Source organism: Hypomesus transpacificus, chromosome 26, assembly GCF_021917145.1.
Source record: "Hypomesus transpacificus isolate Combined female chromosome 26, fHypTra1, whole genome shotgun sequence".
NCBI lineage: Eukaryota > Metazoa > Chordata > Actinopteri > Osmeriformes > Osmeridae > Hypomesus > Hypomesus transpacificus.
In genome coordinates, this window is record NC_061085.1 from 7598799 (window position 1) to 7739749 (window position 140951).

Consider the following 140951-nt stretch of genomic DNA (forward strand, 5'->3'; position numbering starts at 1 on the left):
ACGGTAGATAGCAGTACAACCGACAATGTTGGTAGTGACTGGTGTGACGCGGATTTCGTGGGAAAATAAAGGTCCTTTTTCCAGCCCCCCGTGGCACATCCTCTAACTATGGTTGGATGAGAAAAAAAGCGTCATCTGGTTCCTCTTGTCGGCTCCTCCCTGCTTCATGTGACTGGCATTTCTTTCGAATGACGATGAGAGCATTTTTTGTCCTTTCATTCCCAGGAAAGTTTTATTTAGGTCACTGTCTAAAAGAACTAATGACATACGAAACACTTTCTGGTTATTATGAAGCTCATACGACAAAAACACTTTTCATCCCATGCGAAAATAAGTCATTGGAATTATCAATCGCAAAACTATAAGTTTGACAAACTAAATAAAAGTATAATACAATCTGGAAATAATTAAAGCAAAAAAACAAAAGCAAAAGTTAGTCACGTTTTTAAATAGCACCAAAATAAAGATTTGGACAGTACTTCAGCTTATACTACTCACTTAAACATTTACAGTTTGTGAACGATGCAGTACTGCACAAAAGGGCATCCACTTCACACCAAAAAACACTCAAGTAAAAAAATTGTTCTTGGTTTGAGTGTTGTTATTGAAGCTATTGCTCTGTTGAAGGGCTCAGGAATGCTAAAACGATGAAAACGCCATTGTCCAATATGTTTAGTTGCAGATCTTCTCTGTCATTGCTCTCTGATGGGACAAAAGACACAACAAATATAAACATCAGCATGACATCAGCAAAAAACAGACATACTATAATTGGCCCAACAGCTACTAAATGTTTCAGTAAGCAGGTGTTTCGTTTGTCCTGTTAGTGCATGCATTAAAAAGCTGGATGTCCAGCTTTGCCAGGGGTGCAGATGGAATTTTTGAACTGGGGGGGACCAAGCTGTCAGCAAATATATATATATATATATATATATATATATATATATATATATATATATATATGTAATTACATACATTAGCATGTCAATCACGCACCAAAACATCATGCCCTCTGCAAATGTTTTATCTGAACATTTGCTGATCTCAACAGTATGTAAATTATTACAAATATAACAATGTGTATGTAAACGGTATAAAGTATAAACACTTAAACAATAGATTTACATAAATAAAAATAAGTATAGCCTACATAGCATGGAATGTGAAATCGAATTTACACTTTAAATTAAATATTTGCAATTCCCTCTGCAAGTATGACTTTTCTTTGTAAAAAAAATTCCTATGATAAACAAAATTGATCTTAATTTTTTAAGAATTCTCTCTAAAGCCAAACAAATTTATCCTCTAGAAGCAGACTCAATAGGTCCCCAAAACATCTCTCCTCCTTTCATTTCCCTGGAGATATTGCTGAGCTGTCTGTCCAGTTTGTCAAGTTTGTCTTGGTGAATATGGAACACAGCAATGGCATTGAGCTTTTTTTGTTTTATGGTTGGTCCCAACCAATAGGTTAATGAAAGGGAGCGACCCAAACATTTCAATTTGAAGCAGCCAAACGAACAGTGCTACTAACGTCATCTCAATGACAACCACGAAGACGCCAAGCCTAAAAGCACAAACGCAGGCTCCAAAAATACTTTAAATAAGCATAATACACTTTTTTTTCTTTCAAAGGTGTTGTAGTACTTTTGTGTGGCAAACGTTACACACGTTAATACACGCTATCATTGCTAACATCGCCTTATCAGCTGTGTAGTTATAAACTGATGCTTGTCGCCTTACGTAGAGAGAATGGTGGGGACGGATCGGCGTGACTAGGAATCTTGGGGGGACATGTCCCCCCCATCCCCAGTGCCATCTGCGCGCATGAGCTTTGCTTATAGGCTTTTGGAGACTGTTGTCAATATGTGGCAACATGAGAAACACTCAAGTATGTATATAATTTTGACTGTTTCATATAAAATACGCAGGGAAATTAAGTCTTGAATAAGCAAACCATAGTAGGCTACATTTATTAGGGACATTGCAGGAATCCTGAGCATACCCAATATTAAATAGACTATTTTGGTCACCCAAAAAGAAGAGTGTTCTGCCCAAGTGGACGCGGTTATAATCTAGTATAACATTATATGTTATAATATAGTGGACGTTTTATAGTATGTAAAAGTAATACAATAATCTTGTTTCTTCTTCCTCTCCTTCCAAAAAATGCTCCCTTCTTTTTATACTGCCTAAACATGGACCTTTCATCCTCCTTTTTTCCACCTCAGCCCTGGTTTTACATTTTGACCTCCCACCCCAACACACACACACTATCTGTTTTCTTATTATCTCCACACCCATGCCACATTGCCTGTCATCCTCTCAATTTTCGTCTTTGTCAACCCTTTAACCGTACCGTCTCTTACCAGTGGCTCTAGCTCTGAGTGCTCAATGAGGCTAAACTCAGAGATGAAGTAATAATAGTGTTTGTAGCAGGTGTTGATGTGGGCTTCGGCCCCCATGCTGCAGATGCTGTCGAAATGGTGGATGTAGACGTGTACAAAGACCCGGAAGAGACGGCTCAGGATCTTCTTGCACACCTGCTGAAAGTTCTTGGGGAAAGGAACACCTACAACAGAATAGGAGGGAACCATCAGAGATTGGTAAACGAAGAAGGGACCTGGGTGGCAAAACATATTGTTCTCATGGCATTGAATGAAATGTCCTTGGGTGTTTATCACGATTCTTTGACGAGGGACAGGGGTGATTCAAAAAGTGCTAATGAAAAGTGCTAATGAATAAGGCTAAAATGGCCATGATTGATCAATGTATTTTAGGGAGGAGAGTTTAATATATTTTCATGGAGCCCAAAGTCCCTGGCATCAGATTATATAATATAAACAAGGCCCCTCTTTCAATCTCATCTAAATGCCACTCGCATTGTTTCATTAACCTTTATTTGAACCAATGGACTATCAATTAAAAATACATTGTTGGCAAGCATGAACCAGGATTGGCAGCTTTGTGTTCACATGATGTAGTGTCTACAAGCTGCAGACTCTGGCATCCACTTCACGAGCATGATTGCAATACTTGACTGTCTATGCTTTTCAGTCCGACAAAGTGAAGAGTTTCATCTACTGTAAACAAGGTCATGTTTTCACACAACAGACAATATTTCTATTCTAAAATCTGCTGTTCATGAATAGTCAATGAATATTAGCCAACAATCATTTGTAACACATCAATTCCACCAAAAGGTTCAGTAAGGGATGTTCAGTCACACACCTACTCTGGTGGGGAAGATGTTCTCATTGTTGATTAGTGTCTCAATCCAGTCCATAAGCAGGTTCATGTACTTCAGAGCTGGAAGCTTGGTGGGCTTCTTATATTCACCCCCATCCTGCCACCGATACTCGTAACGAAGACCCCCGGACATGATAGGGCAGGTGCGCTCTGTGCAGAACTCGCTGACCGTACCGTAGATCAGGTTGATACGGTTGAAGAAGTCTACTACGTGAACAGCAATCCAATCGTTGATACTCTCCCCCTCCGGTAGCTGAACCACCTTCCTTAAGTCCAGACCCGACTTAAGAGACGCCTGGGCTTTCTTGTACAGCTCAAAGCGCTGGGTTCCGGGTTCAAACCTCTTCCGAGGCCTAAACGTTTTATCTTTACTAAACACTTGTCCGAGACACAAAGCCATAGTGTCTTAATCGTGGACTTGAAGTGGAGGAATCTTTATAGTGTATGGTTTAAGGGTGTCTGTGTTATCTGTGAGCATTTGTGTGGTTCCTGCAATTAAATTAGTCTGGTCTCATTGCCTAATTTGATAAAATTCCACAAACTTTTTAAGTTGAACTCTTTAGTGACAATGGATCCCAGAAAGGAACGACTCTGAAACAAAACAAAAGTTAAGAACAGGTCAGATGCTTTGTTTATTCATATCCAGTATGTGCGCAATTGATCAACATGTCAGATTGAGGCAATACCACTGGATCTGGAAACCATAACTGAAAAGTAAGATCACTGCGATTTTCATTTACAAAGGCAAATAATAAATACAATCTGCTGAGAAAAACGGACCAACCAAAAGTGGACAAAACAACTATGGATGTGAAACGAGATTTCAGAATCAGAATGGGTTTTAATCGCCATGTAAGTTTGTACAGACAGGAATTTGCTTTGGCAGGAAGGTGCATACAATAAACATATAGGAATCTTACAAATTTAAATATGAGGTCTCACTATACTAAGGGTACATAAACTAGCAATACTAAGTGGATTTAGAATTTAAAGCAAATATACAATAAAATATAAAGTTGCTGTAATTTACAATATAAAAATTCATACTGCATATCTAGCTCTGTGTGTTTTGTTAGACACCATGACCATCTGGTCCTGAAAATAGACATAATGTGATGAATTTGTGAAATCAGAATAGCAGAAACATTTAAAGGGAATTGAGTGACTGGGAGACTCAGAAGTCCAGAAGCAGCATTTAAATGCCTCCTAGATCACACAGTGAGCTACTCTAAGATCAGCACTATTTCCAACAACCATGGTCAGGTTGGTGTAAATTATCTGAGCAGGGCCTAATGTATGAAGGTAAATTAGGTTCAAAAAGATTTGCAAGGGTGAAAGTGGATGGAAACGCGGACTATAGGCATTGTATCTTTGAAGATTTTTAAAAGCAAGGAAAAGATTTGTATGCTTGCGCCTTTTTTCTGTGAGCTTAGCTTACCATCTCATTAATTATTTTGCGCAATCACACTTTTGGGCTTTTTTCATCGCCATTGGTTGCAACTTTCTTTTAGTGTTGCCAAAAAAATCTCACCAAAAGTTACTATTGGCCCTTTGAAATGTCGCTACAAGTCGCTAGATTACGTGATGACGTCTGCGTCCCTGGCTGAAGGCGCTGAATTTAAAAAACCCAAGTTTCCTTTTGTCTGCTCGTATCACTTGCAACATAAAGTGTGTAGTAAGAGATAAAGTAGCTATATTTTAGTATGTTTTAGTGTTCTCAATTTATAATATTAGTAGATACAAGATATAACCAAATGTATGGGCATGGCTGTGAGCAAAAAAACTGCTGCAGTGCATCTAAATGTAATGTAAAGCTTTTGAAACAACGAAGCAAACAAATTATTTAATAGATGCGTCCTTCTAATTGCCATTAGATAGGAGGGGAAGATTACTAGTGCACACCCAATATCATGTAAGTTTTAACACATTGCATAAATCTTGTACCAAAGACCCTCGATGAAAAAGTTATTGCTATTTATTATTACAGCACAATTTGTGTAATTTGTCACTCATACATTTGCAGTTTATGGATAATAGCAGATAGCCTGTCTCTGCCCTCCTACGTACTTCTGCTCAATTTGGATTTCGCTTCTGTACTAGGTCTGGGAGTTTGGCTTTGAAGTCGGTTTTCAGAAGAAAAAAAATTTGTAGGTCCAATCAGCGAACAGAGGGAGTGGCTGAGAACGATGACGCTAAGGTCGTGCACTAGTTTGAGTTGTAGTTCAGGATTCTGGTAAATGCGCATGCCTTTGTTTATCGCTTTAGTTCAATCACGGTACTGCACTTTGTTGTATTATAAAAAGGACACCTGCAAAATATTAACTTTGCAGAGTGCCCACTTCTCAAAATATTCGTAAGAAAATCGTTGATCAGAGTAGCAATCAGAGTGAATGGGCTAGGACGCGAAGAGAGCAAGCCAAACTGGCAACAAATTATTTTTTCATTATTTGATGTCAAAATGCTTATCCAAACAATGTCAATTGTGGCAATGCACTCCGTTAGATTATAAAGAGGACATATGCTGAATATGAACTTTGCAGAGTGCCCGGTTCTTAAGAGGATCATGGGAAACTAAACCCATTCTAATTTGTACATACACCCACACACACAGATTCCTATCATTATTAGAGAGATACAATAATGACTGTGGCCGAGCATAAGAGTAACCATAACATCAGCCCTCATGGACAAAGCTGCAGGCTTTTATTGTTCATGCAAATATGACTCAGGGAACACAGTGGATAAATGACATTAGCAATTAGCCACCTTCTAGATAAAGAGAAGATCATTGCAGCGTCCTGAATTTAATTAGGAATTTAAACCCTGTGAATGGGTTTGACATTCTCTCTAGAGTAATAAATGTTCCACACAAACATACCAGTGCATTTCTGGCTTCTGAAAAACAAAAACAAACGCACACTAATGTGAAAATTGTTAAGGGTATAGGCCTAATTATTATAACTGAATTTTTTTTGTATGGTTTCAGATATTACTAGACAGTGGGAAAGGTTGAACAACTTAAAGGGATAAATGGGGGAGAGAGCTGGGTCTCTAAAGCTCTGTAAGAGTTACAACTACAAATTCTCAGTCACACATAGGCCGACCACACAAATAGTAGCTAGAGAATGAGGCACTGCAATTTCTGGATCGGAAACTGCGGCTGCTATCACTTCCAAGTTACTCTCAGTGGTTGTGGTGATGTGAGACTGCTGTATATCCGCATTTGTGTCACATGTCCCATTTTAACCAGCTACTCTCAACTCTTCCTGGACTTGTTTCTCTGAAGCATGTGTGGTTAAACCCTTCAGATTTCTGTTCCCATGTGAAGAGACGTAGACATACACAAGCTGTTTTATCCTAGTTTTCACCCCTGGAGGGTTGTGTATGTGTGTGTTTGCGAGTGGTGGGATGTATGTGTGTGTGTGTGTGTGTGTGTGTGTCGTTGGGTGTGGGTGAGTGACTTAAAAAAAATCTTAATGTAAAGCAAGATCTTAGGAAAACTAAGCAGTCAAATCTGCTGTTGCTGTGTTACAAAATCCGGAGGTAATTTGCAGAACTCACACACAGCTAGTATGTGGCAAAATTACTTTTCCTTTCATGACTAGACTCATGTACCCTACTTCCAAGTCCCCACAATGTCAATCTGAAGCATGTCTGATCACGCACTGGCATGGCCAACTGGAAAGCATACCTTTGTATTTTTTTTACATAGCATGCATACTTTCATACTATGGAATTTCCTCACTGGGGAGTTACAATAGCTCTTTAAGCATCCCACACAAAAGAGGAGGGGAAAACATTCACTTATACAAAGAAAACAGCACCAGAAATGTGCAACAAAGTAAGAAAATAGTTTTCTTCACCATTACCTGGCTAGGATCCCAGAGTGGAGGGCTTGGAATTTTGTGGAAAGTCCTGGGAACGCCAAAGAGAATCTCTCTTTTGCTGCCCTTGACTTTAAAATCCCTGAAGATTACAATAAAAGCTGATCTGTTCACAGTTCCTCTGTAAGCTCCCTCCCAGTCAGACAGACGTAAAGGCTCCAACTTCACCAACCAACACTGCATAGGCTCAAAAAGTAAAGGAAAAAAGTTGTTTGGCTTCTCTTCCTGTAAATGATGTCACATCCTGACTTTGTCTGGTAGGCCCCTCTAGTCTATGTGTGTCTATCTGTAACTGTCTATGTGCGTGTGGGTGGGTGGGTGTGTACTTGAAGGACCTATAATTCTACAGAGGAGGTTCCTCTAGGGGCGGGAACATTTCACCCCAGATCCTTACTACCACACCTTTTTCTCTCATTTTCTCCATAAGAAAGGGTGTCGACTGTCTCATCTTAACAAGGCATTGTAGACATTGGGATGGTGTTAAGCAAAACAATCCCTTAGATTATCCATGAAAAGCCATTGCAGGAACAGATACTGGTTACTGTAAAAAACCCTGGGTTTTTGTCAATGATTTCCTCTTGGTTTGTTACTTATCTTAAGAGTTCAGCCTGACTATTGTGAGGCTAATTATAGCATTTCCACAACAAACATGGCAAATTGAACCACTTTGAACCAACAAAAATTGAGTTCAAAATAGCAAAAAAAAAAAATTGAATTCCAGAAAAAAAAACAACAGCATGAAACTAATCAAATTATTCATGGTATAAAACATTAGATGGAATCTATTGCAGTGATGAGGGACGTCCTTGTTCGTTCTCCAACATCCATGTGGATAACATTTATGTCAATATATTGTCTATTCTTCTCTATGGCTACTGAACCTGGACTGTTAGCTGACATCCAGTTGACATTATAGCAGTAAATCCCATCTGTACCTTTTAGATAAAGCAGTGCTGACCCTGGCTGGAGGATGATAAACAGGGAGTCTGGTGGGGCAAAAGCAGGCTACAGATTCGCAGGAATGTGTACGCCGGTATGGGACCGCCTTTATTATAGTTAAATAAATAAAGACAAGGTTTTAAGCACCACTCAAAATACATGAGTTCCTATGGAATATGTACATACATGTAATGCTAATTAAACAACCAAAATAGATTAAACAAACAAACAAAACATTGGAAAAAGTGTGTGGTTAACAGCCATGAGAACTTCTCATGAACATTAGTGTTCTAAAACAGCAAGAATAGCATGGCACCATGTGTAATAATAATAATCATTGCACTATTCCCTTCCCTGGGGGATCTTCATTGTGCAAACTGACATAGAATGGTTCAGGGCTGGTTTGAATCTACCAATGTTATGCCATCTGCTGGACAGACATTCTTACTGCACCAAACTTTGTTTTCTTTATTTCTTCAACGTTAAAAGGGTAACTACACCCCAATCTCAGCTATGGCCGGCCCCTTCATGTAAAAACCAATAGTGTATAGTAACATGCTTCATGAATGTTCATTTAGGGGCTTCCTTAAACACTCAGTGATACATGAACACGGCCAATCAGAATCAGAATCAGAAGGGATTTCATTTACCATGAATATTTGCACAAACAAGGAATTTACTTTGGCAGGGAGGTGCATACATTAAACATATAGGAATATTGAAACTTAAATATGTGGACTAACTATACAAAAGGAGCAAAGTCTAGCTAATACTAAGGAGTGTCTAGCTAATACAAAAGGGGAATAAAAAATAAAATATAAGTAGCCATAATTTACAATCTAACCAAAAAAATACAAATAGTGCAAAGAGAACGATACAATAGTGCAAACTGCAATGTACAGGGTGTCATTGTGCAGATTGTGATTTAAGTCAGTGCGAGTCCTTGGCCTTGTTAAAGAGGCCAACAGCGGATGGGAAGAAACAGTTCTGGCGTGAGGTTTTGCTCTTGATGGACCGCAGCCTTCTGCCGGAGGGGAGTAGCTGAAACAGGAAGTGTCCAGGTTTGGAGGGGTCGGCCACAATCTTCCTCGCTCGCCTCAGGGACCTCAAGGTGTGCAGATCCTCGAGGGAAGGCAGATTGCAGCCGATCACCTTCTCAGCAGAGCGGATGATACGCTGCAGTCTGCTCTTGTCCTTGGCAGTGGCAGCAGCGTACCAGATGGTGATAGAAGAAGTGAGGATGGACTCAATGATGGCTGTGTAGAAGTGCACCATCATTGTCTTTGGCAGGTTGAATTTCTTCAGCTGCCGTAGGAAGTACATCCTCTGTTGTGCTTTTTTGGTGAGGGAGCTGATGTTCAGTTCCCACTTGAGGTCCTGGGAGAGGATGGTGCCCAGGAAGCACATGTTTCCACAGTGCTGACTGGGGAATCACTCAGGGTGATGGGGGTGAGTGGGGCTGTGTTCTTCCTGAAGTCCACAACCATCTCCACTGTTTTAAGAGCATTGGGCTCTAAGTTGTTCTGGCTACCCAGGTCACCAGGTTGTCCGCTTCCCACCTGTAGTCAGACTCGTCCCCGTCAGAGATGAGTCGCTCTGGATAAGAGGTCTGCTAAATGACTAAATGTAGATGAGCCCAATGAGGGTGGTGTCATCCGCAAACTTCAAGAGTTTGACAGACGGATGACTCGAGGTGCAGCTGTTGGTGTACAGGGAGAAGAGCAGAGGAGAAAGGACGCAGCACTGAGGAGATCCGGTGCTGATGGACCAGGAGTCAGAGACTTGTGTTCCTAGCTTAAAGAGTCTTTCCCACTAAAAAGTAATTCCAATCTTATTGTCTAATTTTGGTGAACGGAGTTTTATCCATACAATGTTATTTTGAAATAAATGTAACTTCATTTGTCAGTTGCATGTTTATGAAGCTGTAAAAAGAAAGAAAGAAAATGCTACTTTTAGCATTACAAATCGTGGTCAGCATTGAGATTACGTAAATTTTTATTAGTGTACCATTGCTAACGAAATGTGTCGCTTTCAGGTGCTGAAAAGTCATTTTTCGAGAGGGATAGATTTAGATTTGCCTGGATCTATATATATAGGCCTATATATTTTATTTTATTGCAGCGTCGTTAAAAAAGGATTAAGGTGTCTCCAACCTAGGTAAACATTTTAGAACATTTCTAGAGTGACATTCGAGAAGTTCCAGAAGTGCTATGACTTGTGCCACCAGCCAATATCACCGAATAGTTTGGATACACTGGCATAATTGTTTTACCATATAAAATATTTTTTATGTTCACTACAATTCATTATGCAAAGAATTTCCTTCTTAAACACAATAGTCTAATTGCCTGCGTAATGTTAGGCTCTTCCCCGAAAGACAACTTTTCCTAACTGCCCTCCATCATCCAGGTTCACCAGGAGGAGCCAGCAAAACACATGGTTGGAGAAAAGGCACAGGCACGGAAAGGTTCACGTTTGAACCATTGTCCATTTAAACGTTTTGATACAGGTGGGTAGATGTGGACTATTTACTAAATTAATAGTGAAGGGACATTGTGCCCTTTTTTATAGTGAGCGCACAAGATTGAAGCCGTGCTTTTAGTTTGCGTGATCAACGGTAGGTAACGGAGTTAAGACGGGCTTGTTTGAAAGTGTCGATCAAAACATGCTAAGGCTAAATACTGCACTAATATTTAACTTTAACTTGATTTGGCACCTCAGAGTTCTCCCACAATTAGTACCAACTTAAGCTCTGCCCACGGACGCTAGAAGTTACCGTGTCATCAATTGTTCTCGTAGCGTTATTGTTTTTTTTTGTTTTTGTTGATCTTTTCAAATATTAATGTATATTTGTTTTTGTGTTGGTGCTGAAATTCGCACTCTTGCTAGTTTGGGTTGCCATTGCAAGGTAGAGGGAAGTGTGTAGAAGGCTGCTGTAAAGACCTTCCAACAATACCCTATTTTGACAAGCCAAGTCTACCTGCCCTCAATAAGGGCGTTTGACGCCTCTCCCATTGCCTATCGCAAAATGAGGTTCCTTTTAACATAATATATCTTTATTTTCATTTGAATGGATGCTAGTTTTATTATAAATGCCTAAAAATGCTCTTGTGTATACATGCTACATATTTTGGAAACAAGTTTTAGATGCAAAAGTGACTCAAGGTGACAGGCTCAGTTGTTTGGACGTTAAAGCAAACATGAAGGATTGATTGTTTACATACTCAATATACAGGTTATCTCTTGGTCAGTGGCTCTTGTCAGTGGCTTCTGAAGGATCTTTGCAAGTGACTGTAAGTTGTTGTAGTTGAAGCTAGACTGTGTAACCCGAAGCTGAAGACACAAAACAACTATCTTCATACCAAACGCGTGTCATGAAATTGTCTAAAGCGCAGGTGCTCCTGTGCCATAGATTTGGCAGAAAACAAGGGTGTGCAGGTTCACCTCCGGGCACAAGTATTCAGTTTGGTTTATCTGAACAGGATGTTTAGTATTACTGATGGCATACTTGAAATTCTGTCATTGAAGGGGATGAATTGGGTTTGTGAAGACATGACAGTTGACACCTGTCAGATTCATAAAGAGCTGGGTTTGTTGACTCAAAATATTCCAACAGGGTTGCAGTGTATTGGTCATGGTGTACCAGACAGGCAATCCATTAATTATGTGCCCTGTCACCCAGGAAAGCTTAGATGTTAGCTTAATTTGAGTCACTACATTTGGGTTTTCCTTCTTATCTGCTGGCATACCCAGCAGCAGGATAGAGGCAACTCTTAAAATATCATCTGACATGTGTTTTAAATTGTCCCGTGATATGCAGGAGACATTCCTGGGAAAATGCAAAATTAGAATCGACTGCATATTTCGGTGGAAAGTTCTAGATATGGAGCCCATATTGAAAGGTTTGGGAGAGAGTGAGACCAGTGTTGAGTGTTTCTGTAAAGATGAATGCAGACAGGCCTGTGTAGTCTGTCTGCTCCTAAAGGTCAGAGCTGTACTCCAGAACACCCTAATCAGGCAGTCAGGCATAAGCACGTTGTTTGTTTTAAGCTAGACCCACCACATTCGAGTGCTGATGTAGAACTTGATTATAATTTTTTTATTCATTTAATATTTTATTTCTTGGAAATATACTGTGAGAACGTGTCTATGCCAGGGGTTTCCTGAAAAGGGTTTGTTTAGTTCGATAAGCACAGAGTGGGCGATGTTTGTACAAATTCTTATCTCATGATGCTAAAACCAGTTCTGAAACGAGTTGCTTGTATGTTTTGCTGGCTTGCTTGGATTGTGAATAATTGTTTTTGTCTGTAAAAAACCTCATACATGTTATGTCTTTGAGTTGTGGTGTGACACCACAGTCAATATATATGAAATTGTGATCCCGCCCTTGGGTAATGCAGCTGTCAAATAGGTCATGTTCTGGGCATTAGATTTTTTTTTTAGGTTACCTCTGGTGCGTTCTGCAAAGTCTGCCAAGGAGTAGACTTCACAAGTCATGGGTGGGGCAGGAGGAGAAGGATTGACGGATAAGAGCAGTGCTGCTCCTCCAAAATGGCTTTGTCATTAGCAATTTCTTACACTATTTCCAAAACCAAAGCTTAAAGAAAGTTCAACATTTCAATCAAACATATTTATTTATAGAACGGTATGCCATCCATGTAAATTGCAACGGCTTCGATCCGAGAGGTTACGAGAGGTTACGTCACTCATCTATTGTTATACTCAGGCTCAGCAGAGGATTCTTTTATATGGCAACATTTGAAACTAACCAGAGTGAAGCTCTGGATGGGTCGCTCATAGGAGACAAGTATTATCCATTAACTCCATAACTCCATAATGTGCTAAGCCCCCTTCTAAGACAATATACATTCAGTTAATGCTGTCAGCGTCTCAAGTTGTAATATTAAGACTATTTGGGGCTTGAAAATACCTTTCCGAATGGGGAGCACTTTAATACACTAACTTCCTTTTGTGGAATGTTGTGATCTGCACACTTTTGCCATGCGTAATAAAAGCCACTTGGATATTACAAAGGAGTAACAGAGAGAGAACTTAACCGGTGGCAAATGACCTGGACATTTTACCTACAGCATGGGCAAATGGGGACCATTTATCTGAAATACTTGGTGAGTGAACCCCCATATGTCATAAGCAGAACATCATGTAGGCAAATAATGTCCCAACAGTATTAAGATAAAGCAATAAAAAAAAATGTATGATGGCGTCGCCTTCCCCCAGCAAACACGTCAGAAGTGATTGCAGTACCACGGGACTCTGGCCTTGCTGGCTGGACACTGACAACGAGACCGTGGCGTGTTACTTTATTTGAGGTGTATTGAGCTTCTGTCACACTTTAATGACTAAGAGAACTTGTTCCTTTACTTACCGTCCTTGCCAGCAACAGGGGCGTGTTCAGGGAGTGGCGTAGGGTGGCACGGGCCACTCCTGAAATCTGATTGGCCACCCCAATATATGATTGACTATATGCCCAGTCAGAGGCGGGCCACCCCTGGTGGCCAGCAACCAGGGGTCAGATGGCTGAGCGGTTAGGGAATCGGGCTATGAATCAGAAGGTTGCTGGTTCAATTCCTGGCCATGCCAAATGACATTGTGTCCTTGGGCAAGGCACTTCACATTACTTGCCTAGGGGGAATGTCCCTGTACTTACTGTACGTCGCTCTGGATAAGAGCGTCTGCTAAATGTAAATGTAACCAAAAAGGATTGTCCAGAAGTAGAAGGTGTATAATATTAGGTTTATTTCAGCCGTGGGGTTTGCATATTAAAAAAAGAACATAGGAATAAGTTAAATCAATCTTTACATAAATTATAAGATAAAGGCTATAGTAAGTATAAAGTTGAGTAGAAGCTGCCTCCAATCAGCCACACCTGACCCCTCTATTCATCCCCCTCTCTGGGGACATTAGTCTCTAGACCTGTAGAGGGTGCTGTAAACGCTAACATAACAAAGGGTTTCTTTGGGCTCCAACATATACAGTACATACCTGAGGGACTCAACCTCCTGCCACTATCCCCCTAACCTCTGTCTGAGTTCAATGAACCTGGCTTGCATTGTTTATGCACACTTGAGACCCCAGACTAGGATGGACTGACAGCCACTGCTAAATCCCTGCACGCTGTTCTTGACATAATAATCCATGCTGAGCGTCTCTCTAAACTTTTTGTATTTTTGAGTAGGTGAACTTTCATCTCAACCGAGTGAATTTAGGTTGTCTTAATCTCTGTATAGTTATGCTCTTCTTTTCACACAACTCTCATTCGTATTGTTGGGCTCCTGATTGGTTGCTCAATTATGCTATTATTCTACCCACATGGTGAAGCCGGTCTTACCAACTTCCAGAGCAATTGCGGTTCCTTGTTCTCGGCCAATGACTGTAAGGATAAAGTGCAAATAATAATAAAATATAAAATGGCCTTACATTTTATAAAGCTAAAATGTTAGGGCATTTTTGTTGTCGCTGTCTAGTTGTGAGTTTAGGTTTTGCCTTGTCTTTGGAGTCTGTTGTCAATGTAAAACTGGCAGGCATGAAAATTGAAATAATCAATCGGGAACATTGCAAAACTCATGGGCATGCCTAAATAAACATTGTGGTTTACTACAGGAAAGAATGCAGAGCTTAACTATGAAAAATGACATGTAGGCCAAGGAAGACCACTATGTTGGATTACCGAAGGATACTTCCTATTGGGATGAAAACCTTCTAGGTTGTAGCCATATATTTATCCAAGTCTAGATAAACACAGTGACAAACCTTACTTCACACACGCAATGCAAATCACTATTAAACTTGGAAAAACACTATGAAAGTAGTTTTTAGGTTACAAAAGCCTGGGAGATCTGGAACAAAGTTTGATGGAAGTAGAGATTAAGAAAAAAGGAAATGCACATGCTGTGCTGCATAACATTACCTGTGTAATGGACACACTTCTCTTAATGGATGACCTCACTGCTGATGCCAACAACAAATCAAAGGCTAAAGTATACAGAAATATTTGATCTTCTCAGTCAAAACCAAATAAAACACCTCCAAATTTACTACTGCCCGAGTAACCAGTTTTTGATGGCCACTAAGTGGTAATTTTTTTTCAGGCCAAGTCAATCATCCAATCTGAATAATTGAGCATGTCTTTTTCATTCTGATATGGAAGGCAAAAACTCCTGAAAGAGAGCTTGAATTGTAGAGTCCAGAGTTGATTTACATGCTGTTTTATTGAATGGATAAAAAGACTGGGAGGCTCTGGTCCATGAGTCTTCACACTTTGGTGTCATATAGGGGTAAAGATTTCCACAGACATGTGCGTGCTGTGCTTGTGTATCCATTAGCACTCACACCCTGACACAGAAGCACGCTAGAGGATAAGGGCCAGGGCATACAACAGATAGTTCCGTGCTTCAGTCACCAGGAAACGCTGGAAGCAATCACATCTCAGTATGTGGCATGCTTACCTTGCATACTTTTTAAATGGGTTTTTCTAAAGGCTCTGAGATGTTGAGCCTCCTAGTAGCTTGATTTTTTTTTACATGTTAAGGATTCCATGCAGATTTACAAGATGCTATGTTCTGTCATGTTAAACCACTTTCGCATATTTTCACTGCATACTTTTCTTAACCTCCTGAATGCCCCATTGACTAGCATTCATTAAATGAAGTTCCAAACTTGGCAAATTTGAGTCACCTTGTAGGAATTTCAATACAATATTTACAAGTAACAGGGTTGATCGATTGTATAATGCATTTACATGTACAGTATTTGTACAGTATTTGTCAACCCTGAAAAAGTAACAGTGTAATGATTACTGTAACTTGGTTGACAGTACACGTGGTTGACAGTCCCAGGGTTGCCGTAGTTTTTTATTCAACCATTCTTGTTAGAGCCCGACCGATAAGGGATTTTTAAGGCCGATACCGATACGAATATTTGGTGTTTAAAAAATCCGATATATTGGCCGATGTGTGTGTATATATATATATGTTTTTTTTTTTTTTATGCAGATAAAACAAAACAAACCTAATTTCCCCAACATTACTTATTTGTAGTTTACATTTAGTCATTTTTAGTAGACACTCACATTCCCCCGCGTCAAGTAGTCAAGTGCCTTGCCGAAGGACACGTCATTTTGCATGGCCGGGTATCGAACAGGCAACCTTTTGACTGATAGCCCGATTCCCTAACCGCTCAGCCATCTGACTCCTGTTATTATTCATCAGTCTTCACAAAAATAATATGATAATGCAGTTTAAAAATAAACTTGCTTGTTTTATTGTCACAACAGAAAAGAGGAACCCCCCCCAAAAAAACATGTTTTTATCGGCCATTATAAATGCCGATACCGATAGTTTGGAAAGTGCCTAATATCGGCCGTTAATATCGGTCGGGCTCTAATTCTTGTATCATATAGGGTTTGGTAAAGCTCGGTCAGTGATAAAGCATTTTACTGCACATCAAGAGGTTGCATGTTTAAATCCCCCTCCTGTACTGTAGATCACATTTGATCTGCCGAAGGAACGCTTTATGACATTTGCATATATCAAAGTCCTTACAAATCTGTATCCTAGTTATTCCCAATTCCAAATATTTTGCCTGCCCTCAGCAAGCATGCAAAGTTAGCAGCACAGACTCGCATACTATCCATCCCGCATCACTACTCTTCCACAGATTTGTTGTGACCTCACTCCATTCGTTCACTTTGGATGAGGGTATGGAATTCCGTGCGCCTTTGATACCCATCACATTTTCGAGTTGTGCCAATTCGTTTTATCTTTGGTTTCAGTGAAGGGAGATGTATATACATTCTATTGTTACCTTTAACGGACTCATCCTTCCATAATCACTTTTACCCCTGTGCTTTTGATGTTTGTGAGAAGGAACAATGCTGTCACACCTGGGGATTACTTAAAAAAAATATATAAAGCTGGCGGCATAAACATGATCTATTTTCAGGAGGCGTGTTTTGGTACAGCTGGAGAGAGATTGAGAGTCAGAGAACTGCCTGCCATAAACACACACTCCTCTCCACCCTTGTCCCCTGGACTATACTGTGGCAACCGGTAAAACCAGCCCTTATTTGGTCCGAAATAATGGCAAAACATAAGAAACACGTAAACAATAAGATGTCTATCCACTCACCTTAAATCGTTTTTTTTTTTGTGGGTTGGAAATGCAAAAAAAAAAAATCTGAATGAACTATTTTGGTCATGTACTTGCACAACCACACCTAGAGTGATATTAATATAAGGTATTACCCAGGACTCATTGACCTGCTGCCGCCAGCGATTACATTTAACAACCAGCCTTAAGTAAACAATAACATGATATGTAAATGATACCATGCATCACACCAACTGCCATCGACTTTTTCAGCTGTTCCAAATGCGGTAGTTTCCTGGGGAAGTGTTTTGTCACTTGATGACACACTTCATTTTTTGTGTTCTGCTGATGTTTTTGTCAGTGTTAGATGACCATTTCCATGCATATTATCTAGTATTGACATGGATTGTCTGTATCCAGAAGGAGGATAAATAGATGTTAGCTTTGCTTTATGGGTGTTGGCTTGGTTGAGAGCCGGTTGGAGGCCTAACAATGGCCCCCTTCATGATAACAGTGTCGCCACTGATTTCTCTCCTGGTGCCTGGGTGAATAATATCATCGACCAGCCCCCCGAGAAAATGTACAGGGTCAATGCTGTAGTCTGGTGTACGTACCCTGGTGGAGTAGCAGGAGCAACTCCCTTCTGTGTGACGAGTGCAGTGGTTACAAACCAACAAGTCACCCAGCACTTCCTAAATTTTACCCACACCTAATAGTTTGAAATAGGAATCCAGTTCCCTCTCACAAGCATTCAACCTACTTGCACTCTTGCATGCTCAGACACATACTACGCTCTCCCTGGCTCTGTCTTCCTGCCTCTCTCTCTCACTATCGCCCCCCCCCTCCCCCTCGAGTTATTTATCCGCTGTGTGAGTCAGGGAGGGTGGGGCCTTGGAGAGCACCAGTACCAGTCACACAGTCCGTTTTCTCTCTCACTCCCTCTGTCTTCCTCTATCTCTCCCTCCTTCTGTCTCCGCTGCCTTCCTGGCCTGTTCCCCTAGCAAGCTACACAGAGCTCTGCCCTAGTGTGAACAAGGAGTTGGCATTGAGGCTGGCAGCCATTGGCGTGCTCTGACAAGAAAGAAGAACTTCAACCGAGACAGAAAGGTAAGTCAGTCTACTTTACCTAACTCAAGTTCTCTGGAAACTCACCCCCTGCTTCATCCTGCTACTTGTTGAGCTAGCGGTTCTAATCTCCTGGGTTTGTCCCTTGGTGGCTACAGGGATAGAATTAGTCCTGTTCTAAATATTTAGGTTGGGGAGTAAGAGGGAGGGGGTTTCAAGTTCCCTGCAGACTATCAGGTAAAAATGGATGCTTGACGGTCTGTCTTTGTCTCATGGGATCTTGGCAGTTCTTTTTTTCTCGTGTGTTTGTTCATCATTAACTCCAGCCTTGTGAGCGAGGGCTCTCTTTTTTCATTCCATGATTCATTGACAGGACTCCCGTAACAAACGCTTGTTAGATGTTCCCCACCCTTTCCTCTGTGAAACCTTACCCTGGGAGAGTTAATAGATCGACTTCGTCATCATGGTGTCTGGTGTGTTTTGGTTTAGTGCATGGCGGTAGCCAGGAACGTTGTTAGAGGTTTCTTGAGAAATAGGTGAAAGAACCCAAATTCAAACTCCCCAAGACCAAACGGACCCACAATCTTACATACTTCGGGGTTTTCAGTGTCTGGAGCGTTTACAGGGAGGATGCGGATGAATAGAGATACTGTAGTTGATCACATGGGTGGCCTGTTGCTTCGATTGGGCGGGGGAAGGGCAAAGGGTAGGGAGTTAACTTTTCAGTCCTTTCCTGCACAGTTTGAAACTGTATTGTGAAATACTGTGTGTACATGAACGAATGATGGCTTCATTGATTGAGTAGATGACTACTCAAATTGCACTATGTTATTTCATTTTAACACATTTGAGGGAGAGCAGTTTATGGACATTGTAACATTCTCAACATGGTGATGAGAGGAGGCATCTTCCTGGGTCTGCCCACGAACAACTATTGCTGACTTAGTAGTCACAACACAATAAGGACATTCCTCTGATTGTCTTGCCAGTGACTATCCAAATGTTTTGACAGAATTTTCCTCATAAGTTTACATATTTTTAAGATAAGTCTGGTGAAGCATGCCATTTATTATAGAGTTTATGTAGCTCAAACCTGAGTACTGTGGTCATATGGATTATTTGTGTGAAGACAATTTATACAATGACAAACAATCATTATCCTAGAATGTATACTTTTAAGTCATGTTGGATGGTTTTGTTGGGATGGAATGGGATGGCATCCATGTTGTTTTCCATACTCTATTTTTAGTTGTGGTTGTTTTGAGTTTGACCACCATTTCCATAATTACAACCAGAGAGGGTTTTCCCCCCCTGATGTTTAACATAAGTAGGTTTCTTCACACAGCTGAGACTTCCATCAGATAGCTGTTGTTCTTTGTCCCTGGCTTTCTTTTTTCCTCTCTGGTCTCCCTTTCCCTGGTGCATTGGGATGAGGATGACAGGATATGTAATGCAGTGTTTTCTTCCCCTGGTTAGGCTCATCTTAGTCACAAGACTAGCATCCTGACACACACAGACACGAACACACACACTACCTACCGTTTCGCTACAAGCAACTTCTATGTGCACAATTAAGACCTTGACAAAGTACTTTTTCAGTTTACAAATGTAGTTTGCAGAACCTTAAGTTTCGAAAACAACTTCTTTGACCCATAAGTACATGCAAAAAATGTATGTGCACCCAAAATTCTGATATGGATAACTTTGCTTTCCCCTTCCTTGAGACTAATCAAAGTGTCCTCAGAAGCCACAGAACTTTCCCTCTTATGAAAGACCTTGCTTGGGTTTACGTTGACCTTCTCTGGTGTTACACTTACATTCAGGATGAATTATTAATATTTACAATGTAAATACATTAATATAAATTAAAATAAATATTACAAAACAACTTTTTGAATTTTGTTCACAGATTCCACCCATTTTGATTGGTTGGGTTTGTTAGCACACACAAGTTTGTGGGTATCCACTCGCATTGCTCAGCAATGTCTGCACAATCACACATGGAATCGAAACAATGGCAGCTGAACTTGATACCCCTCCTGTTGTTATATGTGCCACTCGAGATCTAGGTCACCGAACTGAAAGTCATCTCACCAGGTAGAGGAATGTCCCAATCTCTAAGATCATGTGACCAAAATCAAAAGAAGCCTGAGGGTCCACTTTATAGGCTGATATTGCTTAAGGCCAAAAGGAAACTTTTGCAAAGGAAATGTCTTAGACAGATACTGTAGGTAGACCAATGGTGTAATTTTAGAAATCACTGGAGATATCTGTACTGTACTTTACAATTTCATTGTATTTTGCAAAACCTTCAGAACAGTCACACCTAGGCTAGCCTAGATACATCCAAAGATATGTTTTGGGCATATTCTTTATTGGTTAGTGACAGTTTTTTTATAGAAAGTAAGTAAGACTTAATTTATATATACATAGCACATTTCATACAAAAATTGCAGCTCAAAGTGCTTTACATAAAATCAGCAAAAACATAAAATCAGCAAAAACAATAATACAAGTGTGACGGGTATGTAACAGCTGTAGCCACGCTCCGTCACGACAAGGCTCCTTCACCACTCACTGGGCTCGAACACACAACCTCCGACTTGCCAAGCGTGACCACTACCAACTACGCCAAAGAAAAGCTAGCTCTTCGTTGACGCGGGTGGCCTGTTACATACCTGAGGAGCGAGTTTCACGGTTCTAACTCCGTTACACAAGTGATAAAAGTAATAATAAAAACTACAAAATAAACAAGAATGAATCAAATGTAACACATAAGCAATGGTGCAAGTCAAACACAAGCCGCAATCTTTGCAGGAATCCAAAGCAAATCTATAAAAACAATAATATAACTACTAAAAGTTTTAAAACCCTTCTGAGATCAAAATTAGTTAAATGCTTTGGTAAAAAGGTAGGTTTTAAGCTGTCTTTTAAAAATGTCTAGCGTATTTGCTTCCTTAATATTTATGGGTAATTTGTTCCATAGTTTTGGAGCGTAATTGGCAAAGGCTGCATCACCAATCTTCTTATGACTGCTTCTGGTGACCTCTAATACGCCTGTATTTGATGATCGCAGTGTTATAGCTGGTGTTTGAGTTAGCAATGTAGCTAGGTCCTTGTCCGTGTAGAGCTTTGTATGTGAGGAATAGGACCTTACAGTCAATTCTGAAGGTAACAGGGATCCAGTGTAAAGTAGTTGGGACAGGACTAATGTGTTCTCTCCTTTTAGTTTTGGTAAATAATCTAGCTGCAGAATTTTTAGTAAGCTGTAGTCTTTCAGTGGTTTTCTTGGGAAGACCAGCGAAATGTGCATTACAGTAATCCAGCTGGCTAGATATAAAAGCATGAATTCACTTTTCTACATCATTTTGGTTTATGAATGGTACCTTCGCTATACTCTTCAGGTGAAAGAAAGCAGTTTTGGAAAGGAATGGCAAGGTAGAAATAGAGGGGTTGACATGAGGCAAATACCTGTGGCTGCTGCTGTAAGGCCTCAGCCCATGTAGTATGCGGCCTCATCCTAGACCCATCTAACACAAAGTTTGGATCTTGCCCAACTTTTGACCTAAACTTAACAAGAATTTAGGGCAATACAACACAATCAAGTGCATTGGTTAGTGCCTACTGAATTCATACTATTGCTCTGAAGAATTATTTATTGTTTGAACTGGGCATTAGGAGAATTATCAGTCTTCTTTATTTAGGGGAAAGGTTGCCATTGTTGGGAAATGCCCCTCCCACTCATTAGGCTATGCAAAAAACTTTGCTGGAGGTCATGAATGTATCGACTCTTTGTTTCTATCATTGCACAAAAACTGTAAATTGTCTATCATTGCACAAAAACTGTAAATTGTCTATGAATCAGTTCGACCAGGTATCTCTTAGAAAAGTATAAAATCATTGTGGTCTGTTGTTGATGCTTTAACCATGACTTTGGGGTTGTCTTATTTCATCTTTCTGTTCTCACTCTGAGAAATGATGACGTCTGTGTGTAAAAATCCTGTATCTTTCTGTGCATGTTTGACTTGCCTATCTCTAAATTAAGGTTTAACAATGGTTCCATGGGTTATTTCTGTTTGAGTTGGTAGGATCACTTTGGATCATGGGATCCAATATTTCTTTTCCCCATTCATTTCTGAATTCAAATAGCTTTGCTTAGAAAAGTGAAGGTAGACCATTGCTTTGTCTCTATTTTACTCATCATCTGAGGACTGATAAGACTGAGAATGCTTTCTCCATGCCCCTGTCTTTCTCTTTCCTTCTTCTTGGCTTTGTTTTTTAGATTAATTTGATTCACAATAACCCCTCTGCTAGTCTAACCCAAAATAAAGCCACAACTACACCTCTCCCAGTTTTGCACTATGTAGACAAGCAAGGTGTAAAACTTTGTCTTATTCCCAATTGCGTTGCTGTTGTTTTATGATCCATTGTATGGTTTATGATATGATATGATGAATATTCAAGTTTTATGGTAACATTTTGCCCATTTAAATCAATAAATGGACCCAGTGGCAATTTTAGACCCTTTTTAGGGGTGCTCAAGCACCCCTACATTTCATCTCAGCACCCCTAAAATTAATAATAAAAAACTAAAAATCGCAAATAATTTGTATTTAGCATTTGATACTGGTAGTTAATGAATGGACATGCTTAGTTTAATGCTTAATGTATTCAATATTTTGCATAATAATACATAAATGTATTATTGTTATCCAGTGAAATAAGGAATTTATTAGCAAGGGGGTTTGGCACTTTTGCAAGGCACTGTATTCATGTCCAATTCTCATTGGGGACTGAGCACCCCTAAAGGTCTGATCCTAAAATCGCCCCTGCAGCCACCACTGCTACAGTATTTAGTTCACATATACCAGGACTTGAAATTGCGACAATTTTGGTTGCATATGCTCCTGAGATTGTGTCTGTGCTACTTCAAAATTAATTTGGGAGTATTTGTGCAAGTGCAAATAGGCCTGATCGTTATGGTGCGACCTGCCTAATTAGCCTACTACCCATGTGCCGGCAGGGCTTAAAGTATTCCGGCACCGTGCCGGATGTCCGGCGTGCGGCCATGAGAAAATTAAAATTGGGAACTTGCATGTGGTTTAATATTTTCGAGTCAATTGATTTCCCCCAACAATCATATGAGAAAAACACAGCTATAATGTTACAAGCCTATCAGAAGCAGAGCAGGGCGGGTCCTGGGAACACAGTGTGAATGAATTCCATACGTCATGTTATCACTCATGATCAAAATATAATTACGCGATGAAAGAACTAGTGCTGACTTTAAACACAAACAAAAAATAAACTGCAGGATTCCACATGGAGAACTTTTTTTGTCTTGCTCAAAACCAATTGGTGTTTTTATCTGAATCAAAGGAATGTAGTGCCCCATATATGGGAATGGGATTAAACAAAAAACGGCTTCACCTAACTAGCCTGGCTCTGCCCTCCTACGTACTTTCGCTCAATTTGGATTTTGCTTCTGTACTAGGTCTGGGAGTTTGACTCTGAAGTCGGTTTTCAGAAACAAATTTTTTGTAGGTCCTATCAGCGAACAGAGGGAGTGGCTGAGAACGATTACGTTAATGTCGTGCACTAGTTTGAGTAGTTCAGTAATGGCGGCGGAGAAGGATGCGAGCTAAGCTATTCTGCTGTTGTGGCAACGCTGCCGAATATCCACAAGTTAAAGCCGGAGCAAGAACATTCCTTGCTGAGTTTTGTGGGTGGCCATGATGTTGTGGCCCTTCTCCCCACGGGGTTCGGGAAAAGCAGCTAGCTCCGTTACAGCAGTGGTGAAGGAGTTGGCTAAGGCGAACGCTTGGTTGTGGCATATCAGAGTTGCTCTGGGCAGATCCAATAGTTTTAAACTTCAACAGAGGACCCGCCTTCAAGGAAGTTAACGCTTGTCAATGGAGCGATCCCAGACCCTCTGTAGAAATAAAATGTACGAGGGTCTGGTTAGGACCAGGCTATCACCTAACGGCCTATAGGCCTATATTGGCGTTGTCGGTGAAAGCATGGAGCTCAAATTCATGAAGCCTGGGGATGATGTCCTACCGATAGATAAATGGCGCTGGGCGTGGATAGAATAAGGTAGAGAAGGCGAGCCTTTTGGCAGTTGGTGCAAGAAACTGAGAGAGCCTGGTACTTATTTCTGCACTTTGTGCTTGAGGAAGCTACTAAATGCCAGCAGCGGTAAGAAAGTGCTTGCTCGTCATGTCATAGAGCCGCTGCCCGTGCACTCAAACTTACCACGACGTTGCCGGGAGCAACTGTTACAGCTGACACACTTGTGTCTATGACTGACAGTGGCTGCGATTTAGAAATACATTTGTGCACATTTATTGCAGAACATGATTCGTCATGATTCACAACTTCTTAGCCACTGGTCACCCTGTGAAGAAAACTAGCGGAAGACAAAAAAGCGTTTCTCTCCAAACCCCCTCCCCCCCTCATGCCCACGACTGTCTATTTACCCAGGAACACTTTCCCATTGGACAGCTTGCTAGCAATCTAACTAGACAACATTCACAATCAGGGTGAACCAAATGAGCCAAATGTTATAGGATTGCAGTTACTTGACTATGGGTTACATTTGAGCAAGAATGGTCATAAAGCAAAATGAAAATTAGATTTATAACATTGCAAATTAATTAAATCAATTTCAAGGCAAAAGGTTTTAAATACTACCTACTCTACCATTACTATTGGCGAGAGAAAAAAAATGGTCCACCATTCCCTTCTATTTTTTAGGTTAGATTGTAAATTATGGCTCCACATATTTAAGTTTAAATATTCCTATATGTTTAATGTATGCACCTCCTTGCCAAAGTAAATTCCTTGTTTGTGCAAACATTCATGGCGAATAAAATCCCTCCTGATTCTTATTCTGATTCAAACACAACCATCTTCTGTAAGCCAATCAGACCACATCTTACTTCACATCCTGTACATGAGTACAGGATGTCACACAATGAGGTATGAAAAGAGCTCTGGATAAGAGCGTCTGCTTAATGACTAAATGAGAAACATCTAGCAAAGACTTTGTCCAGCAACTCCAGTCTCTTGCACATAAGAGGTGGGGGTAGAATGTCTCCCAGTCAAGAAGTCTCAACACATCCCTGAAGACTATGCATGCCACCTAGACTTCCTGTATTTAGTTGTAGCTTTCATTTGGTCGCATTTAGGTACCCAAACCAACTTCTGGGCTGTATGTAGCTACTGTTAGAAGTGTTGGAGTTTCGTTTGACCGCTGTCTTATCCATGATAAGTGGTTTCCTTAATTGTGTTTTCTACATACTGAGTCAAGTGACCATTTTCTTTGTCCCGGTTGCCTTTACTCCTCTCACACATTCCAGCCCACTGTATTATTACCTTTTAATGTTGTTGGCTTAGGGTTGGTGGCAATGTACTCTTAAGGATGGGAAAGCTCTAACACGGTAGATAATAGCTTTTCTAATCTGTTCACCTTGCTCTATAGTGCAGGGTTTCCCGCAGTACTTTTCAGTTAAGGCAACACGCCTGCTGCCTTAACTACGTCGTAAAAGACATATCCCCCATTGTCCGTTGTCTCCCTTCCATTCCAAATCGTGACCAACGCCTGTCTCCCTTCTCTGCAGAACGCCCCCCGGTCGGACGGCAAACCACCCCCTACGACCTTAACTAACACATTTTCTGCGGGAAACCCTGTAGTGTGTAGTCACGCACACCGTTTCATACTTTGCCCCCAAAAATTGCAGCTTTAGTAATGCTTGAAGTTGAAATAATTGATACAGTAAGATTTGGTCAAGACAGGTACCACACTTCCACATACTACCGCACAATTCTGTATCCACGCTCATCCCCAGAGTACAGTGTTCCTTTCCAGTAAAAACATGTCTACTGTCAGGAATGTCTACACCCAGCCCACATACTGTTAAACCTGACTGGAGACAAATAGTTCAACTTCCCTTTGTTTCAATCTTGAATTGGTCTCTTTGCTCTGTCAGTGTCATTTGGGTAGAGCTAGAAGAGGAGGAGTGAGTGTGTCTTGCTCTGGGCCTGTGTTGGCTTTGGTACCATCATTTGTAGTACCAAACTGAGGGTAGTGCTGCTTCTGGTCTGTGGGACGAGGTACACTGGTGAACCTCGCTCCAGCATCAGGACACGTCTGATGAGAAACTTGGATCTGGTTGATTGCATTCGGGGATTTCTAGGGTGGGGTTTATTGGATCAGTGAGAAGCAGCCATGGCTTTGACTGCTGTACCCTTTTGGTTACCAGAGACAGACCCAACCCCTGGAGACACAAACCCAACAATAAGACACCACATGAGACTGAGTGAGATTAAGACTCAATCATGGTTTATTACTCAACATTACATCACGTTATTGTTGAATGAGGGGCCTTAAAAGCAAACACATTTTCACATGTCTGAGTTCAAACTTCAGAGCAGGTGCGGTCAGAGCAGGTGCGGAGACCTGCAGTCTCAAACCAGATTGAAGTAGTTGCAGTTGATAGAGCTTTGTCAGTTAATATGAATTGAGGACACTGTATCAGCATTCACCATTGACTAATGAATGTGTTCTTCCACAGGTTTTTTAGCAGAACATAGAAGGGGAAGCCAGTCAAAATGTTGCAGGACATAGGTTCTCAAATCATGGAGGTATATGACTATGTCATGGCAGGAACTGGTGAGTGTTCAATATTCATACATGCTGTACTTGTATCATATATATATATGTATATATGCATGTGTTCTCAGCAGAACCATTATGTCTGTGAGATAATTTTTTAAAACTTTTCTTTCATAGACCCACGATTGAAGGTTTATCCAATGATGCAGAATCCATTGTACATGTCTGCCACATTGCTGAGCTACCTGTTCTTTGTGCTGTTTGCTGGGCCGCGCTTCATGGCCAATCGCAAGCCGTTCCAACTCAAGGAGGCCATGATCATCTACAACTTCTCCCTTGTGGCATTGTCTGTCTTTATTGTTTATGAGGTGGGATAGTAGGACGCTTTAAAGGATTCAAATTTAGAAGGACAAATTGGATGGAGAGTGCACATCAAATTTGATTCATTATTCCAGGGCATCTCTGCAGGGTTGGAGCATGTCTGTCTGGACGTGTGTACTGAGTTTGTCCTTTTGTCCTTTAGTTTCTGATGTCTGGCTGGGCCACCACATACACTTGGAGATGTGACCCATGCGATTATTCTGACAGCCCTCAAGGACTAAGAGTAAGTCAAGAGTCCCTGGTCACACACACAAGGGCATTCTACTTCTCACCCACTCTTTCTTTCCAATAGTGTTTTTGACCTTTGATACCATTAATTATATCCAAAGTATGTTATCTTTTAATGAGAGACCAACACAGATAATGCCATTTCTTCTTTCACTAGATGGTCCGAGTGGCTTGGCTGTTCTTTTTCTCCAAACTCATTGAACTCATGGACACAGTAAGGCAACAGATTTTCACGTTGAATAGTTAAAATATAATGAGATATTTCTAGTTGTTGGATATGAACTGTTCTCTCCTTGGTTTAGGTCTTCTTTGTGCTGAGGAAGAAGCATGGCCAGATCACCTTCCTGCACATCTTCCACCATTCCTTCATGCCTTGGACCTGGTGGTGGGGTGTCAGCTATGCTCCTGGTGAGTCCACAATAGTTCTCCATATCAAACTCTTAAAGGTCATGAATCACTTACTTATTTGGTATTCAGTAAATAATTTGCCATGTGCTGTTTGCATTGAATGACCAAAAACACCCTTATCACTGTTTAGCCTTAACCTTTCTTCCATGTAAATGTTTACCCCAGGGGGAATGGGCTCCTTCCATGCCATGGTCAATTCTGTTGTCCACGTCATCATGTACTTCTACTATGGTCTGTCAGCTGCTGGACCACGCTTCCAGAAGTTCCTCTGGTGGAAAAAGTACATGACTGCCATCCAGCTGGTAGGATTTTTTCTGTGTCTGTTTGCTATTAGGTTCTTGTTAGGTCCTCCATAAAGACCTTTGATATCTGTTCTAATGGCAATTCATTGTTTAATCCTGTCTGTCAGCAATTTAAAATAACAGCTCTGTTAAATTCAGTCAAAATTTGCTTTGGATTCAAGATATGGAGCTTTTGATTTACATATCAGGTATGTGTGTGTCTGTGCGTGTTTACTAATCTTTGGATCCATTCCTATCCAACAGGTTCAGTTTATCCTAGTTTCCCTCCATGTCACGCAGTATTACTTTATGGAGAGCTGTGACTATCAGGTCCCTTTGTTCATCCACCTCATTTGGGTGTACGGCACCTTCTTCTTTGTTCTGTTCTCCAACTTCTGGTACCAGGCCTACATTAAAGGCAAACGGCTGCCAAAGCTGGACAGCAAACAAAGTCACAATGGCAAGACCAATGGATCTACTGTGGCCAGCAATGGCAAGCACGCAGAGAATGTTACCAGCAATGGTATCTCCCACGGCACAAGCAATGGAGTCACTCACCAAGAGAATGGTAGTGCTACGATAGGTAAAATGAAAAAGGCGTAGGATTTCTGGAAAATAACAAACATGATGTAGGAATATCAGAAACCTGCACTAAGCTTCCAAGGATTCCAAAGAAAGTTTTTTTTATTTTCTTCTTCTATTGTTTTTCGATGTATGATGCATAAAAAACATGGGGAAATGACATGGTTAAATGATTTCCACAGTTGGGGGGCCCATATTTAGTTTTGTTCAGTTTCCTGTTTCATTTCAATCTCAGACAACTAATTATGGAACATGTTTAATGAATAAAAAAAACATGTAATGACCTAATGTAACATCACAAATATTGCCCAGGACCGCATGGTTTAAAGCACCTCAGTGATACACACATACAAACACACACACAGTTTTGGCACTTGCATTCCTCCTGAACCCCCTGTGGATAGATGACACTGTACAGTTTCTATCACCAAACTTGAATATTCCTTTGTAAATAGTTTATCATGAGAAAAAAAAAAACTAATGGAAAGCTTTATGGGTTTCAAATTTTTTGTTACTTTATCTTTGTTAAATTAAATGCAATAAATTAAATTTAAAGTATGTTGTCCTTGTGAACCTGTGCTTAAAGATATTCAAGTGTGCATTACTACATGATTGTTGCTTCATACAGTGTACACTACAATAATATGATTGTACGGCAACTGTAATCTCTGAGATCCATTGTGATATTCTTATTCACAAAATGTTTTGTTCTGAGTGTGCAGTGTTATGTTAATTAAGTTATTATAATTGAACCATGGAACACATGCTTGAAGCAAGAAATACACCACTACAAACTGGTCTATAAGTACAGTGATTAACTCCAAATCATGCAAAAAACATAGGCCTACAGGACAGAAACGTTTCTGTGTCAAACTATTAGCTGAATAGAGAGAATTGAGTCTTCTCTCAAGCTATACTCTGGAAACTGGATATGAATGGCTGCTTAGACCCCCCTATAGTGTTGTCACCACCATCTCAAGTATGTCAACCATGTAGGAGGTAAACAAAGAGCTCATTCTCCTTTGTTTGAGGAGACTCTTTGGACGACCCTCACACCAAGCGCCTAGAGGGCTGGATTAGCCCACCAGCCTCAGTGGAAGAGGGGCTCAGGGTTAGGCCAAGTCACTGAGTTGCATTGTAAGTCAGTAAAAAGTACTCTATATAATACATCACTAAACAATTCTACAATTACTTATTGTAAGTAAACAATGAACTACCAATACTACTTATCTAGTATTACCGGTAATTGTTTTGGTTCATATGTGTGTTAGAATAACACATTCCACACCCAAAGTACATTTTTGTCATTTGCATAAATGACAATATCAATGTGCTGTGTCAAAGTGTCAACTTTTGCCATTGAAGCTTAAAACCAGGAGGAAAATGGCAGGCTAATAATGCATCTTAGAAGCTTTAAATAAGAGGGAGAATACATCCGGACATTAAAACAGTCTTTACGCATTCAAGTCTTTTTTTTCTCTTCTCTCTCATTGCTTCATAGGTCTGAATCCAGCTCCTATTTTGAAATTAATTTTCAAAATAATGGTATTATGCAATTAAATGAATCAGATCCTGCTACTCGGATGTGATACCCCTTTTGTGTGGTTTGGGTGTCTGATACCAGTGCCAGGTGACTATGATCATACAGTAGACCTACAGTACCAGTCAAAAGTTTGGACACATTGAATGGGAAAATGTGTCTAAACTTTTGACTGGTACTGTACGGGATGTGAACAACGTGATACTTTGCCAACCGGTGTTTTGCTTGTGTGTGTGTGCATGTGTATCTGTGTATGTGTGTGTGTGTATCTGTATGTGTATCTGTGTGTGTGTGTTTGTGCGTGTACAATACCAGTCAAAAGTTTGGACACATGGGAAAATGTGTCCAAACTTTTGACGGGTGCTGTATAATGCCCCAGTATTATTTTGCAAATCTTTTGTGAGGAAATGGAGTGATGAGGTGTGTGTGTATGGCTGATAAGGCTACAAGACTCTCACACACAGCCTATATCTATGCTAAAATGCAAGGAATCTGTGTGTGTGTGTGTCTGTCTGTCTGTGAGATTTGATCAAAGACAGATCTACATACAATGAGGCTCCAGTATGGAGTTACATTAGTTTCATAATTCACAAACAAATGTAACACGATTCACAAATGTATTTCATGATTCACAAATAAATGTAACATGATTCACAATCATTCACTAATGATTCACTAATCTAACTCCATACTCCATGGATCACCCCCCATAAACTCAAAGATCCCCCCCTTAAAAATGTGCGAGAAAACAACTCAGATATTTTCCCAGATCATAAGATCCCAAATTTGCAAGAAAGAAAGTTGTACATTTTCACAAAAGATACACTCATCCAAATCAGTAGTCCTATATTGTTTTCTTCTGAATAGGCCCAATTCGTGGCAATGTCTCTTCGAAGTCTGAATGCTTATGATAATTGGATGATCTTTGGCTAAAATCACGAGTATTTCCTTATTACTAAATCCGATAGAAAAGTGTAATTTGATAAGGTCATCCATTACTGCAGGCAAAGTACATAGCAAGCAGCAGCGTCCGAGGTGTGATGAGGTTCCTTTTTTTACCTACAATGGCCCTAATACGCCATCGTATAAATTACTAGCTTTTGGTTAGTAAACAACTGTCTCAACCATTGTGCATGTAATGACATATGTAACGATCTAGATGTTTGTGAGGGTACGAAACTTTGGCTGATATACGTAAGTATTGAGATCATAAATGGTTTTGTATTTGCATGCATTTAAAGATTTGCACCAGGTCTGTTAGTCAGAAGAAACTAGTTTTACAGTTAATGGGTTTTGGTTATAATTGCCTAAATGTTATTTTGGGAATGTGAATGTCCCTCATTGAATGAGTCATGCAGGGTTACTGAAACGTTGCTACTACATGCATTGAAATTGCAAAGAAGGTAGAAGACATACATGTACATTTGTTTTTGTCATTTTGTACAATACATTTGAATGAAGGGGCCTGGGGTCGGTCGGTGCTAGGCCCGCTCATTTACATTTACAGATTTCTGACCAAAAAAAGTACATAACTTTTTGGTCCCCTCAGTGGCCCCTTCAAATGTTGGATTCTGGCTATGACCGTGCAACCTACATTTAATTATTGGAATAACTGATATAAATGGAGAAAGGAGGATATTGACAATGCCATATTTTGCGAGTGTTCAATGAATAATCTGTGAGCTGTCATTGTAAGAAGCCATGCTGACTCTGTTTCCTTTTCATAATTTCTCCTGTTTCTACACGAGTATATTGCTTGACCTCCGCAGTTGGGGCCAGTAACATCTCGGCTAAACTGCAAACTTTACCCTGAACATTCTGTGAAACCTGACTCGGATCACAGAGATCACACAAGGATCAACTTCCCTTTTTTTACTCTTGAATTGATCTCCTAGCTCTGTTAAGGTCATTTGTGGGAGAGGGAGAGGAGGACTTAGTGTTTCTTGCTTTGGGCCTGTGTTGGCTTAGCTACTTTTCTTTGTAGAACCAAACTGAGGCTAGTGCTGCTGCTGGTCCATGAGATGAAGTATGCTGTTGGACCTTGCCCCAGTATCAGGCCACTTCTGACGTTTCTGGGGTTTATTGGATCATTGATAAGCAGGCATGGCCTTGACTGCTGTACCCATTGGGTGACCAGAGGTAGAATCTCAACCAAGACCAAATCCCTGGTGACCCAAACCCAACATATGATAACACAAAGTACACCAGATTAATTATTACTGAACATTATTGTTGAATTAGAGGCCTCAGAGGCAGACACCCTCTTACATGTATGAGTTCTCTTGAGTTCATACTTGAGGCACCCGCTATAAAGACAAAGCAGATGTACCTGCGGTCCTGCAGTCTCAAGCCAGAGTAAAGTTGTTAGTTGCTTTTGATAGAGCTTTGTCATGTATATATATGTGGATGTTACTGCATCAGCATCGCCATTGACTAATTAATATGTTCCTCCACAGGGTTTTTTGCAGCACATAGAAGGGGAAGCCATTTAAAATGATGCAGTACATTGGCTCTCAAATCATGGAAGGATATGAATATCTCATGGCAAGAACTTGCGAGTGTTTAATATTCATACTAGATACTGTAATTGCTTACTTGCTGTAAATGCAACATACAGTAAATGTGCATTCTTCAAGCAGAAGCATTATATCTGTTAGGTTAATAATTGAAACGTTTCTTAACTAGAACCGCAAATGAAGGCTTATCCAATGATGCAGAGTCGTGGGCCACGACTCATGGCCAATCGCAAGCCTTTCCAACTCAAGGAAGTCATGGTCATCTACAACTTCTCCCTAGTGGGGTTGTCTGCCTTAACCGTCTATGAGGTGGGATACTAGGACACTGAGAAGGATTCTAATTCAGAATTCTGATTGGATTCATTATTCCAGGGCATCTCTACAGGGTTGGAGCATGTTGTCTTTATGGACTGAGTTTGTCCTTTTGTCCTTTAGTTTCTAATGTCTGGCTGGGCCACCACATACACTTGGCGATGTGAACCATGCGATTATTCTGACAGTCCTCAAGACCTAAGAGTAAGTCACAGAGTCCCTGGTCACAAACAATGGGATTCTTCTTCTCACCTACTCTTTTTTTTCAAATAGTTTAATTGACTGGGTAATACAATTAATGAAATCCAAAGTATATTATATTTTTATGAGAGACCAACACAGATAATGCTGTTTCCTTTTTCACTAGATGGTTCGAGCGACTTGGCTGTTAAAACAGCTGTTGGCTGTTTAAGTCAAATTAATTGAGCTCATGGACACAGTAAGGCAGCAAATCCTGCCAATTCTTTGAATCTTTGTAGTTGCTTTGAATCTTTCTAGCTGTTGGGTGTGAACCGTTCTTTCCTTGGTTAAGGTAATCTTTGTGCTGAGGAAGAAGCATAGCCAGGTCACCTTATTGCACATATTCCACCAAACCATAATGCCCTGGACCACTTGGTGGGGTATCAGCCATGCGCCTGGTGAGTTCAATATATCAAACTCTTAACATAAATCACTTATTTGGCATTCAGTAAATATTTTGCTAAGGCATTTTTGCAGTGAGTGACCAGGAACTCTCTTGTCACCCCTCAGCCTTAACCTTTCTTCTATTTGTGTATTTACCCCAGGGGGAATGGGCTCCTTCCATGGCATGGTGAATGTTGTCCACGTCATCATGTACTTCTACTATGGTCTGTCAGCTGCTGGACCACGCTTCCAGAAGTTCCTCTGGTGGAAGAAGTACATGTCTGCCATCAAGCTGGTAGGAATATTTGTTTCTTGGTTCTATATGCCCTCCACAACGGCCTTTGATATTTGCTCTTATCGCATTCATTGCGTAATCTCACCTGCTATCAATAAAAAAAGGCTCTGCTCATATCAGGTAGATATGTGTGTGTCTGTGTGTGTTTTTACTAACCCCTGCATCCATTCCCATCCAATAGGTTCAGTTTGTCATAGTGGCCCTTCACATCAGCCAGTTTTACTTAATAGACAACTGTGGATACCAGGTCCCTTTTTGAATCTTCCTCATTTGGTTGTACGGTACCTTCTTCTTTGTTCTGTTCACCAACTTCTGGATCCAGGCCTACATTAAAGGCAAACGGCTGCCAAAGCTGGACACCAAAAGTCACAATGACAAAACCAATGGATCTACTGTAGCCAGCAATAGCAAGCATGCAAAGAATGACACCAGCACTGATACCTCCCTCATCACAAGTAACAAAAATGGTAGTGCCTTGATGGGTAAAATGAAAAATTCATAGGAGTTTTCCGAAATAACACGCATGGTGTAGGAATATCAGAAACTTGTACCAAGCTACCAAGGATTCCACAGAGTTTTGTTTATTCTTTTCCCATGAAATGTATGATGCATAAAAAAACATGGGGAAATTACATGGTCAATGACTTCCACAGTAGGGGGGACACATTTTGCTGGCCAAAATTCAGTTTTGTGAAAATTAATTATGAAAGACGTTTCGAAACATGTAATGCTACAGGACTACTACTACAGGACTACATGGTTTAAAAGTACCTCAGTTATAAACATATGAGCAAACACACACACTGTTTTCCTTATTTATCACCTGGCTGGCACATGCATTCCTCCTGAACCCCCTGTGGATAAATGACAGTGCAGTTTCTATCACCAAACTTGAAAATGCCTTTTAGTAAATACATTTATCTTGGGGGGGAGGGGGGGATAATAAAAGAATGGTATGTTAAAGAAATTCAGTTTTTCTTTGTTAAATGCACTTATTTCAATTTGATGTCCATGTGAAGTTGTGCTTAATTCATAAATTATGTGTGTATTTCTCCATGATTATTGTTTTAGACGCACCGTATTCTTAGGCAACAGATCACAGACTGTGGTATTGTATTTGAATAACAGCTAAGTGGTGTTTGCAAAGGATTGACATCCACTTAGCTGTGATTAACCATTGTGTTATCTTCGGGTCATTCTGACCCTTCAGTCATTATGACCCACCGTCGTATTGCGACAACCTTACTGCATACAAAAACAAAGTTGTGAACCTTTGGGTCATGTGACCCGAAGGCAGCCCAAGGGTTAACAACCATATATTATGTCCTGACGTGAGCTGTTGCTAAAGTTTACTTTGTGTCTGAAACAATAATCAAGTGAGCCATTATTTTTATTAAGTACAGTGATGAACTCCAAATCATGCAAAAAACACATAGGCCTACAGGACAGAAGGTTTTTGTGTCTGACTATTACATTTATTCATTTAGCAGACGCTTTTATCCAAAGCGAATTACAAGAAAGAGCTTTAAAAAAAAATTGTAGGTCAATGATCATAAACAACAAGATAGCCCCAAAAACATTGCGGGAAGCTGAAACATGAAGCATACATTGTGAAAAGCAAATAAGTGCCAATGGGTAGAACCAGAAGAGCATGTAGTTAAACAAATTACAATTAAACAACATGATCCTCAAAAGTGCCAGTGTGTACCTGGAGGAAAGCAAGCAACAATAATATAATTCACAACGAGAAGAAACTACAAGTAGTTTAATCAGTTACAACTAGCCAATAAGTGCAACAAGTCCCTCAATAAGTGTCATTGTGTTTCTGGAGGAAATAAACTAACATCTGATCCAACAAATCTTTATTAAGTACCATTGTACTTTCGGAACAAGTGCGTCTTTAGCCTTTTCTTGAAGGTGGAGAGAGAATCAGTATCTCTGATGGAGTTGGGGAGATGATTCAACCATTGGGGGTCCAGACAGGAGAAAAGCTTGGGTTGGGAGCGGGCGCTCTTGAGAGGTGGGACCACCAGACGATTGTCAGAAAAAGACCGTAGGTGGCGGGTGGGGGTGTAAGGCTGGACGAGACTGGATGTAGTCAGGTGCAGTTCCGTTCACCACTCGGAAGGGCAGTACCAGGGTCTTATATCTGATGCGGGCCGTGATGGGTAGCCAGTGGAGGGAGATGAAGAGCGGGGTAACATGGGAGCGTCTGGGTAGGTTGAAGATCAGGCGGGCTGCTGCATTCTGAATCCTCTGGAGAGGGGCAGATTGCATATGCTGGGAGACCGGCGAGAAGCAAGTTGCAGTAGTCCAACTTGGAGATGACAAGTGCTTGGACTAGCAGCTGGGTGGAATGCTCAGACAGGTATCTCCTCATCTTCTGGATGTTGAAGAGGGTGAATCTACACGACCGGGAGATTGCAGCAATGTGGGCCGTGAGGGTGAGCTTGTCATCCATGGTAACCCCGAGGTTCCAGGCAGAGGATGAAGGGGTCAACGTCGCAGATCCCAGGGTGATTGAGAGATCGTGGGAGATGGAGGGTTTGGCCGGGAAGATGAGAAGTTCTGTCTTGGCGAGATGACTGCGAGGCAGGCCTTGATTCTAGCTGAGATCCCCGGATCAGTCGGGGGGAACGACAGGTACAGCTGCGTGTCGTCAGCCAGGGCTGGACTGCGACAAAAAATCGGTCCTGGAATTTTTGGCCCAGGCGGTCCACACCCACCGTGACTGGTCAGACACATTCCCTGCAGACAGTCCTTAAAATATGCGTGCATTGTAAAATATGAGTTGCCTAGTGTTCTGCGTTCATGTGATAGTTTTGGATCCATCAAGAGGGGTCTCAAGACTTATCTGTTGATCTTACACTTAAATAATTAATTAATTCTTAGAGTTATGATTTGTATATTTATGGTATAAAAAAAAATATAGCCTACATATTGATATTGTATTGTTATTATTACTATTTTGCTTAATATTGGCTAAGCAACTTTTAAAACTGTTTACTGTTAATTTAAAATGTTGTAAGATTTATATTTTGTCGCTTTGGACAAAAGTGTCTGCTAGATACAATACAGAAACACACACACAGCCTCCCTTCCTGAGTCCCTGTTGATTTGCCTACTCCACGTGGTCAACTACTCTTTCTTCCATCTTTTTCTCACTCGCTCCCAAGGCCCTGTCATGGTCACTCTCCTCTTCCTCAGCTCGCTGACCCTGTCAGTATGTTTCTGCCTCTCTGAGCCAGCTACCTGTCCTCCTTTCTTTACAGGTAATGCTGATGTTGAAGCACCTAAAGCCCCCCCAAACATGTTCAAAATGTTTGCACATTTTGGCATTCGCCCGTAGACTTTTAATCTTTTTCTCCCTTAAATTTTCTGCACCTCCCTTGCGCTTTGGTGGTCGTTTCTCAATTTTAGCATTGCTAAACTTTAACAATGCTAAACCAGCATACGCATTAGCCAACAGCTCGTGTCTCAGGATATGCGGAAGGCAATATTATGAATCAGAGGAAAAGGGTTCCTGGATTTGATTGGGTCAAGCCAGTGCCAATAAAGAAAGTTAACCAATGGGCCGGCCCGACCAAATTTTTTTTTACCAATGGGCCGGGCCGCTGTCAGTTTTTTATGGGCCGGCCCGACCCCCCCAAAAAACAAAAAAAAAACTATAAATTATATCGGCGATTCGTCCCAAAAATGCGTCGGCCCAGGTATGCCAGATGGCCAGTCCAGCCTTGTCGTCAGCGTAGCAGTGGTAGGGGAAGCCTTGGGAGGCGATTATCGGCCCAAGTGAGGTGGTGTACAGGGAGAAGAGGAGGGGTCCAAGGACAGACCCTTGTGGGACACCAGTGGAGAGCTGGCGGAGTCCTTACACTTTACCTCCCCTGGAGACCTGGTTGGATCTCCCCAACAGGTAGGATGAGATCCATAGAAGTGCAGTGCCAGAGATACCCATCTCAGAAAGTCTAGCGAGCAGGATCTGGGGGTTGACCGTGTCAAATGTTGCAGATAGGTCCAGCAGATTGATGACTGATGACCTCGAAGCCGCTCTGGCAGACGGGAGGGCAGTAGTGACTGACAGGAGGGCAGTTTCTGTGGAGTGGCCAGTCTTGAAGCCTGATTGGTTGGGGTCTAGTAGGTTGTTCTGAGAAAGTTAGATAGTTGATTAGATACAGCACGTTCTATTGTTTTTTTAAAGAAGGGTAGCAGTGATACTGGTCTGTAGTTCTAGAGGACGGCAGGGTGAAGGGAGGTTTTTTTGAGTAGAGGGGTAACCCGGGCCTGTTTGAAGGCAGGCTAACTATTAGCTGGAGTCGTGTCTCAAAGCAAGTGAGCTATACTCTGGAAAACTGGATATGAATGGCTGCTTACACCCCCCTATCTTGCAGTGTTGTCACCACCATCTCAAGTATGTCAACCATGTAGGAGGTAAACAAAGGGCTCATTCTCCTTTGTTTGAGGAGACTCTTTGGACGACCCTCACACCAAGCGCCGAGAGGACTGGATCAGCCCACCAGCCTCAGTGGAAGAGGGGCTCAGGGTTAGGCCAAGTCACTGAGTTGAATTGCAGGTCAGTAACAAGTACTTTATATAATACATCACAAAAAAAATCTACAATTGCTTATCATAAGTAAAAAATAAATACTACATAGTTTTGATTCATACAAAAAGTTGTATTAGCCAGGTACGTAGCCACGATTGACATGATTTACTTATTACTAATAATAATAATTTTAAACTTGAGCTAAAATGGCTAGGTTAACAAAACTTACCTTTCCTACCTTTTAAGTAGAAGAATGAGTATACATTCCATGTGTACACTACACTACTTTTCTGTCTGTAAAACAACACAATCAAAACATCCAGATGAAAGCCTTGAGGTTAATACAAAAGGTAAAAATAGAAATATCATACAAAAAATTGTTTGATTAAATAATGTTAATATAATGTTTATTAATCGATTCCATGTTGACAATAATGCATCTCAGAGGCATTCAATAAGAATTATAATACATCCAGACATGAAAACATTCTTTAGGCATTCATTCAGTTTGCATCAAATAGCTAAACATCTATAGATTTATTACTTTCAAGTCATTCTCTTTTCTCTTTGCTTCAGGGTCATGGGTCTGAATCCAGCTCCCATTTTTAAAGGCATTCTCAAAATATGGGTATTTGTATTGAAAATATATAGACATGGACTGATATCAAGCCATGAAATGAATAAGACCACGCTTGTACCCTGATTTGATGCCCCTTTTGTGTGGTTTGGGTGTCTGATACCAGTGTCAGTCTGCAATGTAAGGGTCAGGAAAGGGTGACCAGATAGAACAGCTTTTGGTGACTCAGGCCACTCATCCTACCACAGACTCAATGTAAGATGAACATACAGTAGACCTATATTGTCCCAGTATTATTTTGCAACTCTTCTCAACTCATGACAGTGCAAAAGGAGGAGGCATAGTGAGGGAACGGAGCGATGAGGTGAGTGTGTGGGTGTGTTTGCGTTGGTGCCTATTTGTATTTGTATGTGACCTTCCTAAGACACATTCTCCAGAATGTAGAAGATGAGCTCCATCACCATGGGCCCATCACCCCTTTTGCGCCCCCTGCTGTGGATGACGGGGACAAGCACACTGTCCAGGGCACTGAGGTATTGAGCTGGAAGAGGAAGCCCATTACTGCCAGCCAGGAAACCCACCTGCAACATAGATCAAGTGTTCATAGTAATCGCACAAAGAGCAAATTTGAAAGTTAAGATTAACACAGCTAAGTATAATACAATCGCATAAACAGAACAATCTGCCAAACACAATCTGAATTCTGAGTTCTCACCTGCTGGGAGTCTAGTGTGATACGTAGCCCTAGCTTTGCCATGCCGTCCTCCTTCAACAGTTTTAGGTATGGGCACAGTGCCAGGCAGAATGTTCGTGCCAGTCTCTCTGTTAGGCGATTGTGATCGGCAGTATCGGTCACACCTTTAGGATGATCCTTTTTCTGGAGGAAAAACACCTGTATAACACACACAGAGAAAGAAAGAAAGAAACACATTATAATTATAAGTCTACAATTCTTTGAAGCACAAAAGACAAAGCTACAGGCACTCCAAGCCCACCTCTGTCCAGCGGATGACCTTTCCATTGGCCTTATATTCTGACCGTTGGAACATCTTCATACTGTAGATGGACTCCATTGATTTACCATCAATAGGACTGATAATGCTACAAGACAGACACACACACATATATAAAATAATGTCTGGTCGAGTCTGGAGAAGAATGGGAAATGTTTAAAAAAGGGTAAAGTGAGGTAAGGTACTCTGTACATTCTCACCCCTTGTTTAAAGTGCTTTTCTCTTGCAGCCATTGAACTTGGACCAGCTCTTGGCTATCTGATTGGTCAAGCCGTCCGCAAGTAATGGTGAAGTCTTTCATCTCCCTTAGCGACCGTCGAAGGTCCGCCATGGTCTCCACGGTTATTTGCACCATAAGTCCATCTGGGGAGAGGGACAGCAATACAGGAAAAACACACACAGACAACAAAGACATACACACTCAGATGCACAAAGACACACCTGCACAAACAGTCTTTGAGTGCACATAGACCCACACACATACAGACATTGATACACGCTCTAAATGCCGAGTTCTGAAGAGGGCTTCTTCTGAACTACATATACTAGTTGTGTAAAACACATGTTGTCTTCTACAGACAAATAATTTCATATAAAGTCCCTTGCCCATTTTTATGGTTGCAAGTTTGAATGGGACTTCCTACCTTCCACAATGCTGGACTTAGCGAGGTATCCTGATGATGCTTTTAGTGCACTACTAAACACAAAAAAGCAGGAGCCAGTAACTGAAACACAAACAAAACAAGCACAACAACTGCTCACAGCCATACATAATACATCATTTATCCACTTGTATCAAATATGCATTTAATCCACAACAAACACACAATGACCTCTACTGGTAAAACTGATCACATTTACATTAGTCATTTAGCAGACGCTCTTATCGAGAGCGACTTACAGAAAGTACAGGGACATTCTCCCCAAGGCAAGTAGAATGAAGTGCCTTGCCCAAAGACACAACATCTTTGGCATGGACGGGTATCGAACCAACAACCTCCTGATTAATAGCCCGACTGCCTAACCACTCAGCCATCTGGCCCCATCACCCTAACGTTTGATAAATAAGATCAATTTTTGACATCAATCTTGATCAGGCAACAGCACTTCTCTGTACAGTCTCTCCTTGTGTCTCTCGCCTGCTTTGATTAAAGGCAGGGAAGGAATTTCAAGTTCCCATTCACAATTTTACACTACGCAGAGGGATTCCAAGAGGCATCCGGGTCAGTGTTCACCTTTGCGAGGCTGATTGTGGATGCTGATGGCCTGGGTCTGATACTGGCCATCTTCCCCCTGTACGCAGATTAGGTGGGAGTCTGCTGCCTCATTGAAGCAAGCCCCCATAGCCAGAACATGCTCATTGGACTTATTCAACACCTTCATCAGCTATGTAAGACGAGAGAGAAAACAGAGTGTAAGGGGAAGATAGAGTAAAAGAGAGACATGATTGAAGAAAAGATAGGATATCCTGTTCACTCTGTACCTCGCTGTAGCCATTAGTGGGGATAGTAATGCATGTTCTCTGGGCTTCCAGATCCACAGTTAGCCCGGGCACCACAGGTAGAGTGTACCTGTAATTCCTAAAGTCCTGAAATAAATTAGATGAAAATACGTGTTTTTCTACTGATTGGTGTTGATGAACCCCTTTTGAACAGTGTAATCACAGGAATATCACTCACCACCAGCAGTTTCATAATTGTGTGCCCGGTCTGTCCAAACAAAGCCTTTCTAAAGCGCACACTGTAAAGAGGACACGGATAAACTGAAAAAGGAGACAAAAAGGTCTGTGTGACTGGGGAAGCCATATAATGTACACACACACAAAAAAAGAGAAAAGAGAAAGAAATAAAGAGCAGGTGTAAGAGAGAGTAAGAGAGAGAGGTGAGAGACAGAGTGACACTGGCTTTGAACTGAAAATACACACCAAATACGTAAAACGCACAATTACACACACAGAGTCTATGACTCACAGCGATACTCGGCTCCCAGCCGCAACATGAGCCGTAGGGGGAAAGCCTTGGCCCAGGCAACCTCTGCTCTGTGAACCAGTAGGCCAAAGAGATAAGGCTGGCTTGGTAAGGGGAGACCCTGCAGGGACTGGAGTGTGGAGCGCACATACAAGAAGCCTGCATGCTCCTCACTGCCCAGGAAACTGCTGCTGAACAAGGACAGGCCCAAGTTGCTTAGCACCTTGCCTGCGGAGAGGAAACAGGAAGATAAGGAGAAAGAACAAGATGGGTGAACCTCAATTTGCAAGATAATTCAAGAGACAGCAGTAAAACTACAGAACACCAAGTCCAACCTGTGAGAGCGTCCGTATAGAGCTGTAGTAAGTGGCTAAAAATATCCCTGGGGAAGCTCTTCTCCTCAGGAACACACTGCAACAGCACAACTACCTCCACCTGGCCCACAGCGTGCATGCCTTTCGAAGTCACACACCAGCACTTCCTATTAACGTCTGCAGAGGCATATTGAAGATGTGTAAACATATGGCAGGCAAAGGACGTTTTTGAACAGTGCACAGCAATGTTCTATCTGCTCTGATGGATATCTGTGCAATAAAATGAAAATACAAAATGAATATACAATGAAATACACAGAACAGTCATGGCCAGGTAATGAATGTACATACAATTGACAAGCTTGACCATAGCTAGCAGGTTAGCATTGAGGACAAAGACCAGAGGCTTGAGCCTGCCACTTTCCAGCTCCTGAATCAGCAACATCTCAGACGGTCTCTCCTCCACAGTGTAGTCTGAAGACAAAAACAGAGACAGTGGGCCGAGGCCAATTGGCTAGGTGACTCTAATACAACATAGACTAAAGTTTGTTGCTAGGAAGTCATTTACAAGCAGGTAGCTTTCCAACTTTGCAAGATTTAATGAGAAGGGTAACTCCACATATTGTATATTTATAAAACAGTTTGTTTAATCATTGTACCACCACGAAGCCTACAGTGACAAGAGATTCCAAATGGGAGCTGACATTAGTTCTATTTTTTGAGGACTAGAATTAGCATCCCGGGTGACAGTTGTCGGGCAAGTGTCAGTGCCCGATGAATCCTACCTCCTTTGACTCCAGTGGAGGTAAGGATTGGAGGCAGACCATCCAGGGGGATCAGGTTGGCAGAACTGCTGATGTGACTGTTCACCAGGGCTGCAGTGCTCCAGCCATAAGGACCACACACCTCCTTCGGGGGGGGGGGAAAGTTAGAGCTAATGCTGTCTTTCAGAGCTATAATGTTCAGATATCTCACAAACGTACTGTCTTACTGACAATGTGTAGTATTAATCAAATGTGTTGATTTAAGGATGACCCACATTGATCACAGATTCCGGGAGTGCTTGGCCCCTTCTCCTGGTCTGTGGTGAGCAAGTAGGGCTCATGACTGGTGTTGCCATGGCTCTTCCCATCAACGGGGAGAAAGTCGGGCCTCTGATTGGTGTAGTGGGGGCAGACTCGGACTGCTTATACGGCAAGATCTCGTCGGCAAACCAAACCCTTCTCTTACCCCTTGGAGGGGTGCCTAAGGAAAAGCAGAGGTTTTGAATAAGTGTGTATGTCCATGATGTTGAGAGATGGCTGTATACGAGACACTGGATTGTTTAAGATGCTCACTCTTCACAAGAGTTGAGTGGCAGGAACGGCACACACGGCCCTCCTTCCCATCCAGGTGTGTGAGTCTGAACTTCAGGTTGGAACACACTGCACAGAACACCTACGGGCCGATACACACAGAGTCACAAGTATTATTCGCACCTCGTATAGTTTAGGAAGGAGCTTTCTTTTGTAAAGTATAGCAGGAGCCTTTGAAGTCCCTTACCTTCCCACAGGCACGACAGTGATGCCTCCTCTTGGTAAAGGTAAATCTGACCTCACATTTCATACAGACCAGTGCCTGGGCGTCTGGGATCCACACGGGAGCAATGTCCCCTAGAACCAAGCCTCTCTCCCTGGATAGAATACCGACGGGTCCTGGCAGTAGCTCATTGTCTGGATCTACTAATGGAGACACCGGGGACAGAGTGGAATCCCCTTCAGCTCCTCCTTCACTGTTGTAGTGGGCTGTGTTTTTGTTCGCTTCTTCGTGTTCATTTGTGCAGGGTGTCGGGTTAGCTTTGGATTGGCTCTGAGGGTCACCACAGTCACTCTCTTTTTCCTCTAGTTCCTTGTCAGTACAGGTTTGGTCCTGTCCACTCTCCTCCAGCTCTTTCTCTTCAATCACAGACTCCTCCTTAGAGGGAGCAGTCTGTGGCTTACTCTCCTCCACCTCCGCTTCTGACCAGGAAGCCCTGGAGGGGCTCAGCACTAGAGGGGTGGAGGCCTCCTCAAACTGCCTTGCCCCCCAGGTGGAGATGGTAGTCACAGTGCAAGTTCCTTCCTCCAGCTGTCTCATAAGCTTCTGAGACTGGCTCTCCAGGTGGGAGGTTGGACTCTCCTTAACAGCGCGCAAGGTTTCAACACCATACAGTGGATTCTCATCCCTTGTCCCTCCTGGACTCAGGACACCATCTGAAAGGGCTTTGGTTGGAGCCTCTGATCTGATGTGTCCCGGTTTGGTCATGTCCCCATCTTTAAGCATCAGGAGACAGGGTCTGCTCAGCCAGTGATGTTTGGCATCCATGAGTGATGGGCTGTCCCCTTCATCTATTCAGAGAACATTGGAATATAAGATACCCTAACCTCACACAGTCAATAATGGTGTTATCGACTCAAGGCTCCAATACGCACAGAAGGTATCGAGTCTGAGACACATTGTGTTCCGAAAGTATAGCTACAATTATATGATAAGAGGGAATTCATCTAATGCGAAAGGTAGGCTACATCTCGGTCAACAGACGTGCCACATGCCTTGGAAAAACAAGCTTATATGGAAGAACAGAGTGATTTTGAGTACCAGCAGCCAACTATAGAGAGAAACGAGAAGAGCTCATATCGTTTCATGCTGGATATTATATTAATGTCATGCTGAATGTTATACCTATAAAAACCAAGAGTTTGCTAGACGTGTTTTTATTCTGAATAAGACAACATTCATGAGTTAGAAGCCAACTACTGACTACGTGCATGTCGTTTTTATTGGCTCGTTAAGCCTAATATTTAAATCATGGAATTAATAACAAAAACATTAAATAGATTAATTACGGGAAATGATCAAGGCAAAGGAGGTAACAATGGCTACTGCAGCAACTCATTCAAGCCTTCGACGGAGTGGATTCGGGGTGAAACTGCATTGCAGCTTCATTGTGATAAACTGGCCTTGCTAACCATGCCAAATGGTTAGTTAATAGGCTTCGACAGCGCATAAATGGCAACGGGGCTCAACCTATACAGCTGACTACGCGCTTGCTTGCCGGGACAGTGACGCATACAGTACACGTGCAAATGTTTAATCCGCTCGCGACCATCGACCACGGCAATGCGACATTTGCTCCCCATCCTGCTTCATTATTCAAAGCTGCATATTATGCACTGCAATTCATATTGTCCGTGAATTTCATGTTATTTTACTAATGTTTGTAGACGCATTTCACGCATGTTTCTGATGCGAGTGAATGGGAGGCTTTAAAAGGCATGATCAGCTATTTTTTCAATGAGAAAAAGAGCAGTTCGTATTATCTTCATAATTTAGTGAGCCTCAAAAGATATACAAATGTTTAAATCAAACAAAATAAAATCTTACCCTCTGTCAGTGCTCCTAAAAGGCTTTCATTCTCATCGTCCCGTGCAGTGAAGAACTTCAGCATTTTTTAGCATTGGTGGAGCAAAAACGGCCAAGCACTGCCTTGCTCACTGAAGAGATATGTTTTCCCTCCCTCTACTCACTTCTATCCCCCCACCCCCTGCCTCACTGCAGTTCTTTGGATAAACTCTGTGTGCGTAAACGTTTCGTTCCTCCAAAAGCACAGGCAGCATAAATCTGTTATAACATGCCCACAACAATAACTCCCAACCACCCACTGGATTCCAGGTCGGTATTATCACAAATTTCACAAAATTTGAAATATAGACCATATCACTTGAGGATGTATGAGGCCATGTTATAAATATTGAAAGTCTTTGCAGAAACTGGGTGGCATATACTGGGTGGTTATTATTACAGTCGCTTTGGATAAAAGCGTCTGCTAAATGAATAAATGTACTGTAATCTTAATATTTAGGTGGAAGGCAACAAGAAGTCTACAATCCATCACTGAATGACCAAAGCACTGTAGAAAATGTTTATCCGCTTTATTTCGTTTCATTAACAAAAAACAAACACATTTCTTAAGACTAGCTTTAATGACCATTTAACCCTGATCAATGTTGACAATCTGTTGGAATTAATTAACCGTTGACCGACGTGTGGGAGTTTATTTTTTTGTTTGTTTTAAATGCACAAGCCAGTCTGATAAGGACATCCTTGGGCCATTTTGAAAATACAAAAGTCTCTGGGCATAGTGTTTGAATGTATGTCTTTGTAGCTAGAGTTAAAACACCGGAAGAGATTGCAGTCTTCAATGCAGTTCCGAGCTTTGTATCTTGAGTCTTGCGGGTGGGGGGTCATCAGTTAGCCTCGTTCTTTGACGCTTCGTCGAAATTCTCCACAAGATCTTGAAAGAGAAAGATGGGCTAATTTTATAGGTTGAAGTGAAATCAAACATACTTATCTGATGTTTAAAGTTTGAATCATTCATACATACCTGGAACGTCATCATCTTCTTCTTCAATATCTTCTGCTTTAGGAGCTTTGTTGTCAAGCACTTCAATAGATTAGATACAAATCATTAGACCATAGACACCATGTCAAACATAGAAATACTCATTTGGTATGAAAGCAAATTTGAAAGCCTTACTCTTTTTGATTGCTAAAGACAAACACGTTCATAATGCGGTTCTATACGATCTCAAACCCCTACACGCCGTGTGTATAATCTAACTGGCCCTGCCAGACACCTCACCCACCTTGACGGGGGAACTGCTCTGCCAGTTTGCGCAAACTGGTGAGGCTGTCGGCTCCCAGCTGGCTGAGGATGCCGGGGAGCATTTCTGTGAGCTGCTTGGTCTCTGCGTGCCCAGTGATGGCGAAGGTGTTGGCTGAAAGGGACGCTTGCACTTTGGGGTTGTTGAAGTGGATCACTGTGCCGTCATCTTTGATCATGTTCACCTAACGAGCGGTGCTGGGTTAGGCGTTTCACATGTGCAATCCTCGTAAAATGTCATCATTATAACAATCAAGATTATCATTCATGAAAGTGTACAGGGGGTCAGTACTGTGTATCCATTTATAAACAAATTGTAACCCCAGCCCCTTTGGTGTTATTTGTGTACACATGTTAAATCATGAAGTAGTTATTTAATGAGTCCATTATGGACGTTACAAAGTCATGAGCAAGATTTGCATTGTGGTAAATGTGCTCTCTTACCTCTTCAATTCCAGCAATGTTGTTGACAGCTAGTTTCTTTAAAGAGCTCTGCAATTTTTTGTCATCTGCTGTTGCTGTTCTGTGTACAACCTTCTTCTTTCTGCGTGCTGAGCCCTGACAGATTGCCCAGAGTAAAGGGAAGGTTGACGCATGCATTGCTAAACATTGAAACGTACTTAGTCTTTTAGAACTTAAGTCTTGTCCATCAAAAGTCTTGTTAACCACTATATAACATGCCATATTCATGTTTGTTAATGAGTGTCAGTGGGAGAGAACTAATGGTTACGGCAAATGCCTTTATGAAACTGATGTCAAGCTACAGAATCAAGTTTTTGTGTACATCATTCCTTTAACACAAATCATGACCACAATACATCTTCAGTTACATGTACTGTTAACACTTTTGACAATAATGTCATACTGTCAGATCAAGGAGTCTTGTTGGCAATAATGTAGCAAAAGTACAGTAACCAGACCAAGGAGATTTGATTAGTCTTGTCTTCCCTTCTTCCATAAAAACACCTGTTTAACATACCTTTCCTCCTATTCGGACCTGGGCTTGGAGTTTTGCTAGCTTTTCTTGATTCATGTTTAGATCTGCGAGTGACAGAAGGAAATAACAGGATAGCAAAGAATGGGGATCAGGCAGGGAAGTATATGTTAGCAGGTCATGCTAGAAAAGTGCTGCCTTACTGCTTGACATTATCTGGTTACATAGCTAGCTCTACCTAGCTTGCTAACTAGCCAAGTTAGCCAGCTAGCAAACTCGTTTATCGACTAATGTGCCTAACTACAGAGCTCTGCAATCACACGCTATAAAGACAACTTTTAATATAGCATACTGAACAGGAAATGGGCCTGCCCTTCAGTGAAATGCTAGTAAATTACCGTTAGATACACTATCAAGACAGTAACTTAACCCAGAGAGGCATGCTAAAGCGCTGACGCAAAACAGTCAACTGCCCCAGTAGCCCAACTGGGCAGGCCAGATACAAAAGACAGAAACGATGATCAGCTTGCAGCTGCTGTCTTCAGCTCATCTAGCTAGCTCTAGCTAGCTAGCCTAGCTATCAAAATGACAACACAGTGGGCCTCCAAGCTAAAACATGTAAATGAATGTAAAAAAAAGAGTCAGCCCGGCTTTACATATAAAATATGTATGCCGGTCAGAAAATGTTGATCCTTCCAAATGCATCAAACATGCTATTTAAATTCGTATCTAAATGTAAATCTACAATACCTGATCCACAGATTTCTAGAGGAGCATGCGGCAGCGAAAGATGGAGGATATGAGGATGTAATGACGTCAATTACCATATGGCTGATTTCTTCTTCGGTGGTATGAACAACATATCAACTACTCCTCACTTACATCTACTGTGCAGGAGTGAAAGTCCAATGGTTAAATAACAATCACAAGCTAGTAATTTATTTGAGGCCCTGAAAGGAACAAAATCCTACTGGGCATTTGTTTCACATGTTTTATTGTATTTTATGGTAAAGAAAACATCTTGAAATAACTATGAAAAATACAGGTTTGACTTGCATGCATGTCATCAAGTTTTACCATCTGAAGATATTGGTTATACTTACGACTGTTATCCACCACCGACAGTTTTTTTTTTTACAATATACTTGTACTTATACTTATACATATATTTGTCTACCATATTTGTCTACCATCTGCAAGGCACAACTGCAATCAGAAACTGTCCTGAGATTCATTAGGGGTCCAAAAGATGTCAATAACCAATTTCCTTGCAGGGTTAAAATGGCATAACTGCCATATTGAAAGTCTCCAATTCCGCAATGCAAACTATTACTGTGTCCAAAATAACACATGCAGATATATTTATTTAATTTATCACACAAATTGATAGCCATCCTGTTACACAAATTAATAGTACTTGTACTGTATTGTAATGTATTGTGTGTTGTCTTGTGTGGTGTCAGGTATGCTGTTTATGTAGTATTTTATGACGGATTGAATGTGTTTTAATACCTGTCTACAAGCAAAGTTTCCTCTAGTGGGATCAATAAAATTGACTTGACTTGACATTCAAGATTCAGGGAAAAGTCTCTCAGTTTAGATGCCTCCCTGGCTTAAGATGAGGTCCATGTTTGATCCTAGTGTCAGAAAGTGCTAAACTGTCTAGACAATAGGATTGAGGCCTACTGATGAAGGAGCTGCTGGTTTCTTCAGAACTTTTACACTTAAATTGGTGGAGGGCAGGAGAGGATCTTGAGCCCCAACAGTTGTCGAGCAACCGGAAGAGCTTTTTTAGAACGGCTTTCTGCAGCAGGATGTAGACCCAGGGGTCCAGGATCTGGTTCCAGGTGGCCATGCGAACCACCAACAACAGGCGAGAGTAAGCTTGGTCATTCCTGGCTGCTGTGCTCAAGAAGATCACATTAACCTGGGGATGAATGTGACAAAGATTGTGTGACATGAAATTCTTATTTAAAAAAAATAATTTTCTAAATAATTTCTCAAATCAATGTGATGTATTCACATGGCATACTTGATTTTGAGGTGAAGAGTACCAGTACACATTCACAAGATTTTCATTTAATTAAACCTTAAAAAGTATCAACAGCTCTCATTGAAAATCACCAACCTAAAAGGCCAAAATTCAGCAGCAGACTCAAAAATGAAATATAGTTAAACAGAAATACTGCGCCACAGATAAGGCTCCAAGAGCCTTCCAGAAAAAAAGATCCTTACCAATAAAGGGCCCCAGCAGACACAGGACACCAGCATGATGGCTAAGAGCTGGTAGACCATCTCAAAGTGGTGGGAAGGGACTTTGCAGTGATGCTCCTGCCACAGCCTGGACTGCAACAGGGTGCAGCTTGTCAGTGTGTTGCACACGATGGACACCACCAATGAGAACAGGCCCAGCAGGGAGAACAGCAGTGGCGGCAACACATCGAGCCAATCAAGAGGACCCTCCACGTAAAAGAAGCACCAGCTCTGGGAGCGCTGTATCTGGTAGGGTCTCCACAGCAGAATTGGAAGTAGGGCAACAAAGGCAGCCAGGAGCCAAGTGAACACAAGTAGCCTCTTCATGTCATGGGCCACCAGGGCTGTGGAGTGAAACAGAGGCCTGGTAACTCCGAGACAGCGATCCACCGCCATGACACTGCCAAAGAGGAGGGGACTTAAGCCAAAGAACACCATACTTGCCCCAAAAAGGCTGCATAGGATGTGGTGTTGGTCAAATGTTTCCCACCTCTTGTGGGAGCTGTAGACATAGAGAACCAGGGAGCCATTAATGAGATGGCCTAGGATATCTGTGACCACCAGGCCACTAGCAAACAACAGGAAGGATGTCTTGGACTTTAGGCGGAAACGGTGGTAGGCTTTGACCAGGATGACCAGTGCCAGGGTATTGGAGAAGATACCCACAGTCATGGAGATGGCGGAGGAGGTAATGGACAGCTCAATCTGACTGCAGGTGATGTTGGTGACATTGACTTCTGACATGCTAATCTCTGCACTCCCATTGGTTGACATTGTCAAGGCTTGATCCAGTCTTATGATAGAAAAACATTGCAGACTTCACTTACAAAAATTAAATGTAAAAAGGTAGACATTAAATAAAAATGATATATTGCCTCGCAGAACGGTGGCCAATACATGGACAAGATAGTCCTCTATAGAAAAGTTTAAAAACAAACATTGATTTTGCCGTTTTAATTTATAATGACTTTTTGGTAAAAAATGTAATTAAAACACACACAAAAAAACATGAACTTACAGTAAGTATATACTATTTAAGTAAATATTGAGTAACAAGTCTAGATTTTCCTATCTCTGCACATCCTTGCTAAATCACTTTCAGTTTAAGAATTAACGTTATACTTCACCTAATCAGTATATTGTAAATATCTTCACAAAGCAAACGGTAAAAAAAAAAAAATCACTACAAAAACAACAATATGAGTCTGCACCTCACCTCGGGTCTTCAGCTCTTGAATCTGTCCCTGAAAGGATAGTTTATTAAATGTATTTTCTGAGGGCAAAGTTAAGCAATCTCAAACTGTTCCATTTAAGTCGTTCACGCTATTGTTACTGCACATGAGATAAAAACACGAACATCGTCGTGTATTTGTTCGAGCTCTGATGTGTCCCTTTAGAACCTGGGATTGATTCCGTCAAATGATGCACAAAAAGTAGCCTTCATATTTTGAAATTAACCTGTTATATGAGCACCCGGCTTCCCAGTGACTGAACATGCTGCCTGTGATCTTTCTGTCAACATTAGTTTCTGGCGGTGTGAGGAGAAGGGAGCACTCGACGAATGGGGCCAAAACGTAATCATTAAGTATGAAGCAGTGATGCAAGGTTTTGAGGCTTATCTAAATGAAATGAATTGCATTTATTTCAATATACAACACTGACATGAATCTACATCAAAGTTATAAAATATGATGAAATGCGTCATATCGATTTGTTTGGTGATATATCCTTTATTTATCCCATGGGGGGAAATTCAGATGTTAGCAGCCCTAACATGTACATCAAGGATCATTATAAAAAGGAATACAAATAATGCAAGTATACATAGAGGTAATATATACACAAACAAAACAAAGAGCATTGTTCATCAAATCAAATCAACATTTATTTGTAAAGCCCTTTTTACACGCAAGCATGTCACAGAGGGCTTCACATGCGCCCATAGAACTGCCCCTCAACCAACCTAAACCCTCAAGGAATACAAGGAAAAACTCCCAGAAAAACTCCCAACTGGAGAAAAAATTGAAGAAACCTGGGGAGGAGCAATTCAGAGAGGGATCTCCTCCTCCAGAGACGGTTGGTAGGAGAGAGGAGCAGAACACAAGCTAAACATAGTCATACAGTGTCAATGGGTTTTGAAACACCAAAATCCATTGTTCGCCTTTATAGACGTTGGATGGGACCGGGAAACTCGCTGTTGGCCGTCATGGACACTGGATTCCGGGTGACGACCTGGTCCAACGTTGGCAGACCGACGACCAAGCAGGTCCTGACAGCTCAAACCCCCCACACCACAGGATGACAGATTCATTAATAATACTAAGCATGGGTGGTCCAATAATAGGGAGAAGTTCCTTACAAAGTTTGGCAGGGAGTGGATCGAGAAGGCAGCTGGTGGGTTTTGATGACTCTATCAGCTCCATGAATACTTCCATAGAAATTGGGTTAAAGTGAGTGAGAGCCTCAACATAGAGCACGCTGGGTAGAGAGTAACATTTAGTGTTGATGGCCATTCCTCCAGGGCTAGCCTGTAGTTTGTCCCTTATTGCATCGATTTTTTGGTCAAAGAATTCTAGGTAATCATTGGGAGAGAAATCTGTACTAACACTGTGTGTACTTTCCTTAGTGAGTTTTGCAACGGTATCAAATAGGAACTTTGTGTTGTGCTGGTTCTTACTAATCAACTTAAAGAAGTATTCCGATCTGGACCTGATGAGGACTTGCTTGTACTCCATTTGGCTGTCCTTCCAGTCCAGGTGGAAAACCTCCAATTTAGTGGTATGCCACTTACGTTCTAGTTTTCTAGTGGACTTCTTGAGAGTGCTGCTTTCCTCTGAATACCATGGAGCCGTTTTCTTATCTCCTTCAGAAAGTTCAGTGTGCTACAACTAAAAGTGATGTCAGAACTAAGTGTAAGTGTACCTACATCACTGGCTCAAAGACTTATCATCGTATCCAGTACACTGCCCACCTCATTGTATAGTCTCATGGCACCTATCAGGAAGGACCTCCTAAAGCGTTCTGTTGAGCACCGTGGAAAAAAATGTCTGTTATTGATAGTGCTCCATTGCTCAGCCAGAATGTTGTGTATTGGGTGTATGGTGTTGTCCATAATGGCCAGTCGTTTAACCACCATTATATTGTGACAAAGTTAGGTCTTGCCCATTGAACAGAACCTAACCTCTCAATTAATTTGTCCAGTCTATTGCAATCTGCCACTCTGATGCTGCTGCCCCAGTAGACAACGGTATTGAAGATAACACTTGCCACAACCAACTGGTCGAACATATTTAGCCTGGCCCGGCAAACTTCAAAGGCCTCCTCAGGAAATAAGTGTTTTATTGAGATTGCCCGACTTGTTTATGTGTGTATTTGGAGGGTTTTAAAACTCTGACACTAACTGATAACTTGTCATTCTTGTCTAATACCATTTGTAAATGCATTTTCATAAATACATTCATTATTTCACATTTCACAGTCACTCAGGGACTTATTGTACTTTTGAGATAAACCTAACAGAGGACCATTGGACTAAACTGATAATTCCTCTAATAGCGATACATAATTCATATTGAATTTGCTTTGTTATTCTAACATTCTTTGATTTAGCATTATGAACCAGCAGTATTATAACAGAAACGCTGTTGTATAACTGTGTAATTCCCTCCTTTTAGCTACAACACTTTCATTGTTTTCTTTTTCTCACCTCTGTAACTTTTCATCATTCATATCTCAAATGTTCGATTCATTCATTCATTCATACAAAGATGCCTGGATAGGAAAGCTAAAAATTCTAATCAACAAGATCGTTTGGGCTGTTAACATGTCTCTGGCTGAACTGTTTGGTTTAGTAAAGCACTCAAGGGCTTTTGACTGTACACAGATCCCTGTTTCTATAGTGATGGCATGGTCAGCAGTGACTGCTTTGTCTGGCATTTTTACAGGCAGTTTAAAGAGTTGGACTACAGGGAAAAGATTTCACAAAACAACAAAGTCACTAATACAATTACACGAGTACATGAGTACACTGAGAACATGGCAATTGATGCAAAAACATATTATAAAGACATCCAGCAGTCCATAGAAAGGCTTACTACTACAATCATAAAAAGCATTCCAGACAGTTTTTCCTGACAGTCATAACTGGGCTGCAAAAGTATAACCTCATAGAGTAGCATTACTTGTGCGATGGTACGAGCCAATTAGGCTCCTTTCCCAGCAAAGACTTTACAAAACACCACAGTAAAGTGACATTACACCTGTATAAATTATGATGTTCACGGTAATAAGATCCTCCATGGTCATTCTCAGTGGGATATAGTAAGAATTCCAAGTCACCAGTGACTGTCAGAGCCCTGGGGTAATCATGCTCACACACTGGCACCAATTGGGCTTGCTCTAATACACTGACCTCAGCTGGATAAAAGGCTGGAGTAAAATTAGGGAGCAGGAGAAATTGCCTTGTAATGCGAGCTTTTTGCCACTCATGTCTCAACTGAATGCAGCAGACATTTTGTGTGTGTGTGTGTGGAGGTGGGGGGAACATGACGAGGCGGGGGTGGGGGGTAATGGGGTATATAATTGTGTTCCCGCCACAGCAAACTTTCCAAATCTTTCACAAATATCCCTTTCTGCTCATCCCTCTCAATGACTCACATAATCTTTCGGCTCAAATGTGCTTTCTGTAGTCTCCCTTTCTTCTCGTCTTTCTGTTTCTCTCCAGACATTTCTTTTCATCTCTTTTTCTTTTCTATCCCCATCTTAAATCCACCACCCTCCCATTTCATGTTCTCTTTGGAGCTCTATGAGACACTTGGTCACTGAGAACAGAAGGTACTGTAGCAATGTACTGCCAAACACTTTCTGTCCACTATTAAACTCTGCCACTGATCATAGAAGCCCAATCTCCTGGTGGAGGATGGGCAAACAGAACTGGTGTAGATTCAAAACAGAAAACAACAAAATGTAAAACCGATTGAAATAGACAAGCAGATTAATTATGTTGAAAAGTTGAAAACCTTGAAAGTTGTCAACAAATATCACTTGCTATACTCCATCATGGCACTCCATGATAAACACCAGATATCCGATTGTTCTATATTATGATAGCACTTGTAGAAGCCCAAGAGAAATTCCCGCTTCTAGTTGAAACACACACATTCACAGTATTAAAGGTTGTGTATATGTGTCAGTACCAACCTGTCAGGACAGTCAGACTTTTATAGAATGTTCACAGGGACAGACCGATCTTCAACAAAATCCAAACATGCCGATCTCAACCTTTTAACAGGTGACACAAATGTTAGTAATGAAGGAATTGCAGGAATACACAGTACACTGTCACAGTCAAGAGAATATGGTCACATCTGGTAGCAGACTTAAAATTTGCCTTAATCATGAACTGGCATGACACAGTTATTAGTTTAAACAAGTTTAAACTTGTTTGGTTTCAACATACACATACTGTTGTGCTGTAAATGAACAGTAATTTATTTAGACAAAAAAGGCCAGTTTTCAAAGCTGTAGGATTGACTTTGAAATTGGGGAGGGGGGGGGGGGTCAGATGGCTAAGTGGTGAGGGAGTTGGGCTAGTAATCAGAAGGTTGCCGGATTGATTCCCCACCGTGCCAAAATGATGTTGTGTCCTTGGGCAAGGACACGTCCCCCCGGTTTCTACGCTGTTAGTTATTTACATTAAAGTTTGCCCAAAAGGCAGGGTTTTTCCTGCATAGAGAACATTTTGGCATGCGCCAAAGCGCCAAAGCACTCTCCCTGGTATAACAGACATCCCAACCTGCAGAGACTCATTTCCGGGAGGTGCCCCCCCCCCCCTGTCAATCTATTAACCTATCTATTTTAATCTAAAGTGGAAGCAAAATGATTTCCTCAAGCACAGCCTCCAGTATTTATGAAATGGTAAAAAAATAAATACATGTCTGCTAATAAGGCGACATGGTAACACAGACAGTTTTTTTTCGAGCACCGAAGACCCATTTTGACCCAGGAAAAACCTGCAAAAAGGGTCTGTGTCTCCATCATTTGAACGGGAAACAACCTCACCTAGAATTCCTATACCAAAAGCAGTGTTGTACTTTTATTACCTATAAGACATTCTGTGGATTGTGCCGTTTGAAAGACAAAGGCGTGGTGTTAAGTTACATTTTATTGAAACAGATAAACACAAAAACTTCAGAACCTTGACCCACTTTTGTACAGTCAATGAAAGCAGGTGTGACCACTAGGTGTCAGCAAAGACCAATGTTTTAAGGTCATAATCAAACTTAGCCTGGCTGCCAGCCCAATTTAGCCCCGCCCTCAAAGACATTTGGTTGGAAAGTTGGGTTGGAGTAGCCTGGCTGCCAGCCCTACTTATCCATGCCCACAAAAAAAAAAAATTTGGTCGGGAAGTTGGGTCCGGGGTAGACTGGCTCTGCCCTCCTACGTACTTCCGCTTAATTTGGATTTTGCTTCTGTACTAGGTCAGGGAGTTTGACTTTGAAGTCGGTTTTCAGAAACACATTTTTTGTAGGTCCAATCAGCGAACAGAGGGAGTGGCCGAGAACGATGACGTTAATGTCGTGCACTAGTTTGAGTAGTTCAGTAATGGCGGCGGAGAAAGATGGGAGTGAAGCTTTTCTGCGGTTGTGGCAACGCTGCAGAATATCCATAGGTTAAAGCCGGAGCAAGAACATTCCTTGCTGAGTTTTGTGGGTGGCCATGATGTTGTGGCCCTCCTCCCCATGGGATTCGGGAAAAGTTTGATTTTCCAGCTACGGCAGCTAGCTCCGTTACAGTAGTGGTGAAGGAGTTAGCTAAGGCGAACGCTTACGATTGGTTATGGCAAATCAGAGTGGCTCTGGGCAGATCCAATAAAAAAAACAAAAAATCAACAGAGGACCCGCCTTCAAGGAAGTTAATGTATGTCAATGGAGCAATCCCAGACCCTCTGTACAAATGAAATGTACGAGGACCAGGCTAGGTCTGGGGGGGCACGTTTGGGGAAAAACTATGGGCTATATGGGCTAAATGAAATTTTCAGGGCGGGCTTTATACGATGATGGACAGATGATCAACAGTAACGTAATCAACAACGTCACCAAAGAGCGCTTGGGTTGAATTCGTTTTCAACAAACATGTTACGTTGCTGTGATTGGTTGTAGGTCTATCCAATTGAGCGAAGAGGCATTTGTTTTACGAGTTTACGTGTTTTTGTTTTAACACGCCCATAGTCACAGCCCAACGGAGAGTTATCAGACTCATATTCTGACTAGAATTATGAGTATGACAATGTCAGCAGTTGAAACACGCCCCATACTCACAGCCCAACGGAGAGTTATCAAACTCATATTCTGACTAGAATTATGAGTATGACAACGTCAGGCTAAGTCTGGAGTAGCTCGGTTGCGGAAAAACTATACCCGAACAGGAGCTGTTCAGACCAATGAAATTGTCAGGGTGGGCTTTATGCGATGATGGACAGATGATCAACAGTAACGTAATCAACCACGCCACCAAAGAGTGCTTGGGTTGAATTTGAAGAGACGTGGTCTTGCCCCGCCAGGGCCGTCGTTCGCTGCCATCGGGAGTCAAACCTGCCACCTCGCAACAACTACCAACTACTCCAAAGGCCAAAGAAAAGCTAGATCTTCGTTGACGCGGGTGGCCTCTTACATACCTAAGGAGTGAGTTTCACCGATTCACACCGGTTACATGTATGTAGTTTTGTTTGTCGGTTTGTTAAATATGAAGTTACCTTAAAAGTTTGCATCGTTCTTTTATATATGCAGGTCCAAATAACACAATGAGCCAGTGGGCTCAGGTGGATAGATCCACTGGATCAAATGATGAACAGGTACTGAATGTACTGACCGATCTTTCTATTTGGTACAGACATGCTCCATATTGATGGTTTTGTGTTCCTCCATTGATAGTTTGATGTTAGTTTCCTCCAGGAACACAATGACTCTTACTTAGAGACGTGTTGCTCTTGTTGGTTAGCTGTAACTGATTTAAAATTATTGTACTCACTGTGAAATATTTTTACTGTTGCTTGCTTTTCTACAAGTACACTCTTGCACTTTTTTGAAGTTCATGTTGTTTAATTGTAACTTGTTTAACTAGGCTACATGCTCTTATAGTTCTTCCCTTTGACACTTATTTTAGTTTTTTTCACAATGTATGCTTCATGTTTGGCTACCCGCAATGTTTGGGGATATCTCTGTGTTATGATCAATGACCTATGCACTTTTGTAAAGCTCTCTCTTGGAAGTCGCTTTAGATAAATGAATAAATGTAAATGTAATAAATGTGTTCACTTAACTATTCAACGGCATTCCTTTTTCCCGTCTGTCACCAGGTGTTGAGACAGAACGAGAAGGAAAGTGAGTGAAAACGACGCCGTGTGATTTTGTTTAACTAATCATATGGCTCTTAGCAAGTCTCTAGTGATAAGTGATTGTGGAGAGGCAATTAGAACCGAACTGTACTGTATGTAGCTAGTGGTACATGCCAGTGGAGCGAGTGGTACGTGACAGTGGCTAGTGGTACGTGCCAGTGCCTCTACTGACACCTAGTGGTATGTGCCAGTGGAGCTAGTGGTACGTAATAGTAGCTAGTGGTATGTGATAGTAGCTAGTGGTATGTGAGAGTAGCTAGTGGTACACGCCAGTGCCTCCGCTGGTACATGACAGTAGCTAGTGGTACGTGACAGCTGTGTTGCTTTCGTCAACGAAAATCATGACTAAATATCGTCGTCAACGGACCTTTATCAAGTGACAAAAACGAGACGAGATGCATCGTAAATGCTGGTGATGTCATGATGACTATAATTCAATGTACAATGCAATATCGTTGACGAATAAGAACAAGACGAAATGTAGTTTACGAAATAAAAACGGGACAAAATGTTAAAACGTTATTTCGTCTCATTTAGTCGCATTATTATTGTTAGCTAACTCATGAGGCTGTGCTTAATGTGTCTCATTTTAACGTCAGCTTTAGACGTTAGCTTTAAACGTTAGCCACTGGAGCTGAAACCAACTGAGAGTCTGAGACAAACGTGTGTGACTAGTGTGTGTGTGTTTGTGAGAGTATTAAGTGGGTTACCATGTGTGACTAGTGTGTGTAGCTACTGCGTGGGTGCGTATGTATTTGTTTGTATGAGAGTGTAAAGTGGGTTCTTAGCTCCTACCTGACTGACTGCATGTGTACTAAGCATCCCTTGTTGGCCAAATACTGTAGCTAGTTTTATCATTCACCTCACACTGAACTGAATTTAGCATCAACATCATGACTTGAATACCTTATTCTAGACCAATAGGCCTACAAAATGGTTTTGGCATTAACATGCCCCTCGTGACTACTGCTTAGACTACCTTTGTTTTGATTAAAAAGAGACTAAAATACAATTTTCATTGACTTAAACTAGACTACACTTCATCAGTTTTCGTCGACTAAAACTAGACGAAAATAGTCATGGATAAGTCTGACTAAAATAAGACTAAAATGCTCAAACCTTTAGTCGACTGAAACTTGAATAGACTAAAAAGAGTATGAACGTGACTAAAACTAATAAAAACTAAAATGACAGCTTTACACAAAGACTAGACTAAAACTAAAATTAAAACAGGCCGCCAAAAACAACACTAGTGACAGGGCCTCCACTGGTACATGACAGTTACTGTTTTGTTGATAGTGGTGCTGTCAGGCCAAATAGTGTCCTAGGGCCAAATAGTGTCCTACCTGACGTCACAATGCCGTTCTGAAGCAAGGACGCGTCCGTCGCTATGCCGACCTTAAATTCCTGAGATATTTACGCGTGCTAGCAGGAAACTGTCATGGTTGCTATACTGGTTACTAGGTAGGAAGTTTTGTATTTAGGCTTATTTAAACCAGTTAATTCTACTCTACTATTTAAAGTTTTCACTCGTTCGACATTCCTGAGACAGCAACGCGCGCAGGTAGAATACTATACGTGTTGCCTTCCCGGTCTGTTAAAATTGATGCTAAATAAGTGAATTATTTTGACGAAAACAATTAGCCAGCTGGCACTAGCTATCAAACGAGTGAAAACTTTAAATAGTAGAGTAGAATAAACTGGTTTACATGAGCCTAAATACAAAACTTCCTACCTAGTAACCAGTATAGCAACCATGACAGTTTCCTGCTAGCACGCGTAAATATCTCAGGAATTTAAGGTCGGCATAGCAACGGACGCGTCCTTGCTTCGGAACGGTATTGTGACGTCAGGTAGGACACTATTTGGCCCTAGGACACTATTTGGCCTGACAGTACCATTTCCAACACAGATCAAATCAGAGCATTTATTAAAATGTTCTCATTTTTGATACTAAACAAAATGCTAAATCCAATGAATGCTAAATGAAACGTATAGAAGAAAGAGACACAATATTAACTGCTTGAAGTTATCGTTTGTCGTCGTCGTCGTTATCTACCGCTTGTCCGGGGGTCGGGTCGCAGGGGCAGCAACCTAAGCAGGGCTTGTAGTTATCACTAGCTTAATTTCATCACAAAAAAAGATAGATTGAAGTTTTAATCTCTTGGTGTCTTGGCCTGAGTCAGGAAACTGTCTTACACTCCTAGACATCACACCCTACACAAACTCAAACATTCACTTTTTGATTCAATGTCTTAGTGTTGTCTGGAACAAGGTTTTGTAAAGGTTAGTTCAGCTTGGTCTGACAAACTGGTAGTTTGAAAACTGTAGCTATCAGAACACCTCAAGTACACCTGCTGCTGGCTTACACACTTTACCCTGCAGACCTTACCTTACCACCTTACCCTGTCTGGCTGAACGATGGCGTCCAAGTCCCTCCTCTCCATTATGCTACCTTTCATATACTGGATGTGTTTGCGAGGAATAATGGATAGATAAGCGGAAGGTTCTGACTCTTACTATTCTTATAAATAATAGATCTTCAATATTTACATCCCCTTTACATTTGATCCATATAGAAGATGCTGTTCTAACAGTGTTTGAGTGGTTACAGGGCCAAGGAATGGTGTGCATGTGAACCAGAGAGCAAAAATAACAAACCCTACTACCATGTTACATAATTATATTCACAGTACAGTGTACTAATACAAATAAATATAATAATGTGCTGTGTTTCGAACACAGTTCTACAGATCTATTTCCAGATGAAGCCAACAACTTTCAGTACTTTCGGTACTAATGTCCAATTAACGTGTCATTGTAAACTATTCAGAAAACCACCCATCTCTAAGATGGTTGTGTGCTCCTGTTACGGCTTCTGTGTGTTTGCGTGTGCATGTCTGTGTGTGAAGTGAACACATTCTACTGATTACTTTGCCTCTGTGGTTGCGTAGATAGACATTCATTTACTACAAAAGAAAGTGTGAAATCTTTTTATTTTTTAACTGAGAGAACAGAAACTAGGCTGAGTGTGCATGTGTTTGTGTGCTTGTAAGGTGCAGGTTTTGCTTGAAAGTTGGAAGGGACCCATGGGTGGTGTGGAATGTGAGAAGGAGGTAAACCACAGGTTCTAAAACTGGTTGTTCCCATCCTTGATTGTGATTGGCTATATCGCATTCCATGCCGTTGTAAAATCCAGCATAACTTCACAGGTTGTCCTCATAACATTCTTTAACATTCCATATTACTGCGCATCGAATATTTCAAATTGAAAAAGACGACAAAGATGTCCATCTGGCTGTTGCGTAGCAACGATTTATGTAGGAACTATACATTGTAGTAGCGGAAGAATGACGGTTTATTATTAAACTATTTTGTTTCTAATTGTTTTTATTGATGAAACCATATCAAATATTTGTAGTAACAGTTTTAGAAAAGCAATAAGCCCTGCGAGTTCGCGTCGTGCCTAACAACTCCCCTTACCTGTTCTAAAATCAGCGTAAACCACGGCCTCTTGGGGCTTATTGCTTAATTATACTAGATGAGGTATATTTTCTGAATGAAAAAAACAACTAATAATGCCAAACTAGTAATGCCAAAGAGTTTGCGGTGGACTTCCGGAGAAAAGACAGAGAACACAGACCCATCACCATCATTGGCACACCGGTGGAGAGAGTCAACAGCTCCAAGTCCCTTGCTGTCCACATCACTGAGAAGGTCACATGGTCTGTCCACATCACTGCGGAAGTCACATGGTCTGTCCACACTGATGCTGTTGTGAAGAAGAGACAGCAGCGCCTCTTCTTCTAGAGACGGCAGAGGAAATTCGGAATGAACCACCACATCCTCATGATGTTCATCACCAGCACTGTGGAGAACCTCCTGATTGGCTGCATCAATGCCTGGTTCGGCAACAGCACTGCCCTCAACTGCATATATTGTGTTGTGTATTTTATTGTACCTGTGTATTGTCTATACACATTGTCAATTGTTAGGTGTATATTGTACATTGTGTTGTGTAACGGATGTCTAAATAAGAAGTTCATGTTGTTATAATTGTTACATAAAGCTTATTTGCCAGAAACTGCACCCAAGACATTCCAACCTCTGTTGCAGTCCTGTATGGTTAAGTGACGATAAAAGGGTGTGATTTGATTTTAATATGATTAAAGGCTTCTCCCTATGGAAATAAAACCCAAGAGTAACTGCTTCTTTTCATTTATCTGTTTAATTTATCAGGGATACACAGGCATTTTGTAAACCATTGTGATCCACAGTCATTTTGTCTGCAATTATATGGTTTGATTGGAGTTTTTAATCATACAGGTAAAAAGAAAACAACTATATACTTTGTCAACATCATCTTCACATATTTTTTCTCCAGTTTTGAGTTACTTCCTTTCTAAATGCACTAGATTCTTCTGTTGACTCGTTCATATTTACAGTTATTGGTATCCTTATCGTTTTGATTAAATTAAGTATTTATTTTCATTGTTATTGTTTGTTTGTTGAACTGTAATGTTATTTTTCACCATATGTGATTGACAATAGAACCGCACGGATCCGTTAACATTGAGTTATTGGAATAAATACGTCATAATGGATACGTCAAAGGTTAATATTATAAATGAAAAGACAACATTTGGAGTCACCAGAAGTTATTTAACCTCGATCACGTTACGACCAATGTCGCGTTCAGTTGAATAATTGACTGCAAGAGAAGAAGAAAAACGAATTCGCCTATTTAAATAACCGAATTCTCAGGCTTACGGTATGTGGTATTTTATTTAATGTAGGCTAATAGGCTACTTAAAAAGGTTAAGTCTTCTTTTCTATGTCAGTCCATAAGTGTTGATTTGGGTTCATAGTATGTGGTTCGAAAGCAATCTCGGACAGGCCTGTGCCGAAATCTGGAAGTGACTGTCACCTTTTGAACGTAGCAAGCAAAGCCAGAGATCAGCTCTGAAATAAATCTTCGTTGGACAAACTGTTGCGCTATGCTGTTATCAGGCTACCCTAAATAACTGGCGTCTATTATTATTATAATTATGCCATATCAATTTAAGTCAATTTGTGGTAGAGGCAGTTTAAATGTTTGATGGATTGATGGCGCTGGTAGTTTCCCATGATTACAATTTTCAAACTACATGGCAGCTTATATGAATGCAGTATAAGCTATGGTTTATAAAAATGACCCATACTGTGCATCACAATATTTCTTTAGTTGGTATTATCATTGATTTCCACATCTAAATTGATGCAATTAACAGTAGGCTACCCTAATCAATATTCAGTTTCTGTGTACAGTTTTGTTAAGGTTTTGACAAGAACTATGACGCATCAATAACTGTGATGTCACAATGTCTTAATATTCCATAATGTCATTCCATTCTGAAGTACTAAAGTAAAAGCTTGTTTTTGTCCTCTTCACAACAGCACCAGAATTGTAGTAAAGTATCTGCAATAATTATCAGTAAACTGTAATGGACGTCATTTAGATATCTTTTTATAGACATTTTGATTGCCTATGTCATTCTTTAGGTAAATGACTGTTTCACCAAAATGGACAGAGAAGATGAATATGAAGAGTTTGAGGTAATATTACACAGTAGGAATTCATTTAAATCTGCTATTGCTGAATACCTAATATGTTAAAGATTTAGTAACCAATGCTTATTCAAAATGTAATGTGTCTGTAAAGAAAAGAAAAAGGCTCGGAAATCATTATTTGAGTAACATTTTGGAGATGATTATTTAATGTTAAGAGTTTCAAATGTTGGATTCAGGTGGAGAACACCAAAATGCGTGAGCTAGTTTGTGAGCTGGAGAACATTCTCAGTGAAATGCAAGCATACGAACGTCGTTTGTCAGAGCTGTTTTATGGAAAGGTATGAATAACAACAGCATTCGTTTCTGTCCTTAGCCTCTCTCATGACACTGAGAAGATTTAGTTTGGTGACTAAAATATCTCAATTGGATCTCCTTATCTCTTTCTCTCTCCGTGAAGATCACAGTGGAGGGTCTGGACACGTTCCTCCAAAAGATCCGGTCTGCGGCAGCTCAGGATGTGAGGAAATGCCTCTCTCCGGCCTTGAAAGGCCTTCCTATTATGGCAACAGGGAGCATGAAGAGCACTTCCACATCATCGTCTGGACAAACTGAGCCAGAGTTTGTATCCCTGACGATGCCTGACTTCACCATGGGAGCTGAGGTCCTGGTCCCAGGCATGATGACCTGTTCCCTGAAGCACCTGTGGGAGAAACCCGGAAATATGGTCCAGCGGTCTCTGGCTAAGCTAACCATACAATTGAGTAACCTGGGCCTTGTCTCTGTTGTGGGAAAGAAGGCTGTGGCAGCCACTTGTGAAATCTGTAATCTTGTCATGAGAGTGGTTTCCATATTCCTGTCCCATTGTGGCAACTACTCCAGGCACTTCTTGTACTCAGTTACAGGTATTATTGCACGGGACAAGATGGCCGCTGTGCTTCGGTGCTTCACAGAAACAGCCAAGACCTTCAACCTACTGGGCTTCAACAGCACCTACTTCCATTTGAAGCCTGTGGTCCAGGCGGTGGTGACCTATCTGGGAAAGATATACCAAAGCAAAATGGCTGCTGCCTTCAAGTACCAGCTACCCCTGGCTGATGATCATTCCTCGGAGCTTGAGGAGTTTCGTGGGAATATCGAGGCACCCATCATTGTTGAGGAAGTCCCCAGTGAGCTCCTGGGGAAGGTGGTGGTCTCAGAGCAGAACAGATTTCTGTCTGAGCGCTCTTACTGTCACAGGCGTATCCTGGCCAAACAGCCGGTATGCACCTAGACATCTCTAAAGTTATTTTACCGTCCTTGTCATGTTCAATGTTCATATTGCAACCTGTTCTATGTTTACATTGTTTTTTTAAGAAAGAAGAGCTTGCTGCATCTAGATACATCATTTATTATCATGATCCTAATGAACTCCTGGAGAAGACAGAGAAGAAGTCAGTGGAAAAGGGATCCCTGAATGCTGTGTCTGAAAGTCTTTCCCTGGCCTTACTGCCTCTTGAAGCCATACAGCTTGTGGCAACTGGACACATCACTGATGTTCGTGCTGAAAAAGCTCTGGTGAAGGCTGAAGCCAAGGAGTTGGTCATGGACGGCCTGAGAACTGCAGCTTGCAAAGTTGTGGAGGACCTCATAGCAGCAGCCAATGAAATGGTTGGCATGGATACTCCCCTGGATACTGAGGTGAGAAAATAATTACCTCAAAATGGCACAGTCAACCTTCCCATTTTATGTTGGGTTTGTAGTGCTTTTTGTTGAACAGATGTATTTAACTCTTTTCCTAAAACTTTTTACAGATCTCTCAGACCGAGAAGGTTGTCCTCATCACTGGCAAGGCTAAGTGTCAGGTTACTACTGAAGATGTTCCTGATGAACTCCTGGAGAAGACAGAGAAGAAGTCAGTGGAAAAGGGAACCCTGGCTGCTGTCTCTGAAAGTCTTTCCCTGACCTTACTGCCTCTTGAAGCCATACAGCTTGTGGCAACTGGACACATCGCTGATGTCCGTGCTAAAAAAGCGTTCATGAAGGCTGGAGCCAAGGAGCTGGTGATGGTTGGCCTGAAAACTGCAGCTTCCAAAGTTGTGGAGGACCTCATAGCAGCTGCAGTAGAGATGGTTCACATGACCACTCCCCTGGATACCCAGGTCTGGCATCATTCATCAAAGCTTACTTTGCTGTTCAGACAACAGTACATATAACTTATTTAAGTCTTTACACTGATTTGCTGTTTATAGATCTCTCAGACACGGAAGGTGGCCCTCATCAACGGGAAGTCTGAGATTGCTGCAGAGAATGTTCTTAATGAACTCCTGGAGAAGGTTGTGAAAGAGTCTGAGAAGAGGAGATCCCTGGCCCTGATCTCTGTCTCTGACTGCCCCCCCTTGGCCACTCAGCTTCCTCAGGTAAGAGACAATATGGGTTAAGATTTTCTAAGGTTGGGCACCTTGCTCTTTTTTACTGAACACCATCTTCACCTTTGGATGTTTTTAGACACATGTTCATTTCTATGTCTCTGTATTCAGCTCACCGATCTTGTTCCTGAGCAGTGCAGTGGAGAGGCTGCAAAGTGTGCTGGTGAGTTATTCAAAGCTCCACGATCATTTGGCCTCCATTACCTCAGTTGAAATGCGTGAAATGAATTCGGTGATGTATGCTGTTTTTATTCAGCAGATGAAGACAGACAGGTGAAGAAGAAGAAGGAGACGAAGAAGAAGAAAAAGGGAATCCGTGCTTTCTTCAGAGGTCTTTGGAAGAGGATGATATGTTCCTCTGGAATCCCCAAGGATGACTGAGGCCCTGTCACCTAGGAGTGACTGTGCCCCTACAAGCAACATTTACATTTACATTTAGTCATTTACAAACAAGCAACACACAAATTATATTTTGAATCCAAAATATAACTGTTATTGGCATTTCCAAGAAGTTGTGATCAATGCAGGGATGTGTACACAGGTCAAAAAGTACTGGAGTTAAATGTGTAGCGGGCTCCAGGATTGTAAATTAATCTTACATCATGAACATACTCTATAGTATAATTAAACTTTTATTTTATCGTCAACATATGAAATCTCCATAACTGGTATAAATCAACTCGATCTGTGCACAGTGTAAATTAAAACCTCTTATTTGTTTTTACATACATGCATTGTGCTGAAATTGAACATTAATCTACTTTCTTGTTTTCTTTATTCAGTGTAATACATTGGTGTATAGCTGCCTGTCTAGATCTAGTTCTTCTGGGTTCTTAGTTACTGCAGTGGGTCATGCTAAGAAGATATCCGAATAATAAGAAGATACCTATATCCGAATAGCTACAAAGAAACAAACAATTTCTTCTCTTTTATAGAAAATGAAAAAACTCCTAGGGAACATTGTAATGGCCAACATATTTATTGCAATTCATCTGAGGAGAAACTGATTATTTTCCATTCTTGGTGAAAGATTGAATCCCTCTTCAAATAGACATAGACCTTGCCAATACTTTCTTACTGGCAGTGCGGTTGGGCTGCACACTATTGAGCAGCCTTTTGACAAGGTCAAGCCTTCCTCCCCTGATGAGAGCCCTGGAGAGTTCTGTGACCTCGGCCGTGTGCGTCCGACAGAGATACCTCAGCTCGGCCTCCACCGCGTCCTCCGCGTACCTCTCCTCGGCTCGCCGCACCCACACCTCCAGCTGGCTGATGGCGGGGCCGGGGTCGGGGCCACTCTGGGCAAACAGGGCCAGGAGGGCCTCCAGGAGACAGCGCAGAGCAGACGTGTCCCCACTGCCCGGACGCTCCAGATCAAGGGCCCTCTTGAAGCAGTCGGCTGCGTTCTGCTCCTCGCCCTTCAGGAGGAGGCAGCGCCCCCTGAGGAGGTGGAGGTCGGGCAGGCTGTCGCCCAGGTCGCACTGCAGGGCCTGGGAGAGACTCACCAGGGCGTTGTTCAAAGCCCCCTCGTCCACCAGCAGACTCTCCTGGACGGCATCCACGCCCATGTAGTAATACACCTGCGTGGAGGCACACATAGACCAAGGCTTGTTTATTCATGTATTTTGTGTGCACACTCAAAGAAGAAAACACCCACATGCAACCATTCCACGCGGTCCACTCTCATGCAGACATTTTGTACAGTGTAAAAAGCAACACAAAACAAGTGTGAAGAAATGACAGCATATATCAATTGTGTGTGATCAAGTAAATGGTGCTCACATTTCATAATAGTTACTTAACATTCAGAAAAGACTCAAATTTCCATAAACAAATATGTTGACGTGAAGGAAGAGGTCACACCCAATAATTATGCAATTCAACGGCCACCTTTTGCTCTACATTTATGCAATCTATAACAAACCATCCCATCTTTACGATTGAATCTTACCGACAGTATACTACTTCCACTAGCCATCATGACTCAGCCCTCTACTCCTCTCACCTGTCCCATCTCCAGGTGTGTGCGTAGGCAGGGCCTGACGACCAGCACCTTCTCCAGGTCTGCCTTAGCCGCCGTCAGATTGTGTCTGTCAGGTATCCCAGCCTGGTCCTGCTTGGCTCTCTCCAGATCCCTCATGTAAGCCGTCACGTTGATCTGGGGGCAACCAGCAGATCCGTTACTCTCCAGTACCACATACTCTATATTGGAATACCACACTACTACGGGGGGCTGGAAAATATTTGGGTAGTGAACGTTGGCATGGGTTGGGTTCACCTTTGCACGTGTGCAGTAGGCCTGCCAGTTGAGTTCGGCGTCAGGCAACACGTTTAGCGCCATGTTGCAGATCCCTGTGGCCATTTCGTGTTTACCCAGTAGGACGAACACCTTGGCCAAGCGGTTCAAGATGAATGCATCATCCTTGGCTAGTTTTATAGCCTGGGAGAAAAATCTACAGTTATAGATGAACACCCGACATGGCGCCAAGTTTATAGCCCTTGAGTGCATCCAGGAAGTAGACACCATGACTCAGAGAATATCAGGTGCCAGAATGGCCTTCTTTATGTACATCACAGATTTTATGACTAATATCTGTTTCCCATGTTTTGACGTACCGTTCCATAGCAGGACAGGGGATCTGAGCCAGAGAAGCCACAGTCATGCACAGACATGGGGACAGTGGTGAACAAGTCCTTCTTCTCCAGCAGGATGCCAACGTAACACCAGGCAAGAGCTGTGGGGGAGGGAGGGGGACATGAGGGGTGTACAGCAGGGGTGGGGATGAAGGAAGCACTCTTACTGATTGATCAATCCATGTTAAGGACATCAAAAGGAGATATACTCTTTCATTATTTGTCCAGGCATACCTTTATGTTGTGTGTTTTCGGAATTCAAGGTCTCTGCAAGCAGCTTCAAGCCCTTGTTGTAGTAAGACAGTCTGGCACACTTGAAATCCTCTTTGTCCTTTACTATATCATCAAGTCTACAGGCATAGATGTATGGTATTACTCCTACAACACTACAGCTAGCTGGCAGAATCGTGTTGTCAAATGTCTGAGACTATAAATACAGAATTTGCACAAATTTGAATACTACCTTATGTAAATCGTCGCCATCTTGAAATACCAGCCTCTTTTTTCTTCTGTCGGTATCTGTCAAAAAAACAGTTTAACCATCCTCCCTTGAATGACACACAGCAGGAAATAAACTTGGCAATGTCATAACTTCTTCTCTGATGTCAGATCTCACCAGCTGCCCTCCGTAGTGTAGGGCTCGGTTGTACAATGTCAGCGCAGCAGTCAGTCTCTCTCTCAGGTCCTCTTCTTTGTCCAACTCCACATCATAGGGGTGAGCATAAGCCTGCTCTGCCAGACACCGGGCCGCCAGAAGCCTGGACTCCGCTTGGCCGGCCTCCCCAGCCTCCAAGCCCATCAGCTGGGACACCTTCTCCACACACTCCCCGGCATCCAGCTCCCTCTTCAGGCGGTCGTAGACGTATCCCAGGTTGGCCCAGGCATTGAGGTTTCCAGGGTCCTCCCGGCAGATGCTCCTAAAGGACTCCTCAGCCTGCTCCAGATGGTCCAGGTGGAAGGCCAGGAGACCCAGGAGGTTGCGGACGGCGTACTGCAAAGATCCGGCCTCGGCCTCCAGTTCGGCCCACAGGCTGTCCTGCCTCAGGTGGGTGTCCCTGCGTCTCAGCTCCCCCGGGCCCTGAGGTTCACAGTTGAGGTTGAGGTCCAGGTGGAAGTGACCCGGGATGTAGTCCATGCCGTCGATGAGCGCCTCAATGTCCTCCTCTGTGTTGGCCTCCTCCATAGCCTCTTCCACTTAGAAGCCAGTGTAGTCCACTGACTGCTCTATAGAAGCTGACAGTCGACTGGTTGCTGTCTCCCAGGTGCCAGCAGGTTTTACAGGTTAGACTAGGGAGGGACTGGGTGGGGAAAGGAATAAGGAAAGACATGCACAGATCTGTACTTGCCTTGGTGCCGCCTCCTCTCAGTCACTTGAATAGGCTATTTGAATGTGTTTGATCCCTTGTGCAATCCTTATCTGTATTTCTTCGAGTGAAAGGCGTAGTCGATTGTTTGGGGGAAACTACCATGTGATTGTGCTGGTGTTCAGTGTGTCCTTTATTGACTCGAATCACGTATCATGTCACATGCTTTTGTGTTCTTACCAATCACAGCGTTCATGTCACAACTGTAAGCTCATTCATCTTCTGACTCATTCAGAAGCTTTTTAAAACGGACATAAAACAGCAAAAGATCTGTTCTGAGTGGCAAGTTGGGAACAACAGAATGTGACCCGTCTGGCTTTGGAGGGATTGCTGAACAGATGTGGTGAGTAGCAACAAGTCATCCGATTTAGCATGTGTGTTTTGATCAGGTATACAGATAAGCTGAAATCACAAGTTAGTAAATGAAAAGATTTTACAATTTTTACAATCTGTCCAATCCAAATTATTTACATAATGCATGACTGGTCTAGAAGATGAACCCTTAAACCACCATGTTGTTGTTGCTCACCATGTTTCAAATGTTCTTACTTCGTATGTGCATGCCACAAATGCCATGCCACTAACCTGATGAGCTTTTTGATTTTGAATGTCTAGACTTGCAACCGCATTCTAAAACATTATTTCTCCTTATAGGGGCCAAGCCTTACTGACTAGTAAACACATTCTTCCTTATTTTACCTCATTAACGTAAGGCCTGCCCCCATGCCTGCCCCTCTTCCCGAACCTTCCAACAAGGCTGGGAAACACACCGCTGTCACCCCACTCCATGAACGCACCCCTCGCAGCAGATCCCGGTCCCCAGAGTATACTGATTGCAAATTCCACTCACTTGTTCTATTTTCCTCCTAAATGATTTTAACAGAAGCTAAGTCACTGTTGTGTTGTCTGCAGCTGCTTGGTGATGTCATCACTCTGGGACAAGGGCCAGGGAGAACACAAAGGTGAGCGATGACCGGGAGGGGGTGGCACATGTGTTCATGAGGTCATCGCTGTTCTCATGTAAACTGACAGTGGTAGAAGTTTTAATTCAAATACTTTAGGCTTATTCAATAGGATTTGACATTGTGTAAATTATGTTTTACAATGTTATACAATGTAGGAGTGGGTTGTGTGATCCATATCTCAGAGTAAACTTATTGAGTGGGCAGAGTTCTATCTTGAATGTGGAGGTGGGACAATGTCAATCTTTTATTTCCTTTGGCATTGTGTAACATCAGACATATCAACCACCTACATTCTATCATCCTTTGGTTGTACAAAAAAAATAAGAATATATATATATACTAAAACATTTCTCATATCTGAGAAGGTTGAGACAGAAAATCTGGATTGGCTAAACTCATACTGAAACATTCCTCTCCAAGTTCAGTGTAGCTGATGTCATCGGACTGGAGATCAGCCCTAATCAGAGAAATGAAGCGTGAAAGAGTGTCACTTGAATCATTAATCATATATTAAGACACACACACACACACCTGCTGACCAGATGACCATCACCAGCACCTTCCAGCATTGCCTCACTCTAAGAGAGTGAGCCGGGCCATTTCCTCATCATGTCTGGATCTCCTCAGTAAAAACTACAGTCAAAACGTCCAGTCCACGGTGTAGACAGCCAGCTGGCAGTGTACAGACCTTTTAGAAGTGTCATCTTTAACCAGACAGTGCTTCTGGAGAGCTGAGAGGATCTCTGGCACAGGAAGTCACTCAGGATGCCAGTGAGAGACTGATTACCCACTTTTCTGCGTTGATGCTGGGAGAACAGCAGACACCAATGATGGAGAGGCAGATTGTGAAAATGACTCAAGTTCTTTCACCGTTTCTAGGCTACCCTCATCAAAAAGCTTCCCAGTTTTGAGCTCATGGTGAGGCTGTTCGAATCTGGAATACACAATGCTCGAGGAAAGAATATGTTCGAGCCATGAAATACATAACAATGGGTGACTTGTACTGAAATGTACTGTGTTCCACTGTTTTGTGGAAGCTATTTATGAAATTCATTGTAAAATTCAGGCCTGAAACACTGAAAGTGACTGAGGTGTTTCATAACCTCTCGCTTTAAGAGTAAACTTACAAATGCTCAAATCTGTTATAGGCTTACTATTATACAACTGGTGTGAATACTATGATGGATGACTATCATAGCAATGGTTGTGCGGCAGCACAACCTGCTGTTAGATTGTTCTACCCCCTCATATGAAATAAAATCTTACCACCGAATGAACCCTGAAACTTGAAAATAAATTCGCAACACGCTCTGATCGAGTAATCGTTAAACCCGTTCCCTACACACAATTCAACGTTAAATTCAACTACATTATTACACTACTTCAATTGTATTGTAATAACTAAGGTATTTGTATGAACTACGTTTTTAGGAAAGGGGAATGTGGGCGGCGCAATGGTACACACATTTTGGTACAGATATTACAATACTTACGGCAGACAAATTGTGCGCTCTGGCTCAGTTTTCATTCTGCGGCTGTCGCATGCAGGTGGAATCTGCGTCTGGGCGCCTGCGTGCAGCTCGCTGCAGTAAAGTCGAGGGATAGACGAACCAATTGATGATTTTATCAGAAGGACGTGAGAATAACATTCGGTACGCCTGTGAATAATTCCATGGGCCGCATTATAGGTGCATCGCTGGCCAATGAAAACGCTGTGAGAAATGTGAACATACGAGTCTCTTGACCGGATCAGAAACATTTCGTGGCTACCAACTTTAAAACACAGATTTGCATAATATTCAGCTATTGGACTGAAACTGGGGCTGTATTTTGAGCTACCATGCAAAGGATACCTATGCCAAAGGATAGTGGATTTTACTAGGCAATAAAAAGATTGAATATCTACAGGATTAGTAGCTCCATGGTAGCCAGTATTTTCTTGAAATCAATGCACAACTCAATTTGATGGAAGTCCTGTAGGATGCCAGACGTTGCAATAAGAGGTTGCTTTTGCCACTTCACAAACAAGGATTTCCAAGAAACAGAAAGGACATAGTGTGCCGTTAACTCATCAAAACGCTGACCACTATGGATGAAGGCACAGTCAGCGAGTCTATTCCAGATTTGAAAGACATAGAAGTCAAAATTGGACGGAAGACTCCGGAGGGCTTACTGAAGTGGATGCGGGAAGAAGCATCCTCGCACCGCGGAGATGCCAAGTTAAATTCGCACGAGCCCAAAGACAGTGACACAGGAAGAAAGAGTCTGGATGAAAAGATAAGGAAATTAAAAGTCGACATGGTAAGAATAGAATAGTAGGCTATTTTTACTTTCTCCCTGTGATTTGTGCGCCCGGTAGGCTATAGATCGGATGGTCAATGTAGTCTACACTTCCACCTCCCAACTCACTTTAAGAGGTATTGTTAACGTTTCTTCATCAGGAACAGTACGCCTTGGGCTCTTGGTTTACGGCACCTTTAGTTTAATTCAGAGACTAGGCCTACAACAATCAATAATTTAACATGCGCCTCCATGCCATCAGCGGCAGGTGGCTATTAAAGGATAACGTGGCCTTAGGCAACACCCTGAAAAGCACACATACATTGCAGTTGTCTAACTAGTGCTTTCCTTTTTTTGTGTGTCGATTGATAGCATAGTTATTTGTTGTATAGTAATTTGTGTCAACAGGTATAGTCCACTCAGAGGCAAGAGCATACGGGTGGAGGGTCTATCGGCCAATAATTAGACATAGGCTCAGATAAATCCATTAGTGCGAGCCAAAAGGTAGTTTTTCAGCAAAGGCATGCATTCCTGTTATACAATGCGCAGTGAATCATCCGTAATCCATAAACAAAACAGCACAACATCAGTGACGCTCCTAGGCTGTTGTTGTTCCCCCTTGTGCGCAACCTTACCCTACACATTCCAGGCGCTTGCGCAGTGTCGTGTCGTTTAGGGAATCTATTTAGTTGTACAATGTGGAGATTTGTGTAAAGGACTGTGCGTTACCTGAATTTATTGCACAATATGGAAGTGTAAGACCAGGGCCCAAACAACATAAAAGTGAATCATCTCTTGCAGTTCAAAACAGAAGAAACACAAGTCTGAAGAAAAGGATTTCCAAAAACGCAAACTAGATTAAATACATGTCCTAGAGTAGCTGTTTTAATAGACTTTCAGTGCTGAGTCGGACTGAGAGAGGACTTGGCGAAAGGGCATTAAGAACATACAGTATCTCAGGAGGCCCAGTTTGACTAAATGGCTGGCTGCTTTGTTAGCCGGCTTCCTCATTTATCAGCCTTACTGGGATGGGAGGATGCATGGGGAGATAGTGATTAAGAGCTCCCTATTAGGCAGATAGACTGACAACGCAATGCAGGACTGGCCTTTCTCGGCCATATATTTCATCCTCGTTGAGTGGCGCTGCCCAGGAGTCACTACCAAACATTGCAATCTCATCAGATTCCCGCGAACACACATCGGCACACTGTGCTTGTGCGCGCACACACACTCACACACACACACACTTCATAACTGGTTGAGGTGTCCTTTGTCTCAATGTTTCACCTTTGATCCTTCCTGCTGACTGGTCAAACATACTGTAGGTGCATGCATACCCAGTGTGGGCACGCACATGCTCACACACACACACACACACACACACATACAGATACTCTCGTTCACACAGACAGAATCCCTTTCTCAGCTTCACTCATTGCCTACACTCATTATAGCTGAGCTATTACCTCACCTCCTACTGTTTGTGTGAGGGAGATAGAGGGAGAGGGAGGGAGATAGAGAGAGAGAGAGAGAGAGGGAGAGGGAGAGGGAGAGGGAGAGGGAGAGGGAGAGGGAGAGGGAGAGGGAGAGGGAGAGGGAAAGGGAGAGAGAAAGCGTGGGAGACCCTATATGAAGAGATAACACGGAAGCATCTGTCTGGTGGAGTTCACAGAGAGGCTGGCAGGGGTATCTAGACAACCGTGTAATACTCTATTTCCATTCTAGAGTTAGAATTAGTTTAGAATAGTTTTCTTCGAGACATGATCTATAATGTTCTTTTCAATTTGCAGAAATCTATACAAACATCCTGTGACCAAAATAATGGTACTGGTAGTCTTTAGTTCAATCTTCTGAGTCTCAGACATCTGGCATTTCTTGTCCAGATACAGCTACTTAACCTCATCAGACTAGACCACAAAACACTGCAAGCTTGAAACAACTCACTCCCAATCAAGAATGTGAATGCTCTCTCAATGCTACCACTACCAGTTTACCAGATGTGAAATAGCAGACATTTCTTCATGGTTCTAAACAGCTAAATGGAGTCATTCTCCACACTCCACAAAGATAGACAGCCTGCTCTCTGCGCCCTGATATTGAGTTAGACACACACACACACACGCAATCATGCATTCATGAGACGACTGGCTGTTTGGCTTGGGTCTTGAACTCCACTCAACGAAATGAACACAGCCCTTGTCACCACCTGTATGTATCTTATCAAAGAGACAGATCATCAGTGCAGTTCAGTGGATGACTCACCCTGCCTCGCTCTCACCAGTGCCCAGATGGAAGTCACAGGGGATAGAGTGCGGGCAGATGGAGGTGGAAAAGGCTTGGGGAGAAAAGAGTCTGTCCTTCCTGGGGCTCTTTCTACCTCTCTCTCTCTCTCTCTCTCTGTCTTATTCACTGTCCATTCCATTATCTCTAGCTGTCTTTCTCTGTCTCTTTTACGCACAAGAAAGAGGGAACGAGAAGGAGATCGAAATCGTTTGACAGTGCAGACAGATGGGACCAGGGGGAATAGCTACTGGTCTTAAAAAGCGATTGAACCGCGAGCGAGACGGGGTCGGCAGGGGAGACAGCGATAGACGAAACGTTGACAGAAAGACATGTCAGATACCCATTGGGATAGAGAGATGGGTGAAGACTACGAGGGCTAAAGTCGTCTTTAGGCCTCTTCGCTTTCCAGGAAACTGTAGGTGACGGCCAATTGTGAGTTGAAACCTAGGCACGGGATGGTGGGACATGGCAGTATGCAGACAGATGGAACAGAGGGAGGGCCGTGGAGGGAGATCACCCTTCAGCTGTTTCAGGGAAAGGGGAGAGAGAGAGGGGGAGGAGGAGAGAGGGGCTGTTCATGGACATGGTCCTCCACTGTTGGCAGAGGGGCACCGTCTGGATGGGGAAGGACACAGGGACAGACAAGGTGAAAGAGGGAGACATCATGTTGCTGGTGGGGGTGTGCGTGTCTGTGTCGTGTGTGTGTGTTTGAGCAGGGTTGTGTGAGTGCGACTTTGTTTTCTGTCGTACTGCAGGGTTGTGACATCATGAGACTAGTCTCAGTATGACAGAATTTGTCGGGGGGCTCACCAGTGTGTGGCATCAGCTCTCACACTAATCTAAACACACTCTGACTTTAACACGTGTGTGTGTGTGTGTGTGGGGGGGGGCCCCCGCACCACTTAACCAGACTATTTTGCCTCCTATATGACAGTGAAATGTGTTTGTGGCTGCCATGCAAAGCACCCAAAGAGTTTATTTCAGCATGATGAATTTGCAAACATGACATGAACATTCCTCCTTAGTTAGATGTGATGAAACAACTTTCAGCTCGTTCTTGGCACCGTCAACGGGACAGCACAGCCCTCTCGATGTGCTTGAAGTGCTGACGTTCTTAGAAATTGAACGAAGACATCTATTCTATTCTTAGGGCCAGAATGTGGCTGTGTGTACTGTGTTTCCCTGTGAACATAGCGTGGCGGGAGTGATGGCGGAGAGAAGGAGAACGAGCTCTCCAGAATCCTGGGGATTGGCCAGAAGGTGCTTGGCCTAACGCCTGAAACGGAAAACTCGGGGTTTTCTTTTTGGCGGTGAAAAAACGTCCTCAATCCTTTGGGCAGCATTTCCGCCCCCCCCCCCCCCCCCCCCCCCCCCATCCTGTCCACTCCAAACCTGTTCGACAGGAAGACAGACAGAGGGACATGAGGACAGACAGCAGGCCACCGTGTCTACTCGCCACATAAACAAATATGGTGGGAAAGACAGTTTGCCCGCATTGACCATAATGCTTAATGCTGTCTGTACATACACACTGTAGATAGAAGAAGCAAACTGCATGAGCAGGTGCACATTTTCTTTAGGACATGTCGTAGCTTGTGGCAAAGGAAGTCAGATGGCTGAGCGGTGAGGGAGTCGGGCTAGTAATCAGAAGGTTGCCGGATCGATTCCCCGCCGTGCCACATGATGTTGTGTCCTTGGGCAAGGCACGTCACCCTACTTGCCTCGGGGGGAAAGTCCCTGTACTTACTGTAAGTCGCTCTGGATAAGAGTGTCTGCTAAATGACTAAATGTAAATGTAAGTCTGACTGCATGTAGACATGCAGAGATCAGCATCGAGGCGGGTTAAGCACACCACTTCGTCAGCATGTGCCACCTCAGCGTCGGGCAAATTTACTACCATGCTCATTAGTCTCTTAGCTCCTAGACACGCTGCCAGCCCAAACCTCAACCCAGCCCAGCCCCAGCCCCAACCCTTACCAGACCACAAAAGTGTCTGCATGCCAAAACGCTATCAAAAGAGCACAGGCATAAAACAGCCTTCCTGAATTTGATCTCACGTCAACCTTTTCTCCAAGTAACATCTGCGGTGAACTGGTCTTGTATGTCACAAGTCTAAATTGTTTCCGCCCGTTGAAGGGGGAGAGAGTGCGATCTGTCGTGGTTTTCCTCCGCCAATCTAACAGGTTCACTCCTCCTGTTGACCTTGCTGGTCTTTTGTCTGGTCATCTGTAAAACCCGTCGCCTGTGCGTAATTATTGCAGTTGGGGGAGCCGGAGGGAGCCTGTGTAATTTGACTTTGGCATCAGCAGATCTCCTGCACCTGAATTACCAGGGAGAGGGGTGCCCACCCACCTCCCCACCACACAAACACACACACGCACACACACACACGCACACACACGCACACACACACCAACTGTGCTGAGAAAGCTCTGACTTTCAGCCTCATCTCCATGTTCCGGATGGTCTGTGTTTCCTGGGTCTTGCTTCCCTCTGCGCTAGGCTGAGCTGGCAGTCTGCAGAGGTGCATACACAGGGTACGCTTGCAATGGAGGAGGGCCAAAGCCTGTTGAAAGGCTGGCGGTACTGCTCGGAGTGTAGTTCACTCAAAGGACGCTCTGTCGGCCGGCTTGAATCAGATTGAAGAAACGTGTTTTGCTTCTCGCTAGCATGGCCGGATACACGTTGTTTGTCTCTTCCACGCACAATAGCACAGTATGCAGGCTTTGCGGCTCCTTGCAATCACTGTCAGATGGTTCTCCATTTATACGGACCCTACTTGTATTTATTTTCTGGATGATCTTTGCCATAATGATGGTGACTAAAAAGGATGCCTGATCGATACAATAAGATCTATTGCCGTAACAGACCTAGTAACAGGCCGGAAGGCCCAAACACTTATTATATGCAGTAGCTATGAGATAAGTAGACTGGTGTGATGGATTCATCAATAGGTCACCCTCCAGTGATGTATTGATTTGACTTGCGGGGTCACCATGGATGCTAGGGGAAATGGTAGAGGTACACAAAGACTGCCGAAGGGCAAAGGGCAAAGAACCTTACATTAACGGTGTGTATTGATCCTGAAATCCGTGAATACAGCTTGGAGTGAATGAGGTGCTTTAAGTGTATGCTGTGGCTAGAGTCTCTCTGCTGGGCCTGGGCTCTGTCCAGAGAACACAGTATACTTTGCGGTGACAGGCACTGGACTATCTGCAGAGGGAGATGGATGTTGTCAAGCCAAGCCATTCATCTCAAGACCATGCACTATATTACTTCCTGGCCCTGCTCACCAGGGCAGACCTTTGCTAATGTGTTCTGGGGTTGTTTCCATGGTCGCAGTGAGGTTGTGTGTTTTTTTCCACTCCCCATCTAGAATTTTCAACCTCCTTCAACACATGGTAAAATCCAGTGGTTTATTTTTTACTTGGATTTTTACCAACTTTGACTTCTGTTCCATGAGTTCACGACGGACTGCTTTTGGACTTTTTATCTGTGAAGAATGAAACAAAACCATTGTCTTTCCCTCTTCTGCTGACCTCCTTCCACCCCCTTCCCTGAAATCCAACCCCGCTCCTCATCTTCCCCCTCTTTCCCCTCACTCTGTTTCCTCCCTCCTTCTCTCCAGGCTCACCTGCGCTCGGTGGACGTGAAGATCCTGCAGCAGCTGCTGGCGGTCCACGAGGGCATCGAGGCGGTCAAGTGGCTCCTGGAGGAACGCAGCACCCTGACCAGCCGCTGCAGCAGCCTGACCAGCAGCCAGTACAGCCTGGGCGAAGGGCCCGACACCTCCTGGAGGGGCAGCTGGAGCAGCCTGCAGGACCCCAACGACAAGCTGGACAACATCTCCATTGGCAGCTACCTGGACACGCTTGCCGACGACATGGACGAGTACTGCCCCTCAAGCTCCGAGTCGGTGCTCTGCACCAACACCCTGGCCTCTGACACGATCAGCCGGACCATGGGAGGGGCCGGGGGTAAGGTTGGAGCTGGGGCCGGAGCTGGGGCTGGGAGTGTGGGTAAGGTTGGAGCTGGGACTGGGGTTAAGGTTGGAGCTGGGGCTGGGACTGGGGCTGGGAGTGCGGATAAGATTGGAGCTGGGGCTGGAGTTAAGGTTGGAGCTGGAGTTGGGGCCGGGGCTGGGGTTAAAGTTGCAGCAGTGTCTGGAGCTGGGGCTAAGGTTGGACAAGAAACAAAGGCTGGTACTGGGGAAAACGCTGGGACTGTAGGTACTTCGAGAGCAAGTACTAGTTCTAGTGCCGGTACAGGACCGGTAGCTGGTACCAATTCTGGAACTGGAAGAATCTCAGCGAAAGGGGCAGGACCTAGCTCTCCCCAAGTCGAGTCAAAACCCCCCAAAGACGCATCTCCCGTTTGGACTAAGGCCACAGAGGCTGTCAAAAGAAACCCTATCACCAAGGACACCGGGCTGAAGCAGCCGGGGAAGAGCAACGGGGTGATGGAGAGGGCCTCCAGGCCAGCAGGGGGTCCAGGCACAGCCAGAACCTGCCTGGCAGACAGGCTGGGGAACAGCCAGAGCCCCAAACTCAAACCCTACAAGAACGGCAAGGTAGACCTGGAAGGCTGCAAGATGAACGGCAAAATGCACCTGGAGTACGACGCGCACTGGCGATGGGTCCAGTCGCAAGATGACGTGACATTTCTGTGAGAGGGACGGTTGACCCCTGGCTCCTCCCACACTCGTGGGGGCAAGCTGATGGCTCATAAAGATGGACGACGGCCTTTGTCATTTACCGCAGGGAAAGACAGGAGGTGTGACTGAGCAAGAATACAATATTTCTGTTCACTCCTCTGTGAATGCACTTACAAACGTACAAAACAATGATGTCAGTATTAGGGGTAAAGCACATGGACGGTACTTTTATCATTTCTATATCAATTCATTTAGAATAATTTGCCCTGCTTCTATGCATTCAAAAAAAACTCTATAGGAGAGAAAGCTAGAAGAATCCAAATCTGTTCCAATCCTTTTTGTAACCCCTAGCTAGCTTACTATGACCAAAGTTATCCCTATCCACCCCACTGATTAGCTTCAAGTCAAATACTGTTTGTTAAATAATGTATGCTAAAATAGATCTGAAACATGGAATATAAAAAACAAGTATCTGACACTATATCTATTTCTATCTGAGGAAGAGAGCAAACCACCAGATAGCTACTTTGTGTTGTTTAGATTCAGCACGGCGTCACGCCATAACATAGGCAGTGCATGGAGTTCTTTCATTTAGAATGGACCCACCATCCAACCACTGTTCCTCACCTGTGTCATTATGGAGTTGGCGCCTACAGTACTTAACCTTAACCTTAACTCAATATGTATATCATATGAACTGCGACACTGTTGCTCTGTACACCAGGTGTTAGCGGGAGAGATTGTTGAAAACTCAAAGTGATGGCTGAATGCTATTGTTGTTTTTGGATTATGGCAGTATGTTTCATTTGGAGAGAATTCGTAGAGGCTGGTGTAACCCTAAACTAAATGTGCTTGTTTTTCCTCTGCCGAAATGACTGCACTGTTGTTATGATAATCTTGATTCTAGTGGAGTTTTTCTTGTGGCCTTTTCCAAATCCTCTGCTTGTGTCTTTATTGGACAGAGTTTTTCTCGACTGCTGACTTTGGGAATTGATGCTTTGGCAGGGAGAATATTGCATGTCATGTGCTGACAACTTTATTAGCATTGAAACGCTTAATACAATCTTCAGAGAGAAAAAAAGCGATATCACCGAGCTCTTTTGTGCTCTGTACAGTCTCTTTTCACACAATACTGCCACAACTGAAAAGCTAATAAGGCCCACACTTAAAGGCTGTGGTTGCCACGACTACTGACAGCAGTGGAGAGAGACAGATTGGCCAAGTGTGTGTGTTTGTGTATGTGTGTGTGTATGCTAGGTTGTGCACAGCTGGACTGTCAGATTCAGGGGTGGGGGGGGGGGGGGGGGGGGTCTCAGGGGGGTACTGTTAAGCAGAGCCCCTCCCACTCCTGATCATTCATCATTCTGAGATTTGGCCATCTCAGGGCCTCATTTACTAACACTGCGACCGCAGCTTAATCTGCGCCTTTGCCCAACTGCAAATAGCGCAGGGTGTATTTACGCATTTTGCGTGGTATTTACCAAACCAGATCCTCGTCAGGCAATCAGCGCCTTACTCCGCCCTTTAGCGCGCCGTTAAAAGACGGGAGAAATCAATATTTTACGCCTGAAATGGGCGTAATCCTGTTAGTAAATGAGGCCCTCAGTGTCGCTCCCATTGGTCAACTGTATGTGGGAACAGTATTCGATACGTGAGGAAGACTAACAGTATGTGCACTTGCAATCTTCACTCCCAGTCATTCAAGAAGTATATACCGTACTTCTTCTATATATGCATTACATGCACCCCTTTCCTTGGCAACTAAACTATCAGGTGGTAAGCACATTTTTCAGATCAGGCCAGGAGAATAATAATAGCATCATTTTGAGTTTGTACTTTCCCCAGGCTTATAGTGTCGGTTCTCCTCTTTTAGCTCGTCCGTGTGCTGCTCAGCACAGCTATCATTAGTTTCTTAATGGGTTTCAGATGAGTTCTCACTTCAGCCTCCCCGCCTCCTCCACCTCCTCCTCCCTTTTCCCTGCAGTCTTCATTCTCCTCCTCCCCCCCTGCTCCTCCTCTACTTGCTAAACTGCGCCGTGGCACTTTTCCTCTGACACTTCCTCCTTTTCGCCTCCTGTTTTCCACCACCACGATGACATGCTGGAAAAAGCACTTACAGTGCCAGCACACACAAACAAACTGTATTTTAAGAGTGGTACAGAGGGAACAATGCTCATGGAATAGTCTTGGGAAAGAAGGCAGAAGGGGTTTCAGAATGTTCGGTCCGAGTGACCGATAACTGCAACATTGAGATCTTTCCCTATCCCTTGTTCTAGTTGTGCTTGGTCAACCATGGCGAGCGTCAGAATGTGCATGCCAGTGAATGAAATAAAGACCTTTTTGCGGTTTAGAAGAATGTTCCGTGACGCCCAGTGCAGCCATGTTGTCATGTAAAGCTACATTTCTTTTCTATCCCAGATGTGTTGGCTGGCAATAAGACAGGCCAAAGTGTGTGGTGTTACCTATGTACTCTGTGTGGTTTTCCGTCCAAATGAGCGTATTTAGAAGAGACTTGACCCACCTTCTGGAAGGGATCATTGTCCTTGACAAATGAGATCTTCAACTCACAAACTGAGTGAACTAGACACTAAACGTCGCTGACTGAGATACAATTGAACAAATCAATGTGCAGTAGCCTGTATGCTCCCTTCTGGACAAGGAGAGGGAGGCTGACAATTGATCACTCACATTGCGCTTGAGGTCGCTGTGCAAATGCAATGGTAAAACCTAATCCGAGGGGTTTAGCATACTATCGGGTTTGGCTTGGATGCAGGTACTCCACTTGCATCATCTATTCTGGGCACCAGGCAAACACAGAAATAATTGCAGAGTAACCAATATTCAGTCAGTTACCATGGTAATGGCCTCGACAATGTTTCCCACTGGCAGGAAAATAGAAACGCAATATAGCGCAAGAACATTGTAAACTGCTCACATCCTTTGAACTAGTAGAACATGGTTAAGACTACCGTTCTGAATGCTCAGTAATTACACTTGTTTACACATTAGTCTATAAGGGGCGGAAATACATTTGGCCATCCAAACTAAACCGTAGGATAATAGAGCATTGCTTGGTCGCAATGTCATGCTATTGGGGCAGATTAACCTGAGCATATTCTCATTTTCCCACTGTGTGATTGTCAGGATTCCAGAGCAAGTTCCCCTGTTATAGTCATCTGAGGTATCACAAAGAAGCTTTCGGCCTCTCTTGTCGAATGCTGGGGCCGCGTTGAAGTGGTTTCGGGGGACTGGCTAATTGGGTGTTCCGGGCTTTGAGAGGTTGAAATAGGGGTGTCATAGAAGGAGGCACACAGCGACGCGTTGAATAAGGCGTCTGCCTCCAGCCTCCTGCTGTTTCCTCTGCGTTTTGGCGGGCGTTGGCATAGGAGGGTCGCCAAGCACCTGACAGCTCGGGATAGAATGGAGCCTTTTTAAACGATAGGTTTTCCCCTTTGTTTTCCACCGTGACTTTAACTTTGTTTTGTTCTTATTCCAATTCCCTGTTCAAAGAGATGGAAGTGCAGAGCAACAGGCCCCCCCACTGTTTGGTCCGAACTGGCCCCCAACTAAACTTGATCCACAGTGAGCAGAAAGGACTGGAAGACAAGCCATTGAGACTGACTGAAATGCACTGGACCAGTTCACACAGTTTGCTTGTATGAGTGAAACATTTCCTCATGGCATTGTTTATTGTTTCAAATGCAATATTTTGCCAAGACAAGTCTTTATTGTTTTGTTTTGAATGCATAGATGTACATCTAAAGATTGATATTTGCATTGATGTTAATAATTGTATGCAATATGCAAATGTGCAAGCTTCTTGAACAGATGATTAAAGCTATTTTAAATGTTACGTCCGTTTTCCTTCATTTTACCCTTATATCTGAAATAGAAGTTAAAGAATGGTCGGATTTCCCAGTTCCCAACTGTCTTTGGAATACTTTGGCACTGGATCAAATATTTCCCAGCAGCGAAAGCTAACGAGAGACCCAGCTCGGCCTCATTCAGCAGTGTATTGGTTTTAAATGGCTCACTTGCTGTTAATGGGCTGCCTGAGAACTTTGTCTACTATGGATTCTCTCATCGATTATTTTCACGGCCCCCCCCGCCCCCTCCCACCATTCCCACCATCCCTTCTCTCCAAACATGTAAACAGTTCTTTTAGCACCACATATCAAGTTTCTTCTGAACCGAAAACACTCTTTGCTGAATAAACTACATTCCACAGGCATTTTTAAGGGTTCACTTTTGGATCTGAGAGAGGCCAGACCAAAAAAATGCTTTTAGTGGTGGTCTGTACAGTGTAAATCCAATGTACACTGTCTGCTAATGTCGACCACTCTCTTACCCACTGAGTTGGGAAAGGTAAACATGTAGGGTGAATGGTGTTGAGACTTCGGCAATTAAGTGGACTTTTAAAAGCACAAACACATCCCAGAATGATCTGATAACTTCTTCGATAACAGAAAAACATCTTTGTTCTTGGTCTGGACGCACGTAAATACTATTTTGACTGGATTAAGGAGTCCTGGTTAGAGAAGGGGAAGGTGGGTGCGAGGGGAGTGGGTCATAAGATTGTGATCCGTCCCACATATTGTCGTTGATGCTAAGCTGGGGAAGCGATAAGCGGTTGGGTGGGGGTGGGTGGGGAAGGGGGGATTCGCGTGCTGGGCTGATATAAAGATGTGGGCAAAACCCTCCGCCAACCCCACCCCGAGGATTAGATTGAAATTTAAAAACACAGTCGCCTGAGCTCAGACTCATTCCTGAATGGCCACGGCTTGGCGCGCCACCGGTCCGTGTCGGTTTCTGGGGACATTGATCTGTATTGTCTGGAGATGGGTGTCCCTCAACACAGGCTACAAACGAGTTCCAAGAGGGGCGTATAAGATGAGCAACCGAACACATGGATTGTGTTGACGTGTGTGTGTTGCACGAAGACACCTCGGGAGGGGTGACCACAGAGCCGAGCCGGAGCGAAGGTTTGCCAGCTAACTCAGGGGCTGCACCGAGGCGCGAGGAGGCTGTGAAGCCGCAGTGGAACAGCGGGGAGGAGAGCTGACGACTGGGGTCAACTGCAGGACAGGCTCGGTCAGGTTGGGGGACGGAGCGGGGGGGGTCCACTGGAGAGACAAATCAGCAGGAGGGAGACGGAGATCGGAGACGGAGAGCCCATAACATGTTTTGGTGAAGGCAAAATCCAAACCAGACCATCCAGATGGTAAAGAGCCATTTGAGCGAGCGTGGAAGCATTGGGTGCACGCCTCACTCCTCCTCACCCGGTGGACTTCCTGAGGCTTTGAAAGCCTGAACAGGCTTGCACTTGAACAAACACATGCATACCAATAAATTAATGAATCCTTGGCGAATTGGTCATGTTTTATGGCTTTACCAGTCTTTGTACAGTGACACCAGTCCAGAAGAAATCGATCTGTTGGTTATGGAACCATACAGGACAGTTTGGTTTGTTGGATATGATTGTTTCCAAATATGTGCCCTGAATCCGAAATTCCTCCTCATATCAGGATAATAGCAGGATAATACTCTAAAGTGCACAAGGCTCTCTAAAATCTGCACAGATTAACACCACAAGCCACCTTCATTATCCGTCAACATGGGGGGGGGGGGGGGCCAGACCCTGCCAGACCAAGCAAGATCAGACCAGGCAAGGGAGAACAGCTCCATGGTAACAGACTGGGCTTTGTTTTGGTCGTACTGTGGAAACCGTAGCTGCATTACTCCACTCTGCCCTGAACCTCATTCTACTGCGGCCTAGCGCCCACTCCCAACACGACCCCCCCCCCCCCACAACCCCCCTCACCCCAAACAAATACACTCCGCTCCCAGACCACAGTCACCGAAAACCTCAATTCTGGAATCTCAATTTTGTTTTGGGGTCTGACTTTCAAACCAGCCTGCGTCACACAAATACTTACAGCTCCAGCGTCGTCCCTATTTCTCTCTGTTTAGCATTCCGGTCGTTTCCTTGCTGGTGAGGACCTTTGGGCGGGGGATCTTGGAATGCCTGGCTGTCCTGGGGATGGGTTGTGAGAGTGTACATTGTTTTACCCGGTGGATGCTTGGAGCTCTGGGAAGTTAAAGGAACTGAACAAAGGGGCAGAAATAGGCCACAGTGTTCCCTAAGAGTGATGCAACCAAACGTGTGTGGGGGGGCTGTTGGGTTCCCATAGGAGTGTTGTGTTGATTATAGAACGGTAACCCGTCGGCACGTTAGGGATCAAAACTCATCTGGTTTCGGTTAGTGTGTGTGGGCGCGTGTGTGTGTGTTTGGGGGGAGCAGGGGGGGGAGAGTGGGCGAAAATGTCTCAAGGCAGTACATGTCATCAATCCCATTTTGCTGAAGATTGGATGGGATGCATCGACCCTATGGGTCCCTGTCTGTTCTCAGAAGGAAGAGCCTCAACGTGTCCACATTTCATCTCAAGGGCGCCCATGTATGTTGGTTTTCCTGCTGAGGTCGTTTGTTTTGTCTGATCAAACAGCCCTGATGTGATGGAACGGCATCGATCTGCCTCGAAAAAAAAAGGCTTCCTGAAGCCCCCGGACGAACTCGCCTGAAGAAAACTGTCTTTCCTAGAGTCTCTTTGGCATCACGTAACCAAACTGATGCGGCACATGATGTAAATTATGCGAGCGATGATTGCTTTGCTGTCCTGGTTGGTCTCCAGAGGTCAAAGGAATGTCGGAGACTGCCAGTAATGTGTTAAAGGAGTAAGACACCTCATAAAGAGAAAACCCTCTGAGCTAAGCTGCTGACAAGTAGTGGGGGTCTACCAGCGCACGCACACACACACACACAGTGTCGAGAACATTCCTGATGACTTCTGTAGTTTCTGACTCAAGTCAAGTACATTTACCTGGTCCAGAGGACTGTTTTCACTTCTTCATCTGAGTATATATGTTCCAAATGTAAGGGCAACACCCTATTGCCGTGTCCAAGTGAACGTCTAATCTGGCCCTTATTTGAGCGTCTTTCCTGAAAAGAACCCCATTCAGCACTTTGTTCGTGCAATTAGCCAAAGACAAAGAGGCTCTGTGACCCATGCTTTAACGAGACCTTCTTTCTAGGCCCCGTTACAGTAGACATCGCTTCGCAAATACGTGAGCCCTTTCATCTGCCGCTCGTGGTCGTTGTCAAAGCTCTCTGTTGCGAGCATGTGCGTCCCACGTTCACAACCAGCCCACTTGGATCCTGTTTGTTGTCAACGAGCTTGGGTGACCTAGTCGCCTAGTTCGCGATTCGTCTCAAACGACAACGGAGGCGGAGTTCCGCGATGCTCCCTCCCTCTGTGTGCGTCACCAGTCGTGTGTGGCTCTGTATCTCACTGTACACTCCATATGTGTGTGTGTGTTTGTGTGTCTACGGTGAGTTGTTTATTGGGTACAGGCGTGGGGACGGAGAGTTATGCAAGGGAGGTAGCTGTGTAAAGAGGAGTGTGTGTCGTGGCCGGACAGGGAGCGAGGATGAGGTGGAACGATGAGGTCAGGATGGGAGGAATCCCCGTCGAACGCCTAGAGGGGACGGATGCAGAGAGTGCTTTGTGGGAGGTAGGCACCCCGGGGGCTTCTGGGTAATACTCTTCTTCACAGTCGTCCCAGATACCAGAAATACTTTCTCTCCTTCCATCCCCTCGCCTGACCGCTCGCCGCCATTCTCCAATCTCACTCCCCATTTTTGAAACCTTCTCCTCTCCCTCTCCTCCCCGTGTGGAGTTTGCTCAGGCCAGACTGTGAAAACATCCATGAGGGCTGATGTCAATCTCCCTACAAGCAGACCATCAGGGAGAGAGGAAAGATTAGCAAGAGGCTTTACATTCCACAACCAACCGAAATCCATTCAGCCAACAGCCAGTGCATCCGAGCCAGGCAACCAAACAGAGAGTTTTTCTTTTCTCTGTTTACACTGGTTTTCAAGGGAGAGGCTCCAAAGATCAGTCTTTTTTTTGCCAGGAAAGGAGGATTTTCTCATTTCCTTTGCGGGGCATGTTTTCGAGTGAACCCGCCTTTCTCTGACCTCTGACCCACATGTAAGGTCTTCAGAGTCAACAGGAGTCAATGCCAGGGGCTAAACCCACACCCGCGATTGCTGCACCGATTAATACCTTGCGATCAATGCAGGATTTGCAATGTCAAGCTGTTAAATCTTTCCCATGAATCCCAGGAGCAGGCTAGTGCCAAGACAGGCTGTTCACATGAAAGGCCCCATATTTCCGGTCAATATTTCATTCTCTCTTATTTTCTTCAAAAACAACTCGCCCACGTGTTATCATCCAGTCAGGTATTGTCATGTTATTTACATTTACATTTAGTCATTCAGCAGACGCTCTTATCCAGAGCGACTCACAGTAAGTACAGGGACATTACCCCCGAGGCAAGTAGGGTGAAGTGCCTTGCCCAAGGACACAACGTCATTTGGCACAGCCGGGAATCGAACTGGCAACCTTCTGATTACTAGCCCGATTCCTTGTGAGGGAATGTTTGTGCAGGCCTTGCTGTGAGTCAGTAGGGGAGATTTTCCAGATGGATGGAGCCAGGCAGATAGGTGTGTGTGTGTGTGTGTTGGGGGGTGGTGGCTGAGTGATGGGTCCTTGCGATGATTCATAAGCAAACAGCACGTTTGCAGATTATCTTTGATTATCAGATTTCATTTAGGGATGTCTTTCACCAGGCATCCACCACTGGTAAAGATTGCTTTCTGGCGCAAAGAACAGGATTATCACATTATCAGTTAGATGACCAAGGTTACATTTTCGAGATGATTTGTTCAGGTTTTAAAAAAATGCAATCAGCTAAAGTGATCTCTTCTCTGGACGAGGTTAACATTGCAAGGAAGTATTTCCTTTCAAGTCGATCCTGTAAGCCAGCCACAAATTAATGAAAGGAGCCGAAAACATGATGCAACCATACACTGCACTATGAGGACTGTCATTAAACAGTCTTTTGGAACTATGAGTGAAGTATAGAAGACAACACAGAAGAGCATGCCTGTCACCTTGTGGTGACACTGCATAACTGCATTTAAATGTGGCCTGCAAGTCTGAAAATACTAATTGATGATTGCTGAGTGAGGATGTCATCGTTAATTATTAAAATATCTGTTTGTGAAAAGAGATGGGTTCTGACCAGGAACGGACTGAGACAATACTTCAGGCTGGGAATTTGACACCATCCTAGGCCTCTGAGACTGTACTGAAGATGTTTGGGCTCCACAAACTCTTGCACACGCACACACAACCTCAGAAACTCACTGCACTAATCACAGCACAGACAAATTTATGTGAAAAGACACATTAAACAATTTGTTTTTAATTATAAGAGTTGACATTGTGACAATCTCCACCATCTAAAGTAGTAAATACCACAGGCTCTTCAGTTTTATAAATTGAGTTTTTGAAAGAAACCCAGATTTAGAATTGGCCTGTGTAAAAACGTTGCAATGCAGATGAAGCGAAGCTATTGGAAATTCTTTCAAAACATTAAGTTGCATAATCGGAGCCATTTTAACATTATGCATGGCCCAAGCCTTACAGTGCATGCACACACGCGTGATCATCATTCCACGTAAAATGAGACTAATAAATGCCAGAAGAAAGGTCCATAAAGGTGTTGTAAGTGTGTATATTAATGTTCAGGAATTTATCAATATTTGTGAATGGACATTGGTGGTTTCATCAGAATCTTTTTACAATATACCAGACCTTATTTGCTTGCAAAACAGAATCATCCTATTTTATAATATGTAATGTCATTTACAGACTCTGGGAACAGAAACCAGCTGGATATTACAATGGCAGGGAGGAGTCAGTGATGAGTGGCAATGAGGGTGATTTGCGCCCCCTGTACAGAAAAGACACAGAGAGCCGAAACAAACACACACACAGAACACATGACAGGACTGGGGGACGTAACAATGTTTACACCATTGTCAATGAGCTTGGTCACTTGAGCAAGGTTGGAGGTTTCAGAGGAAAGCGTATCCTTGTCAACTGCTTTAACTGCAAAGAACAGAGTGTTGCCGTTTCTCATTGTTCCATTGGTGGGAGTAAAGGAGAGCTGTTCTGAGGATCCAGATTCATTTGGTAGCAGGTTAGATGAGTTGACTAGATGAGCGTTGCTGAAGTTGGATCTGAGCACATCAGGATCCTCACTGTAGCGGATCTCGTATTCACGCGCTGAGAAGAAATCACACGTCAGCTACTTGTGACGTACAGTCACTTCTGTTTAGGCAAAGCATCCGAAATAGAAGCCATGTCGTAGGAGTACACATTTGTTCTGACCTGTTCCCTGGTCCAAGTCTTCCCCAGGTGCAGTCCAGGTGAGCAGCACTCTGTCCTTCACCAACTCTGCGTTCAGGTCTGTGATTTTGTTGGGGGGGAATTTTGTCGCAGTAGGAACACCAGGGGACAGATTCACAGTGAAGCTCTCCCCTATGGCTGTCCTGCTGAAGATGCCAACATCTGCCACTAGGTCCTCCTCACCAACAGGGGGCTTTGGTGGATTGAGCTCCAGCTTTCCTGAAGGGACAGTCATCAAACAATTAACTGAAGAAGGAAATCAGTGAGATCTATGATACATTTGATTTTGTTGGCAACATTGGACTTTAGAGGGCGCAGTCCTTCACATGAATTCACACACAAATCCATAGTGTCCAAACGTAATGTGTAGAATGGAGCCTTACCATCAACCACATATCCAGGTATGTACATGGCACCACTGTGTCTCCTGAGGGAGAATCTAGCTTTTCCATTTCCGTTCTGTACTCTTACTTTCAAGTTGTATTTCCCACCTTTCATTCGTGTAAAGTATCTGGAATAGATGCCATCATTTCTGAAAGCATCGGCACCTTAAAAAAAGATTTGTGTGATCAATTATGAAGGCAATGACAAAATGACATATTCTTTATTTTTGGGGATATGTAGCTCTTTTCTTTTTTATAACTTCTTTTGAGGGTTTTCAATTATACAGAAGTAAGGATACTTACATACAAATACAAACGCACAAACTCAAAACATAGTCCCAGATTAGTACTCTCCCCATATACCCTATATACAAATATAGCAGTGAGTCGGTGGGGTTTGAGGGATGTGTTGCATAGAATTGCAAGGCAATCAAATATGGAGGACCAGAATTCAACTACAGAGGGACATGACCAGACATGTGACCCAATGACACCGTTTTCACATCTGGGACGGATAGGGTGAATATATATACAGTGCCCTCCAAAAGTATTGGAACAGTGAGGCCAATTCCTTTATTTTTGCTGTAGACTGAAAACATTTGGGCTTGACATCAAACGATGAATGTGAAACCAGAGATCAACGTTTCAGCTTTTATTTCCAGGTATTTACATCAGGATCTGATGCACAAATTAGAAAATATCACCTTTTTGTTCGAACCCACCCATTTGTCACGTGAGCAAAAGTATTGGAACATATGACTGACAGGTGTGTTTTGTTGCCCAGGTGTGTCCTATTACATACATTATTCAATCAATAAATACCACTGAATGTCTACACTCAGGTTCAGATTGGGTAAGATAGGTTTTGTCTATGCAGACTGTATTCAGAGGTGAAAACAACATGAAAACCGGAGCGCTGTCTTTGGGTGAAAAACAAGCAATTGTGAGTCTTAGAGAAGATGGAAAATCAATCAGAGCCATTGCAGAAACATTGGCCATAGCCAGTACAACCATTTGGAATGTCCTGAAGAAGAAGAAAACTACTGGTGTACTAAGTAACAGACGTCGAACAGGTAGACCAAGGAAAACATCAGCAGTTGATGACAGAAACATTGTGAGAGCTGTAAAGAAAGACCCTAAAACAACTGTTAGTGAGATCAGCAACAACCTCCAGATGGCAGGAGTGAAGGTATCACTATCTACTGTTCGCAGAAGACTTCATGAACAAAAGTACAAGGGCTACACCAGAAGATGCAAACCACTCATTAGCAAGAAGAATAGGAAGGCCAGGCTGGAATTTGCCAAAAAGTACAGAGATGAACCTCAAAAATTCTGGGACAAAGTTTTATGGACTGATGAGACAAAGATTAACTTTTACCAAACTGATGGAAAGGCTAAAGTTTGGAGAAAGAAAGGAACTGCTCATGATCCCAAACACACAAGCTCATCTGTGAAACACGGTGGAGGTAATGTCATGGCTTGGGCTTGCATGGCTTCTTCTAGGACGGGCTCATTAATCTTCATTGAGGATGTAACACATGATGGCAGCAGCAAAATGAACTCGGAAGTCTACAGAAACATTTTGTCTGCCAATTTAAGGAAAGATGCAACCAAACTGATTGGCAGAGCCTTCATCATGCAGCAAGATAACGACCCAAAACACACTGCCAAAACAAAGGAGTTCATCAGGGGCAAGAAATGGAAGGTATTAGACTGGCCAAGTCAATCTCCAGACTTAAACCCTATAGAGCATGCATTTTACCTGCTTAAGAGGAGACTGAAGGGAGGAACCCCACAAAACAAACAACAACTGAAAGAGGCTGCAGTGAAAGCCTGGGAAAGCATCAAAAAGGAAGAATGCAAAAGTTTGGTGACGTCAATGGGTCACAGACTTGCTGCAGTTATTGAAAGCAAAGGATTTGCAACTAAATATTAAGTCTTATTCACTTAAATATGTTTTAAGTATATCTGTTCCAATACTTTTGCTCACATGACAAATGGGTGGATTCAAACAAAATGTGATATTTTCTTAGTTGTGCATCAGATCCTGATGTAAATACCTGGAAATAAAAGCTGAAACGTTGATCTCTGGTCTCACGTTCATTATTTGATGTCAAGCCCAAATGTTTTAAGTCTACAGCAAAAATAAAGGAATTCGCCTCACTGTTCCAATACTTTTGGAGGGCACTGTATATACACATATATATATTTTAGAAAGCCTGTCATTGGAGTAATGTACTCTGTGAAATACCTTGAATTATCAGTCCATGTCTATGCATTTACATTTAGTCATTTAGCAGAGACTCTTATCCAGAATGACTTACAGTAGGTATAGGGACATTCCCCCCGAGGCAAGTAAGGTGAAGTGCCTTGCCCACAGACACAACATCATCGGATGGCCGGAATCGAACCGGCAACCTTCAAATTACTAGCCCAATTCGCTCACCGCTCAGCCACCTGACTTCTACATATTAGACATATAGAAGTGTATGCTGGAGATGCATTTAGCCCAGACACCATCCAGGATTACAATTTCCAGGTCTATTTCCCAGGCTTCATATATTTAAATGTGTGTTGGATCAATATTGTGTATTATATTATCCGTCTTAGAGATTAGACACCTGTTCCATGGATTCAAATTTAATAGGTCATTTGATGAGTCTTTATTCGGCGGCATCGGGTAACTAGGCAAATGTTTAGAGGCAAAACTGCGCGCTTGGAGATATCTGAAAAAGAGTGATCTTGGGGTATTTTGATCTCTAACTTTGAGAGACAAAAAAGCGATATGTAACTCTTTTCTAACTCACCTGCTCCATTATCTAGTAAATCCAGCTCTTCTTTGTCTCCAGCATCAGACTCCATAGTAGCTCTCACATCTGCCAGTATGACAGGAAGTCCATTCTGGCTGACCGCAGCAAAAACCACCATGGGTTTGGCACCGTTACTGGACAGTTGGTTCATGTGGGTCTTCACTGTAACAGGCGGCACATCTGCACTGACCGCACGACTGGTCGCTGTTATTGACATAGTCTGTGCTTGTCCCTTGTTGGTAATGTGGTACGTCCATGTTCCTTTCTGGGATTGAATAGGAGATGAAACATAACAGACGGCACGGCACTAGTCACGTGACAAAGTGTATTATGTTGGCGATACTCTTCACCTTGCAAAAATGTTTTTTTTCACAAAAATCTGAAACAACCATAACTAACCACAACCGCAACCATAACTCATTCTTTCTGTATGTAAACAGGTCAAAGTAATTGTTGAAATTTGCATGTATGTGTCTGCAAGTACAAATATATTCCATGAAGTTTGCAAAATAATTAAAGTAAACACACACCTCTGCTGTTCCTGGAATATTCAGGGTGAGAGATTTTCCTTGAGGATCAGGTTTAAATGTATTATATTTCTGTCCAGAGGGGCTTTCTACAAGGATGGTTGGTGGTGGACTGAGTTCATAGAGGATTAGAAAAGCTGTGTTGTTGCCAACTGTCTTGTCAATTGACACAGTCCCACTGAACAAGCCGGACCCACTCACAGTAAATCCAAGGCTTTCAAGCTGTTGGGTAGAAATGGCAGATAGTGAAAACAGAGCACTAAATGAGAAGCAGATGAATGTTTACGTATCATCATGGCGACTACAGTCATCTGACCTGGATTGTCTGTTGTGTCAGATCTCCATCAGAAGTTGTTAGTGAGGCAAAGACATCCACAAGCTCATTGGAATTCAAAGTATCTCCTGCATAGAAGAATTTACTGCCTACAAATTGTAATGAAGAAAGAAGGATCAAATGATCATCAAAATTATATCCATAGTGCAATCAAAAGGATGGACATGGCTGCATGCTTATACATTCCTTTCAAAGGATGCTCTATACCTCACCTGTTTTTTCAGACATCTCCTTCATACGTGGATCTCCCTTGGGTCCTAAACTAATTGTGTGTACTGTAGCACCACTTGTGATGGCATCATTTACGCAATCTATTGGACTCGTAGACTCTCCATCAGTCAAGAAAATAATTTCTTTTCCATTTGAAAACCCATCAAGTGTTTTGAGAACCTGAAATAAAAAGTAATCGTTCACTGATGCAATCTAGTCAGATATTATATTGCATTAAATTGATCTATTCTTCTTTGGTTCAATTACCTCTAATCCTTTATTAAGCCCTAGACATATTTCTGTGCTACCTATTCTCTGCTCTCCAAATTATCAATCAAGGTCAGTGGTTTTAGGACTGAGGCAGTTGAGTGAAAGGTGACAATCCCAGCATAGGATTGGTCTTCAATAATTTGCTTCAAGAAAAGTGAGGCAGCTTGACGTTGTCTTACAATTCTCTGGCCCTAAGAAAAAAATACATTTGTGTATACATTTAAATGACTTCTGTCTCTGCACAATAAAAACATAATTACTGTAATAAAACGTCAACATACTGTACCTTCATGCTTTCTGAAACATCTAGAACGAGACAAACTACTCTTTGTTGTCTTTGCACCACTGAGAATGTGGGTTCTGGTCTGGGTGATGGAAAAGAACTAGAAGGGATATCTTCCACACTGGAAGAAAATATAACTTCCTGTACACTTCGGCCACCACACATCCTGTTCTGCATGTTTGGGGCCTTACTGTTGTGATTTTCTTTATTGCAGAACTGGACTACCTGGGTAGAGACAACAATTACAAATTAGGAGTCTTTTGCTGATTAAAATTAGAAAGGTAAATTACAATGCATTCTTGATTCAATCTATAACGGTAAGGAATGTAGTTAGAAAAATACAGACACATCAATGAACATACAAACAGCGGTATAAGAAACAGCATTCATATACTGGACAACCTGGATTTGAAATTCATCAGATAGATTGTACCCACTGAGTCAATACTCTGAAGATACATAACGGATGCTTTGGCCGTTTGAGGTTTAAGCAGCAAGAATTTACAGTCGTTCGCCTTCCCGTTGATAATGGTCGGTGTGCACGTGAATCCGGAGGTGGATCGCCACAGTCCTTGAATATCCTTAGAACATCTAGACATTCATTGTAGAAACTTGTTTATTAAGTAATCTAGGGCTTTAAAATAGAGGTAACAAATAAATACAAGGAAAATGATGTACCGTGACGATGTCAAAACATTTAAGGCAAAGTGGGCAATGTTGAGAACCACTTTTTGTCCTATTTGCTGAAATAACTTCTCATCCTGATAGCAACCACAAAATCTAAAGGTTTGACAGCAAAATTTAAATTCATTCCGATATCTGTGGGTGTCACAGGACTGTAATAAACACGACCAATCATTAAGGTCAGATCGGCACTAATGATTGGACGGCATTCGGACCAAATTGCATGGGCTACTTTGTCTTCCTGACTATCTCCAGGCAGTAGTCAGGCAGCACATTCATGTGTTTTGAAGGAGTGGCTTTGAAGGGAGGTGATGGGATCTTTTGGTTTGAATCCTTTTAAACTCTAGCAAAAATTTGCTAGGTAAACTAAATAAACTCAACTATGAACTAAATAGATCAATATTTAGATGCCTTAATCAATATTCTAATGATCGTTCCTTACTGTAGTTTGTATGTCTTTAATCATAATATTTGAATTTTCTTGACAAATTACCTTGTAGCCTCCAGTTTTCCATTGTCTGTATAGAAGGGTTTTCTCTCATCATATTCATCATAAACACCCCATTTTAGATGTGCCCATTCATGTACAAGGACCTTACCTAGAAACACCAGTTAAAGGTTATCCAGTTTTCCATCGGCTGTATAGAAGGGTTTTCTCTCATCATATTCATCATAAACACCCCATCTTAGATGTGCCCATTCATGTACAAGGACCCTACCTAGAAACACCAGTTAAAGTTTATTTATCATTCATATTATTTAAGGTACAATCACTGAAGGAAAAGCATACAGTACCTCTGGGTCCATAGAATCGAATGAATTCATCACCTTTCAGGAAATCAGATGTCAGATGGATATAGCGACCCTCAGTTCCACATTCCCCATACCGAATGGTGTAAGGTTCATTCCTATTATAATTGTTTTGCTTATCTATTATGATGTTGGCCTTTCAAAAAAAGTATAAGCACTTTGAGAATAAATCTAATACAGAGTGAACAATATAAACACAAAGCACACAGATGCTTGTTCATTATCCATTATTTATGTGATGATTAAATATTTCATTGTAATAAAAAATGACAGTTTACCTTTTCATATGTTTCAGTATTTGCTCTGGAATACTCTCCCGTCCACTTTGGGGGTACTAATATCGTCACATCCTTGAAGTACAATTTGTTGTTCATCACTTCAAATAAATACGAGGAGGCGTCAGACACCATTTCCTAAAAAAATGAATGAATGTTTGTCAGTATGTCATGCCAAAGTCAAGGGATTCAACTAAACTCCATGTTTAAGTAGGGGTTTAATATTGGCTAAAGCAACCAAAATGATTTCCCCTATGTTTGAAGAAAGATGGGAAACTGAACAGTGTATAATGGCAATACCAATGGAATTGTAGTAAGTAAGTAAGGTTAAAAAGAAACATTTTTTTTTTGCATATGAGCGGTGGGGGCAGGGTGACACCCAGCCTTACACTTAAAGTAGATCCAGACTCAAATCAATTTATTTTGTAATGTTTTATTAGAATATTCATTTCCATCTTACCTTGATTCGTTCAAGGAGCAAAGGGTCTTCAGTCACAGAGGGGTTGATAGCTATTAGAATATCTGTGTACCCATTGCCATCAAGTCGGATCCCACAGGTAAATCCTGACAGGTATAACATTACGAGCGCAACTACCACTTTGGAGGTCATGGTTCAAATACTCAGAGTGGTATGTTATCTGAGATTTCAAGTGAATGCTTCACAAAGATAGAAAGAGGTACACGTATCAGGAGAGGAGTAGTTTTCCAGTATGAAAGTGAACTAAATTAATGTAACAGTTAGACTTTTAAGAATTTGGTGAAGCCCACCCCTGGTGCAACATGTTTATATCTGTAAGGAATACCAAAGAAAAGTTACAAGTTAGAACAGGAACACGCACCTTGTTGTTTTTCATGGAAGCCGTCCTTTATGATCTCTGCATCCATGCCAGCTTTTGTTTTTCATCAGGTATAACTAATGGCCGTGCCAAATGACGTTGTGTCCTTGGGCAAGGCACTTCAACCTACTTACCTCAGGGGAAATGTCCCTGTGCTTACGGTAAGTCGCTCTGGATAAGATCATCTGCTAAATGACTGAATGTTAATGTAATCTACTTGGTTCATCATCTCATCCATCTCACAATTTGTCTAAAAAATATGTGCTTCCATCCATCTGTTCCTCTCACTTTATCTCACACTGAAAGTTACTTGCTGTTGTTCACATTGCCGTCCGCCATTCCTTGTGCGAGGTAGCCTATTCACACTCTTAATCACAATCAAATTCAAAATGTCAGAATATCTCAAAAGTACAAATTAAAGCTCTACCGAAATATAATAGGCTTATTGTTGCGCAATAGACTATTAATCAGAATCAGAAAGAGATTTATTCGCCTTGAAAATTTGCACAGACTGTCACATCCCGCCGTAATCCCTAGGTCATGTCTTGGTTTTTTTTGTGTACTCACCTCTCCTCTCGTTTCAGTGTCTCCTACCCTGCCTGTGATTGACCGCTCCAGCCCTGATTGACAGCACCTGTTTTCAATCTAGCCCCAGTGTATTTAGCCCCTGTGTTTCAATATCTCTTTGCTAGTTTGTCTTTGTACCTCATGTCAGTCTCTGCCTTGACTTCTGTATCCAGTAAAACCTTTTTGTGAATATTCTGAGTCGTGCTTTTGAGTCCACCACCTATCGCCGTTACACAGACAAGGAATTTGCTTTGGCAGGAAGGTGCATACAATAAACATATAGGAATCTTAAATTACTGTCAGCTTCCCTGTAATACATAAAACAGGACAAGTTAGAACATGACACTCCGTAGCGTGTATCCCAATATATAATGTCTAACACATTATGTATTATACACACTCTAATGTCCTGTTTCTGGACTTCAACCATAACCCTCTCAATCTTTATTTGGGTCTTTTAAATACTCAATGCTACATGATTACATGAAAAAATCTAATCGTTTGACCTTTTGTCCAACTCATTTTCATGGATGAAATAACAATGCTGGCGGTTGTCACACATTCTGTGTTTGGAACTATATTTGAAAAATAATCTCATGAACCATGGGTCCAATAGACTTAAAACTCGGTAGACATGCTGCTCATACTGATGCGATGATTCATAAACAGCATGTTTGCCGATTATATTTGGTTCTTTAATGTTACAAAGAAACCTGTTTTTTCTATGAGGGTCTTTCTCCAGTCACCCACTGGTCAACATTGCTTTCTGCGCATTTCTGACCCTAAAAACAGGATTGTCACATTATCAGTAAAATGATCAAAGTTACTTTTTTGAGTTGATTAGTTCGCAATCAGCTAAATAGCTACAGAAGATGTGTCTGGTGATTGCATAACTGTCAGAAAAGTTTAAGATGTAACCTGTTATTGGGCTGTGACTATGGGCCGTGTTTCAACCGAACTCGTAAAACAAATGCCTCTTCGCTCAATTGGATAGACCTACAAACAATCAGAGCAGCGTAATATGTTGTTTGTTGAAAACGAATTCAACCCAAGCGCTCTTTTGTGACGTGGGTGATTAAGTTACTGTTGATCATCTGTCCATAATCGTATAAAGCCCGCCCTGACCATTTCATTGGTCCGCCCAGATCCTGGTTTTATATCGTTTGTCCCCAATACCAGCCCCTCCGAGAACTTCCCGACCAAATGATTTGGTGGGCGGGGCTAAATTGGGCTGGAAGCCAGGCTAATTTCCAACAATAACAGAAACCAAAATTGACATGTAATAAAGCATGTCCACACAAACACACAACCAGCAGTGGAGGTCCTAGCATATTGTGTGCCCAGGGCGAGTTTATCACTTGACCCCCCCCCCCCCCCCCCCCCCCCCCCCCCCCCCCCCCCCCCCCCCCCCCCCCCCCCCCCCCCCCCCCCCCCCGGGCCTGCTGCCCGGTTTGCCCGTGCCTAAAACCGCCCCTGACAACCAGTCAGCTTAGTGAGTTGTTGGAAGTCATCCTTTCAAGGCAGCCACAAATTAATTAAATTAGCAGAAAACGTGATGTAACCATACTCTTGTGCACTATGAGGACTGTTATCAAACTGTCTTTTGGAGCTATGAGGACATCCGGTGTAGGGAGGCTACTGTGGAAGTAATGTCTATAAGACAACATAGGAGAGCATGCCTGTCACCTTGTGGTGACACTGAACAACTGCATTTAAATGTGGCCTGCAAGAATCAGATTATACAAAATGAGGACTGCTTAGTGAGTGTTTTATTTAATTTTTATATCTGGTTGTGAAAAGAGATGGGTTCTGACCTGGGACGAACTGAGATAATAATTCAAGCTGGGAATTTGACTCCATCCCAGGCCTCTGAGACTGTACTGAAGATGTTTGGGCTCGCACAATTCTTGCACTTGTGCACGCACCCTCAAAAACTCACTACACCAATCATAGCACAGACACATGTATGTGAATAGACACACTCTTTTATTGAAAGAGCTGAGGTTGTGACATTCTCCACCAATTCTAAAGTAATAAATGCCAGAGACTCTTCAGTTTTATAAATGGAGTGTTTGACAGAAACTTCCAGGTTATTAGACAAAGGCTTGTTCTCCGGCCGCTGCTTCCCGCTCTTTCCATCTGACTGATTGTATGTTTTGTTTCATGTGTAAGCCCATTAAACTCTTACTAAAACCAATAACAAATATCCAGTACTGTTCATAATATTTCAAGGAATCATTGGGTTAATTTTAACTTGCATGATCTATTCCCTCACGTTATTTGATATAATATATAATATAATATTGAATAATAATTCATCTTTCAGTGCATGCACATACGCGTGACTATCGTTACACCTAAGATGAGAAATGCAAGAAGAAAGGGCCAATTAAATAAGGTGACCAGATGTCCTCTTTTACCCGGACATGTCCTCTTTTAGAAACCTAAAAATGCATCCGGCAGGGATTCCAAAATTGTCCGGGATTTTGCCTTGTCGGATATTTATGTTTCTCTGGGTCTTTTACAAACTATTACCCCAGAATCAGAATGGGTTTTAATCGCCATTAAATGTTGCACAGACAAGGAATTTACTTTGGCAGGAAGGTGCAAACATTAAACATTTAGAAATCTTAAAACTTAAATATGTGGTCTAACTATACTGAAGGTACAAGTCTAACTAATACTAAGGGGATTTAGAATATGAAATATACATATAACTATATATATCAGAAAATAAACATATTGTTGTAATAGCAACAGATATTTGAAATCATTAAACGTTTCCCATTTTCAATTTCAATATATCAGAGCTTATTTGCTTGCAAAACAGAATCATCCAAATGTATATTACGTGATGTCTGATCTTTCTTTGTTTTTTGTATGCAGTGCTCAGTACTTTCAATCCTTGTTATTTATTAACAGCGGTGCAAACTCATCAGGGATGAAAAAGGTGACAAGGATCGGAACCCCCTCGTACCCTCGGGGGTCCGGGGCATGCTCCAGTGGCATGTTCAGGGAGTGGCCTAGGGTGGCACGGGCCACCCCTGAAATCTGATTGGCCACCCCAATATCTTAAAATATGATTGGCTATATGCCCAGTCAGAGGCAGGCCACCCCTTGTGGCACCCCTATCAAAAATGTCTGGACACGCCCCTGGCATACTCCTCGGGGAATATATATTTTTAAATATTTAAATATATTATATATGCATAGTCAGTGAACACTAAAATGAATTTGATGATTATAGTTCACATGACCAAAAAGCTATTTAAGTTTGTAGGTTTATTTTTAGTAACGAATAAATTTTTTATAACTTGAGATGAAAATGAACAAAACAAAGGTTTTGCAGCACGAATGCATACATCTTCAACAGTTTAACATTATGCTGACGCTCCTAGTTCACGTTGTTGAGAAGCTATTGACTTTTGAAAGTGTAATTTGTTGATTGTCCCTAAACATACACGTTGTTTAGGCAGCCGAAAGAATTGGCTAAGCGGCCGGTTGTAGCGGTGCTAACTCCTGTTAAAATAACACAATACTGGGCGTCCGAATATCTGTTGAATATCGAAATTCAAACCAACTTCATCACGGTCATTCGCCAGCCTAAAATACAATACAATCAAATCATCTATGTCCATGACTGCACCTTTAGCTTGCTCTGGGTAAACTTTATGTGCCCCACACAGGTAGACCTATAGCAGAACTGCCCGCCCGCAATTTAGCTAGGCTAGTGTTACGTCGTTATCCTCAAAATAGCATGTCGTGGCCACGAATTAGCATTTCGTGACCACCAATTTCGGATGTCATGTCTGGGGCTCTGGTAGTGACAGACCCGAAGACTCGGAATAAAAAGCGTGCGTGTCATGTTGACATTGGTTAGCCAAGCAACAAGCTTGAAAAAAATGTTAATGATAGCTTGCGTTCGCAGATTAGAATACTTGGAGGACTGAAATATATATTGCAGATCTACACGAATCACACAAACGACCTATATTGGATCAAACACACCGAATTTCGCCGAAAGGTGACGAGTTTGCACCCCTGATTAATTTGCAGAGTCCGTTTTTGATTAAGTGAAGTCATTGTCACACCTACAATCAAACCGACCGCTATGGCTACCACGGCGATGGATATGTAAATTGCTATCATTTTTACACCAGTGCCAGGACTTTCAATGTAACCAATGACCTTGGTTATTTGAGCAAGGTTGGAGGTTTCAGAAGAAAGCATATCTTTGTCAACTGCTTTAACTGCAAAGAACAGAGTGGTGCCGTTTCCCATCGTTCCATGGGTGGGAGTGAAGGAGAGCTGTTCAGAGGATCCAGATTCACTTGGTAGCAGGTTAGATGAGTTGATCAGATGAGCGTTGCTGAAGTGGGATCTGAGCACATCAGGATCCTTACTGTAGCGGATCTCGTATTCACTCGCTGAAAATAAATCACAAGTTAGGTACTTGTGACATACAGTCACTTGTTTCGGCAAAGTGTCCGAAATGGAAGCCATGTTGTGGGAGTACACATTTGTTCTCACCTGTGCCCTGGTCAAAGTCTTCCCCAGGTGCAGTCCAGGTGAGCAGCACTTTGTCCTTCACCAACTCTGCATTTAGGTCTGTGATTTTGTTGGGGGGGAATTTCAGCCTAGCAGAAACTTGAGCAAGGTTGGAGGTTTCAGAGGAAAGCATATCTTTGTCAACTGCTTTAACTGCGAAGAACAGAGTGGTGCCGTTTCCCATCGTTCCATGGTTGGGAGTGAAGGAGAGCTGTTCAGAGGATCCAGATTCACTTGGTAGCAGGTTAGATGAGTTGATCAGATGAGCGTTGCTGAAGTGGGATCTGAGCACATCAGGATCCTCACTGTAGCGGATCTCGTATTCACTCGCTGAGAAGAAATCACACGTCAGGTACTTGTGACATACAGTCACTTGTTTCAGCAAAGTGTGCGAAATGGAAGCCATGTCGAGGGAGTACACATTTGTTCTCACCTGTGCCCTGGTCAAAGTCTTCCCCAGGTGCAGTCCAGGTGAACAGCACTCTGTCCTTCACCAACTCTGCATTTAGGTCTGTGATTTTGTTGGGGGGGAATTTCAGCCTAGCAGAAACTTGAGCAAGGTTGGAGGTTTCAGAGGAAAGCATATCTTTGTCAACTGCTTTAACTGCAAAGAACAGAGTGGTGCCGTTTCCCATCGTTCCATGGTTGGGAGTGAAGGAGAGCTGTTCAGAGGATCCAGATTCACTTGGTAGCAGGTTAGATGAGTTGATCAGATGAGCGTTGCTGAAGTGGGATCTGAGCACATCAGGATCCTTACTGTAGCGGATCTCGTATTCACTCGCTGAAAATAAATCACACGTCAGGTACTTGTGACATACAGTCACTTGTTTCAGCAAAGTGTGCGAAATGGAAGCCATGTCGTGGGAGTACACATTTGTTCTCACCTGTGCCCTGGTCAAAGTCTTCCCCAGGTGCAGTCCAGGTGAGCAGCACTCTGTCCTTCACCAACTCTGCATTTAGGTCTGTGATTTTGTTGGGGGGGAATTTCAGCCTAGCAGAAACTTGAGCAAGGTTGGAGGTTTCAGAGGAAAGCATATCTTTGTCAACTGCTTTAACTGCAAAGAACAGAGTGGTGCCGTTTCCCATCGTTCCATGGTTGGGAGTGAAGGAGAGCTGTTCAGAGGATCCAGATTCACTTGGTAGCAGGTTAGATGAGTTGATCAGATGAGCGTTGCTGAAGTGGAACCTGAGCACATCAGGATCCTTACTGTAGCGGATCTCGTATTCACTCGCTGAAAATAAATCACACGTCAGGTACTTGTGACATACCGTCACTTGTTTCAGCAAAGTGTGCGAAATGGAAGCCATGTCGTGGGAGTACACATTTGTTCTCACCTGTGCCCTGGTCAAAGTCTTCCCCAGGTGCAGTCCAGGTGAACAGCACTCTGTCCTTCACCAACTCTGCATTTAGGTCTGTGATTTTGTTGGGGGGGAATTTCAGCCTAGCAGAAACTTGAGCAAGGTTGGAGGTTTCAGAGGAAAGCATATCTTTGTCAACTGCTTTAACTGCAAAGAACAGAGTGGTGCCGTTTCCCATCGTTCCATGGTTGGGAGTGAAGGAGAGCTGTTCAGAGGATCCAGATTCACTTGGTAGCAGGTTAGATGAGTTGATCAGATGAGCGTTGCTGAAGTGGGATCTGAGCACATCAGGATCCTTACTGTAGCAGATCTCGTATTCACTCGCTGAAAATAAATCACACGTCAGGTACTTGTGACATACAGTCACTTGTTTCAGCAAAGTGTGCGAAATGGAAGCCATGTCGTGGGAGTACACATTTGTTCTCACCTGTGCCCTGGTCAAAGTCTTCCCCAGGTGCAGTCCAGGTGAGCAGCACTCTGTCCTTCACCAACTCTGCATTTAGGTCTGTGATTTTGTTGGGGGGGAATTTCAGCCTAGCAGAAACTTGAGCAAGGTTGGAGGTTTCAGAGGAAAGCATATCTTTGTCAACTGCTTTAACTGCAAAGAACAGAGTGGTGCCGTTTCCCATCGTTCCGTGGTTGGGAGTGAAGGAGAGCTGTTCAGAGGATCCAGATTCACTTGGTAGCAGGTTAGATGAGTTGATCAGATGAGCGTTGCTGAAGTGGGATCTGAGCACATCAGGATCCTCACTGTAGCGGATCTCGTATTCACTTGCTGAGAAGAAATCACACGTCAGGTACTTGTGACATACAGTCACTTGTTTCAGCAAAGTGTGCGAAATGGAAGCCATGTCGAGGGAGTACACATTTGTTCTCACCTGTGCCCTGGTCAAAGTCTTCCCCAGGTGCAGTCCAGGTGAACAGCACTCTGTCCTTCACCAACTCTGCATTTAGGTCTGTGATTTTGTTGGGGGGGAATTTCAGCCTAGCAGAAACTTGAGCAAGGTTGGAGGTTTCAGAGGAAAGCATATCTTTGTCAACTGCTTTAACTGCAAAGAACAGAGTGGTGCCGTTTCCCATCGTTCCATGGTTGGGAGTGAAGGAGAGCTGTTCAGAGGATCCAGATTCACTTGGTAGCAGGTTAGATGAGTTGATCAGATGAGGGTTGCTGAAGTGGGATCTGAGCACATCAGGATCCTTACTGTAGCGGATCTCGTATTCACTCGCTGAAAATAAATCACACGTCAGGTACTTGTGACATACAGTCACTTGTTTCAGCAAAGTGTGCGAAATGGAAGCCATGTCGTGGGAGTACACATTTGTTCTCACCTGTGCCCTGGTCAAAGTCTTCCCCAGGTGCAGTCCAGGTGAGCAGCACTCTGTCCTTCACCAACTCTGCATTTAGGTCTGTGATTTTGTTGGGGGGGAATTTCAGCCTAGCAGAAACTTGAGCAAGGTTGGAGGTTTCAGAGGAAAGCATATCTTTGTCAACTGCTTTAACTGCAAAGAACAGAGTGGTGCCGTTTCCCATCGTTCCATGGTTGGGAGTGAAGGAGAGCTGTTCAGAGGATCCAGATTCACTTGGTTGCAGGTTAGATGAGTTGATCAGATGAGCGTTGCTGAAGTGGGATCTGAGCACATCAGGATCCTCACTGTAGCGGATCTCGTATTCACTCGCTGAGAAGAAATCACACGTCAGGTACTAATGACGTGAGGTCACTTCTGTTTCGGCAAAATTTCCAAAACGGAAGCTATGTCGAGGGAGTACACATTTGTTCTCACCTGTGCCCTGGTCTAAGTCTTCCCCAGGTGCAGTCCAGGTGAGCAGCACTCTGTCCTTCACCAACTCTGCGTTCAGGTCTGTGATGGTGTTGGGGGGGAATTTTGTCGCAGGAACACCTGGTGTCAGATTCACTGTGAAGCTCTCACCTACGGCTGTCCTGCTGAAGATGCCAACATCTGCCTCAAGGTCCTCCTCACCAACAGAGGGCTTTGGTGGATTGAGCTCTAGCTTTCCTGAAGGGACAGTCATAAAACAGTTAACTGAAGAAGGAAATCAGTGAGGCCTAGGTTACATTTGATGTAGTTGGCAACATAGGACTTTAGATTTTAAGAGGATGCAGTCCTTCACATGAATTCACACATAAATCCATTGTGTCCAAATGTAATGTGTAGAATGGAGCCATACCATCAACCACATATCCAGGTATGTACATGGCACCACTGTGTTTCTTGAGGGAGAATCTAGCTTTTCCATATCCGTTTTCTGCTCTCACTTTCAAGTTGTATTTCCCACCTTTCATTCGTGTAAAATATCTGGAATAGATGCCATCATTTCTGAAAGCATCGGCACCTTAAAAAAATGATTTGTGTAATAAGTGTATTATCAATAATGAAGGCAATGACAACATGCCATAATCTTTATTCAAGGTTAAAAATGTTGATATGTAGCTCTTTTATAACTCACCTGCTCCATTATCTAGTAAATCCATCTCTTTTTTGTCTCCAGTATCAGACTCCAGAGTAGCTCTCACGTTTGCCAGTATGACAGGAAGTCCATTCTGGCTGACCGCAGCAAAAACCACCATGGCTTTGGCACCGTTACTGGACTGTTGGTTCATGTGAGTCTTCACTGTAACAGGCGGCACGTCCGCACTGACGGCACGACTGGTCACTGTTATTGACATAGTCTGTGGTTGTCCGTTGCTGGTAATGGTGTACGTCCATGTTCCTTGCTGTGGTTGAATAGTACATGAAATGTAACAGACGGCACGGCACTAGTTACGTGACAAAGCGTAGTCTTCACCTTGAATTTTTTTTTCCACAAAATCTGAAACGGCCATAACTAACCACAACCGCAACCATAACATTCTTGCTGTACGAACTAGTGCTGTCAGTTAAACGCGTTATTAATGGCGTTAACGCAAACCCAAATTAACGGCGTACATTTTTTTATCGCGCGATTAACGCTCTTTTTGACCTAGCAAACTTTGTAGTTTTTGTCACATTCTGTTGCAACAACCACTGACGTTAGAAAAACTACAATACCACACCACTTTGACAAGGCCAAAGTGCTCAGTGTGTTCTGTCGTTGTGAACTGAGCTATCATCGCAGCACGCAGTGGAGTCTAAAATACGATTTTGATGGCCAAGCACACAGCTGATGCGAATTCTCCGCCCGCTCGTCAAAGCCAGGCGATTGCAATGTTGTTTTCAATCATGCATGATTTCATCAATGCACGAAGCAATCCAAACCACTTTTCCATGTTGATAAGAGAATTACAATTTGAAATAAAGGATGGATGAAAGAAATCAAGGGACATTTAGAATAGATACAGATGTGCAATTAATTGCGATTAATCGCGAGTTAACTATGACATTAATGCGATTAATCGCAATTAAATATTTTAATCATTTGACAGCTCTAGTATGAACACATGTCGAAGTAATTGTTGAAATGTGCATGTACGTGTCTGTAAGTACAAATATATTCCATTAACATTTCAAAAGGATTTTGAATTTAAGTAAACACACACCTCTGCTGTTCCTGGAATATTCAGGGTGAGAGATTTTCCTTGAGGATCAGGTTTAAAGGTATTATATATCTGTCCAGAGGGGCTTTCTACAACCAAGGATGGTTAGTGGTGGACTGTGTTCATAGAGGATCAGAAAAGCTGTGTTGTTTCCAATTGTCTTGTCAATGGACACAGTCCCACTGAACAAGCCAGACCCACTCACAGTAAATCCAAGGCTTTCAAGCTGTTGGGTAGAAATGGCAGATAGTGAAAACAGAGTATTAAATGAGAAGCAGATGAATGTTTACGTACCATCATGGCGACTACAGTCATCTGACCTGGATTGTCTGTTGTGTCGGATCTCCATCAGAAGTGGTTAGTGAGGCAAAGACATCCACAAGCTCATTGGAATTCAAAGTATCTCCTGCATAGAAGAATTTACCGCCTACCAATTGTAATGAAGAAAGAAGGAATGATAATCAAAATGATTAAGAATTTCTCCATTGTGCAATCAAAGTCTGGGCTTCCCTGCTTAGGTCGCTGCCCCCGCGACCCGATCCCCGGACAAGCGGCAGATGACGGACGGAATCAAAAGGATGGACATGCTCTATACCTTACCTGTTTTTTCAGACATCTCTTCCATAAGTGGATCTCCACCAGGTCCAAAACTAATTGTGTGTACTGTAGCACCACTTGCGATGGCATTGTTTACGCAATTTATTGGATTATTAGACTCTCCATCAGTTAAGAAACTTATTTCTTTTCCATTTGAGAACCCACCATTCATTCTGAGAACCTGAAATATTAAGTACATGTTCACTGATGCAATCTAGTCAGATTTCATTGCATTAAATGTATCATTTCTGATTTGGTTTAATTACCTCTAGTCCTTTATAAAGACCTTGACATATTTCTGTGCCACCAGTGGGGATGGTGGGCAGTGAATCAGCCAGATTTTCTCTGTTCTCTAAATTATCAATCAAGGTCAATGGTTTTAGGACTGAGGCAGTTGAGTGAAAGGTGACAATCCCAACATAGGATTGGTCTTCAATAATTTGCTTCAAGAAAAGTGAGGCTGCTTGACGTTGTCTTACAATTCTCTGACCCTAAGAAAACAAATACAAATATTTGTCAGACACTTTGTCCAAGCACAACAGCGGCACATATACAGTCTTTGAATAAATGTAAAAAACTTTTGTAACTACACAATAAAAACATAATTACTGAAACAAAATGTCAACATACTGTACCGTCATGCTTCCTGAAATATCTAGAACAAGACAAACTACTCTTTGTTGTCTTTGCACCACTGAGAATGTGGGTTTTGGACTGGGTGATGGTAAAGAACTAGAAGGGATATTTTGTGAGTCCACGCTGGAAGAAAATATAACTTCCTGTACACTTCGGCCACCACACATCCTGTTCTGCATGTTTGGAGCCTTAGTGTTGTGATTTTTGTTATTGCAGAACTCGACTACCTGGGTAGAGACAGTAAGTCAGAAAGTACAAATTAGGAGTCTATTGCTAATTTAAATTAGAAAAATAATTTACAATGCATTCTTGATTCACTCAGTAGTAAGAAACACAGTGAGAAAAATACAGACACATCAATGAACATACAAACAGCGGTATCAGAAACAGCATTCATATTCTGTACAACGTGGAATTGTAATTCATCAGATAGATTGTACCCACTGAGTCAATACTCTGAAGATACATAATGGATGTTTTGGCCGTTTGAGATTTAAGTGGGAAGAAGTAACAGTTGGACGGCTTCCCGTTGATATTGGTTGGTGTGCACATGGCTCCACTGGAGATGGATCGCCACTCTCCAGTCATATTCTTAGTACATCTAGAAATTGATTGTGTAAAACTGTTTATTCAGTAGTCTGGGGCTTTAAATAGAGGTAAAAATGATGTACCTTGACCATGTCCAAATATTAAAGGTAGGGTAGGCATTGTTGAGAAGCACTTTTTGTCCTATTTGCTGAAATAAACTTCACATCCTGATAGCAACAAAAAGATCTAAAGGTTTGACAGCAAAATGAAATCAATCCTGATATCTGTGGGTGTCACAGGACTGTAAAAAACACAACCAATCATTAAGGTCAGACCGGCACTAATGATTGGACAGCATTCGGACAGAATTGGACGAGCTACTTTGTCTGTCTAACTGCCTCCAGGCAGTAGTCAGGCAGCACACATTCAAGTATTTGAAGTAGTGGCTTTGAAGGGAGGTGGTGGGATATTTTGGTTTGGATTGTTTCAAACTAGCTAAAATTTGCTCGGTAAACTAAATAAACTAAACTGTAAACTAAATATATGTAATCAATATACAAATCAATCTTTACTGTAGTTTGTATGTCTTCTATTCATAATATTGCAATATTGCAAATATAAGTTACCTTGTAGCCTCCAGTTTTCCATCGGCTGTATAGAAGGGTTTTCTCTCATCATATTCATCATAAACACCCCATCTTAGATGTGCCCATTCATGTACAAGGACCCTACCTAGAAACACCAGTTAAAGTTTATTTATCATTCATAATGTTTAAGATACAATCACTGAAGGAAATGCGTACAGTACCTCTGGGTCCATAGAATTTAATGAGTTGATCAAGTTTCAGGAAATCAGGAGTCAGACTGATATAGCGACCCTCAGTTCCACATTCTCCATAGTGAATAGTGTAAGGATCATTCCCATTGAATTTGTTTGGCTCATCTATTATAATGTTGGCCTTAAAAAAAAAGTACAAACACTTTGAGAATTCATAATACAGAGAGAAAATATAAACACAAAGCACACAGGTGCTTGTTCATTATCCATTATTTATGTGATGATTTAATATTTCACAGTGTAATAAAAACTGTCATTTTACCTTTTCATATGTTTCAGTATTTGCTCTGGAATATTTTCCTGTCCACTTTGGGGGTACTAATATCGTCACATCCTTGAAGTACAATTTGTTGTTCATCACTTGAAATAAATACGAGGAGGCATCAGACACTGTTTCCTAAAAAAATGAATTAATAGTTATATCAGGGCGAGTGACTTAAGAGTGGTCCACAGTATATCATGCCAAAGTCAAGGGATTCAACTTAACTCCACGGTTATGTAGGGGTTTAATTTTGGCCAAACAACCAAAACGAATTCCCCTATGTTTGAAGGAAGATGGCAAACTGAACAATGTATTACCATTAACCAAATAATGCATATACCAAAGAAATTGCAGTTATTTTATTCTATGGGTTAAATCAGAGCAAGGATGGTCAAAGTAAGGTTCAAATGATTGTTTATTTAATAACATTGCAATTGAATGAAATCAAGAGAGGCAAACATGCTACAAAGTAAAGATTTTAAATCTTACATACTCTACCTTGATTATGGTATATCAGAGAGAGAAAGAAAGACAGAATAAGAGGTGAGCAAAGGAAAATAAATAGGACAAGCCAAAGCTGACGAGAAGCCCACCGGAGATGAAGAATCCATAGAGCAATGCTTCCCTTCCCTGAACAACCAATCAGACCACATCTTAACTTATCAACATATGCCTAGCAATGCAACACATTGAGGTGTGAGACCCATCAAGCAGAGACTCCGTCCAGCTGGGTGACATGAGCCTTACACTTAAAATAGATCCAAGCTGAAATAAATGTATTTTGTAATGTTTATATTGTAGAATATTTATGTCCATTTTACCTTAATTCGTTCAAGGAGCAAAGGGTCTTCAGTCACAGCAGGGTTGATAGCGATCAGAATGTCTGTGTACCCATTTTCATCAAGTCGGATCCCACAGGTAAAACCTGACAGGTATAACATTACGAGCACGACTACCACTTTGGATGCCATGGTTCAAATCCTCAAAGCGGTATGTTATCTGAGATTTCTAGTGAATGATCTACAAAGATAGAAAGAGGTACGCGTATCAGAAGAGTGCGTAGGACACCAAGTGCTGAGGGGGCACTAAAAATATCCTCATGAAAAATCATAATTCATAATAATTATAATGCAGATATTATTTCAGTATAGAAATATTAGGCACTTTTTAGGCACGTATATTACAAAACAGGCAGAATAAGAGATATATTTAATTGCTCTAGTAAAGATGGCTCTAGCGCTGCAAGATAGCTCTGCGTATTTTTTGTCAACTGTGCTTCTCTCAGGGCAGGAGTCAAAGCCCGTCTACGGAGAGCCTGTCGACTCCCTATTAAGCCCCATAGTACCACATTTGGTTGCTGTTCCACCAGCAGTAAAGGAGCAGGAAACAAACCTATTGCACACTCCTGCCCTGAGAGTAGGGCATAGTTGACAAAAATTGCACAGCGCTATCTTGCAGCGTCATTTTCCTTTTGCCCTCCAAAATTCCAAAATCCAACCTATTTCAAATGTAGGCCTATAGTTTTTCAAATTTCAAATTCAAATTTCAAAAGTCGGTATCTTTTCAACAACATGAACTAGAATCAAAATAATGTTATACTGTTGAAGATATACGCATTCATGCTGCACAGCCTTGATTTTGTTCATTTATATCTCAGGTTATTAAAAATACATTTTTCATTCAAAATACATCTTCAAACTTCAATAGCTTTTTGGTCATGTGACCTATAATCCTCAAATTCATTTCAGAGTGTTCACTGATGCATATATGTTGCACAGCTTTTAGTTTTTTCATTTTCACCTCGCATTATTTTCAGTGAATTTTTGAAAATGTATAACTTAAATAGCTTTTTTGTCATGTGACCTATAATCCTCAAATTACTTTGAGTGTTCACTGACTATGCTTACATGTTGCACAGGCTTTAGTTTGTTCATTTTTATCTCGCATTATTTTAGATTAATTTTTGAATCTTTCAAACGTCAATGGTTTTGGACATGTGACCTGTACATTTCAAAGCCCTGTTTGATTTTCAAGTACATTTACACATGTCCATTTAGAGGTTGAGACTTTCTCTTATCTAATCACAATTTGTGGTAGTGACAGATACGTCAGGTGTAAAACCAAAAAGCCAACTTTAAAGTCAAATAGGCCTGGACTATCTGTCATGGGCTGAGGCACCTTTTGGGCCAGTATAAAAATAAAACTTAATAAACAGAATAATAAATTGCCCATCGCCCGGCCATTGAACCAGGGACAACATTGGTTCAGGCAGGAGGACTCAGTATAGTATTTACTTGATTTCTTTATTTCACACGGTACAATACATGATTGTAATACTTGAATTTGGCATAATGGTTCTGCTCGCAGAGACTCCCTGCCGCACCCAACAGAGACACCGTTTCGACATCCGAGCAGAGAGCAGCGACGCATTCCCCCTACGAAAGGAACACAGAACCAAGGGTGAAGGCCGGGGAGGCGGAGGCAGCCGATTAAACAGAACATCCTGTGTCGCACTAAGCAGAGCGTAGTGCAGCGATATCCTGATTAAATAGTCGCCCTGCTAACATAGGTGTGCCCCCACTAGGTGATATGACGAGTTGCTAATGACACGTTATGTCTCGCGTCTCCTGCATGAACCAGCTCCGCTCGATTCTTTCTATATGCTGGGATAACCCAATCACTTCTTAAATTTTATTAGATTATTTGAAATGATACTTTGACTTTCAGTAAAGCCTTTTCTTTGACAAGTACTCGTACTTCTACTTGAGTATGGAGGTTGTGTGGGCTTACTCCCCTGCCACCTCTCATCACCAGGTCAGTCAAGAGTGAGTGATGAATACACTGGTCCACATGCACCAGCACAATTCAATAAATAGGAACAGATCTAGCCGAATTGCACTGTAGGGGGCAAGAACGAGTCTTCGAACCTGTGTGTATGCCTTGTGTATGGAATTACCACATCAAACGTGGCGTGCTAACATGGATGCAGCTATGAAGCCGCAGGGTTTGCTTCAGGGAAAGCACAGCTCTATCAGCCAAGCTAACTAATCTCCTCGCTCACCTGGCTTGAGAAACCCGTTCTCAAAGACTTACTTTTAGTCATCATTTGGGTAGCACACATATTCTTAATGCCTTTGGTGGAATTCAAATGAGCCATTTTAATCTAGATTAATCTAGATTAACGCCAAGACTACAGTGAGATAAAAAAAAAGATCTATACCCACCACTAGGACCACTAGAAATGATGTACCTCGTGTTTTTATTATATGTTTGTATGTTGTTTTGTAATCTATGGACCTAGTAAGTGTTCGAAATAAAGTTTATATATATATATATATATAAATTAATTCCTATGTTTTTTAAGAGTTTAAATGTTTCTATCACATGGGCGTCGTTGGGTGCCAACCGCGCCACATCATATCTCCGTGTTGCGTTTGGTGGCAGTACCGGTCCTAACACATCTGGCGCCCTAGGCCCCACCCCCGGGAGCGCAAATCGTAGTGCCCCCCCCCCCCCCCCCCCCCCCCCCCCCCGCCGGGGCCGCCCCCCCAACACGGAGATATGATGTGGCGCGGTTGGCACCCTATGCTGGTTGTGCGGGAGGGTTTATCGATGGATGCACTTGGGAAAATGCCGCCTCCCTCTTCATGCCGCCCTAGGCGGCTGCCTATGTCGCCTGTAGGAAGGACCGGCCCTGGGTGGTGGAATGCAACGTTAATGGTGTTTTGAACTGATCTGCGAATGACTGAAACAATATTTGGTCTATGGTCATTGAAGCAGGAAATCTTTGTGCATATGTGCACGAAGATAATGGTGTTTTTGAAGCCCTTTGCATTAGTGGTCTAGACTGGATGCAGGCATGGGTGTCAGCAGCATTTTTGAGAGTGGGGGACACACATTTTGACGGGGGGTCTGGAGGTTTTTACCCCAGAATTTTTTTTAAGATGTAGATGCAATTTCCCGCATTCTGGTGCATTTACCACAACTATTTACCATGGTTGTTATACATACTGAGGGGCTGGACATTAAAATATTTTGGAAACTAAACTTCCCAATAAGCAATGGGACATCTTCAACTACCTGTCACCTTTCAGCACTCACCTTAACAACAGAGCTGTCTCCACTGCCCCTGCATGCTGCCCCTGCCTCTGACTCACTCTCAATCTCAACCACCTATATCAGGAGGCATGGAGATGCATTGAGCAATCTTTCAAATTGATAATTGAAATAAGCTTAATGTAGATTGTTCATATGAAAATTTCTGAGATGTAAATCATGTTATCATTATATCAAATTCAAAATTGGTATAGGTTTGGTAGCATAATAATTATGTAGGATACATAAAAAAATGTGCATCTCCCTAAAGCATGACTGGACAGTTCAGAAATGGTCAAATGTGTGTTCAAACCTGTAGTCTTTTCCACAGATCACATGTAAGCTTTCAGAAAATACATGGTTTAGGTGGTTGAATCAGTTTCCCTAAATGGCACAGTCCAAAAAGTTATTAGCCCATTTACCAATACCAAATTTATTTTGTATAGGCAGCATACTAATATGGAGAGAAGGACGTGTCTCTTGTCTCATTAGATAACATCCTGAGGGTATAAGCTTTCTGAGGATACATGTTTTTAATGGTTGAATCGGTTTTGCCTTCATGTTACAGACTAACATGTAGCAAAGAAATTCTGCGAATTGCCAAAATTACGTTGAGCAGACAATTTTGAAATAAAGGTTTATTTTTTCTTCTTTTTTTCAGTCGTTGGAAAAACTAGCATGTTAGCTAAAGTTAACTCCAGATTAGGTCACGGTTGTCATGGCAATAACAGGCTACTGCCTGAAACAGATTATTTTTCCATGGCTCATGGTCTGAACACGGCCAAAAGCATAACATATTTCAGACCCAGATTAAGAAATCAACCAGTGTTGCCAGGTCCGCGGTTTTCCCGCGGAATTGGGCTACTTTTGAAGTGTTGCCGTGGGTTGATTTTTTTGTCCGCTGGTTCGGTTAGACCTATTTTGCATGCAAATTACATTAATATTTTTAAATACAAATGTATATATTAAATGAAATCATTGTTTTATGCCCAAATCCTACCAAACTGACTCCAGATATACACACATGGACATGGGGCACGCACACATGCACACACACACTGTGCGTGTGCACACGTGTCTAATGCTCTCAGTCTCCTGAGAAAATCTCCTGAAAACTGGTTTTAATGCTGGCATACTAAACATTTGGTGTTACTTTGTAGATATTACAATAGATTTGGCAATGAAAGCAATACTTTAAAAGCAGTGTATATGGTTTGGCAGGGGCATATTTTGAGTTCTGATATTGGGCTGGTTTTTGGGCTGGTTTTATTGGCCATTGGGCTGGTTTTGGGCTGGTTTTGATTGGCCATTGGGCTGGTTTTGTCACACAAACCTGGCAACCCTGAAATCAACAAACATTCCACTTGTAATGGGTAAATAAAGTATGGTATCGCCTAGTGCTAGATGTAGGTAAAAAGCTTGCTTATCTAGCTATCTATAATCATAATGTTTGCAGAAGGATCTTTGTGACTTAACTAATGCTATCATAGTCGGAGAATGTCTCATAAGGGTGCTTTGGCCACTTAAGGGAAAACTTGGGCAACTCTGACTTACTTTCCTCTTCCTCAAAAAAAACCTCCTTATGTCCATCTCGTCTGTGGAACAGTCATGTCTGAATTGCTAGCTGCAATCGCGATGTGTCGATCAAAGAGTATGGGAGTTGAATCTGCGTCCGTGACGCTGTTTGTCTAGAAAACGCAGACTGGAATTCTATTGCCATAGGTTCTCTCCCTACTGATAAAGTGGAACGGATTGTTTGTGAAGCAATGGAAAGATCGCTGGACTAGTAGACCAGTCATGCACTAATATTTTGATCGCAAATGTGGGGGGGTCCAAACTACTTTTTTTTTTAAGTGAGGGGGACGTGATCCCCCCAAGTTACATTGCGGGGATGCCCATGGATGCAGGAATAAATATAATGGTAGAACATCTTAATCATCCCACACCAGTTACTCTTCCTCTTGACGCTACTTGTCATAGACATTTTTACACCTTGCTCTGTCCACATTGAAAAAAGCTGTCTTTCTGTCTTACATCCAGGAAAGGATGCAAGACAATGGACTGAAGGAGTATGCCACATATTGCTTTGCATTATTGTTGAACAGTATGGAACGGTACGTTGAACATGGATGAAGCCCTTTCCTGTGTTCCAACACTTGTGTACTTGTCACTTCAATGGAGGCTGGTGATCTTGTCAAACATGCAAAAAACACTAGACAAGTGCATATCCCATGTTAAACACATAAAAGCAGAGCATGTAAAAGAAAAAGACTCTAAAGATCAGTTCCATGGTGAAATGAACAAACCACATTTTTATTGTATTATATGCAGGTAAAAGCCCTTATGGAAGAAAAAAGCCTCTGAGGTGGTGGTTTGACATTTACACAAATTCACTGAAAATAATGTGAGATAAAAAAGAACACAGTAAAGGCTGTGCAATATGTAGGCCTATGCATAGTCAGTGAACACTCTGAAAGGGATTTGATTGATTATAGGTCACATGACGAGAAAGCTACTGAAGTTATAGACTATATGCTGGCCGGTGGTAGCAGCGCCAAACCCCGGTTAAATTAACACAACACTGGGCGTCCGAATATCTGTTGAACTTCAAACCAACTTTACCACGGTCACACACAAAAATGAATCGCTAGAATGTACCGGTTACAATTAGCCTGACTAACCCAACAGTAGGCTACATATAAATGCCCCTTACCTGTACGCAGAATTTACACTGTCAAAGTAGCAACACGTCCATAACTTGAATAAGAACTATATACAGTCACTGCGCAAGCCAAATGAGCTTGCTGGCCACTAGATGGAAGAATCAAATCTACCCAACGGAAAGGAAAGGTTTTCAAAGCCGGAAAGGTTTTCAAAGTAGCGGATGGGTCCACCCAGGCTAGCGGGAACATTCTTAAGCATGGACGGATTAAGCAACCATGGGCCCCTGGCCCTGGATGTGTCAAGGGCCCCCCCTCACCGCAAAAAACAAACATTTCTCTTGGCAAAACAATTTCTTTTTTTAATAATATTGATATTGTTGCTTAAAAACGCAAAAGTACTCGAGTAATCAACAAAATAAACAACGTTTATATTACAAAAATATTTGATAGTTGTAACCATAGACAAGAGTGTACATTTGTTGCCCACACAACCCTCTCTCTTTCTTGAAAAATTACCATCAAAGGCTTGACAATATTATATCTTCAATAAATAGTGTGTTGGGGGTGCTTAGACACAGCTCCAATGCTATTGTTTTGCACTTGCTTTTTGTTCTTTTGTTTTTTGAGTTCTCCCTACAAAGTTGAAGGGCCCATATTGCATGGAGTACTTAGCCCCTCTAAAGTCCTATAGATAAACTGAGGGGGTAAACACTCACTTGAAAGGTATCATGAAGGTTTCTTTCTTGTGACATCTTCAAAGTGAATGTTTAGGCTATTTTTAATTTTAATCAGTAGGACTTTTGGGGCCCTATTAAAGACATTAATGACGTGAGCCTAGCATATACCGGCTACGGCGCATATCATCATATCAATACCCTAGTACATCAAGTTAATAACAGCGACGATACGCCGAGGCTCTGGGTTAGGGGCCCCCTGAGCTCATGGGCCCCGTTGGTTAATCCATCCCCGTTCATAAGGCTGGATGGAGCGATAATGCCATGCGATTTCTTGTGTCATCCTAGCAGCGTCACTTGGGAAAATGCCCTAGACAGAGCGTTGGATATTTATTTAACGGTCAGGTTTTGGCTCCACCTATACAAAACCTGAGCTGAGAACAGAAGAGAAACTGTTCAACGGTCTAACTCCACATTTCAGTGCAACAACGTTTTTGCACTTTGCACATGATTTCAGGAACTCAGTTCACACGAATATAATGTACTGAGAAGCAAATCATGGAATTTGCTTTACAGGATCTTAAATGCACTGAGAACTCATTTGTCAAGATATCATATTGCACCACTTGGCTGTATTGCAGAGCAGAGTCAGGACCCTGTGTTATTTAAATGTCCTTATCCACATTTCAGCAACCTTTTTTAGAATCTTTTGTCTTGTGTATCTCAGAAAGCATAAAAAAAACATGAAAAAGTGGTGTGCCCATTTAAGGATTGGACAAATACTATAGCACAAATGTGTACTCTTCATTTAATTCCCATAAAAGTAGAGCACACCAAGCAAGTCTTGCATCAAACCTTCAAAGTGAAATCATCATTGGGGATCCACAGAATTTTTGAGGTGTCTAATGATTTGCGTGAAGAATGTCAAGGCCAGAGCACAGAAGTGGGGGATGATGATCAGTGTGACACTGACAATCTAAAAAGATCTACTCAAAATGAATGTATCTGCCTTATTCCTAAAGATGCAGGCTATCCTCCATGTCTCAAACACAGATACACAGGAAATAGTAGATCACTTGAGTCAGGTATTCTCCTTATCTCAGCCACTGATCAAGGCTGAGATATTGGCAATTAGTGAGATATTTCTGATAAATGGTCACAATATAGAAGAACCTACACTGGATTAAATTGTTAGTGCTGTCATAGACACCAATGTTCTGTTTACTGCTACCTCTAAAGGTGCAGAGTTGTCTTCATCCAAGCGTAGAAAAACCTTTTATTGACCGCAAATGCCAGTGGAGTATCTGTGTGCCACCAAAATACAGATCAGCATTACACACTAGCAATGCTAGTAAAAGTGACAGACCTCCATAAGTATGGATATGTAGCTGTATTTGCGCCATTGTTGCGTGATATCCCTATACTCTTGAACCGGATGGTGTGTTCATTAAAAAAGTTGGTCAGAATGTCAAAGGCACCATCTTTTGTGTTTCTGTGGATAATCTGGGTGCCCATGGATTAAGTGGCTTTGTGGAGTCATTTACAGCTGACTATGTTTGCAGATTCTGTATGGCCACAAGAGAACAGTTTCAAGCAACTGAAGTCAGAGAGAAACATTTTTTTCTCAGAGAACCAAACACAGCCATAACCTTTATGTACATTGTGTTCAAGAAAGTGACACTTTGAGCAGTCACTTTGGTGTTAAGCGTGGCTGTTTCTTGCAAGAAAATTACTTCCCTGAATTACTTCCATCCAATCACAAGATTTCCTCCAGATATCTTACATGATCTTCTGGAAAGCATTGTTCCTGTGGAGCTTTCTCTTTGCATTAACGAGCTGATCCGGCTGAAGTACTTCACTCTGGAGTTGAACCAAAAGATTGCAGCATTCCCATATCAGCACACTGAAAAAGTGGATAGACCTCACCCAATTCCAAAGATATTTCTGTCTCGAGGTCGAGGAACAATAGGTGGAAAAGGGCATGAAAATGCCACTCTGCTCGGACTGCTTCCATTGCTTGTAAGTGGTGTAGTACCAGAGGGTGAAGGTGCATGGGCAGTTTTGATGGAATTGAAAGACTTGGTGGAGTTAGCTCTGCGTCCATTGTATACGAATGAAACCTTAGACCAGGGGTCACTAAATGGCGGACCGCTGTCCGAGTCCGGACCCAGGCGGCTTCCTATCTGGACCCGGACTTTTAGCCGATATATTATTAGCAGACATCCCAACCTGCAGAGAGGCATTTCCGGGAAGTACAACCCCCCCCCCCCCCCCCAACCCGGGGACGCAATCAGGACGCGCGATATGCACTTGTTTCGACCATAAATGGCCATTGCACAGTCTCGCGCTCGCTCTAAATACAAAATCACCAAATTCCGGGAGATTGTATAGCATTTGCGGGTGTCCGGGAGCCGCTATTGAAATGCAGGAGACTCCTGGAACTTCCAGGAGACTTGGGATGTCGGTATTAGCCTGTATTGATGGAACGTTTCCATTTTAACCGGCACATTTTTTATAACCTTTACGCTATTTATTATGTCTATGGTTTTCCTACTAGATGTGGTCTCTATCTTCTGTGTCCAATCCAAAGATCCAATCAGGAGCTGTAATAGCAATCACATGACAACTCACTCACTCAAAGTTGGCCGCAACCTCTGTGGGTCACGCAGGTTGTGTTTGTCATTCGCAACAATGCAGGCTAATCTATTTGGTAATGGTAGCTAGCCTACCTGTTCTTCCTTAGCAAAATAATGATGTGACAAAACCCAGCGAAAAGTTGATGCGAAAAATCGCACATTTCAGACAGAATGGACTGACAAGAACGCATCTGTGTTGCCGGTGGGGAGCACAAAACCGATGTGTTTAATCTGCAATGAGACGGTTGCCCTTGTAAAAAGTGGTAGAGCTAATGTGAAACGTCACTATGACACAAAGCATAGACATTGAACAAAAGTACCCCCAGAACTCTAGGGGGTCTATGGGAGAAAGATGCCCAGGGGCACGGGCACTATGCCTAAACCTAAGTGAATTTTGAATGAGAGTCAATGGGAGAGGTAAGGGCCAGGAAAATAAACCATGGTCCGTTCCGGACCCTCATCTGAATGGAAATTTGGTGAGTGGACCTTTTGAGTTTCTAATTGAGTACCCCCGCCTTAGACAATTTGGAGTGCAAAATCAGTGATCAATGGCGGATACTACTAAAGGTTTTCCCTGAGGTTAAGCTTCATCCTAAACATCATTGTGTTGAGCATTATTTCACCCTAGTCAAGTGGTTTGGGCATATTTGGACCATGCGGTTTGAGGCCAAACACCACTTTTTCAAAAGAGTAGTGCATGACAGTCAAAACTTCAAAAAATATTTTAAAGACAATGGCAGTTAGACACCAACACATGATGGCATGTAATCTGGCTGCACCATAAATATATTTTGGTGCTTCGATATATGGCTTCAAGGCTTATCCAAGTGATAAAGACATTGCAATGGCAGCTAAGGCCAAATCCCAATACTCCCCCTTACCACTTCCCCTTACCCCTTCCCCTTAATTTACCCCTAGCCCTTGGCCCTCGAAAGTAAGGGGTAAGGGCTACATAGCCCTAGGAAATGGGACGCCACTTGGTTACAGGTACGTCATCTAGCACGTATCGATATCTCCAAAGCAAGTAGTGTTATGCACTGATATTAAACGAAATTCGCTGCTAATGGAGTTTACTTAGAACAGTAGACATGCTAGTCAAAGAAATGCGGGACTGTTGTGCAATTCAGAACTGTAACATTAGCGTACCAAACTAGCGATTTTTAGAAACGTTTCAATTAGGAAAATGGTTGCAAATATATATGTTCATGACTGTATATAACACAAAACAAGACTGTCATAATTTTTTTATCAATTAATTAAGCCGATAATATAACATTTATCGGACTCTCTGGATGATTTGGTCGCCATTGTTGCCGGTCGCGCAGTTTTCACATAGCCCTAGGTTTCAAGTAAGCTCCCGATCTTACTTGGTTTTAAGGGTTGTATAGCCCTTAGTCTTAGCCCTTCCCCTAGCTCCAAAAGAGTATTGGGACACCACTAGCTCTCACGGGAATGCGCAAAACTAAGGGGAAGGGGTAAGGGGTAAGGGAGAGTATTGGGATTCGGCCTAAGGCTCTTGTGGCCAAGCATCCTTGCCTTCACAAAGTAGGATCGGAAACTGGATGGAAGAACAGCATCAAGTTTAAGATGGGCAACTACAGTGACACAATTAGATGGGCTGGATGTCAGGGCTGTACATGTACATGCTGGAAAAATAAGTAGAAGCAATCCTGGCAAAGAACCTCCACACTCCAACATTAAAAGAGCTGAGGTCAACTTTATACCCAACCTTCCACAAGGTGAAGATCCCTCAAGTCGTATCCAAGCTATTTGAGTTATTTGTACTCAATTTAAGTGAGGCAATGAGTTGCCACAAAGCTTTAAAGTTTGAGTCTCATCTTTTTGAGTTTCCTAAGTCAAAGTGTTTGAGACTTTTGTAATAAAAAAAAATACAATGGAGACTAATAAACAATTGAGTTAAGTTTAAATAATAGAATGAATTTGTGTACTTATTTTTACTTAAGTTCTGTTAATCCCTTTGGAGAGGTGAATGAAAATGTTGTGTCACAAAAACAGATATATTTGAGTTGACTTAATAAACACTTTAATTTAACTGTAATCAAAAGGTACATGTAGCATCCAAAAATCACTTGCCTTACTTTTTTTTAGTTTTGCCAATTTATTTGGGTTTACAGTGTATAAAACTAAGTGTAATGCAACAGTTACTTATCATTTTGAGCAGTTGTATCGATTGATGGTTACCGTATTTTTCGGACTATAAGTCGCTCCGGAGTATAAGTCGCATCAATCAAGAAATGGGGAATGAAGAAGAAAAAAACATATATATGTCGCACTGGATATATACGCATTTATTTAGAAATGTATTTCAAAATCCAAGACCAAGAACAGACATTTAATCTGGAGAGGCAAGTTATTCAACTACACAATAGCACACAGAACGACAGGCTAAATAGGTGTCCGGTATGTTAATGATGTTAAGTTGTGCCATTTTGAACAGATGATTATAGTTAAATGAACAAATGATCCAAGGTGTATGTGTATTAGAAAATTAGAAAATTGTGTTAGCGTTTAGAAAAATTTGCATTTTGATTATCAGCTGTGAGTTTTGAAAAAGGATATCAAAGTTCTGAAATTAGTGTCAAAGTGATTGTAAAAAACGGTTACATTTTGCATGGCCCAGGCCTTACAGTGAATGCACATGTGCGTGACCATCATTAAACCTAAAATGAGACTAAGAAATGCCAGAAGAAAGGTCCAACAAAAAGTGTTGGAAGTGTGTTCAGGAATGAATCAATATTTGTGAATGAACACTGGTGGTGTAATCAGAAAATAAACAAAAACAATTACAAAATAGCAACAAACATTGGAAATCACAAGTTTCCCATTTTCAATTTCAATATACCAGGGCTTATTAGCTTGCAAGACAGAATCTTCCTATTTTATAGGACGTGATGTTTGGTCTTTCTTTTTAAAGTTTTTTATACAGAGCTCGTTACTTTCAATCATTGTAAAGTGCACAATATTAGTCATTACCATCCAGCCTTCTGTTGTAGTTTTAGTTTAGTCACTGTTACACATGCAATCAAACCAACCACTATGGTCAAAATCGTGACGGATATGACAATTGCATTGATGTTGACACCGTTTTCAACGTACCCAATGACGTTGGTTACTTGAGCAAGGTTGGAGGTTTCAGAGGAAAGCATATCATTGTCAACTGCTTTAACTGCAAAGAACAGAGTGGTACCGTTTATCATCGTTCCATGTGTGGGAGTGAAAGAGAGCTGTTCTGAGGATCCAGACTCATTTGGTAGCAGATTAGATGAGTTGACTAGATGAGCATTGCTGAAGTTGGATCTGAGCACATCAGGATCCTCACTGTAGCGGATCTCGTATTCACTCGCTGAGAAGAAATCACACGTCAGGTACTTGTGACGTACAGTCACTTCAGGCAAAGCATCTGAAACAGAAGCCATGTTGTGGGAGTACACATTTGTTCTCACCTGTGCCCTGGTCCAAGTCTTCCCCAGGTGCAGTCCAGGTGAGCAGCACTCTGTCCTTCACCAACTCTGCGTTCAGGTCTGTGATGGTGTTGGGGGGGAATTTTGTCGCAGGAACACCAGGTGGCAGATTCACAGTGAAGCTCTCACCTATGGCTGTCCTGCTGAAGATGCCAACATCTGCTACTAGGTCCTCCTCACCAACAGAGGGCTTTGGTGGATTGAGCTCCACCTTTCCTGAAGGGACAGTCATCAAACAACATACACCGTCAATCACAGGTCTATGATATATTTGATTTGGTTGGCAACATAGGATTTTAGATTTTAAGAGGAAGCAAGCCTTCACATGAATTCACACACAAATCCATAGTGTCCAAACATAATGTGTATAATTGAGCCATACCATCAACCACATATCCAGGTATGTACATGGCCCCACTGTGTCTCTTGAGGGAGAATCTAGCTTTTCCATATCCGTTCTGTACTCTCACTTTCAAGTTGTATTTCCCACCTTTCATTCGTGTAAAGTATCTGGAATAGATGCCATCATTTCTGAAAGAATCGGCACCTTAAAAAAAGATTTGTGTGATCAATAATGAAGGCAATGACAAAATTCTTGATTTAAGATTACATGTTTGCTATATAGCTTTTTTATTTTTTTCATAAGTTTATTTAAGGGTTTTCAATATAGAGAAGTAAGCATACATACATACATACGTACATACATACAAACATACAAACTCAAAAACATAGTCCCAGATTATTACCCTCCCCATATACCCTCACATGAGTACAAAAAAGCAAGGAAAAAAACAAACTCTCTCTCGAGACAGCTGACAAGAGAGAGTGCTAAGGTACCATGATAACATGATCATTTTGAGATTTAACTCCTTCACATACTCAATGAAGGGAGTCCACACTCCATTGAATGTGTCACCAAAGCCCGTCAGAGTAGGTCTAATCTTTTCTAGCTGAAGTAAAGATAGCACCCCCTGGATCCATCTTCAGAAGGGTGGGCATTTATTAGATTTCCAGTTCATGAAGATTAACCTATGCCTTATGAGACTACAGAATGCTATTGCTCTCTTTTGTGTACTTGTGGTATGTATTTCGGAAGGTGTGACTCCAAATATACCAGTGAATGGGTGGGGTTTGAGGGATGTGTTGCATAGAGCTGCAAGGCAATAAAATATGGAGGACCAGAAATCAACTACAGAGGGACATGACCAGACATGTGACCCAATGACACAGAGTTTCCACATCTGGGACAGATAGGGTGAATAGATGGGTACCCTGTCATTGCAGTAATGCACTCTGTGAAATACCTTGAATTGTATCATTCCATGTCTTGTATATATAGAGGATGTGTGCATGCTGGAGATGCATTTAGCCCAGACATCATCCAGGATTACAATTTCCAGGTCCCTTTCCCAGGCTTCATGTATTTTAGTGTGTGTTGGAGGATCAATGGGTGTAATTGTTATATTAAAATTGTGTAATATATTATACGTCTTAGAGATTAGACACCTGTTCCATGGATTCAAATTGAATAGGTCATTTGATGAGTCTTTATTCGGCGGCATTGGGGTAAGTAGGGAAATGTTTGGAGGCAAAACTGCGCGCTTGGATATATCTGAAAAAGCGTGGTCTTGGGATTTTATAATCTCTAACTAAGGACAGAAAAGCGATATGTAGCTCTTTTATAACTCACCTGCTCCATTATCTAGTAAATCCATCTCTTGTTTGTCTCCAGCATCAGACTCCAGAGTAGCTCTCACGTCTGCCAGTATGACAGGAAGTCCATTCTGGCTGACCGCAGCAAAAACCACCATGGGTTTGGCACCGTTACTGGACTGTTGGTTCATGTGAGTCTTCACTGTAACAGGCGGCACATCTGCACTGACCGCACGACTGGTCACTGTTATTGACATAGTCTGTGCTTGTCCCTTATTGGTAATGTTGTACGTCCATGTTCCTTTCTGGGATTGAATAGGAGATGAAACGTAACAGACGGCACTGCACTAGTTACGTGACAAAGTGTATTATGTTGGCGATACTCTTCACCTTGCCAAAATATGTTTTTTTTCACAAAAATCTGAAACAACCATAACAAACCACAACCGCAAACATGACTCATTCTAACTGTATGTACACAGGTCAAAGTAATTGTTGAAATTTGCATGTTTGTGCCTGTAAGTAAAAATATATTCCATGAAGATTGCAAAAATAATTTAAGTAAACACACACCTCTGCTGTTCCTGGAATATTCAAGATGAGAGAATTCCCTTGAGGATCAGCTTTAAACGTATTATATTTCTGTCCAGAGGGGCTTTCTACAAGGATGGTTGGTGGAGGATTGTGTTCATAGAGGATCAGAAAAGCTGTGTTGTTTCCAATTGTCTTGTCAATGGACACAGTCCCACTGAATAAGCCAGACCCACTCACAGTAAATCCAAGGCTTTCAAGCTGTTGGGTAGAAATGGCGGATAGTGAAAACAGAGCACTAAATGAAAAGCAGATCGATGTTTACGAACCATCATGATGACTACAGTCAGTTAACCTGGATGGTCTGTTGTGTCGGATCTCCATCATAAGTTGTTAGTGAGGCAAATACATCCACAAGCTCATTGGAATTCAAAGTATCACCTGCATAGAAGAATTTACCGCCTACAAATTGTAATGAAGAAAGAAGGAATGATCATCAAAATGATTAAGAATTTCTCCATTGTGCAATCAAAAGGATGGACATGCTCTATACTTTACCTGTTTTTTCAGACATCTCTTCCATAAGTGGATCTCCACCAGGTCCAAAACTAATTGTGTGTACTGTAGCACCACTTGCAATAGCATTGTTTACGCAATTTATTGGATTATTAGACTCTCCATCAGTTAAGAAAATAATTTCTTTTCCATTTGAAAACCCACCATTCATTCTGAGAACCTGAAATATAAAGTAAATGTACACTGATGCAATCTAGTCAGATTGTATTGCATTAAATGTATCAATTCTTATTTGGTTTAATTACCTCTAGTCCTTTATAAAGACCTTGACATATTTCTGTGCCACCATTGGGGTTGGTGGGCAGTGAATTAGCCAGATTTTCTCTGGTCTCCAAATTATCAATCAAGGTCAATGGTTTTAGGACTGAGGCAGTTGAGTGAAAGGTGACAATCCCAGCATAGGATTGGTCTTCAATAATTTGCTTCAAGAAAAGTGAGGCAGCTTGACGTTGTCTTACAATTCTCTGGCCCTAAGAAAAAACAAAAATTGTGTATATATTTAAATGACTTTTGTATCTGCACAATAAAAACATGATTACTGTCACAAAATGTCAACATACTGTACCTTCATGCTTCCTGAAACATCTAGAACGAGACAAACTACTCTTTGTTGTCTTTGCACCACTGAGAATGTGGGTTTTGGACTGGGTGATGGTAAAGAACTAGAAGGGATATTTTGTGAGTCCACGCTGGAAGAAAATATAACTTCCTGTACACTTCGGCCACCACACATCCTGTTCTGCATGTTTGGAGCCTTAGTGTTGTGATTTTCTTTATGGCAGAACTGGACTACCTGGCAGACAACAAATACTACAGATAAGTTATCTATTGCAAATCAAAATAAGAAAGATGAATTACAATGCAGTGTTGATTCAATCTAAAAAACATTTACAGGAAGGAACGCAATAAGAAAAATACAGACACATCAGTGAACATACAAACAGCGGGATCTGAAATTGTAATTCATTAGATAGATTGTACCCACTGAGTCAATACTCTGAAGATACATAACAGATGTTTTGGCCGTTTGAGATTTATGCAGGATGAAGTAACAGTTGGACGGCTTCCCGTTGATATTGGTCGGTGTGCACATGGCTCCACTGGGGATGGATCGCCACTCTCCAGTAATATCCTTAGTACATCTAGAAATTGATTGTGGAAAACTGTTTATTAAGTGGTCTGGGGCTTTAAATAGAGGTAAAAAAAAAATGGAAAAGTATGTACCGTTACATTTGTCAAAACATTAAAGGCAGGGTAGGCAATGATAATAAAGCACTTTTTGTCCTATTTGCTAAAATAAACTTCACATTCTGATAGCAACCAAAAGATCTAAAGGTTTGATGGCAAAATGAAATCAATCCCGATATCTGTGGGTGTCACAGGAATGTAATAAACACGACCAATCAATAAGGTCAGATCGGCACTAATGATTGGACGGCTACTTTGTCTGTCTGCCTGACTACCTCCAGGCAGTAGTCAGGCAGCACATTCATGTGTTTTGAAGGAGTGGCTTTGAAGGGAGGTGGTGGGATATTTAGGTTTGAATCCTTTTACAAACTAGCTAAAATTTGCTAAGTAAACTAAATAAACTAAACTGTAAACTAAATAGATATAATCAATATTCAAATCATTCCTTTCTGTAGTTTGTATGTCTTCTATTCATAATATTGCAATTGTCTTTTTCACAGATGAACATTACCTTGTAGCCTCCAGTTTTCCATTGTCTGTATAGAAGGGTTTTCTCTCATCATATTCATCATAAACACCCCATCTTAGATGTGCCCATTCATGTACAAGGACCCTACCTAGAAACACCAGTGAAAGGTTAACCAGCATTCATAATGTTTAATATACAATACAATACGATACAATCACTGAAGGAAATGCTTACAGTACCTCTGGGTCCATAGTATTTAATTAATTCATCACGTTTCAGGAAATCAGTAGTCAGACGGATATAGCGACCCTCAGTCCCACATTCCCCATAGTGAATAGTGTAAGGATCGTTCCCATTTAAATTGTTTGGCTCATCTATTATGATGTTGGCCTTTAAAAAAAAAGTACAAACACTTTGAGAATAAATCTAATACAGAGAGAACAATATAAACACAAAGCACACAGATGCTTGTTCATTATCCATTATTTATGTGATGATTAAATATTTCACAGTGTAATAAAAACTGACATTTTACCTTTTCATATGTTTCAGTATTTGCTCTGGAATACTTTCCTGTCCACTTTGGGGGTACTAATATCGTCACATCCTTGAAGTACAATTTGTTGTTCATCACTTGAAATAAATACGAGGAGCCGTCAGACACCATTTCCTAAAATAATGAATTAATGTATTAATAGTTATCTCAGGGCGAGCGAGTTAGAGTGGACCACAGTATGGACAGAGTAAGGTTAAAAATAAAATGTTTATTTAAAAACATTGCTAAAGAACGAAATCAATTACAAGGGAAACATGCTACAAAGTGAAGGTTTTAAATCTTACTCACTCAACCTTGATTATTTTATATCAGAGAAAGAGAGTAAGAGTTGAGCAATGAGAATGAGTAGGACAAGCCAGTGTTGACGAGAAGCCCTCAAGAGATGAAGAATCCATAGAACAATGCTTTACAATTCCCTTCCCTGAACAACCAATCAGACCACATCTTGACTTACTTATCAACATATGACTAGTAATGCAACAGTAAGTTACACAATGAGGTGTGAGACCCATCAAGCAGAGACTATGTCCGGCAACTCCAGATTTTAGCATATGAGAGGTGGAGGCAAGGTAACACCCACCTTGCACTTAAAGTAGATCAAGGCTAAAATAAATGTAGTTTGTAATGTTTATATTATAGAATATTCAATTTCATCTTACCTTGATTCGTTCAAGGAGCAAAGGGTCTTCAGTCACAGAGGGGTTGATAGCTATTAGAATATCTGTGTACCCATTGCCATCCAGTCGGATCCCACAGGTAAATCCTGACAGGTATAACATTACGAGCGCAACTACCACTTTGGAGGTCATGGTTCAAATACTCAGAGTGGCACGTTATCTGAGATTTCTAGTGAATGATTCACAAAGATAGAAAAAGGTACACATATCAGGAGAGGAGTGGTTCTCCAGTATGGAAGTGACCCATATTCATGTAACTGTTAGACTTTCAAGAATTCAGTGAAGCTCACTCCTGCTGCAACACATTTACATCTGTAAGGAATGTAAATAAAGAACAAGCACAAGTTAGAACAGGAACATGCCCCGTAGCATGTTCTCTGGAGCTCGTTCTGAAGGTTTTTGGGTGATACTTTCTCTTAATCCGTGTCAGCTTTTGCTTCATCAAGTACAAACACCACGTTTTATTTTACAAACGTCTACCCATGTACATGACCCTGGCACAGTACTCTTGGCACAAGTTCCCATCTCTAAACCCATTAACTTTATAACAGTACATCTAAACATGTTCGGTCCTCACTCTCACGATATAGAGGTGTGGCCAATCACATTAAAGTATGACATTATATTCCTTTAACATGTATACAGGGGAGTAATGCACAGACTCTATATGCATTACCATGAAATTAACAATTCAGTAGATCCAAATGACTCCAGCATTGATTATCACATGAACTTATCTTATTACTCTTTTTATCACTAGCGTATTCCTTGTATTCCCTGCAAAATGCCAACCATAATTCCAGGTGCGAGGTATTCACACGCTATTAATCAGTCATATTCAACATTTCTTAACGTCTCCGGGACAAACTAAAGCTCAACCGAAACATAATAGGCCTAGCGTACCGCAGTAGAGAATTAAATACCGTCTGCTTACCTGTAAAAAATATAAACAAACAAGTTAGGTGAAAGTGAAAGTATGTGTGTATAAGGTGTGTGGCGTTCCAGGCCAGGGTGAAGGTGGGGGGAGTATGGTCACTGGAGGGAGGTGTGTGAGGGGGGGTGACCAGCGGGGCTATCACCGTGGTGCAGAGTTCAGCAGGGTAACAGCCGCAGCAGAGCAGCTACAATACCACACGGAGAAGCAGTTGGGAAGGATGCTCTCGATGGTGCAGCGGTAGAAGTTCACCAGAATCTGAGAGGACAGATGGGCCTTCTTCAATCTCCTCAGGAAGAAAAGACGCTGGTGAGCCTTCTTGACCAGGATTGAGGTGTGAAGGGTCCAACAGGGGTCCTCCGAGATGTGGACACCCAGGAATTTAAAGCTGGCGACACGCTCCACCTCCGTCCCATTGATATGGATGGAGGGGTGTGTGTGCCACCTTTGGTCCTCTTGAAGTCCACAATGAGCTCTTTGGTTTTCTTGGTGTTGAGAGCCAGGTCGTTGTCAGCAAACCACTTTGCCTGGTGCTGGACCTCTTCCCTGTAGGCCGACTCATCGTTGTTGCTGATGAGGACAATCATTGTTGTGTCGTCTGCAAACTTCACAATGGCTTTAGAACCATGTACTGTACAGGTGTGCAGTCGTAGGTGGGAAGGGAGTAGAGGAGGAGGCTCAGCACACGGCCCTGTGGGACACGGGCGTTCAGGATGAGGGTCGAGGAGGTGTGGTTCTCTAACCTGACAAATTGGGGGTCTGTTGGTTAGGAGGTCCAGTATCCAGTTGCTGAGGGAGGAGTTGATGCCCAAGTCACTGAGTTTGGTGCTCCGTTTGGAGGGGATGTTGGTGTTAAATGCTGAACTGAAGTCAATGAACAGCAGTGTCACGTAGCTGTTGTTGTCGTCCAGGTGGGAAAGGGCGGATGTGTAGTGCCGTGGAGATAGAGTCCTCCGTACTCCTATTGTGGCGGTAGACTAATTGGTACAAGCTGAGGTATAACGGTCGTTAGCGGGGTGATCATGGGCCTGTTGACTGTGCTTCTAAGCTGAGCCTTTTCTCACCCTCATACACGGCGAATCCATGTTCTTAAAGCATCGACTCGGTTCATCATCTGTCATCCATCTCACACCTTTGTCTGAAAAATATGTGCTTCCATCCATCCATTCCTCTCACTTTATCTCACACTGAAAGTGACTTGCTGTTATCCTATGCCGTCCCCCATTCCTTGTGGGAGGTAGCCTATTCACACTCTTAATCATAGTCAAATTGAACATTTCAGAATGTCTCAAAAGTACAAATTAAAGCTCTACCGAAACACAATAGGCCTACTGTTGTGCATTGGGGTAATAATCACTGTCAGCTTACCTGTAACAAATATAAAAGAACATGTTATGTTTTATGCGTGTATCCTAATACAGTATGCCTAAAATAGACAAATAGGCCGTATCACTCTAATATCCTGTTTCCGGACTTCAATCTATATCTGTGTTGACTCACTGCTACATAATTACATGACAGAATCTAATCAGTTGCCCTTTTGTCTGACTCTTTTTCATGGATAAACAAACACTGCTGGCGGTTGTCACACATTCTGCGTTTGAAACCATATTTTAGATTATTTGGATTCCTCCATCCGGAGGAAAAATATTCGAATGAACCGAAGGTCCGATTGACTTGAAAATCGGTAGACATATTGCTCATACTGATGCGATGATTCATAAACAGCAAGTTTGTCGATTATATGTGATTCTTCGATGTTACAAAGAAACCTGGTATTCTATGAGGGTTCTGTGGGGATGTCTTTCTCCAGTCACCCACTGGTCAACAATGCTTTCTGTGCATTTCTGACCCTAAGAACAGGATTATTTATCAGTACAATTATTAAAGTTACCTTTTTGAGTTGATTAGTTCAGGTTTAAAAACCGCAATCAGCTAAAGAGCTAGAGAAGATGTGTCTGGTGACTGCATAACAGAGACCAGAAAAGACATGTAATAAAGCCTGTCCACACACACACATCCAGTCAGCTTGGTGAGATGTTGGAAGTCATCCTTTCAAGACATACAAACATGATGTAACCATACTCTTGTGCACTATAAGGACTGTTATCGAACAATCTTTTGGAACTATGAAGACAGCCAGTGAGGTTACTACAGTAAAGCATAGAAGACAACACAGAAGAGCATGCCTGTCACCTAGTGGTGATACTGCATAACTGCATTTAAATGTGGACTGCAAGAGTCTGAAATACAAAATGAGGACTGCTGGGTGAGTGTTTTATTTTATTTTCATATCTGGTTGTGAAAAGAGATGGGTTCTGACCAGGGACGGACTGAGACAATACTTCAGGCCGGGAATTTGGATCCATCCTGGGCCTCTGAGATTGTACCGGAGATTTTGGGGCTCCTTCCCAAACCCTCAAAAACTCACTACACAAATCATAGCAGAGACAAATGTATGTGAATAGACACATAAAACAATTACTTTTTTAATTATAAGAGTTGACATTGTGACATTCTCCACCATCTAAAGTAGTAAATACCACAGGCTCTTCAGTTTTATGAATTGAGTGTTTGAAATACATTTAGAATGAGCCTGTGTATAAACGCTTCAATGCAGATGTAGCAAAGCTATTGGAAATTATTTGAAAACATTAGGTTATATAATCTGAGCCATTTTAACATTATGCATGGCCCAAGCCTTACAGTGCATGCACATACGCATGACCATCATTCCACCTAAAATGAAACTAACGAAAGGCAGAAGAAAGGTCCAACTAAAGGTGTTGGAAGTGTGTATCAATATTCAGGAATTAATCTGTGAATGGACATTATTGGTTTCATCAGAATCTTAATTCAATATACCAGACCTTACTTGCTTTCAAAACAGAATCGTCCTATTTTATAATATGTGATATTTGATCTTTCTTTGTTTTCTATGCAGTGGTCAGTCCTTTCAATCATTGCAGAGTGCAAAATGTTAGACTGTTATTTGTAGACTCTGTTTGTGTTTTAGTGCAGTCATTGTCACACCTACAATCAAACCGACCGCTATGGCTACCACGGCGATGGATATGTAAATTGCTATCATGTATACACCAATGCCAGGACTTTCAATGTAACCAATGACCTTGGTTATTTGAGCAAGGTTGGAGGTTTCAGAGGAAAGCATATCCTTATCAATTGCTTTAACTGCAAAGAACAGAGTGGTGCCGTTTGTCATCGTTCCACTGGTGGGAGTGAAGGAGAGCTGTTCAGAGGATCCAGATTCACTTGGTAGCAGGTTAGATGAGTTGATCAGATGAGTGTTGCTGAAGTTGGATCTGAGCACATCAGCATCCTCACTGTAGCGGATCTCGTATTCACTCGCTGAAAATAAATCACACACCAGGTACTTGTAACGTACAGTCACTTCTGTTTAGGCAAAGTATCCGAAACAGAAGCCATATTGTGTGAGTACACATTTGTTCTCACCTGTTCCCTGGTCCAAGTCCTCCCCAGGTGCAGTCCAGGTGAGCAGCACTCTGTCCTTCACCAACTCTGCGTTCAGGTCTGTGATGGTGTTGGGGGGGAATTTTGTCGCAGTAGGAACACCAGGGGGCAGATTCACAGTGAAGCTCTCACCTATGGCTGTCCTGCTGAAGATGCCGACATCTGCCACTAGGTCCTCCTCACCAACAGAGGGCTTTGATGGATTGAGCTCCACCTTTCCTGAAGGGACAATCATCAAACAGTTAACTGAAAAAGGAAATCAGTGAGGTCTATGATAAATTTGATTTTGTTGGCAACATAGGACTATACATTTTACGAGGACACAGTCCTTCACATGAATTCACACACAAATCCAAACGTAATGTGTAGAATGGAGCTTTACCATCAACCACATATCCAGGTATGTACATGGCACCACTGTGTCTCCTGAGGGAGAATCTAGCTTTTCCATATCCGTTCTGTACTCTCACTTTCAAGTTGTATTTCCCACCTTTCATTTGCGTAAAGTATCTGGAATAGATGCCATCATTTCTGAAAGAATCGGCACCTTAAAAAAAAGATTTGTGTGATAAGTATTTCATCAACAATGGAGGCAATAACAAAATGCCATATTCTTTATTTAAGGTAAAAAATGTTTATATGTAGCTCTTTTCTAACTCACCTGCTCCATTATCTAGTAAATCCAGCTCTTGTTTGTCTCCAGCATCAGACTCCAGAGTAGCTTTCACATCTGCCAGTATGACAGGAAGTCCATTCTGGCTGACCTCTGCAAAAACCACCATGGGTTTGGTGCCGTTACTGGACTGTTGGTCCATGTGGGTCTTCACTGTAACAGGCGGCACATCTACACTGACCGCACGACTGGTCACTGTTATTGACATGGTCTGTGCTTGTCCGTTGTTAGTAATGTTGAAAGTCCATGTTCCTGTCTGGGGTTGAATAGGACATGAAATGTAAACACTTAAACTATAGCGTAAACTAGTCAGGTGACTAAATATATTATGTTGGCAATACCCTTCATATATCATAACTAACCACAACCGCAAACATAACTATACATACTGTATGTACACAGGTGAAAGTAGTTGTTGAAATTTGCAAGTACTAATGTCTATAAATATATTCCATGAACATTTAAAAATAATGTGATTAAACACACACCTCTGCTGTTCCTGGAATATTCAGGGTGAGAGAATTTCCTTGAGGATCAGGTTTAAACGTATAATTTGTCTTTCCAGAGGGGCTTTCTACAAGGATGGTTGGTGGTGGCTTTTGTTCATAGAGGATCAGAAAAGCTGTGTTGTTTCCAATTGTCTTGTCAATGGACACAGTCCCACTGAACAAGCCAGACCCACTCACAGTAAATCCAAGGCTTTCAAGCTGTTGGGTAGAGATGGCAGATAGTGAAAACAGAGCACTAAATGAGAAGCAGATGAATGTTTACGTATCATCAAGGTGACTACAGTCATCTGACCTGGATTGTCTGTTGTGTCAGATCTCCATCAGAAGTGGTTAGTGAAGCAAAGACATCCACAAGATCATTGGAATTCAAAGTATCTCCCGCATAGAAGAATCTACCGCCTACAAATTGTAATGAAGAAAGAAGGAATTATCGATTCAAATAATAAAAGCAATCAACCAAAACATTAAACAATCAATCCAGTTTACAATTTAAAGTATCTATTGTGCAATCAAATGGATGGACATGGCTGAAAGCTTGTACATTCATTTCAAAGGATGCTCTGTACCTCACCTGTTTTTTCAGACATCTCTCTCATAAGTGGATCTCCACTGGGTCCTAAACTAATTGTGTGTACTGTAGCACCACTTTCCTTGGCATTGTTTACACAATCTATTGGACTATTAGACTGTCCATCAGTCAAGAAAATAATTTCTTTTCCATTTGAAAACCCATCAAGTGTTTTGAGAACCTGAAATATAAAGTAAATGTTCACTGATGCAATGTAGTCTGACATTATATTACATTAAATTGATCAATTCATTTTTTGTTTAATTACCTCTAATCCTTTAAAAAGACCAACACATATTTGTGTGCCACCACCGGGGTTGGTGGGAAGTGAATCAGCCAGCTTTTCTCTGGTCTCCAAATTATCAATCAAGGTCAATGGTTGTAGGACTGAGGCAATAGACTGAAAGGTTACAATCCCAGCATAGGATTGGTCTTCAATAATTTGCTTCAAGAAAAGTGAGGCTGCTTGACGTTGTCTTACAATTCTTGGACCCTAAGAAAAGAAAACGTTCATGTATCCATTCAAATCACCTTTGTATCTGCACATACAGAATTACTGTAATAAAATGTCAACATACTGTACCGTCATGCTTCCTGAAATATCCAGAACGAGACAAACTACTCTTTGTTGTCTTTTCACCACTGAGAAAGTGGGTTCTGGACTGGGTGATGGTAAAGAACAGGAAGGGATGTATTGTGAGTCCACGCTGGAAGAAAATATAACTTCCTCTACACTTCGGCCACCACACATCCTATTCTGCATGTTTGGAGCCTTAGTGTTGTGATTTTTTTTATTGCAGAACTCGACTACCTGGGCAGAGACAACAAGTACAAATTAGGAGTCTATTGCTAATTAAAATTAGACAGATGAATTACAAGGCATTGTTGATTCAATCTATAATTTTTAAACGGTGAGGAATGTAGTAAGAAAAATACAGACACATCAATGAACATACAGACAGCGGTATCAGAAACGGCATTCATATACTGGACAACCTGGAATTGTAATTCATCAGATAGATTGTACCCACTGAGTCAATACTCTGACTATACATAATGGATGCTTTGGCCGTTTGAGATTCATGCAGGAAGAAGTAACAGTCGGACTGCTTCCCGTTGATATTGGTCGGTGTGCACGTCAATTCACTGGTGATGGATCGCCACTCTCCTGTAATATCCTTGGAACATCTAGACATTTATTGTAGAATACTGTTTATGAGTAGTCTGGGGCTTTAAATACAGGTTAACTTTAGTCAAGTGTACGTTAAGTTTCAAGTTAACTTTGAAGCATTATGGACACGGACGTAGCGTGACCATGTTAAAACATTAATATCCCACAGACATATCATGAGTTAAAATATAACTTAATAGACATAATCAATGTTTAGTTTTGCTGTACTTTGTATCTCTTCCTAATATTGCAATTGTCTTGCAACATTAAATCAACATTACCTTGTAGCCTCCAGTTTTCCATCGTCTGTATAGAAGGGTTTTCTCTCATCATATTCATCATAAACACCCCATCTTAGATGTGCCCATTCATGTACAAGGACCCTACCTACAAACAACAGTTAAAGGTTAACCAGCATTCATATTATTTAAGGTACAATCACTGAAGGAAATGCGTACAGTACCTCTGGGTCCATAGAATTTAATGAGTTTATCACCTATCAGGAAATCAGGAGTCAGATGGATATAGCGACCCTCAGTTCCACATTTCCCATACTGAAGAGTGTAAGGATTATTCCCATCTGATAAGTTTGGCTCATCTATTATGATATTGCCCTTAAAACGTTTTGAAAAAAGGTTTTATAAAAAGTTTAAAGAGAGAATAATATAAACACAAAGCACACAGATGATTGTTCATTATCCATCATTTATGTGATAATGAAATATTTCACAGTGTAAAAAAAAGTGATATTTTACCTTTTCATATGTTTCAGTATTTGTTCTGGAATAGTTTCCTGTCCAGTTTGGGGGTACTATTATTGTCACATCCTTGAAGTACAATTTGTTGTTCATCACTTGAAATAAATACGAGGAGGCGTCAGACACCATTTCCTAAATGAATGAATTAATATTTATATCAGGGTGATGAAGAAAGTGTTTTGTCCATCAAAAACAGAGAGAAAACCAGACCTCTGACACTAAATGACTACACAACACCAGGCTTAGGTCTCAATCATGTCTCTCTCCGCTCTGAAGGCCAAAGGACCATCTTTCATAGGGCACAAGAATGTAAACATAGATAGTGACAGTCAGCCAGTAATGACATTACAACAGTCTCAAAGAAAGAGATTCACAGCTCCCAGCTCATGACCACTCTCAGACTAAAGAGATCATAGTTGCAGCTCTTCTTGTAGTCATGACAAGGAACGTTAACCCAGTACTTTCTCCTGATCCCGAACATCTATTAACCTTGAAACAGACACAATCTACTCTTATTAATAGCAAGCTTACATGAGAACATACAAACTAGTATCCAATGACTAGTTCTATTGATGAGTGAATAATGTAAGCACACATGAAATCCCAATTTCTTCCACAAGGTCCAGTGACTTAGAGTAGACCACAGTATGTCATGCAAGTCCACATTTAAAGCAGATCCAGGCTAAAATAAATGTATTTTGCGATGTTTATGTTGTAGAATATTCATTTCTATCTTACCTTGATTCGTTCCAGGAGCAAAGGATCTTCAGTCACAGCAGGGTTGATAGCTATTAGAATATCTGTGTACCCATTGCCATCCAGTCGAATTCCACAGGCAAATTCTGATTCTGACAGGCATAACATTACGAGCACTACCACCACTTTGCAGGTCATGATTCAAATACTCAGAGTGGTATGTTATCTGAGATTTGTAGTGAATGCTTCACAAAGATAGGAAGAGATATATATATAATGAAAAAAGTAGTTTTCCTGTATGAAAATTATATTGACGTAATATTTTGCATATTTCTCCAACTCATCATCGTGGATAAACAAATTATGGAAATGCAAATTTCAGGAAAAGTCAGATTTTCACATTCCACCTCGAACGGGTAGAAAAGTACATGCCATTTTATCTTATACATGTATAAAGTACCGATTATAAGTAAACCGTGATTAAACGCTAGAGTCTTTGATAATAGAACAATCATCATGTGATGTTCACTTCTCTTAAAAAAAATAAGTATCATGTGATTTCTGGGTAACACTTTAGATGAGCTCACCAAATTCATAATTTATTAACCAATTTGTTACCTATTAGTTAACGGTTTGTTCACCATTAGTTATTTATTGTTTATACAAAATGTATCATTAGTAAAGCATTTGCTCACACAGTTAGGGTTAGGGTTCCGGTTTAGGGCTAGGGTTTAGGTTTAGGGTTTAAGTTTTGGTTAGGGTTTAGCTTTACTAATGCTTTACCAATGATACATTTTGTATGAGCAACAAATAACTAATGGTGAACAAACCGTTAACTAATAAGTAACAAATTGGTTAATAAATTATGAATTTGGTGAGCTCATCTAAAGTGTTACCCTTTCAGTTAATTATATCTTATTTTCCTGACTGTTACTACGTCAGCTACATCATCAGATCACAAGACTGCAGATGTCCATAATCTGTTTTAAGGATAAGGCAGTCTCGGGACACTGGATTTGTGAACTCATAAATTTAGTAAAACCAATAAGGAAATTAATAAAGGCCAGTCTGTGTAATTACATCTCTAAACCTTTTTATATATACTATTTCATATGATACATGTAGTACTGTAGAAAACTAACGTTTTTGCAATCCGGTTTTGTGTGTGCCTGTGTGTCACCAAATTGGTTGCATCACAGGTACTGGCTCAGACTGCATAGGATGATAACTGGTCAGATAATTCAGCGGATTGTTAGGTTAGCCAATTTGATAAGAGATAGGGACAAGGTAGGTGTTGTCACAATACCTACATTTTGACTTCAATACCAAGTTTGGTATCACAATACTCGATATTGAAACGATACTTAACCGAAACGATACTGATTCGATTCTCAATACCTAATAGATCACAAACAGACAGTCCACAAGGATTGATCACATTTTCAAATTCTAAGTTGATTAACAGCCTTGTAAGTCAAGTTGCAAGTCTCGAACGTCTTTTTCTGTCAG

The 140951-nt window shown here is 42.0% G+C and overlaps 12 protein-coding genes and 2 pseudogenes across 22 annotated transcripts in view; 4 read left to right on the top strand and 10 right to left on the bottom strand.

Moving 5' to 3' along the window:
- mknk1 (MAPK interacting serine/threonine kinase 1) overlaps positions 1-78 on the bottom strand; it is an 8660-nt gene extending 8582 nt beyond the window's left edge. The window contains exon 1 of the mRNA XM_047049589.1: positions 1-78. This exon is cut by the window's left edge and continues 62 nt beyond it. The gene's annotated coding sequence lies outside the window, so the exon portion shown is untranslated.
- A 114-nt stretch (positions 79-192) lies between these two features.
- mob3c (MOB kinase activator 3C) lies at positions 193-7438 on the bottom strand. Its single transcript, XM_047049590.1, has 4 exons — positions 7116-7438; positions 3229-3837; positions 2367-2569; positions 193-702 (listed from the first exon to the last, which is right to left on the bottom strand). The coding sequence occupies exons 2-4, from the start codon at positions 3644-3646 to the stop codon at positions 673-675; spliced, it is 651 nt and encodes a 216-aa protein (XP_046905546.1). The 5' UTR covers positions 3647-3837; positions 7116-7438; the 3' UTR covers positions 193-672.
- Positions 7439-10483: 3045 nt separating this feature from the next.
- On the top strand, positions 10484-29297 carry LOC124487353 (elongation of very long chain fatty acids protein 1-like). Of its 3 annotated transcripts, none has more exons than XM_047049622.1 (9): positions 10484-10578; positions 18179-18284; positions 26819-26916; positions 27037-27227; positions 27383-27463; positions 27626-27682; positions 27771-27876; positions 28042-28178; positions 28422-29297. In XM_047049622.1, exons 3-9 carry the CDS (start codon positions 26856-26858, stop codon positions 28758-28760), a joined length of 972 nt encoding a protein of 323 aa, XP_046905578.1. In that variant the 5' UTR covers positions 10484-10578; positions 18179-18284; positions 26819-26855; the 3' UTR covers positions 28761-29297. The 3 variants fall into 3 exon arrangements, with proteins under 3 accessions (XP_046905578.1, XP_046905581.1, XP_046905579.1); XM_047049623.1 differs by lacking the exon at positions 10484-10578 and adding an exon at positions 10587-10686; XM_047049625.1 differs by lacking the exon at positions 18179-18284 and having other exon boundaries at positions 10486-10578.
- A 3475-nt stretch (positions 29298-32772) lies between these two features.
- LOC124487451 lies at positions 32773-34528 on the top strand (annotated as a pseudogene).
- A 4471-nt stretch (positions 34529-38999) lies between these two features.
- On the bottom strand, positions 39000-45965 carry zfyve9b (zinc finger, FYVE domain containing 9b). Its single transcript, XM_047049729.1, has 16 exons — positions 45843-45965; positions 43983-44806; positions 43778-43877; positions 43480-43685; positions 43226-43349; positions 42792-42914; positions 42462-42617; positions 42130-42354; positions 41839-41921; positions 41643-41747; positions 41395-41545; positions 40804-40884; positions 40360-40522; positions 40142-40247; positions 39862-40038; positions 39000-39727 (listed from the first exon to the last, which is right to left on the bottom strand). The coding sequence occupies exons 1-16, from the start codon at positions 45904-45906 to the stop codon at positions 39566-39568; spliced, it is 2850 nt and encodes a 949-aa protein (XP_046905685.1). The 5' UTR covers positions 45907-45965; the 3' UTR covers positions 39000-39565.
- Positions 45966-46375: 410 nt separating this feature from the next.
- Positions 46376-48891, bottom strand: btf3l4 (basic transcription factor 3-like 4). The gene is made up of 6 exons (XM_047049596.1): positions 48806-48891; positions 48101-48162; positions 47566-47679; positions 47105-47306; positions 46843-46902; positions 46376-46752 (listed from the first exon to the last, which is right to left on the bottom strand). The coding sequence occupies exons 2-6, from the start codon at positions 48152-48154 to the stop codon at positions 46706-46708; spliced, it is 477 nt and encodes a 158-aa protein (XP_046905552.1). The 5' UTR covers positions 48155-48162; positions 48806-48891; the 3' UTR covers positions 46376-46705.
- Positions 48892-49646: 755 nt separating this feature from the next.
- ptgfr (prostaglandin F receptor (FP)) lies at positions 49647-51082 on the bottom strand. Its single transcript, XM_047050038.1, has 2 exons — positions 50291-51082; positions 49647-49982 (listed from the first exon to the last, which is right to left on the bottom strand). Exons 1-2 carry the CDS (start codon positions 51080-51082, stop codon positions 49647-49649), a joined length of 1128 nt encoding a protein of 375 aa, XP_046905994.1.
- A 12356-nt stretch (positions 51083-63438) lies between these two features.
- On the top strand, positions 63439-67186 carry LOC124487613. Its single transcript, XM_047050039.1, has 9 exons — positions 63439-63474; positions 64245-64298; positions 64490-64591; positions 64711-65511; positions 65607-65930; positions 66044-66391; positions 66482-66649; positions 66770-66821; positions 66918-67186. The coding sequence occupies exons 2-9, from the start codon at positions 64266-64268 to the stop codon at positions 67037-67039; spliced, it is 1950 nt and encodes a 649-aa protein (XP_046905995.1). The 5' UTR covers positions 63439-63474; positions 64245-64265; the 3' UTR covers positions 67040-67186.
- An 86-nt stretch (positions 67187-67272) lies between these two features.
- On the bottom strand, positions 67273-70556 carry ttc22 (tetratricopeptide repeat domain 22). The gene is made up of 7 exons (XM_047049463.1): positions 69906-70556; positions 69753-69808; positions 69524-69639; positions 69272-69390; positions 68934-69095; positions 68661-68813; positions 67273-68235 (listed from the first exon to the last, which is right to left on the bottom strand). Exons 1-7 carry the CDS (start codon positions 70470-70472, stop codon positions 67702-67704), a joined length of 1707 nt encoding a protein of 568 aa, XP_046905419.1. The 5' UTR covers positions 70473-70556; the 3' UTR covers positions 67273-67701.
- Positions 70557-70691: 135 nt separating this feature from the next.
- On the top strand, positions 70692-82371 carry lurap1 (leucine rich adaptor protein 1). 8 transcript variants are annotated; one of them, XR_006958353.1, is made up of 3 exons: positions 70692-70996; positions 71566-71615; positions 72498-72952. XR_006958353.1 is itself a non-coding variant. In XM_047049464.1 (2 exons), the coding sequence occupies exons 1-2, from the start codon at positions 73707-73709 to the stop codon at positions 80848-80850; spliced, it is 1254 nt and encodes a 417-aa protein (XP_046905420.1). In that variant the 5' UTR covers positions 73033-73706; the 3' UTR covers positions 80851-82371. The 8 variants fall into 8 exon arrangements, 1 of the variants encoding a protein (XP_046905420.1); XR_006958355.1 differs by lacking the exon at positions 72498-72952 and adding an exon at positions 79810-79896 and having other exon boundaries at positions 70909-70996; XR_006958350.1 differs by having other exon boundaries at positions 70909-70996; positions 71984-72952.
- Positions 82372-90198: 7827 nt separating this feature from the next.
- On the bottom strand, positions 90199-99365 carry LOC124487266 (annotated as a pseudogene).
- Positions 99366-102953: 3588 nt separating this feature from the next.
- On the bottom strand, positions 102954-112420 carry LOC124487614 (calcium-activated chloride channel regulator 4-like). The gene is made up of 11 exons (XM_047050041.1): positions 112263-112420; positions 111442-111576; positions 111150-111300; positions 110968-111073; positions 110254-110372; positions 108584-108669; positions 107515-107782; positions 107236-107400; positions 106830-107063; positions 103671-104018; positions 102954-103567 (listed from the first exon to the last, which is right to left on the bottom strand). The coding sequence occupies exons 1-11, from the start codon at positions 112410-112412 to the stop codon at positions 103116-103118; spliced, it is 2214 nt and encodes a 737-aa protein (XP_046905997.1). The 5' UTR covers positions 112413-112420; the 3' UTR covers positions 102954-103115.
- An 11373-nt stretch (positions 112421-123793) lies between these two features.
- On the bottom strand, positions 123794-131679 carry LOC124487459 (calcium-activated chloride channel regulator 3A-1-like). 2 transcript variants are annotated; one of them, XM_047049812.1, is made up of 15 exons: positions 131576-131679; positions 130624-130953; positions 129944-130078; positions 129648-129798; positions 129451-129556; positions 128737-128893; positions 128317-128544; positions 127997-128221; positions 127734-127911; positions 127531-127637; positions 127218-127436; positions 126682-126949; positions 125374-125538; positions 124974-125207; positions 123794-124873 (listed from the first exon to the last, which is right to left on the bottom strand). In XM_047049812.1, exons 2-15 carry the CDS (start codon positions 130771-130773, stop codon positions 124500-124502), a joined length of 2697 nt encoding a protein of 898 aa, XP_046905768.1. In that variant the 5' UTR covers positions 130774-130953; positions 131576-131679; the 3' UTR covers positions 123794-124499. The 2 variants fall into 2 exon arrangements, with proteins under 2 accessions (XP_046905768.1, XP_046905769.1); XM_047049813.1 differs by lacking the exon at positions 131576-131679 and adding an exon at positions 131318-131530.
- A 2434-nt stretch (positions 131680-134113) lies between these two features.
- On the bottom strand, positions 134114-139619 carry LOC124487615 (calcium-activated chloride channel regulator 3A-1-like). Its single transcript, XM_047050042.1, has 14 exons — positions 139485-139619; positions 138744-138878; positions 138452-138602; positions 138270-138375; positions 137849-138005; positions 137401-137628; positions 137086-137310; positions 136821-136998; positions 136542-136648; positions 136229-136447; positions 135729-135996; positions 135450-135614; positions 135050-135286; positions 134114-134944 (listed from the first exon to the last, which is right to left on the bottom strand). The coding sequence occupies exons 1-14, from the start codon at positions 139608-139610 to the stop codon at positions 134556-134558; spliced, it is 2691 nt and encodes an 896-aa protein (XP_046905998.1). The 5' UTR covers positions 139611-139619; the 3' UTR covers positions 134114-134555.
- Between the last annotated feature and the right edge of the window lie 1332 nt (positions 139620-140951).

Coding starts and splice junctions, on each gene's coding strand:
- mob3c (XM_047049590.1), bottom strand. CDS start 3,646: ATGGCTTTGTGTCTCGGACAAGTGTTTAGTAAAGATAAAACGTTTAGG. Junction 2,570..3,228: donor CATCTTCCCCACCAGAGTAG/GTGTGTGACTGA, acceptor ATTCTGTTGTAG/GTGTTCCTTTCCCCAAGAAC. Junction 703..2,366: donor ACTCAGAGCTAGAGCCACTG/GTAAGAGACGGT, acceptor TTGTCCCATCAG/AGAGCAATGACAGAGAAGAT.
- LOC124487459 (XM_047049812.1), bottom strand. CDS start 130,773: ATGACCTCCAAAGTGGTAGTTGCGCTCGTAATGTTATACCTGTCAGGA. Junction 130,079..130,623: donor TGCTCCTTGAACGAATCAAG/GTAAGATGAAAT, acceptor TCATTATTTTAG/GAAATGGTGTCTGACGGCTC. Junction 126,950..127,217: donor ATATTCCAGGAACAGCAGAG/GTGTGTGTTTAC, acceptor ATTCAATCCCAG/AAAGGAACATGGACGTACAA.
- LOC124487353 (XM_047049622.1), top strand. CDS start 26,856: ATGTTGCAGGACATAGGTTCTCAAATCATGGAGGTATATGACTATGTC. Junction 27,877..28,041: donor GGGTGTCAGCTATGCTCCTG/GTGAGTCCACAA, acceptor TGTTTACCCCAG/GGGGAATGGGCTCCTTCCAT. Junction 28,179..28,421: donor ACATGACTGCCATCCAGCTG/GTAGGATTTTTT, acceptor CCTATCCAACAG/GTTCAGTTTATCCTAGTTTC.
- ttc22 (XM_047049463.1), bottom strand. CDS start 70,472: ATGGAGGAGGCCAACACAGAGGAGGACATTGAGGCGCTCATCGACGGC. Junction 69,391..69,523: donor CGAAAACACACAACATAAAG/GTATGCCTGGAC, acceptor CCTCCCCCACAG/CTCTTGCCTGGTGTTACGTT. Junction 68,814..68,933: donor CCTACTGCACACGTGCAAAG/GTGAACCCAACC, acceptor GGTTGCCCCCAG/ATCAACGTGACGGCTTACAT.
- LOC124487614 (XM_047050041.1), bottom strand. CDS start 112,412: ATGGCATCCAAAGTGGTAGTCGTGCTCGTAATGTTATACCTGTCAGGT. Junction 107,401..107,514: donor TTTACTAGATAATGGAGCAG/GTGAGTTATAAA, acceptor CATTTTTTTAAG/GTGCCGATGCTTTCAGAAAT. Junction 103,568..103,670: donor AGACTTTGACCAGGGCACAG/GTGAGAACAAAT, acceptor ATTTATTTTCAG/CGAGTGAATACGAGATCCGC.
- btf3l4 (XM_047049596.1), bottom strand. CDS start 48,154: ATGAATCAAGAAAAGCTAGCAAAACTCCAAGCCCAGGTCCGAATAGGA. Junction 46,903..47,104: donor AGAGCAGTTCCCCCGTCAAG/GTGGGTGAGGTG, acceptor AATCTATTGAAG/TGCTTGACAACAAAGCTCCT. Junction 46,753..46,842: donor AGAAGATGATGACGTTCCAG/GTATGTATGAAT, acceptor TTCTCTTTCAAG/ATCTTGTGGAGAATTTCGAC.
- LOC124487615 (XM_047050042.1), bottom strand. CDS start 139,610: ATGTTATGCCTGTCAGAATCAGAATTTGCCTGTGGAATTCGACTGGAT. Junction 136,999..137,085: donor GTCTTTTTAAAGGATTAGAG/GTAATTAAACAA, acceptor TTTATATTTCAG/GTTCTCAAAACACTTGATGG. Junction 135,287..135,449: donor ACCTGGATATGTGGTTGATG/GTAAAGCTCCAT, acceptor TTGTCCCTTCAG/GAAAGGTGGAGCTCAATCCA.
- ptgfr (XM_047050038.1), bottom strand. CDS start 51,082: ATGTCAACCAATGGGAGTGCAGAGATTAGCATGTCAGAAGTCAATGTC. Junction 49,983..50,290: donor TCTGCTGGGGCCCTTTATTG/GTAAGGATCTTT, acceptor ATTCATCCCCAG/GTTAATGTGATCTTCTTGAG.
- LOC124487613 (XM_047050039.1), top strand. CDS start 64,266: ATGGACAGAGAAGATGAATATGAAGAGTTTGAG. Junction 64,592..64,710: donor CAGAGCTGTTTTATGGAAAG/GTATGAATAACA, acceptor CTCTCCGTGAAG/ATCACAGTGGAGGGTCTGGA. Junction 66,822..66,917: donor AGAGGCTGCAAAGTGTGCTG/GTGAGTTATTCA, acceptor TTTATTCAGCAG/ATGAAGACAGACAGGTGAAG.
- lurap1 (XM_047049464.1), top strand. CDS start 73,707: ATGGATGAAGGCACAGTCAGCGAGTCTATTCCAGATTTGAAAGACATA. Junction 73,920..79,809: donor GGAAATTAAAAGTCGACATG/GTAAGAATAGAA, acceptor CCTTCTCTCCAG/GCTCACCTGCGCTCGGTGGA.
- zfyve9b (XM_047049729.1), bottom strand. CDS start 45,906: ATGCTGAAGTTCTTCACTGCACGGGACGATGAGAATGAAAGCCTTTTA. Junction 42,355..42,461: donor CTATACGGACGCTCTCACAG/GTTGGACTTGGT, acceptor TCCTCTCCGCAG/GCAAGGTGCTAAGCAACTTG. Junction 41,546..41,642: donor CCACTAATGGCTACAGCGAG/GTACAGAGTGAA, acceptor CGTCTTACATAG/CTGATGAAGGTGTTGAATAA.